Here is a 144,179-nt window from a genome sequence, read left to right on the forward strand (position 1 = left end):
AATAAATTTAGTTTTAGGCTTTGTTAGGTGCCTCATGTGCACGTCAAACGCTGAAAGAGATGAAGGGCAAACAAATATTAAAAATGGGTTCAACCTTCCATCTTCCTAAAATATCAGATTTCATATAAAACTCATCAGCTGAGCTAAGTATTAGGCTTGATCAATGGCAGGAAACTAGGGGATCAAATGCTAATAAATCAGAAACAGATATCCCCTCTCGAGAAGAAAATATATCACAAAACTGAAAATGAGAAAATCATCTGATGATTTTTTAATGCATGTGCATGGAGAAAATAAGCTTTTTTTGTTTTTGTTTTTTAGGATCAGGGAGTGCTGCGTCTTAGAGACAAAGAATAAGATTCTTAAACACCTTAATCAGACTTTGACTTTAACACATGCAAAAGAAACAAGAAAGATTCCTGTATTTGGTGAAGAATGAATACTGTGTAGTATTCTGTTTGTGGGTGGGTGGATATTAAAATGGCAAAGTGAACACATTCAAACCTTGCTAATAATATTTTGCCAGATGTTTTCATACATTTTTTTCTCTTTGGGAATTATATCCTCAGCCCTCAGCTTCAACCTCTCTGCCTTTTAAAAATATATTGGCTTACAATTCCATGCCTTTACTTCTTAGTATTTTTTCCCTTATTTTCATTTTGTAAAGTACGTGTTTTACTGAAATAAAACATATATACAGAAAAAAATGCATGTCTTAAGTTCACAAATGTGTAAGCTCAATGAGTTTTCATAAGGCGAACACACCTATGTAACAGAATATTATCAGTGACTACTCCTCTGAGGGTAACCACTACCCTCACTATAGTGGGGCTAGCGTAACACTAGGGATTAGCGCATGTTTTTGAGCTTTATATAAACGGAAGCATAAAGTACGTATTCTTGCATCTGGCTTCTTTTAGTATTATGTATATGCGATTCATCCATGGTGGTTAGTTCTGTATTTATTGATATTCAGATGGTATTGTTTTTAATAATATGGATATATTCATTTCTTTAATGCAGTCTTGTAGGTACAGAAACATGTCGATTTATTTCAGCATATTGACCAGTCTCGGCACTCAGAAGAGAGTTCAACAAAGTAAGCAACCACCAGCAGAAATCACAAAGAATCCACTGAGCTGTGACAAAATTCTCAAACTGACACGTCTGTAATGAAAGGCACGTTATCACAAACACCTTTGAAACCTTCATATTTGGTTCCCATGTCTTTTTCTTAAAAACATACATGCAAATAATTTTTTTTCTTTGACCCACCTTAAACAAGAACCCAGAGAGTGTGGTCCTGCTCTCTCCATGGAGACCATTTGCTTCTGTGAAAACAGAGAACTAAATTAAATTAGAAAATCCTGGTATTCAGTAGGACTGAATTTCCTTTCCTTCCTACTTTCCCATTCCACAATCTATCACCTAGAGTAATTAAGACCAGGGAGGTATCATCTTCACTGGATTAACCTTAACTAAATTGTACTCATTCAACATGTGCCCTTTTGATTAGTCCGAGCAGGGCCTGCTGTCTCGGATACACCCACCTTGTAATTCTACACACTTAATTAATTTCAGATGAATAGAGAGGGGGGATAAACTAAATTCTCCAATTAATAAACTATAAGTCCTCATAGGTATCAGGCTAGCTCAAGATTTTCATTCTTCATTTATTTCTTTACTCTGCAGAGGCTAAGTGGAGATTGAAATGGGGGGAAAAAAAAACACCACACAACACATACACACAGCTGCAATTGTTCGAGGCTGGTGAGGGGGTGCCTGGGCAGTTTCATCATCGTAAAGGGCAGACCTTAAGAACTGTTGGTAAAATAGATTATTTTTCTGCCAAGCGTAATTTTAATGTCCTTCTCCACCTGGACCTCTATATTTGGTTTTTATTTGCACATATTTCCTGTTCTATGCACAGATTCTTGGTTATGAAAATTCAATATTAACGCCACTAATTTTATATTTTTAAATGCATTTCTCAAAAGTAAAATATTATTAATAGTCTGAGAACTTTTCTGAGAACTGGTTTGGAGTTATTTGTTTAATCATCAAATTTAACAGCTCTCAAAATATAATAAAATTTGCCCTTATGGGAATGCCTGACAGCAAAGAAAATAATTTCCTTATAATAAAACTGATCCCAAGGATGTTTATATGCTATAATTTATCTCATACTAAAAGATGGCTAGAAAATTATATAAGATAGATTTACAGTCACTCCTTCAACCCAGAAAATTTATATGTCTAGTTATTAGTGACTTAAAAACTTCTACTGATCTGCATAATTATATATAAAGAGATTCTCCGGTAGCTTTTATGTCCTATGATTCAACATAATGAGGTCAATTATATTCAGAGAATTTAAATTACTGATACTTAGGGAATAAAACCAACAAAACTTTTAGTTTCTTATGATGGTATACAAGAAATTCTACTTACTTAAGACAAAATAACCTAAATCCCATTTTATGTGTTTTAGCAGAGATTTTAAAAGGCCTCTAAGAGGTTTTGTCATTTAAGAAACCATATACTCAGTTCCCTAATGTCTTCAGATGTTAAATCTGTTCTGCTATTGTTTCCTGAAGTTAGTCTTTTGTTCCAAAATGATTTTTTTTTAAATTCTTGAGTAATTTTGTTAGTATTTTCTACTAGTCTAGAAAAATTAACTGAAATTCTTGTACTCCATTTTTAACCACACCAATTCCCTATTAAATATGCCAACAAATTAGATAAGTATACTGCTGCTAGATAATTTACCATTAAATGAGTGTAGACTATTTGACTGATTATTTTACTAATTTCTTATGTGTGAAAATTCTTAAAATGGTGGAATCATTTGACTAATTGAGTGCAAATATTAAATAATTTTTTTAGTTGATGACATTCATGCTGATAGGCACATCATTTGATGCATCAGCTAATGCCTTGTCACGTTTGTATTCTCTTTTTTACCTGAGGCTGGGCACGTGGGCATTTTAACTCAGGAAGTCTTACTCTCTCTGCCTTCCCTAAAACCAGTGCCTACATTTGACCCCGTGGAAAAACACAAAAGCAAGTAATTTAAATCAGCCCACACCTGCACCATCACCCAGGCTACCCTTACAGGAACGCTTCGAACATCTCATTCCGGAGCACCTCAGGCGGCTGAAGAGGGCAATTCATTCCCCACTAAAGAACAAAATACTGACACTGAGTTTGTCTTCTTTGGGGTTGGAGGAAAGTTGGGATACTATTCATGAAAAGGCAGCTATGTTTGGCCCTGCGGTGAATTATATACAAACCAACAACTATTTTTGACTGATGGAATTAAGTATTTACACAAGGAGACTAAGGTCTTTAGCTTGGTTATGTCCTGCTGTTCATGTTACACGATCAGAAGCCTTGTGAGTACTGTTTTAGGTGATACATCATCAAGAATTCTTACATTAGGAAAGTAACCATATTATCTGAGATCGTTTGCTCTAGGGAAACCTACAGCAAATTTTGCACTAGCTAAAATTGTTTAGCTAAATTTTGCACCTTACAAAATAATAGAAAAATTCATTTGACTGTCCTCTCAATGTATAGCATGGTCGTCTGATCACCTTGCAGTTTGTCTCGTATGCCTGTGTTGGGCTCTTTTAATAGGACTTCCACCAATAAATTCAAGTTTTTGTTCTTGTTTATAACCGGCACTTTCAGGTCCGGCCAGATCCAAAAAAAAAAGAAAAGAAATTGAGGGTTTGCATCGTTTTTCAACACAACTGGAAGCTGTTTAATCACTTTGTATTTTGAGAACCGCTCGCCTTCCCGCACACGCATTGCTGCCGCCTCTCGGGCTTGGTAAAGGAGTCTGTGCGCCAAGCCAGGTTGTTCCTCGCAGTTCGCGCTTCCGCGCCTTGGTACTCAAATGACCGTGTCCTCTTCGTCTCTCTCGTGAATGTCGCTGGAAAAAAAAAAGTTTGTTCTAAGCCCGTGGCATTTCCGCGCGCAGACGGAAAGGCAAGTGCCAGAGGAGGGTGCAGGTGCGGGGCGGGCGCGGCGGCCCCTTCCGGCGCCGGGGGCTGGGCGGCCCAGGGCCGGGTGCCGCTCCGCTCCGCGCACGTGGCTGTGGGCGCTGCGCACAGAGGACGGCGGGCGGCGAGTGTAGGGTGCAGCGCCGGCCGGTGTCGACGGCTTCCGCCCAGAGCCCTTCGCGCCGCGACCTGCCTGACTGGTGGCGCGGGGAAACGCTCGCAGCACTGCGGCTCCAGCGGGCGGGCTGGGCGCGGGGCCCCGCCGAGCTTCCCGGGAGCCTCTCCCGCAGCCGATGGGCGTCTAGGGGCGCAGAACGAAGAGTGGGCGCCGAAACGGGTGTCGGCGCTGGAGGCCGACGGGGAGGCCCGGGGCGGCCAGGCTTCTCGGTAGAGAGGGCCGTGCACCTCGCGGCTTGCGGGCTAAGGCGGGGAGCCGCTCCTGCGGCGGACGGGCGCGCGGACTGGAGGGAGGGAAGTGCCACGGACCGGGGAACCGGGGTACGCGGAGACAGGGTCTGGTGGGGTGAGGGCGGCGGGCAGTAGCCAAGTGGTCTGCAGCTTCGAACCCCTGCACCCTCCGGGCGAACGGAATGGCACGGGCGGGGACGGGCGAAAGCGGGTTTGCTCGGACCCGAAGCCAAGCCCGGTTTGGAGGGTGAGACCGTAGGCGAGAATGGCCGCGCGGGCTGGGAGCCCCGCGCCGGGATGGGGTGAATGGAGCCGTCCGAGGTAGGGGAGTTGGGGGTGGTGGTTGTGAAGACAGTCGGAGTCGGGCTCCGGGCAGACGAAACACTGGCGCGCCAGGGTCCGTTTCCTCCTTTTCTCCATTTTCCCACCAGCCCTGTGGATGCGGAGCCAGCAGTCGGGCTGGAGCGGAGGCTGAAGGTCGCGGTTCCGCGGGAGGTCTCTCGCCCCGGTTTAGGCCCCACCCTGCGGTGGCGGTCGCGTGGCGCTGTCCTGGAGTTGAGCTGTGCCCGCGCCGCGGCCCGCACGCCCAGGACCGCACACCGCTGCCCGCAGGCAGGGACGCCTACAACCTCGCTTCTCACCAGGCGCCCAGCTCGAGGCTGGGAACGGGAAAGGTGCATTTCCGTGTGGGGTGGGGGCGATTCCTGGCTGTCGGCGGTGGGGCTAGGCCTTGCGGCGGAAGAGCCAGGCCTTCGCGGCTTTCCAGCCAGCCGGGTTCGGGATTTCCCGACGGTCGGACCGGTGGAGGCGAGGGTGGGCGGCTATCCCCCAGCCTCTTCAGGAAGAAGCCGTGGGGCCACGGAAGGTATGGGTGACAGGGCTCACACCATTCCCGCGCTGCCCTCGAACTCGCGGGCCTCTGTTCCCTTTGCCGTCACTTGGTATGCGCCCCAGTCCCCGGCGACATTAAGGCCCACGGGCGCCTTGTGTGCACGGCTGCTGCCCGCGGCGCACCGGCCTGAGCCCGGAGGGAGGTGCTGGGCGGGAGAGGCGGCCCTCCCTGGGTCTCCCCTGTCTGTCACATCTGCACTTATTTAAAGCTCGGCTGGTGGTCCGCGCTCTCTGGAATGCCAGTTGCGGGCCTGGCCTCCTACGGCATTTGCAGTGATTAGCGAGCGGGTCATGGGGGAGATGGGGGCCTTGTGGCGGGGAGGAGGGGAGGGGGAAGACCAGAGGTTCACAATATTCCGCCTGCCTCGGTCCCGCGAGCTAATCGGAGCCCAGTGATTCCCGCTGCACTAATGGCTGAGTGTGTCAGGGAGCAGAGAACCGAACTTGAAGGACGTTCGATGCGTTTGGGAACCGGCCATTGCCATTTAGTAGTATGTTGTGGGCTGGTGCGCACACACGACCCTAAATCTCTGCAGGCTCTACCGCTGAAGCGGGCGGAGAAGGGGAACAAGTGTTGTGACCCCAAGTCCTAAAAGTTTGTACGCAGTGTCTGGGATACGCAGTATCCTTGATGCGAAACTCTTAAATGTTTGCTGGTGCAAGTCCATACAAAACGAGGTTGGCTTGCCTCGCTTAAAATACTGTAGACAAAGCGTAAAAAAGGCACTGGCAATCCGCATCGAGGACGCCACTCCAAGCGGAAGAGGCCCGGTGCAAATTCATCGCTGAAAAACAAGCTGGGTTCTAATTTACTGTGACTCCCACGGGTGCAGGGGTTGGGAAGAGAAGCAAAGGGGACCTTTTTTATTTTGAAGCCTCAAAAGTTCGGTCTGAGCTTGCATTTGCCTTTGGACTTGGTATAATTAAGGGTGAAAATAAGGCCCCTCTGTATTTCTATTCCCCTTTGCTTTCCTGCGAAGCTTTTACCTCAGAGGAAAGTTGTTTTAGTAATCTGGGAAAGAGAAACCTTGTGCTGAGTCAGCAAAAACGCGGCACCAGGCCAGTTCAGCTCAATTATACTGCTGTGTGTAATGCACACACTCTATATGCCTTTGTGGAAATAATGAAAAATATATTAGAATTCTCATGGCATAGCAATGCCCACGAAGCCTGTTGGCAGTTGAGAGCCAGTTTTCTGTGTCTTGTAATACAAGGAAACAGGTTCTGAACATATCTTCTAACAAGCCTTAGATCCAAGGCCACTTAATGTGAGAGGACAAGAAAAATGCAGTTCTCAAAACAACACAAAATATTTTACTTTTTTTCAAATGGTCATGTTACAGAATGCTTAAATACTCCTTTCTGCCTGTGTTCTTGTGACAAGCGTTCAAGGTGGCTCCACTAGATGGAATCTTAGTCTTTTATTTTGCATCATTAAAAGCATTTCTCAAAACTGATTCTTGAAAAGGTCTGAAAAGTCTCCTTGCAAGTCCCATTAGAACCTTGATCATGCATTCTCATTTGTGTGGAAGGAATAAATGTGTTCAGTCACTTGGAATGAAACTCTCTTAAACTACTAAGTAATTATATTTCAGAATAATTGCTTTTAACTATCCAAGTGTTACCTGAATTTGCATTATGTGAACATTGCAGCTGTTAAGCAACAGTCTAAAGTGTGCTTTTGATGACAGACATTCAGTATTTCTGGGGATATTTCTTCATAGTTATTTTAATTCTAAGAGTTTAGTTGCAGCAAGTGACTTTTGAAAAAAATAGTGTATTACATGAAGAACCAACCAAAAGTTTGCCTCAGTTTCATTTATCTTTTCTACCTCAAAATGTGAAATTAGTACATCTTTTATGCTTTTACTATTTAAATTCTTAAAAAATATATAGCTATGTTTCAGTATAATGCAAAAACATCTGGATGTGAAAAATCCTGTCACCCAACTTCCAGATGTTTGGTACTACGCAGACAAAACATCAGAATAAATGACCAAATTTTTTTTTCTTTACAATCCAGATGGCTTAGTGCTTCTTGCTTCTATAAGGAAGCATATTTTCCTTTCTCTAAACATCACATCCTACTACTGTAGCCCACATAAGGCATGATTTACACTCCTTCAGCTACAAAATATTAGGCCATTTGGAGTGCAGCAAAGCAATCAGTTAATGAAACTATATGTTTTGGTGAATGTAGTCTAAGTATTAGTGTGTACTTAGGAAGGAGTGGTGGTGGTGAAGTCAGAAATGGGAAGGTAAGAGAGTGAGTGCCTTGTTGAATGGGAGAATAACTTGTTTAAAACGACACAGCCTTCCAAAAATCCATCTGTGGCATCCATAATCTTAATAGGTGGAGTAGAACATTTAGAAGCAGGTTCAACATGGTTGCCTTTTGCCTGAGAAGCAACTGGACTGTGAAATGTCCATCGTGTACTCTGAAGCTTTCTTTCTCTACTGTTCCCTCTTGGAGCATTATAAAATGGAACAGATGAATGTAATGTAACATTAAAACATTAGGACTCATGAACATTATACAGGTGGAAAAAATCTCTGTTTTAAAAGTAAAAAGGCAAGTAAGTGACTTAAATATTCACCGTATGACAATATGGTGAATATTTAAATCACTCAAAAATGTAGTGAGGATGAATGGATTTCTCTTCCTATGACATGTCACCACATTTTACAGTTGTTAAACGTGGGGCTAAAAACAGCAACATTTTTTCCTTCCCCAAAGTCAAAGAGATTTAGGGTCATGAACAGAGAGCCAGAGCTTCTCTGCTTAAACATGTTGAGAAAGAAGGAACAGATACAAAGAGTCTTCCACTAGAATCAGCAGATGAAATCAAACCCAGAATGAATTCCATTCTACTTATTAACCTCACACTCCCTGGATTATAGAACAGTGTTTAGATAATGAATGTTAAAACATCATAAAACCTGACCACTTAACAATTGCTGCAAGAAAAACATACTATTTTAAACAGACCTTCTTACAACTCAGAATCTGGGCCTTATAATAAGACAGGATTTTATACTGGCCCAGGGTCAATTTTAAATACTAGTTTATGGGAATCTAGTAGAACTTTGGGGTACACATACTGAGTAAAGAGGCTCAAAAGTCAAGTGGGAATCTTTAACACTATATAAAACAGAATCACAGTTATTTTTCTTGATTGGATATTTTCACGACTTTTTTGGTGATTCATTTATTAGAATAATAAAATGACAGTTGGAATGGGCTTAGAGCTCATTCAAGTCTCTGTCTTTATAGATGAGGAAATGGAACCAAAATGAAAGGACCTATCCAAGGCCACACAGTCATAAGAAGGGTCAGAACTAGAACCATGGAGTTCTAATTGTGAGTTACAGAGTCCAGCCCTGTCTCCAGGACAGCTTGCCTTTGAATCATTATGACGTGGCTCAGTGTTACAGATTTCCTAGTGGTGTCCAAGAAACTGACACCCATCAACACAGGTTGAAAATGGCTCAACATCATTCATTTGCATTACACATCTAAGAGCTATAAAACAAACCCAGCGTGAAGGCAGAGTTTCCCCATTTGTCTCCAGAATGAGACAGACTATTGCAAAAACAGAGCTAATAAAACTCTGTCAACTTCAACAACTTGGCTAGAGGTCCTGATAACAAGTGACACCCTTAGCTTTTTACAGAAAACTTACAGTGCCTTGGAAGCATGTCATGTGCAGAATCCGCTACAGTTTCTTTGAAAATAACACAGTCAAACATTCAAAATTTAGGTGACGTTAATGCGGAAGAGAGGAGGAGGTGGTGGTTATAGCCATGTCTACACTACTCTTTACGGAAGACATAGATGTCAGTGGTCCTTCACTCATCTCAGAAACAACTCATGACTCTAGCAGCTTGCATGATGAAATGGAAGGTTAGGATGCAAGGGGAAGGTGGAGGGTGGAAGATGGGATTGGTGGGTCATATTAGATAGCAATATATGAAGCATATTGTTCCCAGATTTTGAGGAACTGGGGATCTCACTAGTTTTCATGGTGTGAACCAAGGAAATAGACTCATGTGATATTATCAAACCTTTTCTGTTTAATGTTTTATTCAACATCAAATGAGAACATAGAAGCATTGCTTCTAGGAAGGGAAGACAACCCCTGACTCCTTCATGAGTATTCTGCTCCAAGAATTGCAAGGAAGGTTAAGGATTGGGAGAAATGGGGGTAGGAGGAATGGGTGAAGTCAGGACTCAGTATGGTTGGCCCTCTATATCTGTGGGTTCCACATCTGTGGATTCAACCAACCTCGGATGGAAACTATTCAGAAAAAAAAAGTGGATGTTTTCATCTGTACTGAACACATCGTAGGCTTTTCTTTCTTGTCGTTATTCCCTAAGCAATACAGTATAACAACTATTTACAGATCATTTACATTGTATTAGGTATTATAAGTAATCTAGAGATGGCTTAAAGTACAATACATAAGAGGATATGCATAGGTTATATGCAAATACCATATCATTTTATATAAGGGACTTGAACATCTATGGATTTTGGTATCCTTGGGAGGTTCTGGAACCCATCCCCAGTGGATACCGAGGACTGTATTTGGAGTTGTGAGAAAAGACTGGTCATGTTTTCATTATCTTGTAGAGAAAGGAGATCCTGGTAAGGCCTTCCCTCCAAGCTAATTCAAAGTTACTGCTACCTGAGAAGCAGGATCTGGCCAGAATTTGGGAGAGGGGGATGCTGGAAGAAGAGGTCTATATTTTTAAAAAATGCTTAGGGGAGCAATGGAACCAGCAAAAGTTAAACCAAATAAAACCAGCATGCCCACTTACCTCTTTAATTTAGTCTCCCAAACAGATCATCATTTGAGTTATTCCACTGAAGTCAAGCATGAAATCTGTTTAGCTGGATAGCTACCCATTTCCTGTGACCTGCAAAAGAGATGCCCTATTCTTTCAGGATCCTTGGAATGCCACTGGAAAACTGGGAAGGAAAACTGAAGCCATGTGCCTGGGTCCACTGAGATCCACCACCCTTCCCCAACAGCCGTGTGTCAAGGAAACACAAAGATAGAGTGGATTTCAGCACCACCCAACCCAGACGCATGGCTGCTAGTTTATCAGCATAGGTCAATGAATGGTTTTAAGTTGCTATGGGTTTAAAGAGGATCTCTTAGTTGATGGGAATTTTAAATCTTTTTTTTTTTTTTTTTTTTGCGTGGGACCCTTTGGCAGTTTTGTAAAATGTACAGACTATTTTTCAGAATGTTTTTAAATGTGTAAGTTATATTGAAATTGGCCAGGCACGGTGGTTCATGCCTGTAATCCCAGCATTTTGGGAGGCTGATGTGGGCAGATCAGTTGAGGTCAGGAGTTTGAGACCAACCTGGCCAACATGGTGAAACCCTGTCTCTACTAAAAAATACAAAAGTTAGCCAGGCGTGGTGGTGTGTGCCTGTAATCGCAGCTACTTAGGAGGCTGAGACAAGTAGAATTGCCTAAACCTGGGGTATGGAGGTTGCAGTGAGCCAAGATCGTGCCATTGCACTCCAGCCTGGGTGACAGAACAAGAGTCTGTCTCAGAAAAAAAATATATATAAATATATATATAGAAATAAAATTATCAAGATATTTTTAAGAAACAAGTTTGTGATATATTTGTTTTCTTTGTTAGCACATCAAATGCAAGATCTAGTGGTGAGTCTAATAACTTCTGTGATATTGAAACAATGATAAGTGTTAATGATAAATTCAAAATATCCTCAACAACTATAATGTGATATGAAGGTATCTATGATTTCTATTGGTGAGAAAGTCACAGGTATTGCTAATGCATCTGTAGCTTGTTGTTTACATTCATAATGAAAAGAAATGCTAATTTTTAAATAGTGATTGGTAGAAAGGAAAATGTAAGTTTTTCATCCAAGTTTATGGACTTCTGCTTTTCCTTGATTGCACTTGCAAATCTCTTTACTTCGTCTTGAAGAACCCCTTAGAAGGAGGAAGAGGGGTGCAGTTCTAATAGTACCTTAGAGATATGAAATGAGATGGTCACAGCCATATGAGTAGATTTTGATTGGATTACACTGGGCCCAAGTTTGGAGTGTCAACATTAAACCTGTGATATAAGATCTTGTTCCTAAGATGAAAAGTAACTTTATATTGTAATCCTGTAGAGTTGAGATCTTGAGAAGCATTCCCTTGATAAGAGGACACTGGAGGAAGTGTCAAAATCACCTGTCAAAGTAGGAGAGTGGTAATCAAAGCCAGGAAGGACTTGATAAGGATGAGTGAATCACCTCTGCTTGGTGAATGAGCCCAGGGTGGAGCTCAGTCTCCATCCAGGGAGTCTTCGTCAAGCGAACAGAGCAAATCCCCAGAGAGGAGGGGATCTGCAGTAAGGGTGGGAGAGGCACATGTAGATCAGTGCAGAACAGCCTGAAGCCTGGGAGCAGAGAGCAGAGAGAGAGCCCAATCAGGACTGTCTTCCTGAAGAGTAGACAAGATAACGATTGATCATTTAAACTTCATTCAAATTAAAAACTTTCACTTATCAATAGATATTATTGAAGAAAATGGAAAGGCAAACCACATACTGGGAGGAAAATGTTCAAGACATATATCTGACAGAAGATTCATATCCACCATATCCACAATATATAAAGAGCTCTTACAAATCAAAAAGACAAATACAGACAACCTAAAGATCATAAATGTACAAAAGACTCAACAGACACTTCACAAAGAGGATATCCAAATGGCCAGTAAGCATTTGAAAAGATGCTCAATGTCATTAGTCATCAGGACATGCAAATTAAGCCTTCACTCAAATACACACATTGCAGAAGGACTAAAAAAAATAGAAATTCATGATGTCAAGTGTTGGAGAGGATATGGAGCAACCGGAACTCACACACTGTGGGTGGGAATGTACACTAGTATAACCACTTTGGAAAGCCTTTAGTATCTACTAAAACAAAGCACAAATCCATGCCCAAGACCCAGTAACTCCATTCTTAGTTATAGGCCCAACATTGGATTTGTCCACCAAAAGACAGGTACAAGAATATAGCTTTATGTATTTTATATATTTATAAATGTAAATATTCATTTATATAAATATCAACTTTACTATAGCATCAACCTGGAAAGAACCCAAATTGCAGTAATATTTACACATGGGACTATGATATAGCAATGAAAAAGAACAGACTATCACTACACACAAAGTGGGTGAATCATATAGTCATAATGTAGAGCAAAAGGAGCCAGATTTAAAAGAGTATACACTGTATGATTCCATTTATGTGGAAGATGAGAACAGGCAAAACAAATCTATGGCGATAAAGGTCAGGATAGAATTTACTTTTGCAGGGTGGGGAATTGATTAGGAGAGGACACAAGGGGCACCTTCTGTGGTGCTGAGTTATAAATACTATTGACTTTCTGAAAAGTGACTTGGAAATGCAGTCAAGCAAAAGCAGACTGCCATACTGTAGATTCACTCCTGACTCTGGTTTTATATTACAAAAGGATTTCACTTGGGCCATATGAGCATGAAGAGAGTACAAGGGCAAGCTACAAACTGGCAAAAGATTCTTGCCATAGATGTATCTGATGAAGGGCTTGCATCCAGTTAAAAATGTGCAAAAGACTCAAACTTTATAAAAGAAGATAGCCAAATGGCTAATAAGTGTAGGGAAAGTTGCTCAATATCTTGATTCGTCAGGGAAATGCAAATTAAAACCACAATCCCACAAAATAATACACACCCACGAAATGACTGAAATACCAAAGGTGGGCAAGCATTGAGCAATGGAACTCTCCCACACTGCTGATGGGAATGAAAAATGGCATAGTCATAGTGGAAACCAGCTGTATCTACAAATGCTAAGCATGTGCCTATCAGGCAAGAGCCCTGCGTGACTGGTCCAGGAGCCCCGTTAAATAAGAACAGGGAGAAGGACTTTGTCTAATGAAGTCTGCCAGGCTTAGGAAACTCTATTTCAAATGTTTGGGGTTTTTTGCCTTAGATTTCTAGCGAAGGTTTTTTTTTTTTTTTTTTTCCCCAAAATCCCAGCATTATATTGGTTTAATTAAAGGAGAAGGGGAATTGTCTGCTTCGTTCAAAATAGTAAGAGAAATGAGAAGTCCAGTCTGCTGGTGGAAATGGCTGAGTCAGCAAGAATACCTGGGAACACTGTGGAGCCCTGGAGTGAGTGGGCAAGTCAGGATGGTTCAAGGTTTCTCTCATGGGGCCCCAGGGGAAAAGACTGAGAAAGCTACTCACCTCCTTCTACCACTGTCCAGGAAATGCCCTATCACTTCTTAGAGCTCTGGCTGCCTGTGGGTGGCACAAACAACATGTGTGCCTTGCACAGAGGTATTTCTGCAGCCTTCACTTCTGTACTGGTAAGCCAGTGCTGCAGGAACTGGCATGGGAGCCTGGCAACAGAGTTGAGAATCCAGCTCGGGAGGGGAGGATGAAGGTGATGGAGGGGGGACTTGGGGTAAGGGGAGCAAAGTGGTCAAAGAAGTTAAGAAGACCTAAGCCAAGAAAAGCCTGAGGCTCAGCCTTCCAGCTGTCCTCTTGTCAGTCCATCCAACAGCATGGCCTTCTGGCCCCACATTGATGCTTCCCATGAAAATTGGTGCCGGGATGGACAAGCTCCAGGGTGACTCATAACAAACAGCAAACAGCACAAGGATGGCTGGGGATTTGACATCTGTTCCACGTCCCATAATGAAAACTTATTTCTCCTAAACACTGAGGATGGCAGCTATAAATACCAACCTTTGTGGCTTACTGTGAGGATATTTTTTCCTGGTTTGAGAATTTTCTCAGGAGATGCAACCAGTGATGCACCCAGACTCCCCAAGTCACATGTCAAAGTTCCAAGTTATGGCAACTCAGTCCTTGAACAATATGTGATGTACAAGATACTAGCCCTCTTGCGATATAAAGTTTTTTTATTTGTTTGTTTTTAGGTTTCTAGTAAACTTAGACCCCATTCACATGTCTTGTTCTGTTCATTTGACTTTGAGATTTGGGAGACTGACTTTTCAACCTCATATTCATTGTTGTCATCATCCACTGACATGTATTAGGCACTTACTGTGTGTTGAATGCTGTGTTTATCACAGAAGGGTTGTATATAAACTCATACAAGGTATCCATAGGATGACCAAGGTATTGTTATTAAATCCCAAGATACCAATCATTTATTCACTCAGAGAATTATTTTGTGAGCCTCCACTATGTGCCCAGTACCATTTGGCTGTTGGTGACACAACAGAAAGCAGAACAGAAAGAGTCTGTGCCCCGACAGGGCTCATGGTCCAGTGAGGGAGGAAGATTTTAACTTTTATTTTTAAATTTTATTTATTAATTTATTTTTTTGAGATGGAGTCTTGCTCTATTGCCCAGGCTGGAGTGCAGTGGTGCGATCTTGGCTCACTACAGCCTCCACCTTCCAGGTTCGAGCAATTCTCATGCATCAGCCTCCCAGGTAGCTGGGACTACAGGCATATGCCACCACACCCAGCTAAGTTTTGTATTTTTAGTAGAGACAGGGTTTTGCCATGTTGGACAGGCTGGTCTTGAACTCCTGACCTCAAATGATCCATCTGCCTTGGCCTCCCAAAGTGCTGGGATTACAGGTGTGAGTCACCGTGCCCGGCTAGGATTTTGACTTAGAAATCACTCTTCTGCCCCGTACACCCTGGCCATAGTCGAATCTGTGGAAAAATTAAAAAAAAAAAAAAAAAAAGAAATCACTCTTATCTGCACATTTCACATTCCCCAACCCTAAACTACCAAAAGAAGGTGGTAGTTAAGTTTAGAATCATCAGGGGTACACAGTGGGATAGAAACTCACTGCACTTTGAGAGGGTTATACAGATTGGCAGGGAGAAATAACCAAATAGGCCAAGGAGGCTGTGGCTGGTAGTTGCATCATACGTTGTAGGGGGTTTGTGGCTGTTTGAAGGAAGGCAGCTGTGGCATCCTGCAAACTAAGAGATGTGGCCATGGAGGAAGAACTGCAGGGCTGTTCTCATTTGGTTGTGTGAGGTCTGTTGCCCACCATGTGGTCGAGAATCCCTAAAGCTGATTTCAGAGAGTAGGTGGAATCTAGGGTGAGGGGGTGGGAGGTGGGGTTCAGGGCAGGTGGAGACCCAGACTGAAGGGAAGGATGTAGGCATCCTTCCTACAAGGCTGAGGGATGTTGTAGGCATCCCTCACCTTGACCCTCTGACTGGGTCTCCATAGACAAAGAAGAATGAAGGAAGAGAATTCAACAATATTACTACCCACTCAGAGGAAGGGAGAGAATGATGTATTTGCAGCTGCTGTTCACTTTACAAACACCTTCACGCATATGGTCACACTTGTTTCTCTTAATAGCTTTTGAAGTAGGCAAGGTGGGCCATTTCACAGAGGAGAGAACCGAGGCTTCTTTCTAATTAAGGTTAAAGGATTCGCTCAATACCATACCACTTATTAAGTGGCAGAGGGGGGACTTGAACCCACTTCCTCTGTTAGTCCTATGTTCTTTCCATAAGTATAAATATTATTATTTAAATTTGCAGAGACCCCCATCGAGGAGCCCAGAACCTCCGAAGGTGAAGGTTTGCTCCTGAACTTGGCAAATAACATTGACAATTCTGCTGGGAAGGAATCTTAATTTGTCAGAACACTTCCCAGAAGGGCTGCCTCTGTGTGCTGAAGAGAAAACAGATGTCAGTGACTAGTTCTCAGCCTGCAACATTCAGTCCACTTTATGATTCTCTTCCACAGGCATAATGAGACAGAGGGATGCCTCCCTGCCTGACAGGGCCAGTTTTATGCACATGGAATATAAATAGCTGTCTCTATCACATGATTCTAGAACTGGTGTCAGTAAACTTTCTATAAAGGTCCAGATAGTAAATGTTTTAGGTTTTTTAGGCCACATGCAATTTCTGTTACAACTACTTAACTCCACCACTGAGGCGTGAAAGCCACCATAGACAGTGTATAAATGATGGGGATGGCTGCGTTCCAGTAAAACTTTATGGACACTGAAATGTGCATTTCATATAATTTTCACATGTCACAAAATGTTATTCTTCTGATTTTTTTCAAGTATTTAAAAATATAAACACCATTCTTGACTTGTGGATTATACAAAACAGGTGTTGGGCAAGGTTTGGCTCACAGGTTTGAAAGACCAAAGAGGTTTCTCAGTCCCAAATATTGTCCCCACAGAGACCTGGATTTCCAACTTCCACCATCAGTTTCACCATCAGTACTCCATTCCTTTCTTCTCTTCTCTTCTCTTCTCTTTTGTCAGACAGATCTTGCTGTACTGCCCTCTGTTGCCCTGGCTGGAGTGCAGTGGCACAATCATAGCTCACTGTAGCCTTGAACACCTTGGCTCAAGCGATTCTCCTGCCTCAGTCTCCTGAGTAGCTGGGACTACAGGCACACTCCACTACTCCTGGCTGGTGCTCATTCCTTTTGGGTTTCACTCTACTTCTCCAGACTCTTCTTTATAAGAAGCAGGCATCCTGGGAGGAGGATGATTAGAAAGAAGCCTCGGTTCTCGGCTGGGCGCAGTGGCTCACGCCTGTAATCCCAGCACTTTGGGAGACCGAGGTGGGTGGATCACAAGGTCAGGAGTTCGAGACCAATCTGGCCAACATGGTGAAACCCCGTCTCTACTAGGAAAAATACCAAAATCAATTAGCCAGGCATAGTGGCGTGCACTTGTAATCCCAGCTACTTGGGAGGCTGAGGGGGGAGCATTGCTTGAACCCAGGAGGCGGAGGTTGCAGTGAGCCAAGATCACACCACTGCACTCCAGCCTGGGCGACAGAGCAAGACTTTGTCTCAAAAAAGAAAAAAAAACAAAAGAAAGAAAGAAGCCTCAGTTCTCTCCTCTGTGAAATGTCTTGCCTACTTCAAAGGCTATTAAAAGAAACAAGTGCAATCATACGTGTGAAAGTCAAAAGTGAACAGTAGCTGCAAATACATCACCCTAACTTCATTTTAGAACTTTACTATTAGATGTGTTAGAATGTAAGTGCCATGAGGGCAGGGCCTTTGTCTGTTTGGTTCACTGTTAAGTTCACTATTAAGTGTCTAAGACAAGGAACTGAGTTGCATAAATACTCTCTATAAATACTAGTTGAGTGGATGAATGACTTTCCCCTCTAATTTGAAAGATTGGAGCCACTATAAGAGATAGTTGGGGCAGTGAAGGCAAGGGGTGGTGGGTGAGTGGGCAGAGGTGACAAAGATAAAGCAATTGCTTAACTGATGTTCCTGCAAGCCCTGGCCTGGGAGGTGCTGAAGTCTGCTGATGCTCTCAGAAATCAGTGGGCTTGGAAGAGGCAGGACACAGGGTATGCCAGTGCCCACGGAGCCTGGGAAGGGAGTCAGGAAAGACCCGGCAGTTGCACACGGCACCCGGAGAAGTGGCACCAAGGCCCGATGGATTCACCCGATCCATTTCTGTGGAGTGGTGCAGTCTCTGCCAAGAAAAACTTTAGGACTTGACAAGATTTGGCAAGTCCCTGAAACATGGATTTGTGCAGTGTAAAGTTACATGGGCCTTTTGGGAGATGGGGCATATCCAAGAGACAGTGGAAAAGTGTGCTTGGGATGTCAAAACCCACTCTTCCTGCAGAAAAGTGCCAAGGAAAGGGAAGGCTAAAAGAGGGCAGAGAATGAAGACACACCGTCCCCATCCCCCTAAACTGGCCACACATTTTTCTGAGTCAGACACATCATAAAATGCTATAGGACTGAATGAATGCTATGAATGTGTATATGTTATTAAAAATAACCAGGGTTCCTCACTGCAACCACAGTGAAAAATACCAACCAGGATGCTTACTGAATGGAAAAGTTCTTGCAGATAAACTGTCCCAGTAAAGGACTCCAGCCTTGATTGCTCACCCTGAGTTTTCCTTACGTCCTTATGCAGAAAAGAATCACAACCAGCCATCCCCCTGGCTGCCCACAAATCTGATCCTCATCTCTTGTATATGGACTTTATATATATATTTATTTATTTGATAGAGTCTTGCCCAGGCTAGGGTACAGTGGCGTGGTATCAGCTTACTGCAACCTCCACCTCCTGGACTCAAGCGATCCTCCCACCTCGGCCTCCCAGTGTGTTGGGATTATAGGCGTGAGCCACCACACCTGGCCGCTTATTGATGTTGAAATCTGACTTGATGATTTCCCAAACTTATACAAGGATAGACCAGATCAGCCACTCTTTTTCTGGTAGATAAGTCAAGTGGGGGCCGAGCAAGACCTTCTAGATGTTGCTAGGGGGGTGAGGTTTCCACGCACCTGGTCCAGGATCCCCTGCATGGGGAGGAAGGAGGAACCGCTAGGGCAAACTGAGCTCTCCATATGACCTAGAGTCTGGACCTGCAACAGAAGAGGTCAACATTTGGGGCCAACATAAAAATCACGAAACTTTAGGGAATGCCTGTGATGCATTGTGGAGACATAAGCTTCAGGTTTCTTCCTTGATATACCCACAGCAGCATGGCAGAGAAGCTAAGACTCCACTAGACTCAGGATCATATCCTGGACCTTGATCTTACTAGCTATTTGACTTGGGACATTACATTGCCTCACCGTGGCTTGATTTCATCAGCTGTAGAGTGGGGGTGATATTTACCTCATTGACTTATGAGCATTGATTGAAATAAAATGTGTAATGCAACTAGTACAGTACCTGGCATATAGGAGGTATGTGATAAATAGTATTTGCTGTTATTTTTAACTGCAATTTAATAAAACAATTTCCTTTTGCTCTCAATTAGCAAGGCTTCAACTCCCCGTTGCCCAGCCTCCAGGAAGAGGAGGCCCTCCTATGCCTCCTGACATCCCATTGCCTACTTCTCAAACTTGTCTGCTGAAGTTCTCTCATGGAGACGACAGCAAGCAGGTGCCCAGTTGAGTATGGCTCAAAGTGGCCCTCCAGTCTCATGAAATTGTTTTGAAGTCTCAGCTTTAATTTAAATATGCTTGTTAACTTTGCATTTCACTCCATAAAATCTTTTGATATATTAAATCTTATCAGTTTGTTCTCCCAGAATTTTTGAGTGACTTCAAGGTTCTGTGAAGACAAATGTTCCCCTTAAACACATATCCCTGTTGGAGAATCTCACACTAACATCACCTCTGCCTGCGGCAGGTCAGTAGGTTTGAGGAGAGAGGCTTCAAGTTAGACCATCAAGGATGACTTCATGGAAATGGTGAGGCCTGGGCTGGCCTAGTAGGATATGGACTCATGGGAAGAAGGAATAAATGTCTTGAGCAGAGGTCTGGAGGTGGAGAACACAAATGAAACTCCCAAAGAACCATGAAGAAACTCGGTTCTGGAAACCAAGAACTAAGATTCCTTCTCAGCTGAAAGTCACTAATCTTTGTGTCTCACTCCAGTAAAACCCAATCCCACAGGAGTCAGAGTTGCATTCCAAGGCCATCAGTCACCTTCAGCAGCCACGCAGTCCCGTCTGTCTTCTCACTCACTCTGTACATGTTTTTCACCTGGACAGGAGCCCCTATACAAGCGTGGCTGGCGCCAGGCATTGCTCTCCAGCCTCCCTCAGGACTCACGGTCATTAAGACATTTCTCATAATGAGCACATAAGCCCCAACTCACCCAGCCCTCCCTGCCCATCTCAGCAGCCAGCCTTCAAGTTTCACCCTCCACCATCCCAGGCCAGGCACCCACTCACTGTGGGAATTGTCCTTGCTTTCCTCCCTCTCCCCTTCCTTCCTCTGTGAAGCTTCCTTCCTGGAAGTTTTAAGGAGAGGTCAGAGCCACAGGGAGGCTGAATTCTGATGCTCCATAAATTGAGACTGAATTCTCCTACATAAGACTGCCTCAGCACGCTCAGCTAACTTGCTTCTCTTCACCAGACCACTTCCGTTTTGCTCTTCCCATTTTAGCTGTCTTCCTCCAGGATCCTGTGGAGTCATCCAGGAAGCACAGTGAGGGGCAGTCAGTTGGAGGACCTAACAGTGCCTTCTGCCCCTGGCACATTCGCCACAGAAGAAGACTGCTCTGGGACTCACCAGTATGGGATGGTGCTGTGGCAGCAGTCTCCTTGGAGCTCACTGGATCCTTAGAATTATTTTGTGATGCTTGTTCTGCATCTTGAAATGACGACCTGTGCCTCTGGGACTCAGCTGCAAGGAAGACAAGTGGAAGGCAAGTGGACATGTTTTTCTGTGTATCCCAAAACAGGTAGCAGTGTCTTTGCAGGTGAGAGCCTTCTTTCCACTTGTTCCCTACAGTGCTGAGCATATTATAGGTCTTAATAATACTTGATGAAAGATGTAGTGGTTTCCAGCCAACATGTGTAGATATCTATCCCTCTTCCCCACATACACCGACATGGAGTATCGATTCTTTAATTTGGAAAGACAGAAGTTGCAATAGGGCAACATATAATGGTATTACAGGCTAGGCAATCAGATGAAACGTGGAGAACAAACTTAGGTGGTCTAAATATTACAGCCTAACTCTCCATCTGTATAATGGAGATAAAACTCCCTAAATAATAGGCATGCTGTGAAACAATTTAGCAAAGGTGAACATTTGGCAAAGGGTGCATCAAAGATTCCTCGTAGTAGTCATTTGCTTCTTTCTCACTTTGGTTGGTCATCAAATTTGAGTTGGTAAAAGTAAAATGGCTCCGTTGGAAGCTAGGAGAGAAAGATATATCCACTTAAGACAGTAGGAAGTCAATTCATGAAATTAACTCTTCCTCGATGGGGCCCTGAGGGAAAAATATGAAGAGCTCACAGGAGTATTTGGCTACACCATGATAGCTGTTTCTCTGAATGTTCAGTCCATGCTCTGCCTTCTGGGGTTGTGGAGATGGCTCCTCATAGTGCCATCCCCAAGCCACACCTGAGTATCTCAGCAGTCATGAGTTCTAGACTGGACAGACCCCGGGGCTGCTGATGCCAGGAAGGCCTTTCTTGGGCTCGGGCCTTCTTTGCCCCACCCTGGCTTGCTAACAGCCAGCACCCAAGCCTTAAGTTAATAGGAGACAAAGAGTGGCTTCAAAAGTCTCCTTAGGGCTTTGGGGAGGAATTTGGAGATGCCCGAAGGGGGTACAGGAAGAACAGATCCCATGCATCACTGCCTCTTGTCAGTAAGGTGGGTCATGGTGGATGGTGCCCATGGTACAGTCCTTTCTCCACTCTGGCAGAGGCTAAGATGCTGCCTCTTGATCAGAGAATAAGCACTTAAGGCAATCGTAACCAATGCCAGCATTCTCTATCCGCATGGACTGTGCAGACCTGACCATGGCTGAGAGCGCTTAATTTTCCAAACTAAACTGGGTAGAATTTGTTTAATATCTGTTTAGCTTCAACAATCCCATTGAACATCAAGAACAAGTCAAAAGACCAGTGAGGTTTTGACTACACTGGATTTGTTTGTTTTTGTTTTGTTTTACTGCTGTAAGGAGAGGGCAAACACTACAGAATTCTATAGAATGAAACCACTTTCTTAGTGAAATTGCCTTAATTTAGGCAGCAATTTCTTTCAGAAAGTTATTAAATCAGCAGAATGTGTCCCAGAGGCAGGCAGATAGGAGGAATAGGTAAAAAGTTTAAGTCATCTGCTTGGATCACACAGCACAGGAAAGCCAAAGGAAAGAAGAAAAACAACTTCTTCTACAATAGGAATTTGTTCTCATTCCTGGTTCACAATTCTTTCTGGGAAAGATGTGTGTGTGTGTGTGTATATGTGTGTGTATGTGTGTGTGTATATATATATATGTGTATGTATATATATTTTTGAGACAGAGTCTCACTCTGTTGCCCAGGCTGGAGTGCAGTGGCACAATCTTGGTTCACGGCAAGCTCCGCCTCCCAGGTTCACACCATTCTCCTGCCTCAGCCTCCCGAGTAGCTAGGACTACAGGCACCCGCCACCATACCTGGCTAATTTTTTGTACTTTTAGTAGAGACAGGGTTTCACCGTGTTAGCCAGGATGGTCTCGATCTCTTGACCTCGTGATCTACCCGCCTTGGCCTCCCAAAGTGCTGGGATTACAGGTGTGACCCACCGCTCCCAGCTGGTATATATTTTTATGTAAAACTTTTTCAAATTTGGTCTCCAAATTTAACCCAAGACAAGGCTGTACCGGTCTTGGAGGTGAAGGTCACACATATCAACAAAAAGGCTTCCTACTGTAAAATTCTCTCTGATCATCCTCTAAGGTCCTGTGTCTCTGTCTGTCCACTGTGGCTGCAGTGCTGTCCATAGCTGGAGCATTCCCGCCACTAGCTTCTTTGCTTCTGTTTCTGCTTCCAGACTGCCCAGAAAGGCTGGAGCAAATGTCATGACTGTGCAGACCAGGCTGTTGCAGAGCCGGGCTTCCATCTTCCGCTTCTCAATGTCATGACTGTGCAGACCAGGCTGTTGCAGAGCCGGCTTCCATCTTCCGCTTCTCAATGTCACGACTGTGCAGACCAGGCTGTTGCAGAGCCGGGCTTCCATCTTCCGCTTCTCAATGTCATGACTGTGCAGACCAGGCTGTTGCAGAGCCGGGCTTCCATCTTCCGCTTCTCAATGTCATGACTGTGCAGACCAGGCTGTTGCAGAGCCGGCTTCCATCTTCCGCTTCTCAATGTCACGACTGTGCAGACCAGGCTGTTGCAGAGCCGGCTTCCATCTTCAGCTTCTCAATGCCCTATTATTCATTCCTGCCTGACTTTCTATTCCGTGTCCTCCCTGCCTCAAATTTCCAAGCCACTTCTCTCTTCCCATCACCTTTGTCCCCACCCCTCACTCAGCACAGGATCTCATTGTTTCCTTCCCCAGGAGGCTGCCTGCACCCTCACACCTCTTGTGTTTACCTTCACTGTTTTCTGGTCTATGGTACCTTCTTCCTGCTGCTTTGCAAGCCCACCTGCTCCACCCCTTCCTGCCCCTCCCGTGATCCTGCTCCATCAGAGTCCCCTCTTGGGTGCTTTTCAATCTCTCCTTCCTTATGATTCCTCTTTAAATATTGCTCAAGGGCCCATCACCCAAAGAAAACTTTCCATGCAGTCATCACAGTGAAAATTCTTTAAAGCCAGGTGCAAAATCTTTCTGCCTCTACTTCCCACACCCTGCTCAGCTTCTCCTTTATTGCCCAACCCAACTGCCTCACGATCTCCCCTTCTTGGGTCTCCTTGAAGCATCAGAAATACCTTCCAGCCTTTCTTCTTGGAACTTCCCTCCCTTTTCCTCATGGCCCGTCTCCTACTAACCCTGCCATTCTGTGTTGTCTGTTGCACTGGCTCCCCTAGATGTGGGCATTCCTCAGAGTTCTGCTTTCCTTCTGTTTTGTTCCATTTATCTGTTTACTATTCCCTGGATAGTCCTTCTGACAGTCACCACCACCAACTCCAACTCCATGTGTCCAGTTGGAACTAGTGTTTTCTTTTCCCTTTCCCCAAATCCACTTCTCTCTCAGAGTTCCCAGTCTCTGTCCTGCCCATGGTCACCTTCTCAGGCACCCTGAAGAGAGCAGACTACTTGATGGCACTTCCCTTCCTCCCACCACACCTGACTGGCTGCCCCTGACCTCTACAGTTTCCCCAGCACCCATCCCCTCCCTCCAAGAACACTGCCTTTGCCTTGCCAGTCCTCCTCTCTGACCTGGGTTACTGAAATAGCCTCTGGTCCACCTGCCTCTAATATCATCCCTTCTTAGCTTGTCCTTTTTATGGCTTACAGGTTCAATTACGAATATATAGGTTGGGTTGTATCACCACTCACTCCATCCACAAGTCTCCAACATTTTAAGGGTTATCTCCGGTTTGCAAAACAAACCATCTAAAAACTCCTAATTCCACTTTTCACCCCCACCAACACACTCACACACACACATACACCCCACACACACCCCGCAGGTGCTTAACTTTCTCCTCCATTAATTTGGGACCACTCATCATTCCCCAGATACAATTTTTTACTTTTATTCCTTCGTGTTTTGCTGGTTGCTTGCCTTGGAGCATTATCCTCCCCTTTTGAAATCCTATTTGGCTTGTAAGGCTCACCGCTTTCATGAAGCTTTCTCCTGTTCCTCCTGGCACAGCACACTTCTTCCTCCTCTGAAGTCAGGTAGCATTTTGCCTGTTTCTCCATCACAGGACTTATTTCATCCTTGTCTTTTTTATGCCTGTATCCTGAAACAGCCTGGCAATATGGCTCTTATTATTATTTGATAGTGGCAACTTATTATTTGCTGAATGAATGAATGGATGAATGTGAGAAGTGAAATTATTATTTGCTGAAGGAATGAATGAAGTACTCCACTGTTTTATGGGTGTAGTAACTATGATAACTTTCATGGTATGCTGAGTGGTAGATCACAGCACTTTCACATATTAATAGCTCAGTTTTATCAGGAGCACAGCCAAGACCCTGCCAAGGCCCACAGAGCAGCCCTCCCAGCTTCCCTTCCCCACTGCTGTCCATTCTTCTTCCTGGGGCATGGACCTCTCTGCCCCTTTACTCTGGATAAGATTAAGTCTTGACTTTCATTAATCTTCAGTCGTCTAAAAGAGGAACTTTGCCCCCTTCACAGGGCTGCTGTGAAGTTGTCTGTTAGCCCTAACACTTGTTCCCCCACTTCTTTGCCCTCTACCCTGGCCAAGATTTCCCCTCCTACCGTTCAGATATTAGCTGAAATGGTTTGGATCTGTGTCCCCACCAAATCTCATGTCAAATTGTAATCCTCAGTGTTGGAGCTGGGGCCTGGTGGGAGGTGATTGGATCATGGGGGCGGCTTCCTCACGAGGGTTTAGCACCATCCTCTTGGTGCTGTTCTCATGATAGTGAGTGAGTTCTCACAAGATTTGGCTGTTTAAAAGTGTGCAGCACCTCCCCGCTCACTCTGTCTTGTTCCTGCTCCCACCATGTGGAAGCCTCACTCCCCCTTCACCTTTTGACATGATTGGAAACTTCCTGAGGTCTCCCCAGAGGCAGAAGCTGCTCTGCTTTCCGTACAGCCTGCAGAACCATGAGTCAATGAAACCTCTTTTCTTTATAAATTACCCAGTCTCAGGTATTTCTTTATAGCAGTGCAAGAACAGACTAACACACCAGCTAATCCAAGTTCTTTTCCTTTCTCCCTCTCATGATGGGCTTTCCTTGCCCATCATGTACACCTAAGTGGAGATCTCAGTCCCTATGTCTGCTTCCCAAGGACTTCTGCATCCAAGCTTCTTTTTGAATGATAAAATGAAAGGCATCGTCTCCTAGGAAAGGCAATTCAGGACTTAGGAAATGGGCAGGGGAGTTCTGAGGAAGTGAGATCCTTCCTCCTGCTCCTTGAATGCCATAAGCAACTATCTCTCTCCTTTATCTTGCCCTGCAATAAATTCAGGGAGGCCAGGACCACACAGAAGCCCTTCCCCTAAATACCATCCTAAAAGCAGCAAGAGGGAGACATGCAGAGGGGAGGACAGCCTGTGATTCTGGCCCGTCCCACGGGTGAGTCAGCACTCATGTGGTCAGCCCTCTGGCTCTTCTCCCCCAGCCTAGGGAGAAAATGCTGAGTCGCACACCTTGTGGGCAGCCATGGAACCAGAGGCTCCCCTGCTGCTCTCCATCTCCCCCTGCCCCAGTCAGCTCCGGTCCTCGTACCCACTTCTTGGCCTTTGATGAGAGGGCCTCGCAGGCTCCAGACAGCCGCCACCCTGGGAAGCCATCCCTCTAGCGGTCAGACAAAACGCAGGCTTCCAGGTAAGGGGCAGAGAAAGAGCCAAGAGTCTTGTGTCTCCCGTCTGTACCTGTGCAAGCCTGAGCAGGAGACACAGGGCCCCCTTCCTGGGCTGCGGGCAGAAGTGGAGCCAGCCAAGACCACAACCCGCCTATCCAGGTTTCCATTCATGAACCTTCTACAGGCTCAAGGCTGGAAGTTCGCCTTCTTTGCTGTGGCTTGAAGTGGTTTACGCAGACCGAGTCCAGATATGTAATAGCTGTTCGCTATTTTCTATGAGAAGATTTATTCAAAAATAAATTTAGCTAAGGGGGGAGGAAAGTTAAAAAAAAAAAAAAAAAGGAAACCAGAAGGACAGATTTTCTTATTGACTTGCTGCCAGGGATTGAAACATGGAGGCTGGCCTTCCTTTTGGAGAAGAGAGACAGCTGCAACATTTCACGGTGTAAAGTCAGCGAATTTCCACAGGCCCGCCAGCCAGGGACCACAAAATGGTTTCAAACAACGGCTCGCTTCATGCTATTTGTGTGTGTGCGCGCGCATGTGTGCGTGAGTGTGTGTGTTTAGAAAAAGGCAAGGGTGGGGGGTGGGCAAAGGGAAAGCTAAAAAGTGTCCTCGCCCGGCCGGAGTGGGCAGGGGCGGAGTGAGCAGATTAATGAAAATGTTTCGCTGGCATGAGGGGTTTGATTGCCCCACTGCAAAATTGCTTGCAGATTCGAAAACAGCATGTTTCATTTCAAACTCATTCTCTTGCCATACATTAGCACTTGTCAATGTAACCATTAAGCACAGGCAGTGCAGAAATTTAATTACAAAACCATTTATTTTATTGAAAGAAAAATAAACCCAAGCTACCTCAAATGCATTAGGTAGGTTCAAAACATGTTCAGCTGATAACACCCAAGGGTAGGGAGGCTGCTGCAGGAATAAATGCGTCTTTCATGTGCGGTGGGGACTCGATATTAGAAACAGCTGCCTCTAGGTCCTCTTTATTTAAGTTCAATTAGGAATTACAAAACAACCGAATTAATGAAGGGACTTTTTATATCTGCAGTCACTCATCTGTGGCATTCATTCTTCTCTTCCCAATTCACCTCCCCTTTTAAGTATTTGGATTAAAAATGCTAATTAGTCAAAGTGAACTTTTTATGGAATAGATCCCCCTCTCCACCCACTCTCCATCCCATCTCAGGCTTGTCTTTTGTTCTCCTAATGGGAGATTATGCAAGGCCTATCGTATTAAAGGAAATCACAAAAATGTGCTAAACACATCAAAAAGTCTCCAGTCTGTATCTTATTTATGCCTTCTTCCCTCTCTCCCATGTACGTCTTCCACACAGTTGGAAAGCCGGCAGCGTAAGGCTCTCTGGTGAAATACTAGATTTGGGTCGAGCGGCGGGCTGATGTCATGCTGGAGACCGCCTCTCCTGAGCACTAATGGGCTGCCAGTAACAAGTCTGTTTTACTGTTCTTCTGGAAAGGAAAAAAAAAAAGAGTTATAACCTTCGTGGTTTGGACTGATTTGTCAATTTAAAGTGCTTTTTTTTTTTCTGTCTGAGATATCTACCCACAATTTCTTACAGACATCTCCTCATGCAGTCCACTCAGAGGAAGAATCTGGAAAGGGAAGATTGGTTGTTTTTTCTAACTTTCCTATCAAGTATACAAACCTCTAAAATTTCAGAGAGGCATCTGTATTAGTTCGTTCTCATGCTGCTGATAAAGTCTATCCGAGACTGGGCAATTTAAGAGGTTTAATAAACTTACAGTTCCATGTGGCTGGGGTGGGTCTCACAATCATGGCGGAAGGTGAAAGTCATGCCTCACATGGTGGCAGACAAGAGAAGAGAGCTTGTGTAGGGAAACTTCCTTTTTAAAACCATCAGATCTTGTGAGACTTACTATCACAAGAACAGCACAGGAAAGACCCGCCCCCATGATTCGTTTATCTCCCATCAGGTCCCTCCCACAACACATGGGAATTATGGGAGCGACAAGATGGGATTTGGGAGGGGACACAGAGCCAAACCATATCAGCATCATTGGATCATTTGCATGGTGGGAGGTGGGGAGTGGGAGGCAGATAGGCACAGAGGGGGCTCTTTTCCTGCAAGTTCATTTTTAGGTCTTGTAACTACACTGATGTGCAGTAGCAGACCTTTGTGACATTGACTCAGTGATTGTTCTGCCTCTGTCACTACTGTCCAGTGTGAGACCTAAGGAGGGCTTCCTGGCCTGTTTCAGAAGGGCTTCCAGAGCTCTGTTGCCCCTTGCAAGACCACTGCCAATGCTTTCTGGGGCTACCCATATTGTCGTCTAAACTGCTCTGAGACCCACCAGGCACAAAGCCAGGCAGCTTGGAAATTCGCTGGATAGGCATGGCTGCCTCTGACCCCAGCTGCCTTGATCTGCCCTTAACACGTACTCTACATGCCAAAGACCCAGGGAACCCGAGGCAGGGAGAATACATTCAGAAAGAGAAATTCACCATTCCAGGGAGTAACCCTTTACCAATAGATTGTAGATAAGCACTTGCCTGGAGAAGAGAAAGGAGGGCAGAAGGAAGTGGGAGGAAGGAGTTAGTCATATTTTAATATTCTAAGACTTGGCATCTAACATGAGCCCTGCAAACCAAGGAGGCAGCAGGGTAGAGTGGGCCTCTGTGGTGTTACCACAAGTGCACCCAGCAGAGAAAATAGCAATATACTGCAAACATTCCCTGAGGGGTTCAAGAAGGTGACACCCTACTCTGACCCAGCCATGGAGAGATGCTTTTCTAAAACCATGTGTAAGAAAGAGCAAAGGGTTGGGCGGGGATGGGGGGCAGTAGGGCGGGGGTATGTGGGAAGAGAGGGCTGGATTGTTTAATGCACCGTTATTGAAGGAATTTCCACTCGGGTACGTATGTGCTGTAGACTTTCTGAACATCACATCTCACTCAATAAAAGTGCACGCCAACACCACGTGCTCTGTTTATGTCTCTCCCTATCCAGTGCACTGGATGGATGGATGAAGGCACTCTCCCAGGCTTCCAACTCTCGGTAAGTGTGCATTTTCTAATTACATTTCTCAGCCTGGGTTTCAGACAGGAGAGCTCAAAAAATGTATTCCAGTTTTACAAATAGCAACGGTTTTTTAAAGAAAGCAACTCAATGATTCAAGAATGAGGTCTTTTCTCTTATTCTTGTCTTTAAGAGTAAGAAGGAAACTCCCAAGAAACAGAATTGGTTTCCTCTCCCAGGAGTTGGGTTGTAGATGGAGCATGCAAGTTCTTCAAAATGATCCCGTGGCTTAGAAGCAAGAAGAGGGGAAGGTAGAATGAACTTGCATCCAAGGGGCCTTCTAGAGAGTGTGGAATCCTGAATTGTGCATAACAGAGTGTGCCTGGGAAACAGGAGACCTGGATGTCCACCCAAAGCATCATTTTAACAGGCAAAGCTACTCCTTCTCCCTAAGGAGCTACAAAACCCATAGCAAGATCATGTGGCAACTAGGTCCACCTGCTTCAAATAGGGTTTTCTCTCCCGCTTTGATCCTTTACCCCCACTCATTTCCCTTCTCTGTGACACACAGAGTAGATAACACCACCTTAGCATTGAGTTTTAACCATTTATTCACATATATTTGTTGAGTACTATATTCTGGGCATTATACTAGGCATTGGGGATTTAATGAAGAACAAGACAGACAAAGTTCTTGCCATTGTCATTTAAATCCCAGTAAGGGAGGTAGACATGAATCAGGTAAACAAATAAATGAAATGGCCACAAATTGTTAATGCTTTGAATGGAATAAATTGAGCATTAGAATGGGCTTTAATGGGAAGGTTTGTCTGAGGAGAAGAGTTATGCTAGATCTAAAGGCAGAGAAGGAGCCAGCCCCATGCAGAGCTGGGAGGAAAGTGGCAACAGTGACAGATGCCACAGGCAACACAAAGCTCTAATACCCATGAGAGTATGGCCTGACTGGGATCAGCCAGAAGGCTGTTGTGACTAAGTGTGATGAGTGAGGTTGGGCAATGGCACGGACACAGAACATCCTACATGTAGTGGGAAGCCACTGAATGGATTTTAACAATAGATGAGCATATTCTGATTTATGTCTTAAGAAGGTGATTTTCTGCAAATATGGAAATGAACTGGAGGTGGGCAAAGGTAATAACAGGGAGGCCCTTCAGAGGGTATTGCAGCCGAAGTGAGAGATGGTGGCCAGAATTGGAATGGTGGTGAGTGTTCTGCTTCTTTTTGTTTCATGTAGATTGATTTTTTTTTAGGCAGTTTGAGAGTTCTTTGAGAACAAAGAGCTTATTTTATTTTTCACAGGAGAAAGAAGGAGCAACACTCCTCACCATCAGAACCTTCATATGATGCAACAAGAACATACTTCTCTGCTTAGTCTTCAGTGCGGGGCAGCCTGACACAGGCTATTCTTCTGGCCGCCTACGCCATCACTGCCCCTTTGGGGGACATGAGCATCATGTCCCCCAAATACTTCCTTTTTCTCCCTCTTCCCAAACCATGACAGGCCTTTCCCAGAGCCCTTCTACCTAGAGTGTTCTTCTTTCTTTATGGCAAAGCCTGGTTTTTCTTGCTATCTAAATTGTCTAATAAAATACCAACTCTCTGAAGGCTTTCCCTGACTCCCTGGTGTAGTGGCAACAAAGTGCACCTCTGTGCTCCCATGGTGCTTTGTTCATGTCTAGAGTTTTGCACCTGCTCACACCATGTTGTACACTCTGCTTGAGTGTCTATCTCCTAACCAGATCCCTAGCCCCTGGTTACAAACTCATTGCCAAATCTCAGCCTTTTCTTTAAAGAGGAGTCAAGATGACGATAGATTTTGAATGTTCTTTGAAATCATGTTATTACATGGTTAATATTAATAAATCTTATTATTATAAACTTCTATTGTACTTTATATTTCCATTAAACTTTTCAATAGTTTTCAAAGTTTAACTTCTATTAAACTCTTAAAACTTTTAACTTCTATTAAACTCTTAAATCTTAGCATAATAAACTTCTATTCTACTTTAACACCTAAGCTGTGGCCTCAAATTTAAACAGAAAACAGGCCTGGTAGAATGTAAGTCCACTCTCCTAATGAATGGCTGAGTGTGTGAATTGGAAGATTGATCAATAGAAATTATCTAAAGACAAGAGGAAAAAAAAGTTGAAAAAATGAACAAGCCTCAGGGACATGTGTGACAATATCCAAATGTTCCATATGCAGTTAATTACAGTCCCAGATGTAGATAACAAAGATAATGGGGCAGAAAATATATCTGAGAACATACTGGCTGAAAAACTTCCAAATTTGTTGAAAGACATATTATAGATCCAAAAGCACAGTGAATTCCAAACAGGATAATTTTGAATAAAATCCTATCTAGGCACATCATAATTAACTTCCTGAAAACCAAAGATAAAGAGAAAATCTTGCAAGTACCCAGCGAAAAATGACCCATCACTTATGGGGCCATGACTCAAATGACTATGGACTATCAGTGGTGGTGAGGGACTTACACTGTTTCAAGGTTTCTACATTTTACATAAAGAAATGCAATATTAACTAAATATACTGTGAAAACAGAAGGATGTTTGTGTGATAATCAGATCAGCCATTTAAAAACGAATCCAATGTGATCTAAAAATCTAACAAATAAGTTAAAACAAAATTATAAAATGTATTCAAACAATTTAAAAGGCAGGAAAGGGGAACAGAGGAACTAAAAACAAAGTAGACAACAAAAAAGAAATACAATCTATTAACAATCATATTAATAATTACATTAAATGGTAGTGGACAAAATATCCCAGTTAAAGGGCAGAGATTACCAGAATAGACTGTTCTTTAAAAAGCAAGATCTAACTCTATGCTGACTAGAGGAGATGAACTTTAAAAATAGAGTCAATTAATAAGGAAGACATAATCATAAATGCATATGTGCCTAAGAATAGATCCTCAAGATACATAAAGCAAATCTTGACAGAATAAAAGAAGAAATAGAACATTTTACAATTATTTTGGGGTATTTGAATACTCTCTCTGCAATTGGTAGAAAGCAGGACAAAAAAATTCAGTAAAGTCATAGGGAATCTGAGCAGCCATATCAACATCCCAGCCTAATTGATGTCTATAGAACACTATACCCAGTAGGTGGAGAATACACATTTTTTCCAGCTGTACATACTCACCAACAAGGACCATATCCCAGGCTATAAGACAAATCCTGAAATAAATTATAGGATTGAAATAATAGTAGGATAGATCCTCTGATCACAATGTAATTAGGAATCAATTAAAATAAGTTATCTAGGACAATTAAAACAAGTTATCTAGGACAAATCCAAATAAATATATTGCACTTCTAAATAATCCATAGGTGAAAGAAGAAATCATAGAGAAATGATAAAATATTTAAAACTTAATGATAGGGAAACTACAACATAAACTAAAACAGTGATTAGAGGGAGTTTTATGGCTTTGAATTCTTACATTAGAAAAGAAGAAAGGTTTAAATTCAGTGATTTAAAATTCCACCTCAAATCCAAAGTAAACCAAAGTAAGTAAAACAAAGAAAATAATAAAGAGCAGAAGTCAATGTAATAAGAAACAGATAAGCAATTAAAAAAATGAGTAAACCCTAAAGTTAGTTCTTTGTAAAGAATACAAAACCTGATAAATTTTGTCAGACTTTGTAAGAATAAATGGAGAACAAAAATTACTAATATCAGGAATGAAAGAGGACTTATCACCACAGAAATCACAGACATTAGAATGTTAAAAAGAGAATATAATAATAGTTCAAGGAACTTTATACTAATAATTTCTGCAAAATAGTTGAAATGGACAAATTTATATAAATATAAATCATCAAAATTTACACAAGATGAAATAGAGAATCTGAATTATAGGCCCGGGTAATTTCACTGGTAAATTTTATCAAACATTTAAAGAAGAGATAATATCAAACTTTCACAAACTTTTAAAAACTAGAGGAGGACAGAGTACACCTCTCAATTTGGTTTATGGTACCAGCAAAACTCTAATACCAAAGCATGACAAAGACATTGCAAAAGGGAACACTACAGGCCAACATCCCTCATGAACATAGATGCTAAAATTTATAACAAAATATCAACACATTAAATCCAACAATATATTAAAAGGAATAAAACATCATGAGCAAGGGAGACTTATCCTGGGAATACAAGGTTGGTTTAATATTCAAAAAATTAATATACCCCATTAAGAGAATAAAGTAGAAAAACCATACAATTATTTCAATAGATGCAGAAAAATTATTTGACAACATTTAATATATGTTCATAATAAAAACTCTCAGCAATCTAGCACAGAAAAGAACTTCTTCAACCTGATAAAGGGCATCTTTAATGATGAAATATGGAACGGTTTCCCAGCAAGTTTGGAAACAAGGCAAGGACGCCCACTCGTATAACTTCTATGCAACATTGTACCATCAGTCCCAGCCATTACACTAAGGCAAGAAAAAGAAATAAAGCTTTTAAAGATCAGAAAGACAGAAGTAAAATTGTGTCTATTTGCAGGTGATAATTTTTTTGTGTAAATAATTCTAAAGAATCTACAAAACTACAATTAGAACTAACAAATGAACTTAGCAAGGTCACATGTTACATGGTGAATATATAAAATTTATTTTATATTTTATTAATTTGCAGCAAAAGAAAATGAAATTGAAAACCATTAATTTACAAAATGACAAAATACTTAGGAATAAATTTAACAAAAGATGTGCAAGACCTATACACTGAAAATGACAAAATATTGCTGAAATAAGTTGAAGACATAAATGTATGGAGAAACATACTGTGTTCACAGATTACAAGACTCTGTGTTGTCAAGATGTCAGTTCTCCCCAAATTTGTCTATAGATTCAATGTGAAATTTTAGTAGGCTCTCTTTGTAACAATTAATAAGTCCATTATAAAATGTATATGAAAGTACCAATAACCTAGGATTACCAATACATTTTTTATAAAGAAAGACAAAGTTGATAGTCTTCTTGACCAAAGAACAGATGTGTAGATCAGTAGAACAGAATAGGGGGTCCCAAGATAGATCCATAAATATACTATTGATTGGCTTTCAACAAAGGTGCAGGGGTAATTCAATGAAGAAAGAATGTCCTTTTCAATAAATGGTACTGGAACAATTACATGTTCACATACTCAAAAAAAAGAAAGAAAAGATGAAAGGGAGGAAAAGACAAAAGAGAGAGGAGGAACCTCTCACTACCCTCCTTACCTTGTAGCATATTCAAAACTAAAAATAGATCACAGACCTAAATATAAACCTTAGACTCTACAATATCTAGCATGAAATATAGGATAAATTGTTTGTGACCTTGTGTTATGGTTTTAATGTATATTCCCTTCAAATCTCAGATTGAAATTTATTGACAATGTAATGGTATTGGGAGGTGGGCCTTTGAGAGGTGATTAGGCCACGAGGGCTCCACTCTCAAAGATGGGTTTAATGCCTCTTGAAAAGGGCCTTTGGGGGTAGGTTCTCTCCCTTTCCTTTTCCACTCTTCTTCCATGTGAGCAACAATGTTCCTTTCTCTGGAGGATACAGTCTTGGAAGTGGAAACCAGGCCTTCACCAGACACCAAACCTGTTGTTGCCTTGATCTTGGACTTCCCAGTCTCTAGAACTATAAGAAGTAAATTTCTCTTCTTTATAAATTACCCAATCTCATGTATACTGTTATAGCAACCCAAATTGGACTAAGACACCTTGGGCCATATTTCTTAGATACAAAACCAAAAACACAATCTGCAAAAGAAAATAAGATAAATTGGACTTTATCCAAGTTAAGCAGGAAGCAAAGTATCACTTTACTAATAGCTTAAAAATTGAGGCTTGCCCAGGTCACATAGCCAGCAAATGGCAGAGCCTAGAAATGAACTCAGGGCAGTCTGACTCCAAAATCTACAATTTTATGCATAGTATTCTAATATAACTCTACTTGTAAGATACAGTGTAGGGAGCATAGACTTCAACAGCACAGCTGTGCCTCTGAGCTAATTGGCCAAGAACTGCCTGCCTACTCCCCACCCTAATCCTCTGCTTGGACCTGAGGAATGCCTGAGTGCTTGAGCGTTAGCAACACTGAATGAGCTTTCAACAAACCCAGTGATGCTTCATCACCAAAGAAATATGTTACGACAGAAGTTAAGACCAGGTTGTCTTCCCTGAAGATTTGCTAGCTCAATCTTGATAACTTGTTCTTGCTGAAAACAAGGGCTGTCCATGTGACTGGACATGGACATTCCGGGGGCTATACTACAGTGAATGCAGTTAGGCAAGAGCTTATGCCTCAGTGAGAGCTTGCACAGGGAGGGATGAGCAGGGTGTAGGACTGAAATCCACAGTGTGGGCCCTTTCTTGCCATTCCTGCCTCTACTTTTTTCCTTCCTATGGTGCCTACCTTGAGACTAGGCACATAGTGTGTTTCAATAAAGACTCATTGCAGGCCTTGAGTCCAGTATATGGAGCTGCCTGGAATCCATGCAATGGCATTGCTCCAGAGAGGGAGCTTATGGTGGGTGAGTTCATACACCCCTAAGACCAAACAGCTGCAGCACAGCACCATTTTGAGAGCCCAGACCCCATCAGACTGCATCCTGTCCTGGGGTCCAACAGCTCCTGTGTCTTCACATCCCTAGAGCCCCACTGACATCGTCCTACATCCACCCAGAGGACTGCAGTGGCACGAAGCCAGCTGGACCCAGCAGTATGACAGGGCACCAACACTCTAGCACACCTAGTGTCCTGCACTTTGCAGCACACTGGGGAGGCTACCCCAGGACAAAGAGAACTGAATGTCATGCTCTCCAGCACCTGAGAGTCACCTGCCTGGGGGCACTGCCACTGACAGCAACCCCAACCCCCAGCAGCAGGACTGCAGCACACTTATACATACCCTGAGGATGGGCTCTCCCCATCCGCTGCCACCATTGCTGCCACCAACCAAGCACGTTGCCTGGGGATGGGGGCATTTCCCTACCCTGCCCATTACAGCCTGCACCCATGCAGGCCTGGGGACAGGCCCATCCCACTTGGCACCACCCCTCTCAGTGCCCAAGCATGCTTCCTGGGGACCTGGGAATCATCTTGCCCCATCCACCACTGTGGGGATCTGTGCACTCCTCCTAGGGTCTGAGGATGGGCCCACCCAGCCTGCCACCACTGCTGGCACCAACTCACACATGCTACCTGGGGCCTTAGAGACTGGCCCACCCAGCCCATTGCTGCCACTACTAACACCAGCACCTTCCACCTGGGGATGTCAGAATTGTTCCACCACCATTATTGCCATCACATGCTGCCCAGGGGACGCAGGACCTTCCCATCTGCCTGGCCACTAATGGCACTAATGGCAACTGAATACGCCGTCTGAAAGCCCAAGAATCAGCCCACTTGGGCCCACTAACAGTGGTGTCCATGTATACCACCTGGGAACTCAAGGACAGGCACATTTGGCCCACTACTGTCCCTACTCAGGTATGCCTGAGAGCTGGCCTACCTGGCACCTCAGTCTCCAGCAAAGCCTCACCATGGCCTCTGCTAACAACCACAGCCTAAGCCACTGAGGAAATCACAGACATCACTGACACTGTTTACAGCCAAAGAAATCATACAGAGAATACACACCTGCATGCACCCAGAACCAAAGCTAATGTACTCTACCCAACAACGCCAGCGATACATCTATAGGAAAGAGTCTTCCCCATGAGAGCCAATTCAAAAAATTGGAAGAAATTATTATTACACCAGATGCACACATATCAATGTAACGGCACAGGAAACAGAAACAGCAAGGAAATATGACACTTACAAAGGAACACAATAATTCTCCAGCAACAGATTCCAGTGAAAAAGGAATTTATAAAATGCCTAGAAAAGAATTCAAAATAATGATATTAGAGAAGCTCAGTGAGATACAAGAAAACACAGATAAATAGTACAAAGAAAGCAGAAAACAACTCAGGATATGAATAAGAAAGTCACCAAAGAGATAGCTATAAAAAAGAGCCAAACAGAAATCCTAGAAGAATTCAATGAATGAAATAAAAAATACAATTAAGAACTTCAAATATAGACTAGATCAAGTAGAAGAAAGAATTTCTGATCTTGAAGACAGGTCTTTTGAAACAATCCAATCAGACCACTCCCTGCCAAATAAAAAAGTGGAGGGAGAATAAAAGAGAATGAAGAAAGAGTACTGATATATGAAGCAACACTATAAAGTGACCAAATATTCATGTTTTGGGATTTTCTCAGGGAGAAGAGATGGACAAAGGCTCAGAAAACCTATTTAACAAAACAATACCTGAAAACTTTCTAAGTCTATCAAGAAATTTAGACATCCAGATAGAGGAAGTTCATGGAATCCCACATAGATATAACCCAAAAAGGTCTTCTCCAAAGCACATTATAGTCAATTGTCAAAAGTCAAAGACAAAGGAAGAATTCTAAAAGCAGCAAGAGAAGAGCATCTAGTTACATATAAGAGTGTATTGCTCAGTAAAAGCCTAGGAGAGAATGGGATGATATATTCAAAGTGCTGAAGGAAAAACATTAGTAGCTAAGAATACTATACTCAGCAAAGTTTTCCTTCAAAAATAAAGAAGAAATAACATATTTTTCAGACAAGCAAAACTGAGGGAAATCATAGACCAGCTCTACAAGAAATATTCAAGGGAGTCCATCACCTGGAAGCAGAAGAACAATATCATGAAAGCACACAGAAGTATAAAACTCACTGGTAGAGCAAACATACAAGTGAGGAAGAGAAAGAATTCAAATGTTACCACCACACACAAAAAAACACCAAACCAAATTGATAAACAATGAGAGAAAGGAACAAAGGTTATACAAAACAGCCAGAAAACAACAAAATGACAGAAATAAGTCCTCAAATATCAACAATAACCTTGAATGTAAAAGCATAAGATATTCTACCAAAAAGATACAGACTGGCTAAATGGATTAAAATTTTAAAAGACATGACCCAACTATATGCTATAAGAAACTCACTTCACCTGTAAAGACACATATAGTCTGAAAGTGAAAGGACAGAAAGTGATATTTCATGCAAATAGAAACCAAAACCAGGCAGGCATAGCTATACCTACATCAGATAAAAAAGACTTTAAGTCAAAAATAGTAAAAAGAAATAAAGAAGGTCATTTATATAATGATAAAGAGATTAATTCAGCAAGAAGATTTAATAATTTTAAATATATATGCATCCAATACCAGAGCACCCAGATATAGAAAGCAAATCTTATACGATAATACGTATATCTAATACGATAATAGTCGGGGACTTCACTCCACTCTCAGCATTAGACAGATGATCTCGACAGAAAATCAACCAAGAAATATTGGATTTACACTGTACTTTAAACCAAATGGACCTAACAGACATCTACATAACATTTATTCAACAGTTGCAGAATACACATGCTTCTGATCAGCACATGGAACAGTCTCCAGGATAGACCATATGTTATGCCACAAAATAAGTCTCAAAAATTCTCCTAAACATCAGTCATATCTAGTATTTTTTCAGACTACAGTAGAACAAAACTAGAAATCAACAACAAAGTGGAACTTTGGGACCAGTACAAATACCTGGAAATTAAACAACATGCTCCTGAACAACCAATGGGTCAAGGAAGACATTATAATAAAATTTTAAAATATTTAACTAAATGAAGAAGGAAGCATAACATACCCAAACTTGTGAGATATAGCAAGCAGTGCTAAGAGGGAAGTTTATAGCAATAAATGCCTACATTAAAAAAAGTAGAAAGATTTCAAATAAATAACCCAATGATGCATGTCAAAGAACTAGAAGAGCAAGAAAAAACCAAACCCCAAATTTGCATGAAGAAAGAAATAATAAAGACTAAAAAAAGGACCAACAAAAGTTGTTTTTTGAAAAGATGAACAAAGTTAATGAACTGTGAACTATACTAACCAAGAAAAAAGAGAGAAGACTCAAAAAAAGTAAAATAAATCAGAAATGAGTAAGGTGATATTACAACTGATACTGCAGAAATACAAAAAAACCCTCAAAGACTATTATGAACAACTACAAGATAACAAACTGGAAAATCTAGATAAAATGGAAAAATTCCTGGACACATGCAACTTACCAAGATGGAATCTGGAAGTAACAGAAAACCTGAACAAACCATAAGGAGTAATGAAAAAGTCTCCCAACAAAGAAAGGTCCAGGACTGGGTAGAATAAAGTTTCATTGCTTTATTCTATCAAACTTATAAAGAGGAACTAACACCAATTCTCCTCAAACTATTCCAAAAAATTAAAGAGGAATGAATTCTTCCTAACTCATTCTACAAGGCTAGCATTATCCTCATACCAAAACCAGACATAGATACAACAACAAAAAAAGAAAACTACAAGCCAATATCCTGATGAACATAGATGCACAGGTTCTCAACAAAACACTTGCAAACCAAATCCAACAGCACATCAAAAAGATAATACATAATGATTAAGTGGAATTTATCCCAGGGATGCCAGGCTCGTTCAACATATACAAATCAATAAATGTGACACATCACATCCACAGAATTAAGGACAAAAACCACCATCTCAGTAGATGCGAAAAATCATTTCATAAAATTCAACATCCTTCATGATAAAAACTATCAACAAATTAGGCATAGAAGGAACATACCTCAACATAATAAAGACCATGTGTGACATGCACATAGCTAACATCATGCTGAATGGGGAAAAGCCAAAAGCCTTTCCTCTAAGAACTAGAACAAGACAACGATGCCTACTTTCACCACTCCTATTTGACATAAGCATACACCAAACATGCTCATGCCTTGATCTCGAACTTCCCAGCCTCCAGAACTGTGAGAAATAAATTTCTTCTGTTTATAAACTACCCAGTTTATGGTACTTTGTTATAGCAGCTAAAACAGACTAAAGACGACGCTCTTCAAACAAATCTGGGCACATGCAATTAAAGGTCATACTGAGCTCTGCCTGGTGAAGGGAAACAGTAGCCAAGTCTTCATTCTGTCTTCCTAATCAGTGTGGCTCTGGGCAAAACTTGCCAACCCCTTAGGAAAAAATGTGTTGCAACTGTCTATTGGGAGTCCTTGAGCATCTCTCCCAGCCACACTTTGCTTCTCATGAGATAGATCAGAGTTTACTGCTTCCCCTTCACGTCTCTGGGAAGAATCCAGTAAATATGTTTTCCATCGTGTGTGTGTGTGTGTGTGTGTGTGTGTGTGTGTGTGTGTGTGTGTGTGTGTATTAGATCAACATCCTGGGGAAAGGCCTTGGCTGACCCATCTTTTAATCAGTATAATTAATATTTTATGCACCTACACTATATACTAGCCCAATGCTGACAAAACATGCTCTTTGCTTTCAGCAAGCTTTCCATCTTCATAGGGAAAGGAGACTCACTGGTAAGCAGCGAGAATGTTCAACTAAGTCCTGGATCGTACTGTACATGGTCTGACTCTTGTATGAGCAGAGACGAGCCACTGTGGCCTGGAGGAGCTTGTGGAAGCCTTCATGGAAAGGACTGGGAAGGGCTTGAGGGACAGGAACATATTGTGAAACCAGAAAGCATGAACTAAAGCCAGGGAGGAAAAATTGCTGTCTGGACAGATGCACACATGACCAAGCCCGCTGGTGGTTGGTAGCCAGTTCCTCTGGGTTTTGGGGGCCTCTCTAGCCACATGCTCCTCTTAGCGGGGCCAGGCCAAAATTTCCACAAACATTTCCATCCTGAATTCAGCCAGGTTGGGATATTTCATTCTACCAAAAAGAGGAGCCAGAAACTTTGACCTGAATGCATAAAACTAAGGTGGAAAAACAATGTTTGAAATTTTTCTTCAGAAAAGGAAAGCCCCACCAATAATCTGGAAATTCTTCATAGGGCAGCAATTTAAACCAGCAGCTTAAAACTCCTTGACAGAGAGGAAAAACTCTGTGAAGCACCTTCCAGAACTTCGATCATGATCCTCTTGTTCCTGGGAGAAAGAGAGCCCGAGACATGGCTTTGCTGCCTTGGGTCTTTAAGAATTTGGGTCTGCCTCCAGTGTCTGATGCTACAGCCAAGCCTCGGCCCTTCTCTTCCAATGCACCCGCAGTAACACTGATCCCAGTGCATTCCTGCCATTCTTCTGCCTTGCAGCAAGCTTCAGGTCAGAGGAGTTGCAAGATCAGATTTGTTTGTGGAATAAAATGCTTTAACAGTTCAGCAGAGGATGGACGGAAAGATGAAACCAAGATGGCTGAAGCACTTATACCTGATGGAATGCTGTTTGCAAGACCACAGGAGAATGGTTGGGCAGTAGGATAGAGGGAGGCCTAGGGCCCCTTAGGGTCAGCCCTCAACTCTAGGCAGCTGCCCAAAACCTATAGTTGGTAAGGTCCCCTTGGAAGGGCAACTGAGCAATGAGGAAGTCCCTGAGTTTACAGTAACCGCAGTGTCAGAGCCACAGTATAGGTGAGCTGCCTATGGGGTGGCTGAGGATCCCAGACCCCTTCTGCTTGGAGCTCTGCTCCAGAGATCTTTGAGCACTTTGGCTGCCTGGGTGTTCAGATTACCGGAAGGAGAGACAATGGCAGGGACAACATTGCAGTACCCTCCCATAGATTTCCATGTCTTATGGGACATATTACAAGCCCATAATGACCAGAAAATCAAGGCCTTTAAATGTGGCCCTAATCCATCTGCCCAGCTTAGGTGCACCCTTGCACACTCCCTGTGTTTCAGCGAGGACAATGTTCTCAGTTCCTCCCTGTTCCTCCCTCTGGACATACCCTTTCCTCATTTCTCCCCTTTATTAATCCCACTGTCTTTGAGGTCCATGAAGCATTCTGACTTGATGGGTCCACAGTAAGCTCTTCTTTCTTCAGGGCTGGATTACACTAACTGAAGATCACCCTAGAGTTTGCACCAGCAAAGCATGAGCAACTAAAAGCATTGTTTGGCAAGAATTTGTTCTGAGAAATTTTCTTTTAAAGGTACTGAAATAATCATAATGGGAAAGACATGAACTTTCTTGGACTTCTTTACTATAATTTTGTTGTTTATCACTTATTTTTAATAATGGGGAAGGGCGCCCCATAATTTTTTTCAGCGTTTCTAAATCCCCTGGATCTGAACCCAGACTGTCCCTCTCTGACCACTTTGCCAAGTGGCAGCCTGTCTCGCACATAAGGGCTGTTAATCACACGTGCCTTGCATATGGTTGTGTAACTGTTTCTGGTCTCACTTCCCAATTAAATAAGAATCTCCTTCAAGACCAGCAAGAAGTGTTCTGCATAGTAAAGAGGTGTGCTGCATGGATGGCTGCGAGTACAGTGCCTGGCACAGAGTCAAACTTCAACACGTTAGATATTTCTTTTATTATTATTTTACTTCTTTGTATCACTGCAGATTTTTATTTTCTTCAAAGATTGAACATGGCAACTGACAGGAGCTGTCAGTTGGATACTTGTTACATTTTATTGCAATGATATAGTACTTACAAAATTAAATGGTGGACCAGAGAGCCAGTGTGGCATGATGAAAAGCAGAGTCTCCGGAGATGTGATAGTTGGGTCCAAATGCTGGCACCACCACTTAAGGCAGATGACCTGGCTGCAGGGGTCTCTGTTTTCTTGTCTGTAATGCCTACTTCATAGTTTTGTTATGAGAATGAAGTGGATTAATACTTCCATGGTGCTTCAGACTGTGCCTGGAACATAGTAAGCCTGACGTGCATGTCTTAAATAGAGATATTACCAAATAGAGCTGGGGAGAAGTTTACCTAGGGAAAAAGTTTTCAAAGTAGTACCAAGAAGACTGGTTCTTTTTTACTGATTTGAGAGACTAAGTCCCCCTTTTTGGTAATACCATTTGCATATAAGCATCTAGCATGCTAATTCCATCAACTCTCACCTCTTTTTCAAAACAGATGCAGCAGGATCTCTGGAAGGATTTGACTAATGACTGACCTTAAAGCACATACCTTTATACAAATATTTTTAATTCAGACCCTCCTCTCCTTCAGGGCTGTGGATGCTGTGATATACCACCCTGACCCCTCTTCAGGACTTTTGGGAGTCCTGCCACCTGTCAGCACTCTCCAGAAATCTCCTCTCTGCTGGAGAGAGGGCTTGCGGCAGCCAAATCCAAGACTGGTTGATGTGGAAAATGGAGGCCCATCCGCCTCACCCCAACTTGGGGCAGCTCTGCAGGTCATCCCGGCCCAGAGTTCCCCATGGGGTCAGCTGAGGCCTTTGATGAGACTGACAGACATTCCAGCATCTCCTTTTGCCCAATCCTGTTTTTCTCCCTTCTCTTCCACAGATGTTGATCCTGGGTGCACTGTCTAGTAAGTGTCCTGCACACTCATCTCTATCTCAGAGTCCACTTCCAGGGAGCTCTGCCTGCACCACCAGTTGCAGCAACACCAGCAAATTCACTCATTTTTACTAATTCTGATTTGACTTCTAATTCACAATTACCTGCATTGCATCTGTAACTAAGACGACCCTACAGACTGGTTTGGCTGGGACAATCCATTTGTGACTTTCATTACCAAGAGATTTAATTATTAGTAGCAATGCTTTTTACTTTTAAAATATCCACAGTTTGAACAATAAATTATATAGCCACCCTACCTATATAAACAGCCCTAATGTTCCCAGGCCTCACTGGCAGCATGAAAAAATAGTACATTGACGTAGTGTAAATTTCCTGAGCTTAGAGGTCCCACTAAATATAACTTCAGAACCTCAGCCCCCTTGCAGGGCTCTCCACACTGACCCTACCCTGCTTCCTCCTCAGAACACCTGAGTGACCATCAGGAGCCCACACATTCTCAACAGATCACACTGCTGCTTGGCCACTGCTCTCCACCCTCTTCTGAGGCTGCAGCTTACACCCTAGTGTTGATGGCCTCCTCTCTGTTCCCTGGAGCAGAGGCTCCCACCAGCACTGTTGCTCTTGGGCATCAGATAGGTTCTGGGAGCTTCACCCTTGTCAGAAGGCCTAGATGAATCTGGGAGGTCCCATGGATGCTCAGCCCAAACCAGGTTTTGAGTCTTTATTTCGGTTGTAGCTTGATATATCTATGCACCCCACCTCCGTACAGTAAATGAAAAGCACCATTCCTTTGCATAGTAGACATTCTTCTCTCTGGATCCCACAGCAGAGTGGTGCGTTCTATGCGGGTGCAGTTGGTCTCATTTTATCTACAAAGCTCTTTCCCACTCAGGGTCACACATAGGCCATGAAGGTGGCTGGAACAGGTTAGGGTTTAATAGCCTCCAAACTATACCTGGAATCCCTATTCCTACCTAACCCTATGGTTCAAATTCTTTTTTTCCAGGAGTTTTCTCACACTCCATGCAAGTGAATTGGCACAGACAGACATGGGGAAATTGGAATCTAATTCCACATAAACCAGTTATGTATACAGGAACTCCTTATTTTGCATAGTAGTGCAAGACCCTTAAAATGACTGTGTAAGCTGAAACCCCGCAAAGCAATCTTAATAATCAGTGGGAAGAATTACAGTTGTTCTGTGACCTTTAAACATTTTTGTCAAAACATTAAACATTCTCTTACTGTTGGTTATAAATGCATAGGGAAATGAAAAATTAACAAAACTAATATTTATTTATTACATTGTAATTTAAAACATTAGAAACATTGAGAATTAAGGTGTTTTATTTCTTTGTAAAACACATATCAAACGTCATTTGCCCAGTTCTTGCCTTTTTTCCCTTGCTGTATAGCTTATGATACAGCTGGAGCAACTTTTCTATGCCTTGGTGAATTGTCGTACTTTGTTCTAAGTGTAGTCTAGTTCTAAGTCAGCTGGTGATGTTTTATCCTTTGCTCTTGCAGTGTCACAAAGTATCTATAAGAATTCCTTGAAGATGAAGTTTTTTGCCAGTGCCACTTCCATTGGGACATCTTCATTTTCTTGGAATCTGGATGCAAATTTCCCAGCTACATCCTTACCTGTGCTTGCAGCTTCATTAGTAGCTTGACATCAATCAGTTCATGCTAAATTCTGGAATGGGGAAACAAGCCTTTACTGGCAGTAAAAGATTCTTCTTCAGTATCCTTGTAATTACCATTTTCTTGCAATGTGGCAACTAAGATCAATGCCTTGGCCAGGATGCAAGCCAAACTACTGTGGATTTTGAAATATTACAGTCTTCAATCCAAAGTGGAAAACTCTCCAAGCATAAGCAGCTTTCTGTTCGTATTGTAATTTAAACTAAAAGATGAAGCAACATTACCTTGTTTTTAATACACATTGGATTTTTCCAGTGCAATTTGTTCCATCGCTCCATGCAGGCCATGGTGCATCTGATCTTTGCTCTGCTCTTGCCAATTTCAGATCTTCAATCTAATCACATACAGTTTACTGCTAGCCTTATCACATTCTGTTTCTTTGTTGCATTTTTATTTTTGTTAGCTTACCCTCTATCAATGGTCCAATTTTGTAACATTTTCGTCACATGGATTTATCACTGGAAGACAAGGAGGCAACACAACTTCACATTTTGCTGTCTGGGCATGAACTGAGTAACAGATGTGCAATGACTAATCATGGACAGGCTTTGAAAGAAGTGATGTGATTGGTTCATCATGATGTGCATCTGTTGTTTATGTCATGATTTGTGGACTGGCAAGCAGGCAGTGAAGTTTGTACTTTATGCAATTATAGTTAATGTACTGTGATGACTGAAATTTGAACTAGTCGTTGGGAACTGGTATTATTTCACTAAACTGAAACTTGTGTACATCAGTTCCATAAAAAGCAAGGACTGCTTTATTAGTGTATACCAACCAAATATTTCTGTGCATATTTACAACACAGCACTTCCTCCTCCTTGTGGTTGGATGGTTCCACATGACCAATCTAGCCAGTGGATTGTGAGCAGAAGTTACATGTGTCAGTTCCATGCCAAACCATTTGATGGACAGTCAGTCCTGTCCTAGACCCTGAAGATATCAGAGGAAGTGGCTGCTCTGTTAGCCTAAGTCTCTGAGCAACAAAGGTGAGCAGAGGCCCCCTGCTGAGATATGATGGACATGTAGCATAAGCAAGAAGTAAACCTCTGTTTTAAGCCACTGAGATCTTGGGGTTATTTGTTTCTGTAGCATAACAACTCGTTATGATTGATATAAAATATAATCAGGAGGTAATCTAGGAAAAGGAGGATAGAGAGCTGGGCAGAATTTAGAACCTAGAAATTGGCAGCTAATAGTCAAAAGGGCTCCAAATTTGTGGGGCTAGGAGTAGAGGAAGAATCAGGGGCATGTACTTAAACAAAAAATATTTATATGATTAAAAAAATTAGCACAGACACAGAAAAGAAATGTATAACTTAATAAATCATTAAAAGTGAAGATTATCCAATGGCTTAATGGGTTAATGGGCTATCATGGGAGTGGGACTGGTAGCTTTATAAGAAGGGGAAGAGAGACCTGAGCTAGCACTCAGGCCCCTTGCCATGTGATGCTCTGTACCACTTCAGGACTCTGCAGAAAGTGCCTACCATCAAGAAGTCTCTTGCCAGATGTGGTGCCTTGACCTTGAACTTCTCAGCCTCTGTAACTGTAGGAAATAAATTCCTTTTCTTTATAAATTACTCAGTATCAGGTATTCTGTTATAAGCAATAGAAAAAGACTGTTTCCTCACCCCTCCCTCTTTGTCCTCTAGAGGTGACCACTTACTTGCCTTTTATGGAAACACCCTCCTTCCTTTTCTCTTGCCATTATCAGTCCACATGTGCATTCTTCAACATTGTGGTTTAGTTTTACTTTTAAAATATTTTAAAGTCTCTTTTAATGTGCAGACTTCCCCTTTACCGCACTCCTTTCCCCTTGTGAATGTATGTGTTACAAGAACTGGATCATTGGTAGAGTTTCCTACAACGAGGGTTTTGCCACTTGCACCCCCACGGTGTTGTTGATGTGTTCCTCTGGCCCCTATGTTTCCTGTAAATTGCTAGTTGGATCTATAGGCTTGATCCAATGTGGGTCTGATTATTTTTGGCAAGACAACGTTATAGGTGGTAGTGCCTTTGTTCTCCAGAACGTGTAATCATCTTTAAAATAATTATATTTTAATAATAACCATAGATGTTTAATTCCAAGATCCAGCCTAGACCCATTCATTTATTTGGGGTTTCAGAATGGCAAAATTCCAATTTGAAATGTCTCCCGTTCTACTCTGGTTACCAGTGATGCTGTTCAAATGGGACTATGAGGGTAAACGCCTGATTTTTTTGTTTGTTTATTTCTTCATAATTCAAAGCTTTGTCACATCCAGGTACTAGCTGCTAAGATCTGAATGTTGTTGAACTGTTGTAAAGGCCAACCTGGGCCCCATCGGCCCAGCCTTCTCTCCCCAGGTCCTTTGACCTCCTGAGAGGTCACCCCAGGCCCAGTGAATCTCAGTTTTTCTTCCCATTTCCCATCCCATCAGAGCCCACCTTCAAGGAGGGAAGGTCCTCATGCTCGCTCACCTGGGGAGCTAAATTGTGGGCATTGTCCACTCTAGGGAATGTGGAGTTTAAGGCTTCTCTCTCAAATATTGTCTCACTTAGTCCTTGTGGAGTTGAAAACAGGTAGCTTCGAGCCCAAATTCACCTTGCAGTTGTGTTGTGTTTTGGCCATCACAGAGTGTTTTCACTTGTTGGTTTGTGTTGCTTTTAAGTGGAGCAAGACTGCATTTAGGCAGGGGCATATTCTCTGCAGTTAGATCAGAGCCCACCACCTCCCCCTGCATTGTACCCACCCTGTGTTCTGAGTCCCTTTGTGTTGCAGCAACCTTGTAGGTAGGTGTTATTAGCCCATTTTGCAGCTGAATGGACAAGAACTGGAGAATTGATGTGGGGGACCTAGGTGAGGCACAAATGGAAATGGAACAGCCATTGAGTGCTCTGGGAAGGAGACCACAAGTCAAAGGAGAGAGTCCACACCGAGAAGAGCCAGCTATAGGGCCCTCTCCATCCAGCCTGGTGCAAAATAAAACCCACATTCTTTTTTCTTCCCTTTTACAGAGACAGCTCAAGGAAGCATGATAAAATGAGGCCTAAGATAATATTTGGGGGGAAAGTTTATTTTTTTATGGTCTGTTTGCATTACACCATCGGGTGAAGAGAGGAGGAGAAAGACTTGTCCCAAATGGCAGAGCTGGAGAAGCACAAATCCAATGTCAACAGTTGGAAATACAAGTGTTTGGTTTCATTAAACTTCTTTTTTAAAAAAAAGTTCTTCTTCCTTTTCCTGAGGCAGTCCAAGGGAAGGGGACACAGAGATGGAAGAGACAGAGAGGGAGGAGGGAGCAAGCCAGGGCCAGCAAAGGGGGCTTGTCTTGAGGAACCTGCTCCCCCTGTGAGTGTCCTCAGCCAGCCCAGGAGGCTGGTAGGCCTGACCAGAAGCAGCCAGCCCAGGAGGCTGGTAGGCCTGACCAGAAGCAGCCAGCCCAGGAGGCTGGTAGGCCTGACCAGAAGCAGCCAGCCGGAGCCTTCCCCTGGTTCCAATGACGGCTGCTAAGCAAGGGCAGGCAAGTCAGAGTTTCAGCATTTGTCCAATAGCTTTTTTTGAAAGGATTTTTTTTTGTTTTGAAAACCTGAGTGAAAATGAACAAATAATCAAATCCAGGTCACCCTGGGGAAAAGTATTTGGCTTCTGTGTTCTCCTGTGGCCCCACTGGGCCATAGCTGGCCCCTTCTCCTTCCCCACTACCATGCTGGCCCTTGGCTGCCCCAAGGCAGAGGCCATGTCTGCAGAGGCAGGAGAGGTAGATTAAGAATGCAGGCTCTAGTCAGACAGCCTGGGGGTTCAAGTTAAAATATCAGCTCTGGCACTTATTAAATAGGCCACCTTGGACAGCTTCTTTGTGCCTCAGTTTCCCCATTGTAAAATGGAGATGTGATAATACCTCATGGTCTGTTGAAAGAATTCAATGGAAAAAATGCTTACTATAGTACCTAGCATGTAGTGTTCAGCAAATATTTGCTGTTATTCTATTATTTTTAGAGCCCTTTCTGTCTCCCTGCCTTTGTCTTTCCATTACATGCCACTCCTTAGCAATCCCACTGGATTTGTCCAAATTGATAAACTCACTCAAAGAAATAAAAATAGGTGTTATCTTGCAAGGTATTTTGCACACTGTCCACTCAGACCTTCTCTCTCAAGCAGTTTCTGCACAGCTCTGTGGATACCACATCCTTCTCTCATCAACATGCCCTAGTTCTTGTGGCACAATCTCCATGGATTGCCCTCTCTATTCATTTCCATCCAGCCAAATCTAGTTCAAGGCCCACCTTGCAACAGAATGTTGGGTCAATCTGGCTTCAGGAATGGCTTGATTCAGGGTCTTGCCTAAAGTCACTAGGATCTGGTTTCATCTCTTGGTTTTGCTTTTTCCATGTTGGCTTCACTCGTAGACCCTACACACCTGGTGGCAAGAGGTTTGCAGGCAAAATGGGCTGCAGATTCAAGCCCAGTGAGAAAGATAACTTGCCTCTTTCTTAATAGCCCCAGCAGACCTACCCGGTATTCCTTGGCTATGATTGGGTCCCAGAACCATCCCTGGACCAATCTTATGGTTGGGGGATAGGGAAGGAATGTGGTGCTTCCACCTGCAGTTCATGGGCTGATGAAGAGGAAGGAATGTTTGCTAGAAAGAAATCAGGATAGTTTCCAAAATAAGGGAGAATGGGGAGCCCAATGGAAGCAAATGTTCACCATGCACACAGCCTTTCCAATATCCATCTCCAACTATTCCAGCCAGTTCTCTTCTCTGGATTCCTGATCTGATTCATCATAATGTCATTCATCTTGGCAATGTCTTTTCTACCCATTTGTTGAGAATAAGACTCACTATATCCCTTACTTTGCTAACTGCTTTTATCTAAAGATTGTTCCTGTGTCCTTCACTTGGCAATGAAGCATGCCCTGCCTTCTTGAATGGCACTGTCGTCTCTCTTACTGATACTGTATTTCCCATATATACATGTCTTACCTTTCTTACATATTGTAAACTCCCCCAGGCAAGAAACAAGAATGCTTCTTGCCTAGCACCTTGTATATAAATGCTTGGTTATATGTTGTTGATTTATTGAGAATTTAATATTTCTTTTCTTATACCTTGCCTTGGTTAAATGCCTAGTATGTACTAAATAATATTTTTAGAACCATAAAATCTAGAAGGAGCACTGAATTTGGACAGGCTCTTATAATCTAATGCAGCTCCCTCTTTTATAGGGGTTAAAATAGCCCAGAGTAATGAAGTGAATATATAAGCAAGTTAGGAAGACTAAAAACCAAGATGCTTTGGATCATAGTTAGCACTTTGTATTTGTTGATTGACTGTTATTTCAGTGCCTTTTCCACTGAACCTCTTTGTAAGATGAGGAACAAGGCAAGGATACTTACTCCTGCCACTTCAATTCAACATAGTACTGGAAATCCTAGCTAGAGCGTTAGGCAAGAAAAAGAAATAAAAAACATCTAAGTTGTAAAGAAGTAAAATTATCTTTGTTTACAGGTGTCATGGTCTTACATGTGGAAAACACTAAAGATTCTGCACAAAAAGACCTGTTAGGATCAATAAACAAATTCAGCAAAGTTGCAGGATATAAAATGAGTATACAAAAATTAGCTGCATTTTAATACACTAACAACAAACAGTCCAAAATTAAATTAAGAAAAGAATCTCATCTACAATAGCTTCAGAAAGCATAAAATACTTAGGGATAAGCTTAAAGATTTGTACTGTGAAAAGTATAAAATATTCCTGAAAGAAATTAAAGAGACACAAATAAATGCAAAGACATCTTTCATAGGTTAAAAGAGTGGTCGCCAACCTTTTAGGCACAAGGGACCGGTTTTGTGGAGGACAAAATACAGAGTTTTAAAAACTCCTACAACTCAATAACCACACAACAAAAGCAAAAATAACCTGATTAAAAAGCAGGCAAAGGACTTCAATAGACTTTTCTCCAAAGAAGTTTTCATGGACTGAGGTGGGGGTGTGGAGATGGTCTCAGGATGAAATGGCTCCATCTCAGATCACTAGGCATTAGATTCTTGTAAGGAGCACACAACCTAGATTTCTCACGTGTACAGCTCACAATAGGGTTCACACTTCTATAAGAATCTAATGCCACCGCTGATCTGACCGGAGGCAGAGCTCAGGCAGTAATATTTACTCGCCTGCTGCTCACCTCCTACAGATCTCTGGATCTCACTCACTCTCTAGACCCACTCACCTACAGATCTCTAGATCTGTGTGGCCAGGTTCCTAATAGACCAAGAACTAGTGCTGGTCCACAGTCCAGGGGTTGGGAACCCTTGAGTTAAAAGATTTAATATTGTTAAAATGTGCATATAATCCAAAATGATCTACAGATTTTATGTAATCTCTATCAAAATCCAAATGCCATTTTTTGCAGATATAGCAAAAATCCTAAAATTTATGGAATTAAAAAAGACCCTGAATAGCTAAAACAATCTTGAGGAAGAAGAACAAATCTGGAAGCCTCACACTTCTTGACTTCAAAGCATATTCCAAGCTACAGTAATTAAAACAGTATGGTAGTAGCATAAGGTCAGACATATATAGACCAATGGAACAGAATAGAGAGCCTCAAAATATACCTATGCATAGACAGTCAAATGATTTTACCAAAAGTACCAAGACTACACATTGGAGAAAGGATAGTCTTCTCAACAAATGTTGCTGGGAAAACTGGATAACCACATGCAAAAAAATGAAATTAGACCTTTATCTTACACTATACACAAAAATTAACTCAGATTAAAGATCTAAACATAAGTTACATGAAACTATAAAACTCCTAGAAGAAAACATAAGGGAANGGAGCCTTCCCCTGGTTCCAATGACGGCTGCTAAGCAAGGGCAGGCAAGTCAGAGTTTCAGCATTTGTCCAATAGCTTTTTTTGAAAGGATTTTTTTTTGTTTTGAAAACCTGAGTGAAAATGAACAAATAATCAAATCCAGGTCACCCTGGGGAAAAGTATTTGGCTTCTGTGTTCTCCTGTGGCCCCACTGGGCCATAGCTGGCCCCTTCTCCTTCCCCACTACCATGCTGGCCCTTGGCTGCCCCAAGGCAGAGGCCATGTCTGCAGAGGCAGGAGAGGTAGATTAAGAATGCAGGCTCTAGTCAGACAGCCTGGGGTTCAAGTTAAAATATCAGCTCTGGCACTTATTAAATAGGCCACCTTGGACAGCTTCTTTGTGCCTCAGTTTCCCCATTGTAAAATGGAGATGTGATAATACCTCATGGTCTGTTGAAAGAATTCAATGGAAAAAATGCTTACTATAGTACCTAGCATGTAGTGTTCAGCAAATATTTGCTGTTATTCTATTATTTTAGAGCCCTTTCTGTCTCCCTGCCTTTGTCTTTCCATTACATGCCACTCCTTAGCAATCCCACTGGATTTGTCCAAATTGATAAACTCACTCAAAGAAATAAAATAGGTGTTATCTTGCAAGGTATTTTGCACACTGTCCACTCAGACCTTCTCTCTCAAGCAGTTTCTGCACAGCTCTGTGGATACCACATCCTTCTCTCATCAACATGCCCTAGTTCTTGTGGCACAATCTCCATGGATTGCCCTCTCTATTCATTTCCATCCAGCCAAATCTAGTTCAAGGCCCACCTTGCAACAGAATGTTGGGTCAATCTGGCTTCAGGAATGGCTTGATTCAGGGTCTTGCCTAAAGTCACTAGGATCTGGTTTCATCTCTTGGTTTTGCTTTTCCATGTTGGCTTCACTCGTAGACCCTACACACCTGGTGGCAAGAGGTTTGCAGGCAAAATGGGCTGCAGATTCAAGCCCAGTGAGAAAGATAACTTGCCTCTTTCTTAATAGCCCCAGCAGACCTACCCGGTATTCCTTGGCTATGATTGGGTCCCAGAACCATCCCTGGACCAATCTTATGGTTGGGGATAGGGAAGGAATGTGGTGCTTCCACCTGCAGTTCATGGGCTGATGAAGAGGAAGGAATGTTTGCTAGAAAGAAATCAGGATAGTTTCCAAAATAAGGGAGAATGGGGAGCCCAATGGAAGCAAATGTTCACCATGCACACAGCCTTTCCAATATCCATCTCCAACTATTCCAGCCAGTTCTCTTCTCTGGATTCCTGATCTGATTCATCATAATGTCATTCATCTTGGCAATGTCTTTTCTACCCATTTGTTGAGAATAAGACTCACTATATCCCTTACTTTGCTAACTGCTTTTATCTAAAGATTGTTCCTGTGTCCTTCACTTGGCAATGAAGCATGCCCTGCCTTCTTGAATGGCACTGTCGTCTCTCTTACTGATACTGTATTTCCCATATATACATGTCTTACCTTTCTTACATATTGTAAACTCCCCAGGCAAGAAACAAGAATGCTTCTTGCCTAGCACCTTGTATATAAATGCTTGGTTATATGTTGTTGATTTATTGAGAATTTAATATTTCTTTTCTTATACCTTGCCTTGGTTAAATGCCTAGTATGTACTAAATAATATTTTAGAACCATAAAATCTAGAAGGAGCACTGAATTTGGACAGGCTCTTATAATCTAATGCAGCTCCCTCTTTTATAGGGGTTAAAATAGCCCAGAGTAATGAAGTGAATATATAAGCAAGTTAGGAAGACTAAAACCAAGATGCTTTGGATCATAGTTAGCACTTTGTATTTGTTGATTGACTGTTATTTCAGTGCCTTTTCCACTGAACCTCTTTGTAAGATGAGGAACAAGGCAAGGATACTTACTCCTGCCACTTCAATTCAACATAGTACTGGAAATCCTAGCTAGAGCGTTAGGCAAGAAAAGAAATAAAAAACATCTAAGTTGTAAAGAAGTAAAATTATCTTTGTTTACAGGTGTCATGGTCTTACATGTGGAAAACACTAAAGATTCTGCACAAAAGACCTGTTAGGATCAATAAACAAATTCAGCAAAGTTGCAGGATATAAAATGAGTATACAAAATTAGCTGCATTTTAATACACTAACAACAAACAGTCCAAAATTAAATTAAGAAAAGAATCTCATCTACAATAGCTTCAGAAAGCATAAAATACTTAGGGATAAGCTTAAAGATTTGTACTGTGAAAAGTATAAAATATTCCTGAAAGAAATTAAAGAGACACAAATAAATGCAAAGACATCTTTCATAGGTTAAAAGAGTGGTCGCCAACCTTTTAGGCACAAGGGACCGGTTTTGTGGAGGACAAAATACAGAGTTTTAAAACTCCTACAACTCAATAACCACACAACAAAAGCAAAATAACCTGATTAAAAGCAGGCAAAGGACTTCAATAGACTTTTCTCCAAAGAAGTTTTCATGGACTGAGGTGGGGTGTGGAGATGGTCTCAGGATGAAATGGCTCCATCTCAGATCACTAGGCATTAGATTCTTGTAAGGAGCACACAACCTAGATTTCTCACGTGTACAGCTCACAATAGGGTTCACACTTCTATAAGAATCTAATGCCACCGCTGATCTGACCGGAGGCAGAGCTCAGGCAGTAATATTTACTCGCCTGCTGCTCACCTCCTACAGATCTCTGGATCTCACTCACTCTCTAGACCCACTCACCTACAGATCTCTAGATCTGTGTGGCCAGGTTCCTAATAGACCAAGAACTAGTGCTGGTCCACAGTCCAGGGGTTGGGAACCCTTGAGTTAAAAGATTTAATATTGTTAAAATGTGCATATAATCCAAAATGATCTACAGATTTTATGTAATCTCTATCAAAATCCAAATGCCATTTTTTGCAGATATAGCAAAATCCTAAAATTTATGGAATTAAAAAAGACCCTGAATAGCTAAAACAATCTTGAGGAAGAAGAACAAATCTGGAAGCCTCACACTTCTTGACTTCAAAGCATATTCCAAGCTACAGTAATTAAAACAGTATGGTAGTAGCATAAGGTCAGACATATATAGACCAATGGAACAGAATAGAGAGCCTCAAAATATACCTATGCATAGACAGTCAAATGATTTTACCAAAAGTACCAAGACTACACATTGGAGAAAGGATAGTCTTCTCAACAAATGTTGCTGGGAAAACTGGATAACCACATGCAAAAAAATGAAATTAGACCTTTATCTTACACTATACACAAAAATTAACTCAGATTAAAGATCTAAACATAAGTTACATGAAACTATAAAACTCCTAGAAGAAAACATAAGGGAAAACTTTCACGGCATTAGATTTGGTAATGATTTGTTGGCTATGACACCAAAAACAGACAACAAAAGCAAAAACAGCCAAGTGGGCCAACATCAAATGAAAAAGTTTCTGCACAGCAAAGGTAACAATCAATAGAATGAAAAGGCAGCCTATGGAATGAGAGAAAACATTTTCAAACCATATAACTGATAAGGGCTTAATAAGCAAAATACAGAGTTTTAAAAACTCCTACAACTCAATAACCACACAACAAAAGTAAAAATAACCTGATTAAAAAGCAGGCAAAGGACTTCAATAGACTTTTCTCCAAAGAAGTTATGCAAATGGCCAACAAGTACATGAAAAGATGCCAACATCACTAATCACTCAGGAAATGCGAATCAAAACCACAATGAGCATTGTATCTGTTAAGATGGCCATTGTCAAAACAAAAACAAAAACAAAAAACCAAAATAACAAGTGCTGGTGACAATGTGGAGAAATTAGAACCCTTGTGTACTGTCAGTAGGGATGTAAAATGGTGCAGTGGCTGTGGAAAATAGTATGAAGGTTCCTCAAAAAATTAAAAATAGAATTATCACATGATGCAACTGATATAGTTTGGCTCTGTGTCTTCACCCAAATTCCATGCTGAACAATGATCTTCAGTGTTGGAGGAGGGGCCTGGTGGGAAGTGACTGGATCATGGGGTTGGTACCTAATGCTTTAGCAGCATCCCGCTAGTGCTGTCTTGTTTTTTTTTTTTTTTTTGAGACGGAGTCTCACTCTGTCACCTGGGCTGGAGTGCAGTGGCCGGATCTCAGCTCACTGCAAGCTCCGCCTCCCGGGTTCACTCCATTCTCCTGCCTCAGCCTCCCGAGTAGCTGGGACTACGGGCGCCCGCCACCTCGTCCGGCTAGTTTTTGTATTTTTTTTTTTTTAGTAGAGACGGGGTTTCACCGTGTTAGCCAGGATGGTCTCGATCTCCTGACCTCGTGATCCACCCGTCTTGGCCTCCCAAAGTGCTGGGATTACAGGCTTGAGCCACCGCGCCCGGCTAGTGCTGTCTTGTAACAGACTTCTCACGAGACCTGGTTGTTTAAAGGTGCGTAGTGCTTCTCCCTTCGCTCTCTTCCTCCTGTTGCCATGTGAAGATGTGCTTGCTTCTCTTTCGCCTTCTGCCATGATTGTAAGTTTCCTGAGGCTTCCCCAGTCATGCCTCCTGTACAGCCTGCAGAACTGCGAGTCAATTAAACCTCTTTTCTTTCTTTCTTTCCTTCTTTCCTTCTTTCCTTCTTTCCTTCTTTCCTTCTTTCCTTCTTTCCTTCTTTCTTTCTTTCTTTCTTTCTTTCTTTCTTTCCTTTTCTTTTCTTTTCTTTCTTTTTTTTTTTTTTTGAGACAGAGTCTCACTCTGTCACCCAGGCTAGAATGCAGTGGCATGATCTTGGCTCACTGCAACCTCTACCTCCAGGGTTCAAGTGATTCTCCTGCCTCAGCCTCTTGAGTAGCTGGGATTATAGGTGCATACCACCACGCCTGGCTAATTTTTTGTATTTTAGTAGAGACGGAGTTTCACCGGGACCACAGTCATGTGCCACCACGCCTGGCTAATTTTTGCATGTTTTGTAGAGATGGGGTTTCATTATGTTGCTCAGGCTGATCTTGGACTCTTGAGCTCAAGTTATCCTCCCTCCATAGCCTCCCAAAGTGTTGGGATTACAGGTGTGAGCCAGCTTGCCTGGCCCAATTTATTTGTTAAAATTCTAGTAAAATATACATATAATAAAATGTACTATTTTAACCACTTTTTTTTTGAGACAGAGTCTCATTCTGTCACCTAGGCTAGAATGCAGTGGCATGATCTTGGCTCACTGCAACCTCTACCTCCAGGGTTCAAGTGATTCTCCTGCCTCAGCCTCTTGAGTAGCTGGGATTATAGGTGCATACCACCACGCCTGGCTAATTTTTTGTATTTTTAGTAGAGACGGAGTTTCACCATGTTGGTCAGGCTGGTCTCGAACTCCTGACCTCGTGATCTGCCCACCTCAGCCTCCCAAAGTGCTGGGATTACAGGTATGAGCCACCATGCCTGACCTAAACCTCTTTTCTTTATTAACTACCCAGTCTCAGGTAGTTCTTTAGAGTAGTGCGAGAATGAACTAATACAGCAGCAATCCTCGTTCTGGGTATTTATCTAAAAGAATTGAAATCATAATCTCAAAGAGATATTTGTACTCCCATGTTCATTGCAGCATTATTCACAGTAGCCAAGGGTTCCTGCTCCCATGAGAATCTAACGCTGCTGATGATCTGATGGGAGGCAGAGCTCAGGCAGTAATGCTTGCTCCCCTGCTGCTCACCTCCTACTGTGCAACCTGGTTCCTAACAGGCCACAGAGAGTACTGGTCCACAGCTCAGGACAACCTAAATGTCCATTAACAGATGAATGGATAAAGAAAATGTGGTCATACATGCAATGGAATAGTATTCTGTCTTAAAAAAGGAAGGAAATCCTGTCATATGCTACAACATGAATGAAGTTTGAGGACATTATGCTAAGTGAAATTAGCTAGTTGCTGAATGGCAAATACTTCATGATTCCACTTGTATGAGGAATCTGAAGTACTCAAACTCTTGGAAACAGAAAGTAGCTGTCAGGGATTGGGGGGGAAAGCAGGGAGTCACTGTTCAGTGGGTACAAAGTTTAAGTCATGCAGGATGAAAGAGTTCTAGAGATCTTTATTACTGTAAAACAGTGTGCATTTGGTTAACAATACTGCACTTAAAACTTTAAGAAGGTAGATTTCATGTTATATATTTTGGTACCACAATAAACAAATAGGTTACTAATGGTCTAAAAGAAGTTGATGGAAGAAGGAACCTTATATCTACTGGTGGCATTTAGGGTCCTCAGGCATGTGGAGTCAGGAATATCTGGGGTCAAGGAATTGATCCCAAGATCCCCTAATCACACATGGGCTAAAGAGTGGGCCTCATATGCTAACCACTGAAATGATTCTGCATCTGGGTCCACACATCACTAAAACTCCAGCCTGCCAGCCGGGGGCCTGTGGGCTGGGGGCCCAGAGTGCAGACCAGCTGAGCCCGACACAGGATACACAAGTACAGCCCTTAAACAAACAAAACAAACAAAGGAAACCCCTATCCAGACATTCATTCTTCAGGTAACAGAGATTAAGGAAGGGCAGGTTCTTAACAGGTGAATGAAATAAACCCACAAAATAAGAGGCATACCAAGAGGGTGTTAAACCAGTTTGGACACTTCATCCAGAGCCTTTGCCACTACTTGCAATGACTGCCCAGCGGGCTCCTTTATCCACAGGTAGTTCCGTGCCAGGCCAAAGACTCCCCTTTGGGACCTGGCCGGGTGCTTGGTCCCAGTCTAATCCACGCTGAGCTCTGGGAGAGCCCCTAGGTGAGACCTGGTTCCCAGGCCGGCCGGAGGGCCCTCAGGGTCACTGCTCAGCCCTCACCCCAGGGAGAGCAGGACCCAAAGGTCTCTCCAGTTCTCCTCAGTCCTCTTTACAGTGGACCAGATGGAGGTAAAGACCAGATGGAGGGGAAACCGAGGAGCCAGAGCCAGGTCAGGGGCTGGTGATCAGTCAACACGGCCCCTCTCTCCTAGGAAATCTCCAACAGTCACCTGCCACTCACCACCCCTGCCTTCCACTGCGGGGCCTTTGGGGGCTGGTAGGGACAAAAAAAAAAAATATATGGAACAGTTGACAGGATACTGCCAGGAGACCTCGGATCTGATCCTTGCTTTGCCATTTTCTAGCTGCGTGACCCCAGGCAACCTCTGCAGGCCCAGCAGCCCTAACCTTAGTAGGGTGTCGGATTGAACAAGATTCCCGCCCTGTTCCAAGTGAGGTGATGGTTGATTCTGATGCCATGCTATCACCTGTGCCAACTAAACATCCACAGATCACATCTCTAGAACATTTGGGTTCCTTGGTGCATGATGCAGGCCAAATCTCCACCCTGGCTTGTGCTACGGAGACATAGGGCAGTGCCTCCCATCAGTGAAGGGCACTGCTCTGGAGCCAAACTGCTATATTTGAATCCCAGCGCTGCCCCCTTTCCATGCCTCAGTCTCCCCATCTGAAAAATGGAGATAATCCCCATCTCATAGGGCTGTTATAAGGATTCAATGAGATGAGTTAGACAAAAACTCTCAACAGCGCTGGCACTTGGGAAGTGCACTGTAAGGGCGGGCTGTTACTACCCTTAGTGTAGTGGCTCCTGAGGACTTCACCTCCAGGAAAGTTGAGCCTTGCACAGACCTGGGGCTGGGAAAAGGTGGCCTTGGATGTTCTCACCCTCACTCCAGCAGGAGAGAATTGGCCTTGTGGCCTGGAGAGTGGACCTCCCTCCCACCCCCCACTCCAGGGGGCGGTTGGGAACATGCTGTTGACACTGACTGGCCACACCCCACATCTGCATGGTGCAGCCTGGCAGGCCGGATGTGGCCTCCTTTCCCAGAGGGCTCGAGCCAGACACAGCTCGATTACTGTGGAGTGCATTTCAGGCCTTGTCGCTATTATCAGCTTCTCACTTTCAGCTGCTGGATCAGGGGCAGAAGCCTTCCCTTCCTCCCTCTGCCCCATGGCTGGGTGTTTGTTTTCACCGCGGTGCAGACGTGAACATCTCCCGTCCTGGAGAAGACTCTGCTCAGACCCACCCCAGACACTGCCCCACATCTTCTAAATTGGAATCCAACTCTCACCTCCCAGTTCCAATCCAGAATGAATCTGTCCTGAGTGAGAGCTGGGAGGTGAGGAAGGGGTTTTGTCACAACTGTCCAGTCCTTGCTACCAGCAGATTGAGGTCTCTGAAGAAAAGAGTCTTTGCTGTGGTGATGACTAACACACCAGGAAAGATAAAAGAGAGGGAGAGGAAAATGATAGAGAAGGAGAAAGCAAGATTTCTGCTAAAGCTATAAACATTAGCTTTCCCAAATATGCCATTCCCGTCCTACTCCTTTACTCATGCGGTACCCCCCTGCCCTTTCCCCATCCTCCCAGAAGCACCCTCCCCGCCGCATCACGCCTCCCCTAATGGACTGTAAATTCTCTCCCTACCACACCCAGGTTAGTAAAACTTCCTTATGTCAGATTAATTCCTTAGAGGAGGGGGGGATGGGTGAATGCATAGAATTTTGGCTTTGAACAAACAAACCAACAAACAATTCTTTCATCAAAGTGCTCCAAAGAGAAGTTCTTCCAGGGAAAGGGGACAGTTTGACAGATAGTCTCATATCTTCCCTAGGTTTCTGTCTTCATTGGCACTGCCCTGTTGTTCTCACTGCCACTAAGTCACCTTGTCCGCCTTGTTCTCTTGCCCAGGTGTGGGCTGTGCCCGCCAGCCCACTTTGTACAGCTCAGACAGGCTGGAATTCTCCAAGAATAACCTCACAGGAAATCAACGAAATGAACAAAGAGAATGCAAACAGCTGAACAACAGATGTGCTTACTGAATGCAGGTACCTAATCCTAAAACAACCAAAGTCTCGCCACCATGGCTGGCCAGGTCTGGGTTCCTCCCCAACTACTCCCAGGCCCCGCCAGAAAAGACCCTCCCAAGTAAAGCTTTTTGATATCTCCCACCCCCTGCAGCCTCCAGCCCAGAAGGTGGTAAAAGAAAGAATAGGTGGTGTGCAGAGTGCAAGAAACAGCTGGCAGTGTGTCTGAGCCAAGGTCCAAGGGTGGGTGGGGAGCAGAACCCTGCTCCTGGGAATCCTCCCCCTACCATACCCAGGTTAGGAAAACTTGGAAGTTTCAGGCCTTGTCACTATTATCAGCTTTTCACTTTCAAGTTAGTAAAACTTGGGAATTTTACTAACCTGGTTATGGTAGCAGGGAAGTCGCCCCATCCCCAACTTGGTGTGATTTTTGGAGAAGGGAACCTAGCAAGGGGATGGGAATAGTGAAGCCAGGCTTGGAGCTGAAGCTGAGGTCTAAAGGTTGGGGGCAGGTGCCTGCCTCCAGTTCTGCCTGTCTCTCTGGCCCACTCTTCTCTGGGCCTCAGTTTCCCCATTGGTAAAAGGAGGAAGTTTGAGTAGGTAATCTTTGAAGTCTTTTTCACCTGTAACATTTTCCAGGTTTGCAATTCTCTCTCTTTGACCACCGGTTCCTACAAGTTAGAAAACTCCAGGCCACCCAGATAGGTCTCAGTAAAGACATAAACTCCCAACACAAGAGTGACAGCTAACCTTCCTACAAGTTGAACAGGTGCCAGAAACGACTGTAGCTACTTTACCTGTGTTGGCTCATTTCCTCCTCATAGGAGCCCTAAGCCTCGTATCCCCATTTCACAGATGAGAAACTGCAGCAGAAAGAGGTTAAGACATGTACCAACATCCCAGGTGGTAAGAGAAAGGTCAGGGCCTCAGGCGGTGTGCTCCAGAGGCTGTGCTCTGAACCCCCAGGCCAGACTAACTTCTTCGTAGATGAGTGACTATATAACACTTGTAATAGACATAACATGCCAAAGGTGCAAACAACCCAGATGTCCATCAACAGACAAATGGCTAAGCAAAACATTCAGTGGAATATTATTCAGCCTTAAAAAGGAATGAAATTCTGATCCATGCTACAACATGGATGAACCTTGAAAACATTATAAGTTTATGTGCTTTTAACATTATAAGCTTTAAAATATTATAAGGCTAAGTTAAACATGCCCAGCCACAAAGGACCAATAATGTATGATTCTACTTATATGAAATATATAAAATAGACCAATTTATACAGACAGAGAATAGATTACAGGTTATCAGGTGCAGGGGAGAAGGAGGGATGGGGGAGTAATTGGAAGAGAGTTGCTGTTTGGGATGATGAAAAAGGTCTAGAAATGGATGGTGGTGATGGTTGTACAACAGTACGAATGTACTTAATGCCACTGAATTGTATACTTAAAAATGGTTGAAATTGTAAATGCTGTTACGGTAAAAATAAATTTTGGCCAGGTGCAATGGCTCATGCCTGTAATCCCAACACTTTGGGAGGCCAAGGTGGGCGGATCACCTGAGGTCGGGAGTTCGAGACCAGCCTGACCAACATGGTGAAACCTCGTCTCTACTAAAAAAATACAAAATTAGCCAGGTGTAGTGGCACATGCCTGTAATCCCAGCTACTCGGGAGGCTGAGACAGGAGAATTGCTTGAATCCGGGAGGCGGAGGTTGCAGTGAGCTGAGATTGTGTCATTGCACTCCAGCCTGGGCAATAAGAATCAAACTCCGTCTCAATAAATAAATAAATAAATATTAAAAATATCATAATAAAATAGATCTCACTTATTGAGCTGTTGCTAAGACCCTACTGTGCTCAGTGACTTACAGACTTCCTCGTTTAACCTTTACAGCCACCCTGTGAAGGAAGCTCCCCTGTCATGCCACCCACTTCACAGGCAAGACAGCCAAGGCTCAGGGAACAGATTCCCTCAGGACCCACGGGTAGTGAGTGGCGGAGGGGAAACATACACCCAGGTAATGCTGAGAGCAAACTCAGAGAGGAAGGTAGAGGACAATCTGAGAAGGCTATGAACAAGCTGAGGCGAACCAGGGCATGGGGCCCACCACACCCTACCTGTGCCTGCCAGGTGCCAAATTCCAAATTCCACGTTTATCTTTTCTCACATTTCTCCCTGCATTCGTTGTGTGTTTTCTTCACTGTTTTACATCCAAGCAACACCTTCCTGCCTCATTCCTCCACTGATATCACTGCGTCTGCCTTGCGTCTGCTCAAGACGCCTCCCATCCCTTTGGGGGTGGGAGGGGGCTCAAGGCCTGTGAAGCCTCATTCTGTGCTAAGGGGGAAAGAGGCCCAGATCTCCACTAAAGGGGACCAGAAGTGACCAGCTCCTCCCACACCCCCACTGAGGGGCCTGCCAAGGCCAGGGGCAGCTGGCTGATGGTTGACTGTCCCCAGAAGAACCTCAGGGAGACTGGCTGGGTGACTCTATGGGGTGCTAGGCCCTGGTGCGTTACCAGTTTTGCCCAGTCTTGGCTGATCTCCTATGTGAGTAGTGTCAGGGCAGTACACTGACTAGTAGTACCGTTCCCTTCTCGCTGAGCTGAGACTCCTCTACTCCACCCGTGTCTCCTATTATGCCAATGCTAGAACAACTACCCTGCATCCACCCCGACACGCACTTTAGATTGAGAATTGGTCCCTGGTTTCCCCATGCACAATTTTAAACAATTTTATTAAGAAAGAATTCGCATACTATAAGTGAGCTTCCTTTGCGCCTTAACTTTTTCTGTTCAGAAAACAAAAGTGCAGCTCGCTGCCAGCCTCATTTAGTTTTACATCAACATGCTCTTTGAGGCTGAAGCAAATAGACCGATTTTCAATGTGAAAATAAAATATAAAAACTGTTCTTGGAGTTATTCCTAAATACAACTAACACCAGAAGCATCTGTTTCAGAAAAATCAGAATCATCAAATGAATCTTTGGTCAAAAATTGTCCGAGAACAGTGTTAACATCACTCATAAGAATGCTACGTTTTCAAGGATTTGACATTTTCGGCAATCGAGAATTGCTATACATTGTAAATGGAAACACCACTACTAAAAACAGAATGCTATAAATAGAATGATGTCTTTTGTTGTCAAAGTCAAGACATGCTAGAGTGATGCAAAAATAATAATAACAGTGAGATATTTTGTGGCAAAGTTATCATGGGGTAAATGTTGCAGCTGCAAGGGCAGCTCGCAAGTGTTCTCAGAGCAAACAGGAAAAGGGTTAAATAACTGAGAAGTGCCCATTCCCACCAAGGCACAAGACATTTTGCATACAGGTCACCCAGAAAAGCCAAGCACAACTACACCCAGACTGCCTCACTCATGTTCAGTTGTAGCCCCGACCTCAGGCATTATTAGCCTGATCCCAAAGGACCTTAGACACTCCTCACACAAAAAAGCTCAGGCAAAACTGCCAGATGACAAAGGCTGTGACTCTGGGGGCTGGAGGGGATTTTTGTGTATCTATGACTTGCTCTCCCCACCCGGCATCCCCCAAGACATTTCTGCAGCATTCCATTCCCCCTGCACCCTGTAGCCCGTGACCCAGATGTCTGCGGATGAGCTGTGACTCCACTCAGCTGGGATAAATGCCTAGTTTATCCCAAGAAGGGTGACCACTTCCAGATGACAGATTTCAAGTGTAGGCTTCCATGCTCTCAGGAGAGTCACTATTGCCTAACAGAGAGAACTCTGGTGTCCCGCTTCTGGGGTCTGACTCCTGACTCTGTCACTAACCAGCCCATGGATCTTGAGCAAAGCTGTGGCTGAATTTTCCTCATTTATAAACTAAAAGTGATGATATTACCTACCTTGTATATTTAAGAGAATTAAATGGGATGAAGCATATAAAGTATTTAAACCAGTGCCTGGCACAAAGGTCCTATTTTATCTATATTGGCTGTCATTATGGCAGACAGACATTGTTAGTCAGTCACCTCAGCCACAGATTCCTTCTCAATATAAGCAGCAAAGTAAAGCATCCAGGCTAGAGGATGTCTAACCTTGCTTTCAGCTCAAGAAGCTTCTGACTGGTAGTACCGTTCCCTTCTCGCTGAGCTGAGACTCCTCTACTCCACCCATGTCTCCTATTATGCCAGTGCTAGAACAACTACCCTGCACCCACCCCCGACACGCACTTTAGATCCAGAATTGGTCCCTGGTTTCCCCATGCACAATTTTAAACAATTTTACTAAGAAAGAATTCGCATACTATAAAATTTATCCATTTAAACTGTAAAATTCAGGGCCTTTAGTATATTCAGAGATGTGCAGCTATCACTACAATCAATTTTAGAATATTCTCCTACCCACCCCCCAAAGAACCCTATACCCCTTAGCCATCACCCATCAATCTCTCCATTTCCCCACCCCCACCCCTACCCCTGGCAAACACGAATCTACTTTTGTTTATAGATTTGTCTCATCTGGACGTTTCATTTAAATGGAATTACATAATATGTGGTCCTTTGTGACTGGCTCATTCACTTGGCATTGTTTTCAAGGTCCATCCATATTGTAGCACGTATCAGTATTTTGTTTCTTTTTATTGCTGACTTCTATTCCACTGTACAAATATAGCAATTTTATTTATCAGTTAATAGGTTGGTGGACATTTGGATTGTCTCCATTTTTTGACTACTATAAATAATGTTGCTATGGACATTAATGTAGAAGTTTTTGTGTGGATGTGTGTTTTCATTTATCTTGGGTTGATGCCAAGGAGTGGAATTGTTGGGTCACGTGGTAGCTCTATGTTTAACCATTTGACGAATTGCCAGAATGTTTTCCAAACCAGCTGTACCATTTTAAATTCCACCAGCAGCATATGAGGGTTTCATTTATCTACATCTTTGCCAACACTGTTACTAGCTGTGTTTTTGATTATAGCTATCCCAGCAAGAATGAAGTAGTATCTCATTTCCCTGAATAGCTAATGATGTTGAACATCTTTTTATATGCTTTTGGCCATTTGTATATCCTCATTAGAGAAACATCTATTCAAATGCTTTGCTTTTTTTTTTTTTCTTTTGAGACAGGGTCTTGCTCTGTCACCCAGGCTGGAGTGCAGTGGTGTGAGCATGGCACACTGCAGCCTCAACCTCTTGGGCTCAAGTGATCCTCCTGCGTTAGCCTCCCAATAGCTGGGACCACAGGCACATGCCACCATGCCTGGCTAATTTTATTTTTTTAACTTTTAGTAGAGATGAGGTCACGCCATGTTGCCCAGGCTGGTCTCAAATTCTTGAACTCAAGTGATCCTCCTGCCTTGGCTTCCAAAGTGCTTGGATTACAGGTATGAGTCACCACACTGGGCTCTTTTCTCACTTTTTGATTGGGTCATTTGTCTTTTTATTATTGAGTTGTAAGAGTTCTTTGTATATTTTAGATACAAGTACCTTATTAGAGATATGATTTGCAAAATTTTCTCCCATTCTGTGTGTTGCCTTTTACTTTCTTGATGATATCCTTTGAAGCATAAAACTTTTAATTTTGATGGCATTCTGAATAACTTTTGTATCTGATATTAGAAGCAGAGGCAAAATATCATGATTTGTAGATGATATGACTGTACATCTTGAAAACCCAAGAGAACCTATTGAAAAACTGTTGAAAACAAGAGAATTCTGTAATAAATCCGGTTATTAAATATATAGTAAACAATAGCCTTTATAGAAATAAATATGTAACAGAAGATATAGTAGAAGAAAAGGCTCTATTTTCAATAGCAACAATAGTATAAAATACCTGAAAATAACTTAAAAATTTCAAGAAATATGTGAAGGAAACTTTAAAATACTCCTGGGGACACAAAAGGATCTTGAAAAGAATAAAAAGGTATATTATATTGTTAGATATGGAGATTCCACATCATGAAAATTTCAATTTTCTATTCAGTTATTTTATAAATAATGTAAATCCAATACGATTACAATGAAGACATCTATAGGACCCTTTTCATGGAACTAGGACAGCTGATTGTAAAGTTCATATTAAAAAATAAACAAGTATAGTCATATAATAGTGAGCAAGCTTTGGAATGAGAATCAAGAAACCAGGGCTCTAGGCCCAGCTCTGCCCTAACAAATGGAAGGACGATTCATCATTTCTATGGGGACTGCAGTTTCCTCATCAGCAAAAACATCCAGGCTAGAGGATGTCTAACCTTGCTTTCAGCTCTAGAATTTTCTGATTGATTCTGTTACAAGACTGTTAGTTCAAATACTCCAGACTTGGCCAGTGCCACATCTACTCTAAATAAGTCAGGACAGTTCAGATTGGCAAGGCGCCTAAGAGAATGCTTGGCCATATAGATGAGTTTATGGGGCACCAGGGAGGCCCTTTACCAATAAGCAGACTTAGTCTGTTTCTGGCATTGCTCTATGGGGTTTAGTTGGTTGATTTGACCTGGCCTCTCTCTCCTTTACCTGCCCACTGAAGAAGTAAGCAATGTATGTGGGTCTTGGTGCAGTTCCTCTCAGATCCTTTCTTAGAAGCCAATATGAGTAAGAGAGGGGAGAAGAACAGGGGAGCACAGAGACCCCACCAAGGGAGGGTGAGCCACCCAGGGCAAAAAAAAGAGAAAATGGAGGCACAGAAAACCAACACTGCAGAGCTCTTAGTCCAAGAGAGACTGACATAGTTTGGCTATGTCTCCACCCAAATCTTATCTTGACTTATATCTCCCACTATTCCCACATATTGTGGGAGGGACCCCGTGGGAGATAATCGAATCATGGAGGCAGTTTCCCACAGACTGTTCCCATGGTAGTGAATAAGTCTCACAAGATCTGATGGTTTTATAAGGGGAAACCCCTTTTGCTTGGCTCTCATTCTCTCTTGTCTGCCGCCACATAAGATATGCCTTTCACCTTCTGCTGTGATTGTCAGGCCTCCTTAACCACGTGCAACTGTGAGTCCATTAAACTTCTTTTTCTTTATAAATTACCCAGTTTAGGGTATGTCTTTATCGGCAGTGTGAAAATGTACTAATACAGAGTCCATTCCAAGAGGATCACCCCCATTTAGCCTGATATTGGAAACATACACTCAAGCAGAGAACCCAGATAAAGGTTAAGGCCTAAACTTAAAGTGAAATTAAATCAATATCTTTATCTATAAAAGAACACGTGCATCATCAACTAAACTCAGTATTTGTTGCTTTGAACAGAGTAGAATAATTTGCACAAGAAGAAAAGGAAAACTTTATCTTCTCTACCCAGACAGGAAGGACTTTTTAGGGAAAGGAAGCTGTAAAAGAATTCCTTGAAGGAACAAGAAGATAATACTTGACAAAGCTTGCTAGAATTTGCTGTCTCCAAAATCCAGAGAATACACAGGAGAGAGCGATGAGAGTGTGACAAGAGAGCAAATAAAAAGTCGAACCTTCGCTTGAAGACAGGGAGGAGCCGAGGAAGTGGGGAAGAAATACTAGCCACCATGGCCAAGCACATTGAAAGGTTCTGCAAATGTACTGACATAAAGTAGGTTAGACAACTCTTTTTTTCCTGGGAGTGGGACAATTCCCTAATACCAGGGCGCTGCAGGGAGTTTTGGAGGTGACATTCTGGGGACTGGCATAATTCCCTATGATATCATTGCAGGACATCTAGAGAGCTGGGGGTCTGATCACCTCCCAGCATACCTCGGAAAAGTTCGTATTACTATACTGCTAGTGGCTGAGCGATGGCTTGAATTTAGGTAAACTCAAGTAATTGCTAAACTTCTACCATGACTCCAGATTCATGCTAAGGACTGTGGTAAACAGAAAAGAAGCCAGAGTAGAAGTTTATAGCTAGAAAAAAGAATAATTCCGTATTGGAAAGTTAATGATTTGTAAAACTCACCCAAGTCTAGCATTCAGTGTAAAAATGGGTAGAACGGTGAAGGAAGTAGGAGTTCAAAGAGTCAGAGGACTGAGTGGTCAGGGCGGACTTTACAAAGAAGGTGGAACTTGACCCTGCTCCGCATCTCTGACAGGAAGGCCTCTCTTCCTTCCCATCTGCCCCCAGGCATGCAAGGACCAAGCCAGGGTCAAGGAGTGGAAGAAGAAGCTTATCTTCTGGAAGCCTAGAGGTAAGGCTCTAAGTGGGAACTTTCTCCTGGCCTATCTTTTTCAGTGCTGTTTGTTTGGAAAGGGAACAGATTTTCCTGTTACAACAGCCAAGAAAACAGAAAATAAATCAAGGAAAGAGTGGCAAGGACCGGCCTGGAAATGAAGTTAAAATATCTAGGCTTGGTGAAGACACCACAAAATGGTTTTCTCCTCAAAGCGGCTGCACAGCTTAGAGGGGCGGCAAATCAGACTGCTCTAATGGATCTAGGGACATATTCTTCTCCCTGACAACTCCACCCACACCTCTTCCCACCCCATTTCCTCCAAAAGCCTTTTGCAGATGGTGCCTCTCAGTTCCCAGAACCAGTCTGGAGCAATGATTAAAGGACAAAAATTCCAGGAACCATTTTTTTCTTGTTGTACACTTTGGCAAATGTTTCAGCTACACGAAGACACAGTGAATCATTTAAGAGTAACAATCAAGATGCTGGAGGGAAATTAAGGATTCCACTGAGCATGGGGCCAGTCTTCAAAAAAGTGGTTGTTAGCGAAAAGGTAGGATGCTGTGAACACTCTTTTTGGGCACCCTTCATCCCCACAGGCACTCAGGCCACACTTTTGCCTCCTTGGATCCCTCCTCCCTTTCCCTATTCCTACGGACAAGAATCATTTCCGTTACTACCAAGTCTCTACATATTCCAGATTTATAATATAACCATGAAAAAATAAATAATGAAAGTCTCAGGACCTTATAGGATCAGATAACTACAAATAGTTCTCTATACCATGGGTTCCCAACCCCTGGGCCACAGACCAGTACCAGTCCATGGCCTGTTAGGGACCAGGCCACAGAACAGGAGGTGAGCAGCTGACCAGGGAGCCTTACCACCTGAGCTCCACCTCCTGTCAGATCAGCAGCAGGATTAGATTCTCATAGGAGCACAAACCCTATTGTGAACTGCACAAGCGAGAGATCTAGGTTGAGCACTCCTTAGGAGAATCCAATGCCCAGTGGTCTGAGGTGGAACAATTTCATCCCCAAACCACTCCTCCCCCACCTTCTGTGGAAAAAATTGTCCTCCATGAAACTGGTCCCTGGTACCTAAAAGCTGGGGACTGCTGCTCTATACAACATCCAACGTTCCACTGAAAAGACACCGGGTCATCTTTTGCCCATTTCAGTTTTTCACAATGTTTCCTGACATTGGAGAAGCTCTCTCAGAATGCAGAGATAAAGAACAAAGAGATCAAAACAATTAGAGAGAACATAAAGACAAAAGACAGAAAACAGAATCATACTTGTGAATTCTAGGTGATTTGAAGAAGAAATGAGAACAATTAAGTACTGACCTAAAAAGGTCTGATGAAGGGATTTCTTTATCCAGACTGAATTAGTCACCTAGGGTGGCTGTAACAAACTGGGTGGCTTGGAACAACTGAAATTTATTCTCTTATGGTTCTGGAGGCTAGAAGCCCAAAAGCAACATATCAGCAGGGCCATGCCTTCTCCAAAGGCTCTAGGGAGGAATACTTCCTCGCCTCTTCCAGCTTCTGGAAGCTTCCTTGCCTCTTCTAGCTTCTTGGCTTGTGGCAGGATTACTCCAATCTCTGCCTCCATCCTCACTTGGCCTCCTCTGTGTGTCTCTTGATGCATTCTCTCTTTAGAAGGACACAAGTCATTGGATTTAGGGACCACTATGAAACCAGTGTGATTTCTTCTTGAGATCTTTTAACCACTTCTATCTGCAAAGAACTTATTTTCAAATAAGGTCATATTCTGAGGTTCTGGTGGACATGAATTTTGAGGGACTTTACTCAACCTACTATACAGAACAAATCAATTAAGACACTGATAGGGAGACATATCCTGGCAAGATTCTGGAAATAGAGGGATAAAAAAATTACACACGCAGTAAAAGGTAGTTTTATCTACACAGAGTCAGCTGGCCTTTAAACATCTCTACATTATGGCAAAAATCAATTACACAGCATCTCCTAGGTCTTAAGGGAAAGACATTTTTAACTTAGCCAGATGATGATTTTACCATTCATGTATGAATGTTTCAAAAAAAAGTCTTAGATATTCTCAGGTGTAACTTTTCTGAGAAAATTGCTCTAAGATCCATGCCAGCCAATGGAGAGGTAAAGTAAAATGAGCTACAGAGTGGGCAAGTCATAATGTAAAGGAGTGTTGGTGGGTGGCGAAGTTATTTAATCATAGCAATAAGTTTAAATAAATATTGTAAATATAGCTTCAAACCAGTGTAAATAGTAATTAATTTTTGAGACAGAATATGAGTCATGTAAAATGTTTGTTATGTAATAGTAATGCATTGGGTCCTCACATCTCAATCACACAGCACACACACATCCAGAATAAATAGATGGGAAGAGGTAGAAGGAAGTACAGTCAGCCCTCCATATCTGTGGATTCTACATCCTTGAATTCAATCAACTGGGGATCAAAAATTGTTGGAAGAAATAAAATTAAAAATAACAATACAACAATAAAATGATGCAAATTTTAAAATACAGCATAACAACTATTTACGTAGCATCTACATTGTATTAGGTATTGTGAATAGTCTAGAGATTATTTAAAGTAGATGAGAAGATGTACCTAGGTTATATGCAAATACTGCACTATTTTATATAAGGAACTTTGGACTTCAGTATTTGGTAGGGGGAGGGATGTCCTAGAACCAATCCTCCACAGTTACTGGGGAAGGACTATAAAAGAACATTAATTTCTTCTTCTAACATGTGGCTTTTCAGGATTTTTAAAAATTCTCAGCACTGGTGTTTAGAAGAAATATGGATTCACATATGTCTACTTTTAGTTTTTAAAAATGACAAAATGGGCCGGGAGTGGTGGCTCACGCCTGTAATCCCAGCACTTTGGGAGGCCGAGCCGGGTGGATCACGAGGTCAGGAGTTTGAGACCACCCTGGCTAACACTGTGAAACCCCATCTCTACTAAAAATACAAAAAATTAGCCGGGCGTGGGGGCGGTGCCTGTAGTCCCAGCTACTTGGGAGGCTGAGGCAGGAGAATGGTGTGAACCCGGGAGGCGGAGCTTGCAATGAGCTGAGATTGCGCTACTGCACTCCAGCCTGGGCGACAGAGCTAGACTCCATCTCAAAAAAAAAGAGACAGAATGAACTGTGTAACAGAATGAACTGTGTAACAGAATGAACTGTGTAACAAAATGAACTGTATGTATGTGTGTGAGAGACAGGGAGTGGGCACACACAAGAGAGAGCAGCTATCTCCCTTCCCCTTTACTTGACAGAAGGTCATTTCTAAAGAACCTGTCCTGTCCCCATTGTTAGCTCTAGTCTTTTTCATGTTTTCATCTTCCCCTAGCCCATTGGGCTCCAATTATGGTTTTGCTTCCTTTGTATCCAGCCTGTGTACATTCTTGTTGGCAAAGGGAAGTGGAGAGAGGTGGAGGAGGACAGGAGTGTCAATAGATGCACAGCTTTTCTCTATACATTTTGTCCTCTCCTGCCTCAGGGTCTAAATTGATGCAACTGAGCAGAGATTGATGAGGATGGGTGTGTCAGGGGAGACACATGCTACCTGGATACTTCCCAGACTTTTAGGGCAATGTATGCTATTTCTAATTTTTTATTATCAACAACATAGTAGTGAACACTTTTACACATACTTTCTTTGAAACATTTATAATTTCTATCACTGCATATAGAGTGAGACTTTTCCTCTTAACTCATAGAGCAACCAGGACACAAAACTGAGACCAAAGAAACTTCAAGTATTTTTAAGATGGCGACCAATGATCTCTGCCTCTCGGTATTCACGCACTTATGTCATCTCTTCCTCTTAAGTGTGAGCAGAACCTAGTGACTTGCTTCCAACAAATAGACCCTTACAGGGGTGTGTTTTTGTCTGTTTAGGCTGCTAGAACAAAATGCCGTAAGCTGGGTAACTCATAAACAACAGAAATGTATTTCTTACAGTTCTGGAGGATGGGAAGTCCAAGATCAAGGCACGGGTAAATTGCTGCATCTGGTGAGGGCACCTTCTTACCATATCCTCACATTGTGGAAGAGCAAGGCATCTGTCTGAAGCCTCTTTTAAAATGGCACTATTCTCATTCATGAGGGATCTGCGCCTATGATCCAGCCACCTCCCAAAGACCCCACCTCCTAATATCATCACGTTTATGCTTAGATTTTCAACATCTGAATGTTTAGGGAATACAAACATTTAGACCATATCAGGGAGAGAAGACTTTCCTCACTCTCCAAGGTTCAATAACTGGGTCTGTAAAATAAACTGATGACAGGCAGGTCAAAAGGACAAAGGTATACAAATTCATTAATTTGTAACGCTACACGCAGGGGGTCATCACAGGGGAAAAAACTGAATACCTAAAAAGTGATGACATTTGAGAGTTTATATACCATCAGTAGGGGAAGGAGAGGGAGGACATAGGCCACCCTGGAAAGAGTAAATGATTTTTAAGAAAGATGAATGGGCCCTTAGAATAATGGCTGGTAGATATGTTAGCTTAGGGCAGTTCGTCTGGGTGTGGTGTTGACTTCTAGTCTCTGCTCCTGTGATAAGGGTAAATCTTCCTCAGTTTATGAAACCCCTGCAGAGGGATTTAGGACACTTGAGTTACTTTTGGGGCATCTGTCTTCAGGCAGATTAAGGGAGTTCAGAGAAGGCCTCTCCCTGTGTATACTGCTTTTCAAGTGCCTTCAGCTCAAGATGAGCAATGAACCAAAGTAGCATATTTTGAGCATATTGCTGAACTCCTTCAACTCCTTGTAGGAAGGGATAGAGCATACTTTTCCCCATAGGATCTAGCCTGTGCCTGACTCTCAATCAGTGTTTGGTGAATGGCATTATTTGTGGAAGGTGAGAGGCAATGCGGTCTTCTTACAGATCTGGCCATACTGCCACTCTTGGGGTTAGGTTAATGGTCTTCACACCAAGGCATGATGCCTGGCCAGGAGTAAGCCAAGACTTCCCAAAAGATATGTAAAGACAGGTCATTTTAAGGGAATCTAATTCTAGATATTGAACTTCTATGACTATTTTTCCTAAGAATGTCTCATGGTCAGGGCTTCTGTGGGTTTTCCTTTCCCACTTCCCTTTTGCAATTCCACTTGACAAAAGAAAGGGATCCCCCTAAACTGTCTTGAGCCTTAATTAGTATAGTGCATTGTTCCCAGGAGACTAAAACCTCCAGAGTATCAAATGAAGGAACACGTTAAGATATGCAATTGGGCTTTAAAAAATTTGTGGAAAAAATAAAATTAAAGGGTAAAAATAAAAAATATAAGCTTTATTTCTCAAGACAAACTCTGTCAAGTTCAAGACACTTTTGTAAGCAATGATACCAGCCATTAAGTTAATCCCTAAAGAACTGAGGATCCTAGAAGTTTAACCATGTCAATGCAGTCTCTTTCATTTGTAACGGAAGAAAAATGAATGCCTTTTAAATATTTGTCAAGATTAGGAAACAAAAATAAGTCAGAGGAAGCCAAATCAGGACTGTAAGGTGGATGCGTAATGATTTCCCATCAAAACTCTCAAAAAATTGCCTTTGTTTGCTGAGAAGAATGAGCAGGAGCATTGTCACAGTGGAGGAGTCTCTGGTGAAGATTTCCCAGGCACTTTTTTGCTAAAACTTTGGTGAACTTTCTCAAAACATGCTTATAATAAGCAGATGTTGTCATTCTTTCGCCATCCAGAAAGTCAACAGGCAAAATGCCTTGAGCATCCCAAAAAACTGTTACCATAAGCTTTGCTCTTGACCAGTCTGCTTTTGCTTTGACTAGGCCGCTTTATCTTTTGGTAGTCATTGCTTTGATTGTGCCACATCTTCAGGATGGTACTGATAAAGCCATATTGCTCTGAAAGGGGCTACAATTATTTGAAGAAATTCTTCAGGATCTGGATTGCACTTATTTAAATTTCCACTGAAGCTCTGCTCTTTTCTGCAGCCGATCTAGGTGCAATGGTTTTGGCACTCATCAAGTGGAAAGGTTGCTCAACTTTAATTTTTCAGCCAGAATCGTGGAAGCTGAACCAGTTGAGGTGTCTATGGTGTTGGCTATCATTTCTGTTAATTGTTGGTCCTCTTCGATTAGGGCACAAACAAGATTAATTTTTTCCTTGCAAATTGATGTGGATGGTCTGCCGCAGTGGGCTTCATCTTCAACATCATCTCAACTCTTCTTAAAACGAGTTAGCCATAATTTCTTTGGGGCATCGTCCCCCTAAACATTTCATAAAGCATCAGTGATTTTACCACTCTTCCACCTAAGCTTTAGCATAAATTTGATGGTTTCTTTTGCTTCAATTGTATCAGAATTCATGTTTCTCTGATAGGTGCTCTTTTCAAACTGATGTTTTATCCCTCTTAGTGCCTCAAACTAGATCCTGTATAGATACGTTATAACAAGTTAGCATGGGTTTATTTTGGTGCAAAAAAAAATCTGAGATTCATGTGTACTTACCTTATATTACACATTTCCATGAACTTTTTGAAGACTCCTCGTATTTCATTTAACAATGGAAGAGTCCATTCCCTTACTAGTATTGTCAAAGAATGTTCCTTTCTGTGGGAGAGCAAAGCACACCAAAGGGAGAGCTGAGAGAAACACTAAAGGGGGCAGCACCTACGTCCTGCAGGTGACAAACTCATGGCAAGTCTCCGTACCTTATCTTTCACTCCACCAGAAAGAAAATTCGTAAGTGATGAACGTTGACTTCAGGATGCATGTTGACATGTTTGACTGAATTTTAAAATGCAGAAAAGTCAGGCTTTTCTTACTGAGAGTCAGTTTGATTGATGGTGAGGTTGGCTTTACTAATTAAGTTAAATGGTGGACAAAATTTGTAAGTGAATGAGCTAAATCTGCAGCTCTGTGTGTGTGTATAAACTTATATTTTTAAAATTGTACTAGTAAGATATATCAAAATTATTAATACCTTGATTATTCTAACCCTTTCAGATGTATATCAGAATTAAATGAGGCACTTCTTGTGGAAAAGTGACACAATGTGATTGTCATGGAAGAGATTTTTAAGTACACTTTCTAGAAATTGAGATTATGAATGAGTGCAATGACCAAAAATAAATATTCAGTTAGTTGATTCTCCATTCTTCAAAGAAGTTCAAATTGATGGAACACCTAATTGAATTGTCAGCTGACAGATCATTAAAAATAATTTTTGGGCCGGGCGCGGTGGCTCAAGCCTGTAATCCCAGCACTTTGGGAGGCCGAGACGGGCGGATCACGAGGTCAGGAGATCGAGACCATCCTGGCTAACACGGTGAAACCCCGTCTCTACTAAAAAATACAAAAAAACTAGCCGGGCGAGGTGGCGGGCGCCTGTAGTCCCAGCTACTCGGGAGGCTGAGGCAGGAGAATGGCATAAACCCAGGAGGTGGAGCTTGCAGTGAGCCGAGATTGCGCCACTGCACTCCAGCCTGGGTGACAGAGCGAGACTCCGTCTCAAAATAAATAAATAAATACATACATACATAAATAATAATAATAATAATAATTTTTGATGATAGATGACCATATTTGGGTATATAACTGGGAAGGAGTTTAAATAATTGATTCTCTTTGATATAACAAAACTTTTGCTATTTTGATCATATTTTGTGAACATGTTTTCACAGCATGTGCATCTATAAGAAAGAAAAAATAGAAGAATTGAAGCTAAGCACTGTCTCATTTTATCAATAAGTAATATTCATGCATATATAGAGGAGAAGGCTGAAAAAGAAAGCCCTCTCATGTCATTAAGAGATGCATTTCCAATAACATTGCATTTTTGGTTATTTATTAAAATTCATATTATATTGGCTGTGTGCGGTGGCTCACGCCTATAATCCCAGCGCTTTGGGAGGCTGAGGCAGGTGGATCACGAGGTCAACAGATCGAGACCAACCTGGCCAACATGGTGAAACCCCGTCTCTACTAAAAATACAAAAATTAGTTGGGCCTAGTGGTGTGTGCCTGTAGTCCCAGCTACTCAGGAGGCTGAGGCAGGAGAATCGCTTGAACTTGGGAGGCAGAGGTTGCAATGAGCTGAGATCATGCCAATACACTCCAGCCTGGCAACATAGCAAGACATCGTCTCAAAAAAAAATTCATATTATGATATTTTGATCAATACTATAAAATTGTTTTAATGAATAATACAGAAATTGTTTTTTAACTCTTAGAGCTAAAGATCACAGGAGGTTTTCAGTTAATTTCAATACATATGCAGTTTTATTACAGTGAGTATAATAACCATGAAGACACATTAGAATAAAATTCTATGGGGGAAGTGGGATGGAAATGCAGATTTGAGGAGAAATAAGAACAATATAAAAGTTCTAATGGCCAAAGAAGACCTGGTTGGCATAATTTTTAAACAAGTGATGGTGGCTAACACATTGTTATGGTATTTATGTTTCAGTGGACCCATTAAGGAGTATTATTAAAATTTTATAACTGTCAGATTTTCAGTATGCCAGAAATTGTACTTTTTGCGATTACTATTTAAATTCATGATTTTTAAAAAAATGTAGTTGTCAATGTGCTCATGCTGCCTCAGCCTCGGCTTAGCCTTCCCCTTGCTGGAATACTCTTCCCCTCCTGGCCAGGACAGTGTGTGCATGGAGGGCCTGGAACTGGTGTGGCCCAGCTATGTATAGAACTCAGGAGGGGGCATGTGGGAGGAGAGGGGGGCCCAGGACTTCATGTCTGCATCACAGCTTTGCCGGAGCTGTCCTGACACATCATTCCCTCTGCCTTCATACCTTCCCTCAAGGATTATGCCCTCCATGTGAGCTGAGGACAGCAACAGGTGGCATCCCTGTTGGGACAAAGAGTCCCCAGGACTTTCAGGCTACAGACCCTTGCAGTGTCCTCTGCCTTAACCAGTGATGCTTGGATTCCTACAAGAAAGTGTGCTAAGGGGCCTGGGCTCACACACATACATGCATACACACACACACACACACACGTGGACACACACCCACATACCATCTACCCCATCCACTGCACAGCCTACCCTTCCCCCTAGCAAGACCTGGATATGCACTTCAGGGAGAAAGGGAGGGAAGACTTAAGCATACAGGCTAATGGAGAAGACAATCCCCACACAAAGGCTGAGAGAGGGCATCAGAATGCCTACGCCCTCATCCCCAGTCTAAATGAGGGACAGAATTTGTTTTCTTTAAAAAATGATGCTTTAAAGGGTCCAGAGCCTGAAATATTTACAATGCTTCTTTAGGACCAGCTGCAACAGAAGAGAGCCACTTACATAAATAGCAAGGCCGTCATAAAGAAACCAAAGTCTTAGGGAAGGGCAATCCATAAAGGCTGCCTGGAGGAAAAGAGACATTTAAATTAGTTTTTGAAGGAGGTTTGAATCTCACAGAGGCTACTAAGCAACAATTCCGATTTTTATTGTCTCCTTGAATGTTCCCTCTGTGGTGAAGAGATAACACTGAAAATACTAGAGATGGGCTGGAGACAGATAAGCTGAAATTTGGGAAAGGGAACTGAGAGGGGTGGAGTGGGATGAGAGAAGAAAAGTCCTGTGTCAAGTCTAGTAACACTGTCCTACTTCGTTTTATTACCAGAGATGAACGGAACTTATAAATGATGACATTATAAGCATAAATACGAGCCCCTGGGAAAAGCATCTCAGCTACCTCAGTAAGTACAGATCTGCTTCCTGCCTGCCCTTGAGAGTGATCTATGTGAGCACCAGGAACTGACAGGCAGAACTTTCCTGCAAGACCAGTGAGGTTTTAGCTGTAAAGAGCATAACCTGGCACAGCGCTGAGCCTTGTTGAGTTGTCCCGGCTTTGGGCCTTGGTCATTGAACTCAAAGGACGTGGGGCCAGCGTGTCCCTGGACCCAGTGGCACAGCCACGGGGGATCACCAGGCCCATTGCTCAGTCCTCTTCTCCTTGGGTGAGGTGAGCACAGAGCAGTGGGTGGTGACCCACTTTCCAGCCCAGTTTGGTCCCTCTCTTCTAGGCACTCTTGGTTCCAGCCCAGCCAGGGGGCTTGCTCTAGCCCAGAACCTACCTGCACCTGTGTTGTCCTGCTCAGGCCACTTCCCTCCCAGCAATGCCCTTTGTCTGCACACCCCCATGTCTACCTTCCACCACTCTGCCAAGCCTTATCTCTAAAGTCCCCTGCCTACCCCCCATAAAGACTTCTTGGAGTCACCATCCACCCACCCAGCTCTTGAGCTGAAGTCAGCTGTCCTCTGAGCTGCAGCTCTGAGTTCCTGACCTGTAATTCTCCCATGATTATTTATGTGGTCTGATTTCCCCTCCCAGCCTGAGGCAGGGATTATCAGCTCCTCTTTACTTCAACTCCATGAACATGAGCTGAGCACCTTCAGGGTACCAGCAACTGTGCAGGGTACATTAATGAGGGCGGGAGACGTGGCCTTACAGCCAGGAGCCAACATCTCCATAGGAGAACTGAGGCTTAAACAGCCTGGCCAAGGTTGCCAAACAGCCCGGAGCACCACCCTCCATGGCCAAGCTCCACGCTCTCCCTATAGTTGTAAGCCAGAATGTGGCTTAGTACCAGATGACTGATTTTTCTTTCGCTATATGCAGATCAACAGTTGAAGGGGTGATGGTCCAGGAAGCTGTGGTTGGAAGGAGGTACAGCAAATATTGCTCAGTGCTTAGTCACTGGGCATGGGCCTCCCAGGAATGATGGCTGCACCCTCTGTCATAACATTTTATCTATCTGGAGGCCCAGGAGGGACTCTGGGAGCCAAGATTCCTACCGGTCCCAGTGGAGTACAGGGAGAACATTCAGTTCACAACCAGCAGGTGGTTCCTAACTTTCTGAGAAGGTAATGAAAGTTTTGGATGTTCTCCCCAGAAATGCACAAAAACATATGCACATACTGTTTTGCACACAGCTTCAGGGAATCACCCACCCCCAGAAGCCTATCCATGGAGCCCTGCACTAGTATCTCCATCTAAACAATGGGTCCTTTAGTGTGGATGCTGAGAAACAATGGGCAAAACATATATATTCCGGGGGAATGGGTGCTCAGAAAATGTTAATGAATGACCTTGACTTTGACCAGGCCAAGATCCCTAATTGTGGTCACTGATGGGTATTTCTTATACTCTCTGCTACAGCCTATGTGAGCCCTTAGCTGGAGCTCTCCCAGGTTTCAGGTAGAATAAGCAGCCCACTGCATGGGGGCATCTGTGGGGTTCAGGGAAAGCCCTGCTTCTCAAAAGCCCCTTCCTCCAACCATCTGCCTTTGGACTCACCATCCCTGGAACTCTGCCATTCAAATAACATCCTTTTGAAGAATCCTTTTGAGTTTATGGAGCCCCTTTGCCCCTCCCAGAAGGAGCTCAGGGGTGAAGGACAGATGTATGCAGAAGAGAAAGGGTCTCAGCAAATGAAGGTAGAGAGCAAAGAGATTTCCCAATCTGGACTCAGCCTTCCCTGAGGGTGATATTCAGACCAGGAGCCTGCAGTCTCTAGAAAGTTTGGATTTATCCAAGCTGGAAAGGTTTTCCCAAAAGGGGTGTAGAGGGATGAGGATGCAGATTTCTTGGGTTTCTATTATGTGCCAGATGATTTCCACATATTATCTCATTTAATCCTCACAGTGTCAGGAAGAGCATCATTTTCCGCATTTACAAGTGAGGAAACTGAGGCAAATGTGCCCAAAGTTACACAGCTAGTATGTTGCAGAACCCATAAGCTTTCCTACCATACAATAAATTGAGGACGTTTGCTTTGTTTTGTTTTAGGACAGAACACAGATTGAGCCTGTGGTCACTTCAGCTGAGAATCAGAGATAATTTGGGGAGACTAAAGTTGCCCTGAATTACATCAACTTTAGAAACTGCCAAATGAGCAAAAACCCTATTTCCCATGGAACCAGTACTAGTTTGCATAGTGATCTTGAGAGCTAATCATTTTTATTTTTCAGTATACACAATCTGCAGCTCTTAGGACGCTTATACAAATCTGGCCAGGCGCAATGGCTCATGCCTGTACTCCCAGCACTTTGCAGGATGATGACAGATGGATCACTTGAGGTCAGGAGTTTGAGACCAGCCTGGCCAACATGGTGAAACCCCGTCTCTACTAAAAATACAAAAATTAGCTGGGCGTGGTGGTGGATGCCTGTAATCCCAGCTACTTGGGAGGCTGAGGCAGGAGAATCGCTTGAATCTGGGAGGAGCAGGTTGCAGTGAGCCGAGATTGCACCATTGGCACTCCAGCTGGGCAACAGAGTGAGACTCCCACAAAAAAAAAAAAAAAGAAAAGAAAAGAAAAAAGAAAAAAAAACTCTGAAAGTAGAAAGATTTTCCCTAAGACCTAGGACCACGTCTTCCAGAAGCTGGGGATGATACTGTGACACACACCTCTGCAAGGATGCCATGTTTGGGAGCCCAGGGGAACTCAGAAGCCAGGCCCCTGTGAACGTGACCAGGACTCAACTGTCCATACACTTTATAGTACAGAAAAATCACAAGCCTGGGAAAACATTAACTTCCAACACATTCGTTATTTCAATATTTTTTTTTTGGAAAGTATTTTTATTTACTTTGCCTCTTTGGCTTCTCCTGTTACCTTCAAAAACAAGCATACTCCCATAAATGTGATAGTCATCATGGACATAGCAGCTAACATCCAGAAATCTACTGCAGACAAAAAAGCACTTTCCTTAAAAATTATGATTACAGAACATCATCAAGGCTTTGTAAGACAGTCAGTGTTCACATGGACACAGGGAGGGGAACATCACACACCGAGGCCATTGGGGGTTGAGGGGCAAGGGGAGGAAGAGCATTAGGACAAATACCTAATGCATGCGGGGCTTAAAACCTAGATGATGGGTTGATGGGTGCAGCAAACCACCATGGCACATGTATACCTATGTAACAAACCTGCACATCTGCACATGTATCCCAGAACTTAAAGTAAAAAACAAAAAACAAACAAACAAACAAAAAACAAAGTCAGTGTTGAAATAAAGATTTTTTTTTTTTTGTAATAAGCAACTTTTAGTACGTATATTTCTTCCTCTTTCTCTTATGGATAAATTTATTTTTAACTAGATGTTTTAAAATAAATCACTCTCCTAGTGACCTCATTAGACAGGAAAATAGGAACCAACCAGGGCATCTACATGCAAATAAATATTTTTGCACACTAATATTTGCAAACTAATTACTTTTGAGGTCAGTTAGAGAGGTTTCTCAGGCAAAACCATCTGGATAATCTCTCCAAAAAACAAAACCTTTTCCTACTTAATAGAAGGTTCTGCAGAAAACATTCTTGGCACCTCAAGTTGTCTTTTTGCTAATCAGCTAGTATTATAGGGGTTCACTGCAGAACAATGTCCTAAAAGCTCTTTATCTCAGTTACATAAGCAGAATGGCATTTCAAAATCTCATTTTTAAAAGGCATTAGTCACCAGTATAACAAAACACATGCTCTGTAGCAATAAAATTTAATGTTCAATAAAAAATGCTTGTTTACATGCATTTTTATATGCCTCTATATAAAAGAAACCCTGTTTTCATGAGATGAAGTATTTTCCTTAGGTCAGTGAACACTCCCTCCCATTTCTGTGTCAAAACCCATCCCATCTCATTGTCATTTTCCCTGGAAAGAAGGCAGAAATTCAAGAGAAGAGGAGGAGCAGATTCAGGAGTTATGACTCTGTGATTTGAAGCTAAACGGTAGCTCTGCCTCCCTGCTCACCTGACCCAGTCTGACAAGAGTAACTACTATACGCAGACAGTTAGAACCAGCTTTATCACATCTCTGCACCAAAACCCACCAGGTTGTGAACCTGCAAGAGGGTCCCCTTCCTCTGTGCCAGCAGTAAAGGGAGAACCAGAGCATGCATGAGGACAAGAACAATGATAAAGGGTGGTTTCTTTTTTCATTTATTTTTAACATTCCCTTTGTTATTCTGAAGTCCAGAGGAATCCATCAAAACAATGGCTTGTTAAATTAAACATTTGCTCCATCCAAAATACTTGACTCCTATAGGGTAGGGTAATAGTTCACTTTAAGCCACTATAGCTCTATTTGATATCTTCAGGCTAAAATTTCCCCTTCAGTCTAATTTAAACTTCCTAATTAAAGTTTATGGACTAGCAGGATCTAATATTTGCCTGTGTTACTAGGTTTGATGTATTTCTTACACGCATTCAGAATTCACATAGCACAGCATTGTAAAGATAATACTAGGTCATTCACAGACTTGTCTTACGTGCTTAGCAACCATGGGAAAGGGTAGTCAGACTTAAGGTAGAATTTCTTGTAGGTAATATTTTTCTTTTTGGTACTATAAACAAAAATGCGTTGTATTAAGTAATATTTAATTCTAAGAGCTTAACATTTTATTCAATAGTAGGTTAAATGATTCATTCGTCTTGTTCATTAGATACCAAAACCCTAGCAAATAAAAACATTTTAAAATTAAGCTTCATAGTAACAGAGTGGAATCATAAGGACAGAGAACTATGTCCTGGAAACTATTTTTATGTGGGCAAACAAGTCCAGCTACCACTAACTCTTCCTTTTCCTTGCCTGAAAGCCTTTTCAAATTCTAGACAAACTACTACTTCTCTGTCAGAGTTCAGAAAGAGAATGGAAAAACAAAACTAAGCTGACACCATTTTTTGCCCATGATGTCATTTTCTGTCTTCCAAAGCCTGTGGGTCTGATTTTGATGTCAGGGTGCGTAACTCCACAGTGACGGCCCCAAATGTATTTGGAGAGGGAAACAGGCTTTCAGCTCCACAGCACTTTCCCCATGAAGACAAATATAGCCCGGGCTGAAATCACTTAGTGTCAATCAAGGTAACCAGATCAGCTCAGCGTTAATAATGAATTTGGTCACGTGCTCCCACAGAGAGCAGAGTGTGAGATAGCTGAGCACTTGTTCCATGTGACACCCACCGGCTTCTATGTCACGCCACAGTTCTCCCAGCCCAGCTAGGAAGCAACAGGGTAATTTAATCTGCCACCCACTCTAATTACTAAACTCAGAGAATTATCAGGGTGGCCAGGAAAGGGCTTTCAGAGCACTGGGTCTAGGCTTGGTGGCTGGTATGCAAGTCATGCCTGGGGTTGTCATTAGGGTTGCAGGTTTTGTGGGGTCCAAGGTTTATACAACTTGAGGTCTCTTTTTAAGGAAAAGAATACAAAATTACAAATACAAAATTAGGAGCAGGGCCTGGGAAGGGGACAGTGGAAGTCAGAGGCCCAGAAGCTTGTTTCATTAGCATCAGAGTAAAGCCACCTTTGGTTGTCATGGAAACCTAAAAATCATTAGCCTTTTGTCTGTGTCCTGGATTCTGGATTGACTCCATGTTGGTCCATCCTCTCTACTCTTCTGTAATCTTTTGTAGTTTTCCATGTTTCTTCATGTGAAGATGAACTATACAGTACTACCATGGGTCAGTCCTCTTCAAATAAATATAGGATTATGTTTCCGATAGGCACCAATCACCAGTTGGTATGCTTTGGTTGTTCTCTATGATGTCAACTTTTAAAAGTTAAGGATATAAGGGGCTGGGCACAGTGGCTCACTCTTGTAATCTGAGCACTTCGAGAGGCCAAGGCGGGTGGATCACCTGAGGTCAGGGATTTGAGACCAGCCTGGCCAACATGATGAAACCCCACCTCTACTAAAAATACAAAAATTAGCTGTGCTTGGTGGCAGGTACCTGTAATCCCAGCTACTTGGGAGGCTGAGGCAGGAGAATCGCTTGAACTCGGAAGGCGAAGGCTGCAGTGAGCCGAGATCATGCCATTGCATTCCAGCCTGGGTGACAAGAGCAAAACTCCATCTCAAAAAGAAAAAAAAAGTTAAGGATATAAGGGAACAGGAGAGGCTGTTCAGTGGGTACAAAGTTACAGTTGGAAAGAATAAGTTCTGGTGTTCTGTTACACAGTAGGGTGACTGCAGCAAATAACAATGTAGTGGTTATTTCAAGATAACTGTAAGAGATCTGGAATGTTATTACAAAGAAATGGTAAGTGTTTAATATGATGGATATGTAATGACTCTGATTTATCATTATGCAATCTATACATGCATTGAAACATGGCACTGGACCCCATAAATATATACCATTATTACCATTGTTGTGTCAATTATAAATAAAAAAATCAATTTTTTAAAAGTTAGGAATGTGTTTCAAATATCTTTAGTTTCCCCTAAGTAATCTGCAATAAAATCCTTTGATGAGAATGACCACAGACTCAATTACCAGAAGCAAAAATAATAGAACAACGGAGTCAGGGAGGCCCTTAAAGAGTCAGTTTTCAAAACAACAAAAGATTGCCTGTCCTATTTAAGTACTTATAAACAAATTAAAAGCATTATTACCGTAAATGGGAAAAATCAAATAGAGTTTATTCTCTAAAATGCAATGTTGGTTCCACATTTCAAAATAGTTTTAAATGAATAGACTAAAAGAGAAAAAGTATATGATCATTTGAGCAGAGGCAGAACAATTATCTCACGAACCATAAAACCCATTCCCAATAACTCTTACCAAATGGAAATAGAAGAAAATTTTCTTTTCTTGATAAAGAATGTTGGCTAGAAACTTGAGCAAGTATCATATTTAAGAAGGAAATAAGAAAATTCTTCATACTGATGTTAGGAATAAAATAAAGATCCTATCATTATTATTCCACATTGACCTGAAAGTCTTAGATTTTTAAATGATAAGAAAAAGAAATAAGCTATACGAATTTAAAAGGAAGAAACAGAACTGTCAGTATTGACAGACAACATCACTGTATACCTAGAAAATCTAAGAGAACTCTCTGAAGTAAATGATCAGAATTTACAGATTTCATTAAGTTAGGAGGCCAAGCACAATATTAATATATAAAAACTATAGCTTGCTTCTATTCTACAGTAACTGTTACAAAATGTCATGAAAAATATCCTATTTGCAAAAGTCACGAAACTACAAAATACCTAAGAATAAACTAAAAATGCGTAAGAGCCAAATAAAGAAAAATGACAAAACTTTACTAAAGGACATACAAAAAAACCCAAATAGAGATAATGTTCATGTTATCTGGTTGAAAAATCCTGGCACTGTGAAGATGCTCATTCTACCCCAGATTATTCTATAATTTCAGTGAAATCACAGTTAAATTCCCAGTGAGATTTTTCAAATACATTACACACTGATGATACAATTCTTCTAGAGGAGAAAATGTGAAAGAAAAATCCAAGAACATTTTTAAAAACAAATTCTAAAAGAGAGAAGATGCTCTTCTAAGTTTCTGAAGTAGCCCAGAAGAGCCTGGCTTGCGGATGAGTAAGAAGGAACTTTCAGACACATAGCGTATACAGATCGCATGTTATTGCCATGACCTTCAAGGATATGAGGTTGTAACAAGCAGGAGAGCTTGATAAGTACAGTTTCTTGGGTTTTCCCTAATTCCACTATGACAGACAGGCCTGAGTGCCGGCCATAGCCAGCCTGCCAGGAGAAACTGCCAGATGGTAAGTTCTAAACACTGCTTTTTTCTGGAGCTCAGAGATTCTCAGCCATAACATCTGAAAACTCCAGAAGGGTTTTACAAAACCACTCTTGGCAAGCCACATTTTCTAGATCTATTATCAGGTTCAGTTTCTTGCCATATTGCTATAATGTCATATTGCTGCATTAAACACAAATTAAATTATAATAACCACGCATCACACATGTCTAGTTACACTAAGACAATATAACAGGCCATCTGTGATGCCTGGTTATCATCACTATTCCTCCTCAAACCATCCTCTGATGGACTACATCAGAAGTGTAGGAGAGCATATTTTCTCTTTTAGAACTCGTTCTTCAAAATTTTAGNAACTTTTAGTACGTATATTTCTTCCTCTTTCTCTTATGGATAAATTTATTTTAACTAGATGTTTTAAAATAAATCACTCTCCTAGTGACCTCATTAGACAGGAAAATAGGAACCAACCAGGGCATCTACATGCAAATAAATATTTTGCACACTAATATTTGCAAACTAATTACTTTTGAGGTCAGTTAGAGAGGTTTCTCAGGCAAAACCATCTGGATAATCTCTCCAAAAAACAAAACCTTTTCCTACTTAATAGAAGGTTCTGCAGAAAACATTCTTGGCACCTCAAGTTGTCTTTTGCTAATCAGCTAGTATTATAGGGGTTCACTGCAGAACAATGTCCTAAAAGCTCTTTATCTCAGTTACATAAGCAGAATGGCATTTCAAAATCTCATTTTAAAAGGCATTAGTCACCAGTATAACAAAACACATGCTCTGTAGCAATAAAATTTAATGTTCAATAAAAAATGCTTGTTTACATGCATTTTATATGCCTCTATATAAAAGAAACCCTGTTTTCATGAGATGAAGTATTTTCCTTAGGTCAGTGAACACTCCCTCCCATTTCTGTGTCAAAACCCATCCCATCTCATTGTCATTTTCCCTGGAAAGAAGGCAGAAATTCAAGAGAAGAGGAGGAGCAGATTCAGGAGTTATGACTCTGTGATTTGAAGCTAAACGGTAGCTCTGCCTCCCTGCTCACCTGACCCAGTCTGACAAGAGTAACTACTATACGCAGACAGTTAGAACCAGCTTTATCACATCTCTGCACCAAAACCCACCAGGTTGTGAACCTGCAAGAGGGTCCCCTTCCTCTGTGCCAGCAGTAAAGGGAGAACCAGAGCATGCATGAGGACAAGAACAATGATAAAGGGTGGTTTCTTTTTTCATTTATTTTAACATTCCCTTTGTTATTCTGAAGTCCAGAGGAATCCATCAAAACAATGGCTTGTTAAATTAAACATTTGCTCCATCCAAAATACTTGACTCCTATAGGGTAGGGTAATAGTTCACTTTAAGCCACTATAGCTCTATTTGATATCTTCAGGCTAAAATTTCCCCTTCAGTCTAATTTAAACTTCCTAATTAAAGTTTATGGACTAGCAGGATCTAATATTTGCCTGTGTTACTAGGTTTGATGTATTTCTTACACGCATTCAGAATTCACATAGCACAGCATTGTAAAGATAATACTAGGTCATTCACAGACTTGTCTTACGTGCTTAGCAACCATGGGAAAGGGTAGTCAGACTTAAGGTAGAATTTCTTGTAGGTAATATTTTCTTTTGGTACTATAAACAAAATGCGTTGTATTAAGTAATATTTAATTCTAAGAGCTTAACATTTTATTCAATAGTAGGTTAAATGATTCATTCGTCTTGTTCATTAGATACCAAAACCCTAGCAAATAAAACATTTTAAAATTAAGCTTCATAGTAACAGAGTGGAATCATAAGGACAGAGAACTATGTCCTGGAAACTATTTTATGTGGGCAAACAAGTCCAGCTACCACTAACTCTTCCTTTTCCTTGCCTGAAAGCCTTTTCAAATTCTAGACAAACTACTACTTCTCTGTCAGAGTTCAGAAAGAGAATGGAAAACAAAACTAAGCTGACACCATTTTTTGCCCATGATGTCATTTTCTGTCTTCCAAAGCCTGTGGGTCTGATTTTGATGTCAGGGTGCGTAACTCCACAGTGACGGCCCCAAATGTATTTGGAGAGGGAAACAGGCTTTCAGCTCCACAGCACTTTCCCCATGAAGACAAATATAGCCCGGGCTGAAATCACTTAGTGTCAATCAAGGTAACCAGATCAGCTCAGCGTTAATAATGAATTTGGTCACGTGCTCCCACAGAGAGCAGAGTGTGAGATAGCTGAGCACTTGTTCCATGTGACACCCACCGGCTTCTATGTCACGCCACAGTTCTCCCAGCCCAGCTAGGAAGCAACAGGGTAATTTAATCTGCCACCCACTCTAATTACTAAACTCAGAGAATTATCAGGGTGGCCAGGAAAGGGCTTTCAGAGCACTGGGTCTAGGCTTGGTGGCTGGTATGCAAGTCATGCCTGGGGTTGTCATTAGGGTTGCAGGTTTTGTGGGGTCCAAGGTTTATACAACTTGAGGTCTCTTTTAAGGAAAAGAATACAAAATTACAAATACAAAATTAGGAGCAGGGCCTGGGAAGGGGACAGTGGAAGTCAGAGGCCCAGAAGCTTGTTTCATTAGCATCAGAGTAAAGCCACCTTTGGTTGTCATGGAAACCTAAAATCATTAGCCTTTTGTCTGTGTCCTGGATTCTGGATTGACTCCATGTTGGTCCATCCTCTCTACTCTTCTGTAATCTTTTGTAGTTTTCCATGTTTCTTCATGTGAAGATGAACTATACAGTACTACCATGGGTCAGTCCTCTTCAAATAAATATAGGATTATGTTTCCGATAGGCACCAATCACCAGTTGGTATGCTTTGGTTGTTCTCTATGATGTCAACTTTTAAAAGTTAAGGATATAAGGGGCTGGGCACAGTGGCTCACTCTTGTAATCTGAGCACTTCGAGAGGCCAAGGCGGGTGGATCACCTGAGGTCAGGGATTTGAGACCAGCCTGGCCAACATGATGAAACCCCACCTCTACTAAAATACAAAATTAGCTGTGCTTGGTGGCAGGTACCTGTAATCCCAGCTACTTGGGAGGCTGAGGCAGGAGAATCGCTTGAACTCGGAAGGCGAAGGCTGCAGTGAGCCGAGATCATGCCATTGCATTCCAGCCTGGGTGACAAGAGCAAAACTCCATCTCAAAAGAAAAAAAAAGTTAAGGATATAAGGGAACAGGAGAGGCTGTTCAGTGGGTACAAAGTTACAGTTGGAAAGAATAAGTTCTGGTGTTCTGTTACACAGTAGGGTGACTGCAGCAAATAACAATGTAGTGGTTATTTCAAGATAACTGTAAGAGATCTGGAATGTTATTACAAAGAAATGGTAAGTGTTTAATATGATGGATATGTAATGACTCTGATTTATCATTATGCAATCTATACATGCATTGAAACATGGCACTGGACCCCATAAATATATACCATTATTACCATTGTTGTGTCAATTATAAATAAAAAAATCAATTTTTTAAAAGTTAGGAATGTGTTTCAAATATCTTTAGTTTCCCCTAAGTAATCTGCAATAAAATCCTTTGATGAGAATGACCACAGACTCAATTACCAGAAGCAAAATAATAGAACAACGGAGTCAGGGAGGCCCTTAAAGAGTCAGTTTTCAAAACAACAAAAGATTGCCTGTCCTATTTAAGTACTTATAAACAAATTAAAAGCATTATTACCGTAAATGGGAAAATCAAATAGAGTTTATTCTCTAAAATGCAATGTTGGTTCCACATTTCAAAATAGTTTTAAATGAATAGACTAAAAGAGAAAAGTATATGATCATTTGAGCAGAGGCAGAACAATTATCTCACGAACCATAAAACCCATTCCCAATAACTCTTACCAAATGGAAATAGAAGAAAATTTTCTTTTCTTGATAAAGAATGTTGGCTAGAAACTTGAGCAAGTATCATATTTAAGAAGGAAATAAGAAAATTCTTCATACTGATGTTAGGAATAAAATAAAGATCCTATCATTATTATTCCACATTGACCTGAAAGTCTTAGATTTTAAATGATAAGAAAAGAAATAAGCTATACGAATTTAAAAGGAAGAAACAGAACTGTCAGTATTGACAGACAACATCACTGTATACCTAGAAAATCTAAGAGAACTCTCTGAAGTAAATGATCAGAATTTACAGATTTCATTAAGTTAGGAGGCCAAGCACAATATTAATATATAAAACTATAGCTTGCTTCTATTCTACAGTAACTGTTACAAAATGTCATGAAAATATCCTATTTGCAAAAGTCACGAAACTACAAAATACCTAAGAATAAACTAAAATGCGTAAGAGCCAAATAAAGAAAATGACAAAACTTTACTAAAGGACATACAAAAAAACCCAAATAGAGATAATGTTCATGTTATCTGGTTGAAAATCCTGGCACTGTGAAGATGCTCATTCTACCCCAGATTATTCTATAATTTCAGTGAAATCACAGTTAAATTCCCAGTGAGATTTTCAAATACATTACACACTGATGATACAATTCTTCTAGAGGAGAAAATGTGAAAGAAAATCCAAGAACATTTTAAAACAAATTCTAAAAGAGAGAAGATGCTCTTCTAAGTTTCTGAAGTAGCCCAGAAGAGCCTGGCTTGCGGATGAGTAAGAAGGAACTTTCAGACACATAGCGTATACAGATCGCATGTTATTGCCATGACCTTCAAGGATATGAGGTTGTAACAAGCAGGAGAGCTTGATAAGTACAGTTTCTTGGGTTTTCCCTAATTCCACTATGACAGACAGGCCTGAGTGCCGGCCATAGCCAGCCTGCCAGGAGAAACTGCCAGATGGTAAGTTCTAAACACTGCTTTTTTCTGGAGCTCAGAGATTCTCAGCCATAACATCTGAAAACTCCAGAAGGGTTTTACAAAACCACTCTTGGCAAGCCACATTTTCTAGATCTATTATCAGGTTCAGTTTCTTGCCATATTGCTATAATGTCATATTGCTGCATTAAACACAAATTAAATTATAATAACCACGCATCACACATGTCTAGTTACACTAAGACAATATAACAGGCCATCTGTGATGCCTGGTTATCATCACTATTCCTCCTCAAACCATCCTCTGATGGACTACATCAGAAGTGTAGGAGAGCATATTTTCTCTTTTAGAACTCGTTCTTCAAAATTTTAGGCAGCTAGTCATTTATCTACTGGGACGAGCTGATCAAGATAGGCCTGGCCATTGCCTCTTATGATATCAAAACATAATATAAAGCTATGAGAAATAAAACATTGTGCTATTGGTATAAGGTTTAAAAAATAGCTCAATAGAACATAAAAGGGAATCTAGAAGTAGAGTCATGGATATACGGGGAATGTATTATATGACAAATGTGGCACTTCAAACAAATGGGAAAAGATAGACTGTCCAGTTGGGAAAAATTAATTTACATCACCACTTTTAACTATTGAAAAATATCAATTTCAGAAGGTTTAAAGACCTAAACAAAATGCAACACTATAAAATATTAAAGAAAATATTAGAGATGCCACATAGGGTAAGCCTATGCAAAACTACAGAAGAAAAGGGGTTAAATTTCACTTTGTCAATAAAATTCTGTCAATGAAAGTGACCATAAATATACTACAAGAAAAGTAACAAATTAGGAAAAGATATTTGCTCATATAAAACAAAGGATTGATATTCAAAATATGTAAGGAACTCATTCAAGAAAAAGACAAATAGCTCAACAGAAAAATGGGTGAAAGATATGAACTGGTAATTCATATAAGACAAAGTACATATCCAGAATCTACAAGTAACTTAAACAAATTTACAAGAAAAAAAATCCTGATCAAAGAGTGGGCAAAAGGTATGAACAGACACTTCTCAAAAAAAAGACATTTACATGGCCAACAAACATATGAAAAAAAGCTCCTCATCACTGGTCATTAGAGAAATGCAAATCAAAACCCCGATGAGATACCATCTTACACCAGTTAGAATGGCGATTATTAAAAAGTCAGTAAACAACAGATGCTGTCAAGGCTATGGGAAAAACAGGAATGCTTTTACACTATTGGTGGGAGTGTAAATTAGTTCACCCATTTCGGAAGACAGTATGGCAATTCCTCAAGGATCTAGAACGAGAAATACCATTTGACCCAGCAATCCCATTACTGGGTATATACCCAAAGGACTATAAATCATTCTACTCTAAAGACACATGCACACGTATATTTATTGCCACACTATTCACAATAGCAAAGACTTGGAACCAACCCAAATGCCCATCAGTGATAGATTGGATAAAGAAAATACGGCACGTATACACCATGGAATACTATGCTGCCATAAAAAAGAATGAGTTCATGTCCTTTGCAGGGACATAGATGAAGCTGGAAGCCATCATCATCAGCAAACTAACATAGGAATGAAAAACCAAACACCACATGTTCTCACTCATAAGTGGGAGTTGAACAATGAGAAAACATGGACACAGGGAGGGAAACATCATACACCGGGGCCTGTTGGGGGGTAGGGAGCAAGGGGAGGGAGCACATTAGGACAAATACCTAATGCGTGTGGGGCTTAAAACCTAGATGATGGGTTGATAGGTGCAGTAAACCACCATGGCACACGTGTACCTATGTAACAAATGTTCTGCACATGTATCCCAGAACTTAAAGTAAAATTTTTAAAAAAGACAAAGTACAAGTTAATATTACACATAAAAAAAAAACCCTCCCTGCTCACTAGTAATAGATTAAATGATAGTGAGATTTTTTTTCCCCCTGTGGTCAACAAGTCTGTTGTTTGTCTGAGAAAGTCTTTAATTTTTTCTTATTTCTGAAAAATATTTTCATGGGGTATAAAATTCTGGTTTGACAGTCTATTCTTTCCCCCTCCCCTCCCCCCAGCACTTTAAAGATGTCACTCCATCATCTTCTGGATTACTTAGTTTCTGGCAAGAAGTCTGCTATAACCTTTGTTCCTCTGTATATAATGTCATTTTTTCCCCACTGCCTTCAGGCTTTTCTCTTTATCTTTGGTTTTCAACAGTCGGAATATGATAACCCTAGGTTATTTTGTTTTGTTTTCTGTATTTATTCTAATCGGTGTTCTCTAAGCTTCTTAGATCCATGGTAAAGTGTTTGGAGTTAACTTTAAGAAATTCTCAAGTGCTGTTTCCTTAACTATTCTGTCTTGCTCCTCTCATCTCCTTCTGGGGTTGTAATTTACATGTATGTTAGACTATTTGATATTGTCTCATAGATTTTGCACTCTCTGTTCTATTTTTCTTTCTTTTCACCACTCTTTTTTCCTTTTGTGCTTCAGTTTGGCTAATTTCTACCGATCAATCATCATTTTCACTGATCGTTTCGTTGGCTGTACAAGTGTACTAATGAGCCTGCTGAAATCATTCTTCATCTCTGTTTCTGTCTCTCATTTCTAGCATTTCTATTTGATTCTTCCTTATTATTTCATCTTTCTACTATAATAATCCATCAGCTACTGCACATTGTCCATCTTTTCCATTAGCACCTTTAACATCTAAACCATAGTTATTTTAAATTCTCAGTCTGATCATTCCATGTGTCATATCTGAGTCTTACTATGTTAATTGCCCTGTCTCTTGACAGTATATTTTTTCCTTGTTTTTTGTATGTTTCATAACTTTTTGTTGAAAGCCAGAGACATCTTATATATAATAGAAATTAAGGAAAATAGTTTTTATGACTGGAAATGAACATACCTTTCCCTCTTCTAGGCCTTTGGGATGGGGATTTGAGTCAATCTATTTAGGGGATGCCTTGTGGCAGACACTGTTGGTTGTCTCCTTGGCAACAATCTCTCCTCTCTTCCTTGCTAAACACTCCAATTGTTCCAGTATGGGGTGATGATGCCTTTTGGAAAGATAGGGGCTTCTTCCCAGTTTCAGAAGATGAATCGTGTTTGGTTCAAGCTAATCATCGAAATCTGATTCCCTTTTTCAGTGTTTAGTTTAAAAGTCGGCATGTGACTTAGTTCACACTAATGATATGTAGAATGAAGACTGCAGGAGGGAGTCTGCAAAAGGTTCTCCCCTATGATAAAAAAAAAAGAGGTATATGGTAGAGACGTACACCTGCTTCCACCCTCTCTACCTTCCTGCCATGTGAGGATATGATGTTTGAAGCTGTGAAAGCCAAACTGTGAGCATGAAGGAAAAACCAGAGGAACTTTGGAGAAGTTGACCCAAAGCCTTGACATGACTGAACTGCTGACTAAATCAACCCTGGAATCACCTGTCTCTGGAGTTCATACATGAATCATCTATCTGGTATGAAATCTGGACGTAGGTGGTTCCCGGGTTATTGGTCCTGTTTCTTCCAGGGGAAGCTATCCTAAAGAATATAATGTTTAAAAAGCATCCATTGACAAAACGAACACAAGGCTCAGGGCTGGTTCTCTATTCACTTCTAACAGTGTTCTCATTGCTTCGTCCCACCTCCTCTGTGCCCAGGCATCCTGACCTTTGACTTCTTCTAGTGCTCCATGACTCACCCATGTGTAAGTTCTCTCCAACATCTTTGCCTAGCTAATTCCCATCCATTCTTTATGGGGCTTTTTTTTTTTTTTTTTTTTTTTTGAGGCTTCTCTGGCCACGAACACAGTTAAGTGGTCCTCCTGTGTTCTCCCATAGCACTCAGGACTGTACCCTAAATAGTACTTGTCACATGGAATGGTTACTGTCCTTTGCTAGATTGTAAGCTCTATAGGGCAGGGACCATGTCTGTCACACTCACTACAGTGTTCCTGCATACAGCCTAGGCCTTCATATGTACTTGGTCCACAATAAATATTTGCTGCTGAATAGATGAATGAAATCTCACCATCTAGAAAGAAAAAAAAGGGGCCGGGTGTGGTGGCTTACTCTGTAATCCCAGCACTTTGGGAGGCCAAGACGGGCAGATCACGAGATCAGGAGATCGAGACCATCCTGGCTAACATGGTGAAACCCCGTCTCTACTACAATACAAGAAAAAAAATTAGCCGGGCGTGGTGGCGGGCGCCTGTAGTCCCAGCTACTCAGGAGGCTGAGGCAGGAGAATGGCATGAACCCGGGAGGCGGAGCTTGCAGTGAGCTGAGATCGCACCACTGCACTCCAGCCTGGGTGACAGAGCGAGACTCCGTCTCAAAAAAAAAAAAAAAGGTACATACAAAAGGTAGAAATAAACATATAAGTCAGTATCAAATAATTCCCACTAAAGTTCAAGGGAGTTGGATGGAGTAACTGAGGAAAGTGTTCCAGAGGAGGTGGGAGTGAGCTGGACCTTTCACGAGTTGTACCAGAGGGAGGAGGACATTTCTGGCAGGATGAACATCAATGTGCCAGAAATGGGAACAGGGAGGAATACAACATGAAGGCTGGATCCAAGGTTTCAAGTTAGTTGAGTGTGAGAGATAAAGTTGAACCAGTTTGTAGAGTCTTGAAGACCAGAGGAGGGGTTTGAGCTTCATTTGGTTAGAAAAGGAGAATCTCTGAATGACTTTGAGTGGGTCAGTGGCATATGCAGATCCCAGCTATGATAATTAAATCTGAGACCACACGGGATGAATAGGAGCAGGTGGGATGAAGCCGTGGTGACCAGTGAAGCAGCCACTGTGACACTCTAGTGTGTGTGAGGAGATAGGAGCATTTGCTTGAGTAATGATCTCTCTACCATTGTAAGCCCATGATTGTGGAATAAAAACTGTGATTAGGGACGGGCATGGTGGCTCTCGCCTGTAATCCCAGCACTTTGGGAGGCCTAGGCAGGTGGATCACCTGAGGTCAGGAGTTCAAGACCAGTCTGGCCAGTATGGTGAAACCCCATCTCTATCAAAAAATACAAAAAAATTAGCTGGGCATGGCGGCACACGCCTGTAGTCCCAGCTACTTTGGAGGCCGAGGCAGAAGAATTGCTTGAACCTGCGAGGCGGAGGTTGCAGTGGGCTGAAATCGCACCACTGCACTCCAGCCTGGATGACAAGAGTGAAACTCTCCAAAACAAAACAAAACAAACAAACAAAAAAGAACTGTGATTAGTATAAAAGCAAATATAAAAGATAATTTTCTCAAGACCAGTGAAAGTCTAGAAAATAAAAAAGTTTTAAGATAATTTTAAAAGACCAATAGAGAGAACAAGTCAGGCAAAGATGACTTCCCATCATGACCTACAGACAGGATATCCAGACTAGGAAAAGGAGGGAAGCTCCCCAGACAACTCCTTTGGCGACAAGACTTGAGTTCTCTTCAGACGTCATCTGTTTCTGCTGAGGCTCTGAGGAGAAACTTGGGTTCATTTTTGCAAATTCCAATGTCACTCACAGTTTGTAGTGTTTTCAACTGCAAGACAATTTTCCTGCTGTCACTAAAAGTGAAACTTTTCTCCAAACTACTAAGTTAAGGTTAAAACAATACCAAAATGGGTGAGTGTTGCTTTTCTCCAGAAATGCCTTTTAAAAGAGGGTGGGAGGAGAGATATTCAAGTAAGATTTTTTTTTTTCATCCCACAGTCCTTTAATTACGGTAACAGTTTGAACATTCCTCACACCTTTCATGTGAGGTGATCAAAAGCAATTTTATCGCACTCACGGTTTTATTTATATGCAGAAAATCTCTTCGGATTTCAGTAAAGAGGTGAGATTTATTATATATTTGCATCAAAGCTACCAACTCATATACCTGACAGCAAGTCATATTTTACCAAAAATTGAAGCCTTAAAATTTTACTGTCATGAGGTTTCCAGTCCCTTCATTGTGTTTTAGCATTCCTGCCAAACTTACCCAGAGAGAAGGCGCCTTGAACTCTCCTGACCCCACTGTGTCAAACACGTCTCTCCTGCACGCCATACTCTATCCCAGTGCTTCTTGACAGTCGGGTCTGAGGTTTAAGAAATTCTCCACAGGAAAAAACCTCAAACCACAGAGCATACCTTCCCCTCACATCTGGAGCCGTATATCAACAACTGCCCTCACAGATCAGCTGCCGGCTTTTCTGACAGAAGGGAAAGGATGTCCATCTCCAGACTTAGGAGTTGGCTCTTCCGGGTGCCTGTCCTTATCTTCTTTCTCCCGGTTGGAATTCTCATTTTCCCTTTGGGAATACCCCTCTTCCTTCTGGTGTTCAGAGTCTTGGGATGGTCTGCCCGTGATATCCTAAGAACCCTCAAAATAATCCCTCAACCAAACTGGTCTCTGTAGCAAGTGATTCAGCTACTTGTGATCTGGGCCTTCAGGCCTCAACCTGTGAAGTCAAATGTCTTTACCACTAAAGAATATATGTATTTTAAAATACTGAGGCCCAGTTGAGTCTGAATCTCTGGGGGTGAGGCCCAGGTGTCGGTTCAATTTTTAAAGCAGCCCAGGTAATTTTAATCTGCAGCCAGGGTTCAGGCCGTTGGTGAGATGATCTCTGAAGTTCCATCATCTTTTACATTCCATGATTATAGGGGGTGCTAATGTATAACTAGGGTATACCAACCTCCTTTTCCTTTCATTGACAAACACTCTGGGAACATGATGGTTAATCCTACAATGGCAAGGACCTCTTTCAGTGGCTTAGCAGTGGTTGTCTAGAGCTCTGTGGTGAGGTTTAAGGCAGTATCGGGCTGAATGGGAGAGAGAGCTATAATCAACTAGCAGTGACTACCATGAACAACGGGGAGAGATGGGCACTCAAGAATGTCCCCAGCCCATCCTGATCCAAAGAGGAGACCACACAGGAAGAGATCTCAGACACTAATGTAGATCAGTACTATCCCTTGTTTCAGGTATGCCTTGCCATGTGACAAAAGGTTCCAAATCGTACTGGCTCGAAACAACAACCAGTTACTCACGATGGTGAAATGTGAAAAGGGTATGTGAGAGACAGGTCATCTCTTTCCAAGTGTTGTTAAGGAGGGATCATGATTGGGACTGGAGGATCCAAGACAGCTTCACACTCCCATGTCTGGTGCCTTGGCTAGGAAGGCTGGAATGGCAGGGGGTTGGCCGGGCCCCCTCTCCAACAAGGTAGTCTGACTTCCTCACACGGTGGCTCAAGGCTCTAAGAGAGTGAAAGTGGGAGCTGTCAGGCTTCTTAAGGGTCTCTTACAAGCAGAATTCTCCTGGCCAAAGCAAATCACAAGGCCGATTCAGGTTCAAGGGGAGGAGAGATACACTCCACTTCTTAACGGAAGGCCCAACATGCACATCTGGAGACAGGAGGAATTGTTGGCAACCATCTTTGCAGACCGTTTACCATACCATTTACTAGCCCATCAGATGGCTCCTATCACGTGTCTATTGGCCTGAAAATCATGTTATAAAATAGGGGAAGGGAGTATGTTGACATGCTTGGTTATCCATCCCTAATTTAAATTGTTTAAATATTAATATCACCATATGCATATACAATATGCATATAGATATTATATTCATAAATATATATCTTTACATCATTGCCTTAGCCAATATCTAGATATTGGCAAATGTGATCATTTGCTAGATTATTATCTTCACCAGTCACTATTGGTAACAGAGAATGTGGTTGAAATTGAGCCCTAAATCCCTTGGCGGAATTGTATTGTATTTCAGAAAATAATTGGAAATAGAAAATTAAGAATATAATAGGAAAATGAAGAATATAATCATATATACAAATATAATTCTTAATAGGAAAATTAAGAAAATAATAGTGGTTTACTCCATAGTACTCTTATCCTAAACCCAAATTGGCAGATGGATGGTGTGCTAGGTGTCAGTTTCAGGATATTGTGCCCAGCAATTAGGTTAAGAGCAGAAGTGGAACCAGTGGATTAAAACGTACTTCTTCCAGGAAATTACAACCCCAACTCCACTGTGACCTCACCCTCATGCTACACCTGCTTAGCTTGTCTGTCCCCTTCTGGGGGCCGTGTTCACTTGTCTAAGCCCTTTGTTGTACTAAATCATACCATATGATCCCAGCAACTTGGGGGGATCTTCTTTATAAAAAATTACTCTTCAAATAGAACCCAGCCCTGACTCTGTTTTTGAAGCCATGTCAAGAACAGTGTAACTGGGACCACTACTCCAAGTGGTAATTTATTACCAAATGAGTTTCACTTGTTTCCACATTATAGTTCTACTGTTCAAAATTCCAGGACAACTTTCTTTTGTTAATTATTTAAACAAAAGTAATACCTTGAGTGTTTTTTAAATCACGTGATGATTCATACGAAGCCACAGAGGTATAGACTGTTTGTCCTATGAAATTTACTGGGAAAAAAATTGACATGAATGATGTCATACACATGATCATGTAGATTGTACCCAATTATTTATCCAATGAACATTTATTGAGCACCCAATATGTTCATGACATGATATTAAGCACTAAGAAAACAGAAAAATAGGACTCCCATCTGGCTCTGCTAGTCTGAGTAGGGAAGGCAGATATGTGATCTATTATATTATATTGCATATGATATATTAAGTACTCTAATAATAATAAAGAAAATACTTAACTAGCACATGTCATGAATCAGGCATTGTTCTAAATGCTTTAATTTATACTATTCACTCTTCAGAATAACCTTATGATGTAGATTCTTTTATTATCCCCATTGTATCAGTGAGGAAGCTGAGGGACAGAGAGACTAAACGACCTGCCCGAGGCAAACCCCTAGTAAGTGGCAGAGCTGGGATTTAAACCCACATGGTCTAGCTCTAGAGTTCATTCTCTTCACCACCACACAGAGGAGATGGCAACTAATTTGTCCTGGAAAGTGGGAAATAGTCCTAGTGAAGCAGGAATGCTACCATATTAAAGGAAAGGAGGAGCTCCCCCAAGAAAAGAAGAGAAATTTCCAGGTGCAAGGATAAACTTGAGGGTGGGGAGTACTTGAGGACTGCTGAGAGAGCTGGCGAGGCTGTCCAGCTGGGGGTGTGATAGAAAGTGGGGAGTGAGCGGGAGAAGAAGCCCTGTATAGATGACCATGAAGGCCAGGGTCCTATGTCGGGCCCATTGAGGACAGCCGGCTTTCTCACATCCCCGGTCCAAGACCTCACCCCTAATTAAGAGCCATGTCCTCACAAATACCATGTTGGAATCTGGGAAAGAAAGATGGAAAATAATGGTCATAAAATCTGCCTGTGTAGTTTCAGTTTTCAGAGTTCCTTAGCACACATTCTCTTAACTATACTTCATGTTTTACAGTTGGAAAAATAAACAAAAAAATAAATGTTACCCAGGAAATAAGTGCAGAGCCAGGTCTCAGACCCAGGTCTTCAGATTCCTTAGCCACTGTCCTTTCCACTGTGACCAACAGAGTCCATCTCTATCCCTGCACCCCCAAAATCTCCAAGTGTCCGTTCTGCTACTTCTGGGCCCAGGACACCATTGTCACACAGATAGGGAAGGACACTTAGAACACTGAGACTCCAGAGGAGACCAATGTACCCATGGTGAAAATGAAATTGGAGTGGGAACCAGGAAACGTAAACTTCAGTCTCATCATTATCACAAAATCACAGTGTGACCTGCAGGCCTTGGTGTCCTCACCTGTAAAAAATGAATGTTCAAGATGATTTTCAAAGGGACTGTCTCGGCCTATCTTTCTGCTTCCGTCACTGTCTACATGTAGCTTAATTAGTTTAGTCAACTGCTGTTTTTAGCCATCACTGAGTGTTCAGTTCCACTCAAAACAGAGCTGAGTTGACGAAATGTGCCGTCAGAGCTGGAAGCTCAAAGTCCGGGACACAGCATCAGAGATGTCTGTATTCTAACCAAGTTCCTCTCTTCAGTTTAAGTTAACCTCGAAGGGCCCAGCATTTCCATGCACCACTGCGGGGTCTGCTTTGTAGCCTGAAATGAGATACGTGTCTCCCTATTAATATCCTCACACTGTCTGAATGCATTTTAAAAGCTCACCCGGTTTGGCAACCTGTGGGCATGTCTTTGTTATTGTTGGTTGGAGTCTTGCATACTTGACTTAAAAGTTAGCACCAAATGCAGCTTTATCTGATCAGGAAGGCATGAAATAGAAGGAATGGGTAAATTTCCTTTGTAAAGCAGACACCCCTGGGTGTGTTTTTCATGCTAGAGATATGAATAAATGGCAGACGCTGGTTCTCACCAGGCAAAGTGAGTGCCAATGAGGTCACAGGGAGAGCAGTGAGCATGCAAAGATGACAACACAGACTCCATCTACCTGACCCAAGGGAAGGGACATAGGAGATCTAGGAGGTAACCAGGGCATAGGTAATTATCTCCAGTGACAGAAAGCCAGGGTTTGGTGAATGGTCAAGGTAAAATAGAAAGGCAGGCCTTGAATTCAGGTCTCCTAACCCCTGGTCCTGTGCCCCTTTCCTCTGCACATGCTGCTGCAAACAGTTGGATCCAAACTTGAACTTCATAAGGGTAGAGAATATTCTACTCATTAATGTGTGCTCAGGGCTTGGCATACAAATTCAAGAAATACTTGTTGAATTTCTTGAACTCTAGCTTGACTAAGGAGAGAGGCTGATCTTTATTAATTTGCTGAAGTAGGAACAGAAAAAAGTTAAAATCCTTACAGTGCCTGCAATGCCATATATGAATCTGGCCCCTGTGATCTCTCTGACCTCACCCCCTTCTACTTCCCTTATTGTCCACTTCCCTCTGGCCACTCCAGCTGTCTTGTTGTTCCTTAAACATGCCAGACATATTCCTGCCTCAGGGCCTTTGCACTGGCTGTTCCCTCTACCTGGAACACCCTTTCCTGGATACGCTCATGGCTAATATCCTCTTCTCCCTCAAGTTTATATTCAGACCTTACCTTCTGTATAATGCCTGCCCCAAACACCCTCCTTGAACATGTAACCCACTCCTGACTTCAGTATTTTCAGTCACTCTTACCCTGCTGTTTTGTTTGATGGCATTTTTTTTTTTTTTTTGCCTTCTGTTTACAGTTTTTATTTTTTATGATTGCTATTTATTATCTGTTCATACCTATTGGAATGTAAGCTCTATGAGGGCAGGGATTTTTAATTCATTGATGTACTCTACAGGCCTAGAATAGTGTCTGATATGTAGTAGACTCTCAATAAACATTACTGAATGAATGAATAGGTCTGCAAAGTTACAACATACTTTTATTTCATATAGAACTTTTCTTTCTGGTCTATCCAAGTGCGAATAAACTAAACTGTGATAGACCGAGACTCTTTGGTGCTATGGGGTTGTCAGGGAGTAGGGACTCTGTTGCCCTTGTCCAGGGCAGAAGGAAGAGTTGTGGCCTGAGTCACTGATCTAGTATCTTTTCCCACTGGGCCTGGGCCCTTTAACTCTAGATAAGCCTCCTGCAAACAGAAATAGAGAGGCAGATGAAAAAAAAAGACTCATCCAACATGGTTAGACGTTCAGGGCGGCTCTCACATCTCAGCAGTAAGGAATAGCACTGAGCATTCTATACACGGCAATTCCAGATACTAAGGAAGGGACATGATGTAGCACCAGGTCTACAAATGCAGCAGCGCAGGAGCCAGGACGGGGCCTCAGGAGCAGTCTGATGCAACAGATATTCAGTTCACTGGGCATGGCTTCTTGTAGACCTAGGCCAAGTGGACTCTGAGCAGTGGGATAGGGATGGGGAGGGGGGGTGGCAGGGCAAGAGAGGGTTGCCCAGAAGTTGTGGAATTTCAGCAAGGATGCCAAGCCAGAGGCTGGCTTCAAGCAGCCAGACGTCTGAATGGAGCAAGCTGGAGTCTTGGCTATTGTGGGGCTGAGGCCCTAGGCTGGCCAGTGGGGGCAGGACCCAGCAGGGACAGGAGCTGCAGCTCAGTAATCAGGCTAGCACTGTACTCAGTTACCTGATGGGAGAGACAGGCAACTCAGACGAACAAGTCTGGAGACCCTCAGCATCCCCAACTGTAGCCCAGGCCTAGGCTGGGAAGTGGGGACAAGCGGAGTCACAGCAGGAGAGGAGCCTGGAGCAGCTCCCACTGTGGAGGCGGGAGGAAAACAGAGCAGGCCAGCTGGGGCTGGGCCGACCCAGGTACTGAAAGGCTTCCTCCCAAGAGGAATGTCTGGGTCCAGTCCCTCTCCCTTTACCAAGGCACTGTAGAGAGGGGCGGCACAGGCTTTCAGAGTCAGGATCAAACTCTAGCCTCACCACAGAGCTGGGCAAGTTCTTACTAGGGCAGGGCTTCTTCATCCTTTTCCTTGCAGGAGTGCGGAAATAACTAAAGGAGAGCAGCTCCCAAAGCCTCCCAGGTGTCCTTGGGCTCCTTCCCCAGCACTCTCTGGATGACCAGGTCTCTGACCTCCTCCTGCCTGCCCCAACCACAGCCCAGCCGAGGCAGCCTGGAGGACAGGGGACCACAGCAGGCCTGGGCCTGACAGCTGAGCTCCCTCCTCTCCCCACTGCCTAGCCAGAGCTGGTTTATTTGAACTAAGAATTTAAATGTAAATATGCAACATCCCTTCCCCTCTCCCTCCACTCAGCGGGAGGGAGCGTGTGTCCACCTCTGTCAGCTGCAGCAAGAGTGCCCTGCGCGCCCAGATCCTATCTGCTTTGAAAAGAGCAGAAATATTAGACACAGCTAAATAAGAAAACACAGATTATTGCTGGAGACCCCTAAGGCCTACTTTGTCTGTGCAATAGTTTGTTTTACTTTTCACAGAATTTATTTTGGCTGCAGCCAGATTGATGGTGATTATATCTGAAATCCCTCCCACATATCTGTCACATAAACACTTCGTTTAATTCAGGTTTATAAAATTCTATGGGCCAACGGGGAGCCAGCTTTCAGATTAATTAGCAGACGCTAATGCTGGGCATCTTGTCACATGGTCCAGCGGCTCAAAGGCTAAGGGCACAAGAGGGGCCGAGCAAGCGGCCCTGGCTCATGTCTCAGGAGTTTGATCCTTTTGGCTGGTAAAGGAAAACCAAGGAAGACGTGGAAGGGAAGAAGGCCGCTCACTGTCCAGCCTGGCTGGGGAAATGGATTCCGGGCTGCAGAGTGGGCCAAAGTCTCCCATCCGGACCCAGCTAGAGGGGGGATATTCATATGCGTTTTGAAGTCGATACAAAATAAACCCCCAGCTTCCTCAGAGTATATGTCGATAGCATCACTGGATCCGACACCTCCTGGGAAGGGGAAGGGCCTTAGAGGCTAGAGCTGGGGAGTGAATGCAGGGTCCAGAGCAATGGCTCTTGGCAGCAATGGCTGCGACTCCTGAGACCCCCGGACTGCCCACTCCCCAGTGGTTGCCCAGGCCTTGCCAGCGCTGGGCAGGATTTCCTTCTGTGTGATGGGAGCATGGCCCTAACATGCTGCATATGCCCACCAGCTGTTGCTCTCTTTTGCCACTGCAGGCCAAGACAAGAAAAGCATTATTTCCTCCCTCCTTCTAATCTCCAGGCCTCACTGACTTCACAGGCCTGCTTTGGGCATTGTTCACTGGGAGCTTCTCTGGGGTGAGTTCCCCTTTGCACAGAAAAGGCTCTTTTATTCCCCCCATTCCATTTACCTTTCCCTTTGATACGGAGTTCTTCCACTAAGGGGCTGTGTGGAGAGTGTATAGTACTTCAAGGGGGATGATGGATTTGGCTTTTAGAGGTTAATTGTATCCTTACTGCTTCAGAAGTTGCTGTTGCATCTGCAGGAATGGTCCCAAGCCTGGGAGAACTCCTGTCAGTCAGAGAATGAACATTTTGCTGAGTGCCTGAGCCTCTGGTCTTTAGATGAACTGTCTCATTTAGTTAAAAAAGCCCAGCCTAAGAAGTATTTTGGAACCCATTTTCACACATGAGGATTCTGAATGGAGAGGTACATTCTGAATGGATTTGCAAGGGGTAAGCCAGCCAAAAAGTGGCTGAAACGGCACTGAGTCTATGGCTACCCGAGTCCATGTTCTCATACAACCCACGCAGACTGGAAGCGAGGCTTCCTCACGCTTGTCTTTACTATGCCACTAACCAGGATGGCCCAGATCAATTCCCTGGCCTTCACCAGACCTTGGTTTCCTTCTGTGTAAAGGAGGGGTGGGCAGCACCTCCCCAGGCCCTGCCTTCCAGGGCCGCCTGCCTCGATTCTGCATCCAAATAACCACAAGAACTGGACCATCCCCAGCTCCTGAACCTGCAGAGGGACCGGAGGCCAAAACCCAGCTCCAGCCAGATCCAGTTACTAACCAAACACTTGTCTTTCTTTCCGACTGAAACTGAACGTGCCTGTCTGTCGCTTAGGGCTTTTGACCAAGAGTGCTCATTTTTAACCCTTTCACAGCAGCTATGTTTTCTGCAGTGCATAAAACACAAGGCACCGATTTGTCAGACATGACTCAGCTCAGACCTCACCTGGGGATACCCTTTGAAAAGAGAGACCCGCAGGAGCCCAAGAGGGGCACATCATTTTTGGCTTAGCTTGTCCTAATTTTTCATTCCTGTTCCCCTTTGTAAATGGCACTTTGGAAGTGTCATTATTTCACTGTCCTTTTTAAAATAAAGGGTGTCATTGTTTAGAGGGCAGGAAAGGAGAGACTAGTTTGCAGAGAAGAAGGGGTCTGGGACAGGAATTGGGATCAGGGGTCATGTCGTGGTACAGGTATGTATGTTCCCCAAGGGGAAGGTGGGCAGGGCCAGGGCTCCCTGACAAGACCAGGGTAAGAATTTTGTTCTTCTGTACTAATTTTAAGGGCTTCCAAGATTTTAAAACTCCACCCCAGCACCAAAACAAACAAACAAAAAAGCGGCCTCTGGGGACAGTACTGTGGAAACAATGAAAATCCAAATTCCAAAACTCTTGGGTTCACCCCAGGATTAAGGACGTGATAGTCAAAGCCAGGAAGCAGTGGAGCCTGAGCACTGGCCGCTGGGCTCAGAGGCCTAATTGTCAGACTGTGTTTCCAGATGCAAGCTTTCTGCCTTTGGCACAGACTTTTTCTATAAAAGACTCACTTTGGGGTCATTCATCAGTGCATAAATGCACACCTGGGAGGTGGGAGGGACAAGCTTCCATTTTTCTGGCTTTATAAATACAGAACTCACATTTCTCCAATTGACATTTGCAGAGGCATGATAGATTAGAGCGCCTTCCACCGCAGAGCAATTTCAAATAAACCCAAGTCTGCTGGTGCAGGCTGCAGCCATCCATACCCGCAGAGGAAATAAGCCTTCCCTTCCAGCCTCTTCCTTTCAGGTGAGCAAAAGCAAAGAAACAAGTGTGCAGAGGAGTTCCAGCTTCAAGCTCCCCACCCAACAAGGTGGGAGAAGGAAGGTGCAAACTCTCAGTTCCATTTGCTACTCCGCAAATGCGGGAAACTGGAAGTCCAAAACACAGAGCACTGAGGTCCCCAAGATCACCTGGGTACCAAAAAAGTGGAGTCCCCAGTGTCATTAGCAGTAGGAACCAAGAGCAACCTATATATGTTGGCCAAGTAGGTGGTTGTCCAAATGGGGGTTTAAAGCACTAGCAGTGCTGTCTGACCCAAAATATTGTCTGTACCTGATACCTGGACTGACCCCATTGGAGATGAATTTCTTTCTGTTAACCATTCTCTTACTTAGGTTTCTCTTCCTTGAGCAAATGTGCCAAGTGGGAAAATACATTTGGCTCCCTAACTTTTCAGAGTGAATAAGTTCATCAAATCCCTTTCTAAAGAGGACCAGAAGGAGCCCTGACATTCCTTCATTCATTAAACAAAAATTGAGCATCTACTTTGCATCAGCACTTTGCTAAATGCACTAGGAAAACAAGGGTGAACAAAAGCAGACACAAGGTCCCAGTGCTGCGGTGTGCACCTGTAGTCCCAACTACTTGGGTGGTCAAGGCAAGAGGATTGCTTGAGCCCAGGAGTTTGAGGTTACAATGAGCCATGATCACACAACTGCATTCTAACCTTGGCAACAGAGTGAGACTGTACCTTTAAAAAAAGAGAGAAAAAAAAAGCAGACATAGCTTTTGCCTCTCTGAGCCTACAGTCTACTTTGGAAGCCTACAGTCTTCTTTGGATGATTAACAGCAGGATGCTGCAGTCAGTGGATAGGACAGACCTAAGCCTCACTGGCCAGCTGCAGGGGGCTCTTCACCTCTCTGAACCTCCAGTGCTTCTTGGGCTCTCTCCAGAACTTCAGTAATGGTGGCTTCTCCACCTCCATCATTGACAGGTCTCAGAAAATGAAGGCTTGAGCCTTGAATGAGTGTGAGGGAACACAGCTGAAGGAGCCTCCCCCTCACCACCCACTTTGTGACACCCTTCCAATACCAATCTGGCACTTGCTGAAATGTCTCTGGAGCTTTCAGAGGGAAAGCCCAAGGTGGTAAGGGGAGGGCTATGCAGAGCCAGTGCATGCTTCGGAAGGAGAATCAAGTTCCAATTCACCTTCACCTTCCAATTCACACAATCGTCCAAAGAAGAGGAAACTATGATTGTGACACGATGAAGAAGATACCCTGAAAGCCCATGATGGGGGTCAGGAAAGCTGTCCTGCCCTGACAGGGTGATGAATGAACTTCTGAAGGATAACTCCTGGCTCCTCAAGCTGACTCCTAAAGGGTGAACAAGGAGAGGGAAGGCACTCCTGGCAGAGAACAGCATAGGTGAAGGCCCATGAGCATCCAAAGAACATTGAAGGGGATTGGGTGGGATGGGGCAGTGTTGACAGACAGGTGGGAAGGAGCACTAAAAACAGAGGAAAGAGACAGAGGCAATGACTGCCTATTTCATCTCCCTCCTCTGGCTGCAAAAGCCCCTCCTGGCTGTACCATATTCAAGGGGCAAATGTGATCGCGACCTGTGGGCAACCCTCCTGCAAAGGGGCTGAGACAGTGAAACAACATAAGTGCTAACCACTACTAATGACCAGGAGGCTGAGCTTGGATGGAGCAGAGGCCAAGTCCGGCTGCTCTGTTCGGCTGAAGCTGCAGGGGCTGGCCTGTGCTGGTGGGTAGCTGGCATCCTCACCTACTGAAGGCTCCTGGCTCGGAGCCTTTGCTTAGTTCATTTATGATTCTCAGGAACTGACAGAGAGAAGTGCATAGCTGGAATTTCTGTGCTGATGGCAGGCCTGATGCTCCCATCCCCACTCCCCGATCCACCACCTCGGGCGAGCCAGAAGCACACTTAGAATTTGACAGGCTGTTGTGGCCTCCCACTTAATTATATTGTCACACAAGCTTTCAGGGATCCCAAGGAGAGAACTTTCTTCAGGGAACTTGATTCTCCTTCCGAAGCATGCACTGGCTCTGCATAGCCCTCCCCTTACCACCTTGGGCTTTCCCTCTGAAAGCTCCAGAGACAGTTCAGCAAGTGCCAGATTGGTATTGGAAGGGTGTCACAAAGTGGGTGGTGAGGGGGAGGCTCCTTCAGCTGTGTTCCCTCACACTCATTCAAGGCTCAAGCCTTCATTTTCTGATACCTGTCAATGATGGAGGTGGAGAAGCCACCATTACTGAAATTCTGGAGAGAGCCCAAGAAGCACTGGAGGTTCAGAGAGGTGAAGAGCCCCCTGCAGCTGGCCAGTGAGGCTTAGGTCTGTCCTATGCACTGACTGCAGCATCCTGCTGTTACTAATCAGGACCTAAAACTCTTCCATCCATATGGGTCCCTGCTGTTTGGAAAGTACTTTCACATATGGCATATTATGGAAACTGCTCAAGAAGGCTACAGGTCTCCCAAAACGTCTTCTTAGTTAGCAATAGAGTTTGCTTTCTCACCTTTTCTTAAATCTCAAATTGTGAAAAAAGAAGGTTCCACATATGCCATCTCCATTTCATGACTTGCATGTCTCCTTCCACACTTAGTGGAGCTGCTTTCAGTACGATGACCACTAATGTTGTGGTTCTAATCCCGGGACCCTTCCTGAGTCCTCACCGACTCTGCTGTATTTGTTCCTATCACCCACCAGTTTCCAATTCACCTCCACCTCCTCCCAGGCCATCTTTTCTCAGTCCACCTCCTCACAGTTCACCCCCTCCCAATCCACCATCTCCTCCTCCCAGTCCACATCCACCTCCTCTCAGTCCACCTCTGCCTCCTTCCAGCTCACCTTCTCCTCCTCCCAGTCCACCCTCACCTCTTCCGAGTCCACCTTTTCCTCCTCTCAGTCTACCTCCTCCCAATTCACCTCCTCTCAATCCACCTTCTCCTCCCAATCCATCTCAACCTCCTCCCCGTCCATCTTTTCCTCCTCCCAGTCTACCTCCCCCTCTGCCTCATCTTCCTGATCCAGCACACCATACAGCTGTTTCAACCTAACTCAGGGCTCCAACCTGAACCCACCTTTGATTTGAAAACATTGCTGAATAACTGCAGTGGCCCCTTAAACAAATGTCGTCATCCACAGACAACAGACAACAACATACCTATGTAGAGATAAACGTATGTGTGCTCTGTCTCCAAATCATTTTCAATAAATGTTGCCACAACACAGCTCAGCTATGCAGACTTTTTTTTTTCAATCAATATCACCTCAGGCTAGCAAATAAGGAAGGAAATCACTGGGAAATGCATTATTCATGAGCTCGCCAGAGTGCTGATGACTGGCAATGATAAAGGCCCCCCTGTGAGCAAGCAGCAGTCTGATAGCTCTGTATCAAGTCAATCTATCCAGGCTGCTTCCTGTTTTTGGGAGCAGGAGTGGGGAGATCAGTTCTCAACACTTTTCTCTTTCATTTAGGAGAGTGGGCCCGTGCACCTGTGGGAACTGAACTTGTCTTTTGCTCAGGTCATGACACGTGGGGAACAGGATGGAGCAGAGGAAGGAGAGAACTGAATTCCCTCAGGGGACACACTGATGAGAATTAATTAGAGGTCTGTCCTTGGTAGTTCTTCATCTCATACCTTCTAGTGAGCAAGAAAGAATCTCTCTCCGCTTTTGAGAATTCTAATTGGCAAAGGGAAGTAATCACTGGACATTCATCCATATGGAGCCTTTTCCTAGTGGAAAGCCTGAGCATAGAGCAAGTTAGGGATTCCCTGTGCCCCTTATCAATTAGCTTTCCTAGCAGAGACATGAATGAGGAAGGGGAGAGGGAGGGCCTCTGGGGCAGGGAATCCTGGGCTTACCCATGGATCCTCCACCAGCTCATTAAGTTACCTCAGGCGAGGTGCTCCCCTGTACCTGGGCTTCTGAGTGCTCCCCTCCCCTCTTAAGTAAAAAGTCAGGAGCCCACAGGGTCCAGAAAAGAGACTTAAATTTCTTTTGAAGTGTTGCATGAGCTAGAGAGGGAGAGAAAGGGAAAACTGAGGGGTAAGAAAAAATTGTCATGTTCAAATTAAATTTCAAATCATTAACAATACACGCTCATATGCATAACTCATGTGCATCTGAGAAATGTGTTATGTAAATGAACTCAAAGTTCCAAAGAGCACCAGTTCACACACTATCACACATGCAGGGGCTATGAATCCCAGGACTGTACCCATAGAAGACACGAGGATCACAGAAAGAATGGTACCATGGGGTCACTTCCAGCCCTGCTAAAACAGATATGGCCACAAGTTGTTGAACTTCCAGAGGAAGGTAAGAGTCAGTTGTCGGATGTTATTTGTTGCAGGTCCCCCACTCCACTGTCTGCTGGACTGCAAGCTGGTTGTGTGGCTGGTATATCTGGATGGCAGGGTCCAAGTCAGAGATCAAGGGATGCAGCTCTAAAGGAAGGAGGTTGGGCAGAACAAGGTCCAAGGGTCCAGTCCCCCATTTCCCTCGTGGAGGGGAGCCAAGGTAATATCATCACCTCTTGGTCCTGGCCAGACAGGGGTCTACAAAAAGGAAAATAAAATCTCGGGACCCTAAACTCACTATGCCAAAGGGAAGAGTTAAACTTGGGAACTGGGTCACGCAAAAACTGCCTTCCTTGTGTTCCCAAACAGATAGCTGTAATCTCACATGCTTACTTTCTCATGTAAAATGTAGATTCAGTGAGCCAGAGGAATGCGTAATTGACTTTCCCCCACTTCCTTCTTTTCATGTGTAAAATGTAGATTCACTGAGTGCTGATCAGCACCTCACAGGAATGTGACCACTTGCCTCATTGCCTACTCACTCTCCTTTCTTGTTGTCTTTTTTCTTCCCCTTCCACTTGCTCTGTCCCCTTTATATATTGAGGTTCACAAAACCCTCTTTGGAAAAAGCACAGGACACAAATACTACTGTGACTTGTGTTTCTTTTTCTCAGGTGTATCCCCAACCTTGGCAAAATAAACCTCTAAATCCACTGAGATCTGCCTCAGTCACTTTTTGGTTGACAGGTCACAGATGAGTGTGCAGGGTGAGTGAGAAGGTGCATGAGGCAGAGCATGGGACAGCTATGCTCAAGCTTCATTCGGCCAAGAGACAGTCAATCTGTGCAACCAACAAAGCCCCTCTTCCACAAGTCACACCATTTCTGTGAAAAGTCTGAGTTACAGATTTCCTTCTTTTTCATATTGCTTTTATATTTTCATATACACACAGGGCTTTGAATGAGGTTAACAAAGATTGACAAGTAGAAATCTTGTTGTTCCACTTCCCAAATAGAAAAAGATCATTGCTTATCATTGGCATAGTGGATACATTCAAGCACGTGTTCCTCGAGTGTGTGACAATTGTTCTTTTAATTGAGCTACCTTTCCTCCTGCAATCTTATTCATATGATGGCAGTTGCCTGAAGGAAAGGCTTGCAGGAATCTCAAGCACACAGAACTATGTTAATACCCATTGGGCAGTGACAAGAACACCTGGGGATGAATACAACCGGCCCTCTGTATCCGGGATTCCACATCCATGGATTCAACCAACCTTGTATGGAAAATATTTGAAAGACAAAAGGGATGCTTGTGTCTGTACTAGACGTGGACAGGCTTTTTCTCTTACAATTATTCCCTAAACAACACAGTATAACAACTAGTCACATGGCATTCACATTGTATTAGGTATTGTAAGTAACCTAGAGATGATTTAAAGTATACAGGAAGATGCGTGTAGGTTACATGCAAATATTACCCCATATTATATCAGGAACTTCAGCATCTGTGGATTTTGGTATCTGAAGGGGGTCTTGGAAGCAATCCCCCATGGATACTAAGGGACAACTGTAACTCTCTTTTTTTTTTTTTTTTTCTTTTTTTTGAGACGGAATCTCGCTCTGTCACCCAGGCTGGAATGCAGTGGTATGATCTTGGCTCACTGAAACCTACACTTTCCAGGTTCAAGACATTCTCCTGCCTCCGCCTCCCAAGTAGCTGGGATTACAGGCACCCACCACCACACCTTGCTAATTTTTGTGTTTTTAGTGGAGATGGGGTTTCACCATGTTGGCCGGGCTGGTCTCTAACTCATAACCTCAAGTGATCCGCCAGCCTCGGCCTCCCAAAGTGCTGGGATTACAGGCTGAGCCACCGCAGACAACTATAACTTTGACAAACCTCGTGCACTGTACTCTTTGGAAGCCCTTTAGCTTCCTGCACAGATGCCACATCTAAGAGCCAGAGTCAGGCAGTGAGAAGGACTGGCAGCAGTAATACATTGCCAGCCGGCCAAGAAAGTGCTATGGAAGCAGATCTGCTATCTGTTTTCTTTCTGGGTCATGAATTTGGGTCCGTTTAGCATGGGGTGGAAAACAACAATAAAAACCCTCTCCTTCCCTGAATCGTTCCAGGGTGTGTCCTATGTCACAAAAGAGCACCTTAAAAATCATTTGGTCTAGTGCTTCCCAAACTGGGGTTTCCCAGAACACTTTTTCTAAGAGAGGTTAATAGGTAGGCTGTATAAAAAGAATCTCATGGTTAAATTAGTTTGGGAAACACGCAGTATGCCTCCCATATATTCATAATGCTTATTGTAATATTGAAGGTACTGAGAGGTATTGTAGTCAATTAACCTTAACTTTGATTTATTCAGTATCTAAAAAATTTATCCATTTTCTCCTCTTAGCACAGTCAATAAAATACTGTAGAATGAAGTTATTTTGGTTAAATCCATATCTGCTCCTGCCCATCCTCCCACTTCCCCTAACTTTGTTGTTCCCATCTCACCCATGCATAACTTTACCAAGATTTTTTTTTTTTGAGACAGAGTCTCACTCTGTCACCCAGGCTGGAGTGCAGTGGTGCAATCTCAGTTCTCCCAGGTTCAAGCGATTCTTGTGGCTCAAAGGTGTGTGAGGCTATGCCCAGCTATTTTTTTGTATTTTTAGTTGAGACAGGTTTTCTCCATGTTGGCCAGGCTGGTCTCGAACTCCTGGCCTCAAGTGATCCACCTGCCTCGGCCTCCCAAAGTGCTGGGATTATAGGCATGAGCCACTGTGCCTGGCCACTTTACCAAGATCTTAAAAAGGTTACGTGAATGTCCAGATGAAGTTCTCAGAACACCTGCTTGAAGAAGGCAGCTTGTTGGATGTGGCTGATGGCTTTACTGACCCCAGTCCTTCACTCTTCCCCATGTCCATGCCCTTTACTGCGTAATTTTGCAGTTCCTTTTCCCACCCCTTTGACACCGAGTTTGGTCATGTGACTTGGTTTGACCAATAGAAATGACAGTGTGCCAGTTCCCTGTCAGGGTCTCAAGGGGCCTCTGTGATTCCTCCTGCTCTCCTCCACCTGTGCTATTGCTGTGAGAACATGCCCAGTTAGCCTGCTGAAGGATGAGAGACACATGGAGCAGATCCAAGCCACACCCATCACCCCAGACAAGGCCAGCCCAGATCAGCCATGGCCAGCCAACCACCAGACATGTGAGTGAGTCCAGCCAAGCCAAAGTGCCTGGCCAACTCCCCACTGATCCCAGAGGCGTGAGCAGTAAACCTTGATTGTTGCATGCCCTTCAGGTTTTGTGGTTGCTTATCATGTATCATGTGGCATTGCTGAGGCAGTACATCATTGGCAAAAGAAAGAACATGCGCTTTGCAGTTGGTTACGTTAGATTCAAATCCTAGCTCCACGGTCTGTCAGCTGTGTGTACCTGAGCAAGTGATGCAACTTCTCTTAGCTTTAGCTTCCTCATCTTGAACAAAGATAACCTCAGAGCATGATTATCAGGATTAACAGAGATCATGTAGGAAAGCTCCTAAAATAGTGCCTGGCACGTGGTAGGTAGTTGGTGAATGTTACTTCTTTTGTGTGAAATCCTTTAACTAAGTGCACAGAATTTTTAACTAAGGCTAAGTACTTTGGCATCTTCATCCATAGATTTGAATGGTCTGGAGTCAGAGCTCACCAAGGTTTCCTAGGCATAGCGGCCATCCTGATGTACACACTATTTAGCAGCCTGCCTATATCACTTAGTGATACTGCACAAACTTCTTTCCACAATTACAATTTCTGTATCAACAGTTTCCTACCTCATTTCCAAAGGCCACAAAGTAGCCTTTGGAGGAAACACACTATCATTTATTTTACCATTTGGGATGTTTCCATCAATTTTTTCCCAGCCAAATAAGGTGTAAATATATATGAAACACCAAGAGAGATAAAACGATGTAATTGTAAAATTAGCATGTAATGAACAAAAGAAGAGCAAAGACATTCAAAATGATGGTCCTGTGTAATCAGTGAACATTTGTCTCTGCAACAGTTCTCTTAAAGAGGCACAAGTAATACATATTTTTTAAAAACTGTCTATCCTGAATGAATAAAATAAAAGCTTTGTTATCTAAAGGGATCAGTATCAGCGTTCCGAGAAATTTTACTTCTGAGGTGCATCAAAGCCAAATAACTCAAATTTGCCTGCAAGCTCTTAAAAAAGAGAGGACAAAGATAAAGCCCAACATTTCCAGATGTCAAGGGATCGAATTGGTGAGATTGATGGTCATAATCCCCACCCCTCTGAACCTAGTTCTATTTCTGGTCCTCTCGATATATAAGACAAACAACTGGGAACTTTCCATGCTGGGCTCCAGAGAAAGTGTCTGCCTTTCTCCAGAGCCCTCTGTGAGCTCAGAGTCCCCTCAAAAAGCCATTTTCCCTAATTCAGGTCCTTCCAGTGGAAAAAGTGGGTAAGTCTGACACAGCCACTGCCACCCGGTCCTCGGGGCAGCCATACACCATTAGCAGATTCCTTGCTCCTGGAGGAAGTCATGCCGGCCTACAGCGGAACTCCATTTCCAGTTATTACTGCTAGACAAATGGCTTTTAAATTACATCCTAAAAGGCTCACAGGCCATTTGTCTTTGTAAGTAATAGCACAGAAATGCTACATTACTGCCATCCTCGCCCTGCAAAGGGGTCTGCCTTACTAGGGGGATTGTAGGAAAGTGGATAAGAAAGAGACCCAGAAGGCAGAAATACCCAAGGTAGGGGCAGAAACACCCAAGATTTGATGCAGAAAAGTGGCCAGCTTTTCTGGAGCTGATGGGAGCATGCACACTGGCAAGACCTCTGAGAAGACAGCAGAGGTGGCTTTTCCTGAAAGCTGCCTACATCCACAGAGAGAAGTGGGGTGGAACTTACGGGGTGGGAGAGGGGAGCAGGTATGGAGCAGCACCAGAGTGTGATCCAGACATAAAGCTGCATAGTGGCCATGACCCAGCCTTGATCGCCAGGCTACAGAGTCTGGATTTCACCCTCAAAGATGGAATCTTGTGAGCAATTGGACTTCCCAAGGAAGTAGCCAGATGCCTGGCCCGTGACCAGAGACTGGCTCTGACTCTGAGCTCAGCCCCTGGGGCTCCAGGACTCTTTCCTCACCTTCCTTGGGAGATCTTAAATGCCAGGAGCTGCTACTTCTACTGGGCTAGGTGTTAGCTCTGTGACATGTTAGGAATAGAAAGACATTAAAGAAAAAAAATTCCAGCATTCCTCCTCCATGCTCTAAAGCCTTTGTTTACCTTATTAGTAGAGGCCTGTCAGTTCCCCTGAGAGCTGACAGGTCTGGAGGGTGAAGGAAGCTGTCACCGCATGGTTTCCATGCTGACAGTCTGTCTCGACTCCATTTCAGCACACAGCCAGCCTCGAGGCACCAAGTCACGCTACATCTTTCAGATCTGTGGCCTCCCTGAGGCATGGTGGGACCAGAGCCCCCAGTCTGGAGCCCAGAAAGTCGTAGAGATGGGCCTCTAAGTCTGCCGAAAACAAAAAGCTGCCAGCATTCAGGGATGAAGTTATCATCATCTTGCATTGCTGGCTGTGTCTCATTTCCAGAAGGAGGTGCTGCTTATGTGTAACCTTCCCCTCCTGCCTCCTGTGAGATATCTGAAGTTCTGTCCTTCATGGAAACAGTCCTCAGTCTGGCTATTTAAGATACCCCATATACTAACTTCATGTCCCTCAAACTCACAGACATGCACACCATGGAGTGTGTAGGCACGGTTTATGTCCAGAGAGTTGATTTTATAAAGATAAAGGGCTTGAAGGAAAACCACTATTGTGATATTAGAACAAACACAGATATACTAAAATATAGAATGCAAAAACATCATGCATTTTTTAAGATAACACAAATGCCCAAGGTGTCTGTCATGATGTGGAACTGAGCCCCTAGATGTCTTGGGTTTATGTTTCTGCTCTTCTCTGATATTAGGAATACTCTGGTAAAAAGTTTAAGAATCACTTTACTAACATGACAAGTCACAAAATAGTTCCTAGTATCCAGTTTCTAGCAAATCTACAGAATAGGGTCAATGTTTCAAGTTCTTCATTTATAGCAATAATAAAAAGATATTTTATGCACCAGGTCCATCCTAAGTACTTTATATGCATCATCTTCTTTAAACATGGCTTCTGTCCAATGAAACAAGGATTTTTATTATCACTGTGCAAAGAGTATAAGTGACAAGCCCAAGGTCACGCAGCTACAAAGCAGTGGCACCAAGATTTAAACCCAGTAAATATGGCACCAGACCCTTCTTTCTTAGCCATTCATCTACACTGTGAAATGAAAGGGGCTGGATCGAATGACTTCAAAATTCTCTAGCCATGTACTCCCTGGGCAAGGGCACATGGAATGTGATCAGATAAACAGAACTCTTTTCTTATAAAGACAAATCCGAGATGGTCAGGTCATCCTTAGTTCATTCTCCTCCAGTTTTTGGTAGATAAGAATTTTGACCTGGGTTTCTGATTAGTGTCAAGTTGAGCAAAATTGAATCCAGGAAGAATTCCTGGAGAAAAACCCTTGGAGTGGGCTCAGAGAACATGAATCCCAGGGCTTTCCAAAGCTTTGGAAACATGTGATTTGAAAAGAGGCAGCACAGCTAAGGAGTGGACCCAAGAGGAATACCTGTCTCCCTGTCGGCTCCTTAGGGGCTCTTGACAAAATGGCTCCAAAGGACAGGGGCATCTGATACCTGGAACAGGCCCTGGCTAGTGAGGTTGTGCCAAAATTCTTGCCTGAACATACTGGATTATAAAATATGTGGATATGACAAGCATATGTTTCCCCTTCCAAAAGCTACTTCTTGGTCTAGGATGCTGGTCCCAAGACCCAGCCCTCTGGGCCTATTTTTATAAAGCACAATCGAGGCAGGTTTGAGCCACAGAATCAAGGCAGGGAGCAGGCAACCATCCAGGGAATCCAGGGGAAGAGAGCAAAGGGGAGGGGGTGCGACAAGATCACGTGGCCTCAGTAAAGAGACATGTGCACAGGAGGAGAGACCCCACAGATCCCACAGTCCCTCAGCTGCCATTGCTGGCGGCAGGAGGGGAACAGAGCCGCAGGCTGAGAACACAGGGCCTTTTAAAAAAATCATTGACTTGAAGCCTTTCACTCCAGCCACTTCTACCAGAAGTCACCAAGCTTTAGCCACCTCCTCCCTGCAGCAGCACAGGATTCCCCAAAGTGCACGACTCAGGATAATGCTCCCAGAGTACATGGCACCACTTGGCCAAGGATGTGATGCTGGGAAGATCTTTACAATATTTAACAATTGGTATGACTTGGGCACCAACCCATAAGAATAGCATTCTCACCAAAGGCATCTTCATGTTGGGGCCCTTCTGCCTTTTCATTTTAACCTTCAGTGATGTCCTCCCACGCGGGGCAGGCAGTCACTCTTAAGCCTATCTGCTGAGAATTTTCTCTGTTGGCAGCATCAGCCTCTCTGTTCCAAATCCGTCCTCATATCTAACACGCTTACCCCAATGTCTAAGCTCTCTCCTTCAAAGACCACCAAAGCATGTGACACAGGCATCCCTCATTCCAACCTCCAGTTGTCACTCGAGTTTTTTCCTTGAAGTGCCTGCTCCTCTCCTTTGCTGGCCACATCTCCCCATCCTGAGCTCTGCCTTTGACTTCCTGACTCCAATAATGCTTCCCATTTTGGTGGCATCTCTTCAGGACACTGTAGTCTGGATTTGGCACTTGATGTTATGAAACTTAGCCCCTGACTAGACAGTGCCCTGTGGTGTTCTTTTGACTGCTTCATCTGTCAGTTCTGCCACCCCACCGAGGCTGTGCACTCCTGAGGGCAGGGAGCGGGCTTCAGGTTCTTCTTGTAATCCCCGTTGTGTCCTGGGCAAGACTGGGCACTCTGCAACCAAGTTGACTTGTGCCTGGATGTGATTCCTTGTTTAGACACTGGTACTCACCTCCATCTTGGGGCTTCAGTTTCCTCATCTGTAAAAGTAAAGGTTGTACTGTGGTCCTCAACTCTAGCATCACATTAGAATCACCAGGAAACTTAGAAGCAGTCTCACTAGCCGGGGCCTATTCCAGGGATTCTATTTGAATAGTGTTGGGTAGGACTGGACATCAGTTTTTGTCCTTTTTTTTTAAGGACTGCAGGTGATTCCAATGCACAGCCAAGACTGAGCACACCTGGATTAGATCATCAAACAGTCCCGTGCAACTCTGTGATTCCATGAACTGAACTAAATTGGATGGTGTTCCAAGTGAGCTCATTTGTAAGAGGGTTTGGTTTAAAGGTCATCCTGATGCACAGGTTGGGGAGAGGCCACAGGTGGGAGCTGTGGCAGTAGCCACTGTCAGAGCTCAAGCCTTGTCATCATCTGTGCCTGTGGCAGGTCCTCCCCTGGGCCCTGCTCTTAGGCGATGCATATTTCCAAAGGACTCTCAGACGCTGAATGAAAGGGTTAAGGCCTCCCCAAAACCCACCTCCCCCCAACATATTACGTGCTCTTTAAAATGTCAGGAAAAGTTCAGAATTGCTGTTGGCAGATCATGCCAGAATTCTTGCCTGAACATATTGGATTATAAAATATGTGGATATGACAAGCCTATCTGACAGATCAGTTTACCTTATACTAAGATGATGTTTAAAAGAAAGACATGGTTTTTTTTCACTGTTGTGGTTTAGGCTTTTGTGGTTGTTTTGTGTGTTTCCTCAGTGTTTTCTTTCTTTTCTCCTTCTTAAAATATGGTCTTGACTTTGAGTTTTGACATCAATTAAAACTCAGCTGATGAAAAGCTAAACCCTTGGGAACACATTAAAGACCACTTAGGAAAGTTGATTCCGGCTCCTTTTTCAAAGCCAAATCTTAGACACGAAACCAAGTTCAATTACAGACGTTCATTATTCCTTGGGTATAAAAGTCTTTTTGTAACCCTCCCTCATTGTGGGGCTGCATAAATGGAGTATATTCATATTTTCCCTCTCTCTTTCTCTCTCTTTCCTTTCCTTCCTTCTCTCTCTCCACTCCCCCCTCCCTCCCTCCCTCTCTCCCTCTCTCACTTGTTGAAACAAGCACAATAATTGCATTACCAGATTTCCAGGATTAACTTTTGGTTCAAGGAAAAGTGCTGAGTTTGAGCGTGTATCTGTAATTAGAGGTGGTAGCGTAATTAGCTGCACACAGCTAGACGGTCTACAAGGGGCCTAGAAGACAGGTCTATTTGTTCTGTTTCATCACATGATTTAATCAAACACTGAGTGCCTTGCTCACAGGCCTCACAAAACAAATATTTGCTGATTGATTGGTTCATCAAACAACTGGTCAATTCAGTTAAACCAGCTCTTTGCTGTCCAGTAAGCCAAGGAAAGAAAAATAATTGACCTAAGTCTTTCACTTTCCAAATGGCTGCTTTGCTGCCTTACAGAAACAACTGCAGAACAGCACATGGTGGAGGTGTTGAAATCCACTCCTTTCTTCCTTTTAATGGCTTTCCAAAATAAATAGCATTAAAAATCAATAGGCTACAAAACGAAGCTCAAAATGAAAATCTACAAAAGATATTCATCACTTTGTCTACATGAAGGCTCGCTCTCAAGCAGCCTGTCTCCTTGGGTTCAAGGTATGTCCCATCACTGAGAGATGTTTAAGTCAGTGTATCCCAGGAGCAGAGCTATCTTAACCAGGGAGGCACCCTCTCCACCGCCAGCGCTCCAGAAGCAAATGCGAAGATGCAGTCAAATCTCTGGGTATTTTGATGTGGACATGATCACATCTAGATGCAAAGGAGACATGAAGGCCAGATGCTGGTGTCCTGTCAGCCTCCCAGAGAAACCTTTGCTTTCTGTGCCACCTGTTCATTAGCAGGCTACAAAAAACTGGCTGGAAGCTCCACTCTGCCCATTGATAGAAACCCCCAGTGGGAAGTGCCTATGAACAAGGCATTTACTTTATTTTCCATTCTGGAGCTGCTGATCAGAGGATATTTGTCTCTGTTGGGTCCAGAAGAAAGAAGTTCACCCCACAGTAAGGCAGGGATCCAGCTGTGCACAGAAATGCCTGCCCGGAGGCTCTCTGCTGAGGCTGAAGAATGGCAGGGAGGCAGCTTTCCATGAAAAGCAATTTAAAGTGACAGGATGTTAAAGGCCAGCAGTCCAAAAAAAAGGCAAACATCCCATCACCTGTGAGTGATCCCCTGGGCCTGGGGAACATTTTTTAAAAATCCATCTCACAATTGCCCAGTGTTTAACTTGAAGTCCATTTGTTAATTTAGTAAACACAGACATGATATTGACAATATGCTGCTAATCCAGGCAGGAAGGAAGTATCGGGTGTCAGGCAACTCCAGGCCCTCTGTAGTGCCCCTCACCTGAAGGGCTGCAAGAGGCGTGACAGCTCAGACAGCAGGTGGAAGGGCAGTGGGGTCAGGGGTTCCTCAACCCTCTGAGGGCCAGGACACGCTCCCTTGGGAGTGGGGGAGGAATCTGTAAAGATCCTCTCTTCCCACCACCCTTAGCAGTACAAAGTGGTTTAAGTTTACAAAACACCATATTTTCTGACTAAATCTTCAGGCCTGTCCTATGAGCCAAGTTGTGATGGTTAATTTCATATGTCAGCCTGGCTGTGCTATAGTGCCCAGATAGTTGGTCAAGCATCATTCTATGTTTCTGTGAAAGTATTTTTTAGATGAGATTAACATTTAAATCAAGTTAAATGGGCTTTGAGAAAAGTAGATTATGCTCCATAATGTGGGTGGGCTTCATCTAAACAGTTGAAGGCCTTAATGGAACAAAGAGTTGCCCCCCAGAGCCAGAAGCAATGCTGCCGGCAACCTGCCTTTGAATTCAGCCCATGACTCATGCCTGAGTCTTCAGTCTCATGGTCTACCCTGCAGATTTTGGACTTGAACCTCTACAATCACATAAGCTAATTATTTAAATCTTTTTCTGTCTTCTCTCTCTTACTCTCTGTCTACTATATATCACACACAAACACACACACACACACACACACCCCTTGTTGGTTCTGTTTCTCTGGAGAACTCTGAATAATACACCAAAAGTGTTTTCAGTCCTGTTTTATGATGAGGAAATGGGCTTAGTGAGACTAGGAACTAACATTGGGCTACTGTGGTATAAACTGGTCACTCAGAATCAGTGCAATGGGGCAGGTTCACACACGATGACTTCATCATTTAGAAATGTAAAAGGCCAGGGCTAGGAAAGAACCCAAGAGGACAGGGCTGTGGTCCCTGATGTCAGACAAATATATGTCTTAATCATGTCACTTCTATTCTTAAAGATTTCTGGGGCTTGTGCCCCCACCTCCTACCCCCTTCACCCATTGCTTCTTTCCTCACTGCTGATTGAATCTACCTTCTTTCTTAATTTAACCCCATTTTTTGGTGGCATCATCCACACGGGAAAACATGCCTGATTGTAAAGTTTCTAGCAGGAGCCTTCTCCTCTAAATGACAATATTAAATAGCACATACACAATGCTCAGAGCATAACAGATACACAGAATGAGCAGTCATGTTAGTGGCATCCTATGAATGTAATCTGGGCTTTGTAAACCATAAGGCATTCAACAAAGGTAAGGAGTCATCATCATTATTGTTCTAGGTTGCAGGACTGAGTGAAGTTGAGAGAACACACAGTTCTTAGGTATAAGAAGCAGGTCATAAAAGCTTCAAGTACAAGGTTGAGATTACTCCATGCTAAAATTTAGTTTAAGTGAGATGGTATGAGACAAAAGACCCTGAACTTAGGTAAATAAAATCTGAACCCCTGGTTCAATCACCTTTCTTTCCAACCCTCTCACTTCTTTATGGTAAAATAAATAGGGTCCCCTTCTTCATTAAGGAGAATTGTTTTGATTACAAGAAACAGAAACCAGCTCAAGCCAACTTAAACATGCAAGTGCAGTTCTCACAGAACCCAAGGGCCAGAACAGCTGAGCCTAAGGAAGGCTCTGGAATCAGAAAATGGAAGGCCAGAGGGGAACCCAGGAGACTCTTTATCTTCCTCCTCCAATGACTTCTTTCTTGTCCCTCTGTTAACTCAGTCCACATAGTGGAAAGAAGCCTACTCACTGGTCCTAAATTTGTATTTTTCCTTTGTTCAGAAGTTTAGTCAAGAATGGAATCTTGGCTGGATGCAGTGGCTCATGCCTCTAATCCCAGCACTCTGGGAGGTTAAGGTGTGAGGATCACTTGAGTCCAGGAGTTGGAAACCAGCCTGGACAACATCACACAAGGCTAATTTTTACATTTCTTGTAGAGATGGGGTCTCTACAAAAAAAATTAAAAATTAGGCTGGTGTGATGGCACATTTCTGTTGTCCCAGCCATTAGGGAGGCTGAGGTGGGAGGATCACTCGAGCCTGGGAGGTAGAGGTAAGTGTTATCAGTCCTGCTTTATGGATGAGGACACTTTTTTAAAAAGAGAAAAAAGAAGAGGAGGAGGAGGAGGAGAATACGAAATGTAATCTCTTGTTTCTTATTCCAGATTTTAGGTTAAGAAATTCTGATGGCCAGTGCTTAAGCTAGATGTCCACTCCTCGTCCAGTTAGCTGGTGGGGGATGGTATCAGTTCCACCACCATGGCTGGCAGAGGCCTGTCCTCATAACTCATGGCTGTAGAATGTGGACCATTGCCCCCAAATGGGCAACCATACCAGCATTTCTCAAACCTGTCTCTGCATCAGAATCATCTGGAAAACTTGGGGAAAAAATACAGATTCCCTAAGCCTACCTGGCACAGAGACCTTGGACTAGTGGCTGCAAGCAGTCTTGTCTACTTTTCCTAGAACATTCTAGGAATAGAACAGAATAATCAGTACATTTAGCAGTAGCTTCCTCCCCACTCTTCCATCCCTACTTCCTCTCACCCCATCCAAATGATTCTATGCAACTGTTTGAAGACCTATTTTGGGGAAACCACGTAAAATATCATCAGGCAATGCAGAATAAGAGATGCAGAATAATAAGCTAATGACCTTGTACACGCCTTTCGCTGTGTATCAAGAGCTTTCCCACTTACCAAGTTCTTCCTGCCCAGTTGGGCATTGTGCTAGGCTGTTTAATAAGTATCACCTCATTCCATCCTCACAACCCCCTAAGGTACATACTTTTCATTTTCATTTGACAAAGAAAATGAAGCTCAGAGAAGTTAAGTGACTTGCGCAAGCCTCCTTAGTAAGTGACAAAACCACTTACTTATATATCTGTCTCCTTTGCTTGACCCTTTAGTGCCATGAGGTCACGGGTGACAGGTGCCTGCTTTTGCCCATCCCGGTATCCCCAACACTAAGCGTGATGCCTGACATAGGAGAGGTGCTCAATAATGTCTGTGGGCAAATGTCAAGTAAATGAATGGCAGCCTGATGGTCTTTAGGCTGAGCCACTCCATGTATCCCAGGGAGAGCTTCCCAACCAGCTGGCTGTGGCACCTTCCCAAATCCTGTGGCCTTCTAGGTGGACCGAGCTCCATATCCTTTCAGCGGCTGGGGCAGCCAGAGCCCTCAGACCTAGAATGTCCTCTGGCTGTTAGCACCTCGTCTACTTTCCCTAGAATATCAAACTATTATGTTCTGCATATGTTATGATTTGGGAAAGTGGGAAGTATAGCATAATCTCATTTAAAGAGTAAAGATTCACCCTGCTTATGAAAGATTTGTAAGGTGGGCTGTACCCCCAACACAGCCCTTTTTGGTTATCCAAAAGCCATTCTGAGATCTTCAGAAAATTGTTCTGTATCCCCCATGATGGGAGAGTAACTGAATGACAGTCCTCCTGAGCCAGCAGCCACCTCCCTTCCAGCTAGAGCACCCCAAGGCTTCCTTCACCTGGTCTAGACTTAAACTCAGACCCTAGTGACAGATTGCAGGCAGGGGCAGAGATGTTGACTGAGGCCAAGGCTGACAGCATCTGGCATTCCTCATATGAAACCCAGAATCCCTAAGGCCGATGCCAGGACTCTAAAATGCCTTTCCTGCCAGGGATTATGTTCATTTGCACAGGATCTGAGATAGAAATTCCAAAGAGATGATACTGGAAACCAGAGGCCTATATCATATTAATAATAGAGACAGGAAGGCTCCCTCAGCAGCTGGTAGCAAACATATATTAAATAAAGAAAGGGACCTGGCCCCAGCCCAAACCCCAGCAATCCAGCCAGGTCATTTCAGATTACACATAGAAACAATGAAACCATATTATAGACCTTGTCTCTGGTTAGCTATTAGATTTCTGCCCTTACATGCTAATTTCTGAGTCAAGGAATCAGAGATCTCCCCAGATTAAGTATCTGCCACTGCTCAGCAGGCTACAAAAATCAAGCTGTATTTGCACGTCACTTGGATCCTCTGTGTCCACAACGGCTGCAGAGAGAGCTGGAAGCCAAAGTCAGCTGAGGACTGCTTTGGCATCAGCTCTGCCTTCAGAGGGCTTGGGCCAGAGGCCTGGTTTGGCCACTCACCAGCTGAGTGACTGTGGGCGAGGCACATCTGACCACTTCTAACTTCAGTCTGCCCAAGCACCTGAGCTCTCACCTTCTCAAAACTCCAATTCTAGTTCCCATCACTACTTCAGCCGGAGAGCAGCTAGCTGGCTAAGCTGATGTCAAGACTGGACAATCACATCTTTAAATAGCATGGGTTCAAATGTAGATGAATAAAACTTCAGCCTTCTTATCTACAAAATGAAAATAATAATAACCCCTGCCTGGATTCTGGACCATCTGGGTTCATATTCTTGTTCAGGTCACTAGTTGTATAACTTTAATTACTTAAATTCTTGTGGTCTCAATTTCCTCATCCATAAAATGGGAACCGGCTTCTAGAAAAAAGTAATGAGATCGTTGTATTTCTTATTTTGCAAGCTGCTAATTCTTGTCCTTTGTCCATTTTCTTTTGGGACATTCCTTTTATTGATTTTTAAAGTTCTTTCTATGTGATAAACTTTAACCTTCATAGATGCCATGTTTTTCTTAGTTTATCATTTGTTTATGGCATATAAAATGCTTAGCATGGTGACTAACATATTGGCAGCAATTTTGTTATTGAGAAGTGGTTTGTAAGTAGGAAAGTTCCATACAAAAAATGAACTATCATTATTTTTTATTATTACTGACAAGAACACAGCTGGACCCAAAGAAGAGGAGCTCCACCTTCCTGGAAAACTGAAAGAAATGAGAACTGTCTGGAAGGAGACAGTGGTGTGAAGACAGACATGGCTGGCTGTGGCTTTTCCGGAGGCCAGGAGTCCTCAGGTGAGAAAGACAAATGCTGAGAAGAACTAAGACCTTGAAAGTGAAGGGCTCTCCTTGAACGAGAATATATCCCACCCCACCTACATTGCCGTCCCTCCCTCCCTTCCTCTCTTATACACACACACACACACACACACACACACACACACGCTCGAGAGAGCAATAGAAAGGCTCACATTCAAGACTATTCTATATCACACTATTGGAGAAAACCTAAGAGAACAGCTTCCCTAAAGAGTTGGCACCGGCTAGCATAGAAACCAGTCCATGAAACGGCAGATACATTTGTGTGAACAAAGGTCATGACTAGTTATTAAGAGGAGGCCTCTGAAAGCAAGATGAATATGTTAACATGAGTGCCTATACTTGTACATCCACTCTCTCACTTGATCCTCAAAGCAGGCCCTCAGAATTGTCCAGGACAGATTTCCCGGGCCATTTCACAGAAGCTGAAACTGAGGCTCAGGAGTTCCATGTTTAGTTGATAAATGACAGAACCGGGACTAGGATCTGAATCTCTTGATTCCCATTCAAAGTTATTCATTCAATAAATATTTATTGAGACCCTACCTTGCTCTCGGCTCTGCATTGTGGGTTTGTTCTAACTCCTGATTACAGATGTTTCCAGGGTTGCTCAAGCCACTCCATGCTGGCCGCTTGCACTCTGGGGTTCCCATAATCAGTCTCAGGCTGGACGGACTCTTCCAAGGACCCTGGCCAGATAGCATGCCTCGAGGTTTTGCAAATGTTCCTCCATTATATGCCTAAGAAAACAGAACATTGTTCTGTGGGCAACAGAACAGCTGGACAATAGCACCTCTAATAAAGACGGAGCTTGTGCACCAAGCAGAATCTTCCAGTTTATTTTGATAGCATAAGAGGTTTAAGAGCCTAGGAAATACCTTTGGTTTCACTGCCCCAGTTGAAATCCCTTTTACGTTTTAGTTCTTGCTAAATCAGCAAGATGAAGATGGCTTGGGTTAGGGCTAGTGGGGAAGAAGATACCTCTGGTCCCTAAACCCAGTTCGCTGCCAATCCCAAACAGCCCCCAGTGGGCTCCATCTCATTTCATTCCTACAATACACAACCCGCCCCCCTTCCCCGACAACCACCACCACCACCACCAGGAAGGATGTGCACAGTGGTGAAGCCACGGAGACCCAAAGCACGCCCAGAACGCAGCCGCCACACGGGGCTCACAGCTCTCTCGCCCGCTCGCTCCTCCCGGGCATCCTCTCCCTCAAGAACCTCTCTCCTTTCAGGAAAGGCGAATCAGCCAGCGGCCAGAGCCGTGGTAACGGAGCTCAGACACGGGATCGGGTGTCCGGAGGGCCCCACTGTAAACGGCGGGTCACATCCTTCAACTTGATTCCTCGCTCCATCTTACACTTCGTGTGTTTCCGGGGGACGCGGCGGCTGATGGTGAGAGAGACAAGTCCCTGGCATGGGGCTGTGGAATGAGGGATTGTTCTAAAATGGAAAAATCACTTCAGGTCCAAAGCGGAGCGACTGATTTAAGACAGTGGAGGAGAGGGGAGGGAGTGCCACCCTGGGGGGCTCTATCACAAGTCTCCATTTCCCCTTCTGAGCCCCAGGAAGAGGACCCAGACCTTCTCCCTGCTCGTGCTCCAGGAAGCCTCCTCAGAACTGTGTCTGGAGGTTCTGGGCTCCCCGTTTTCTCAAGTATAACATGGAAGTCTCTGAGAAAATGAGATAAAATATCAGTGCACGTCAGTCTTGGGAGGAAGAATCCTTGAAATGTGCAGGAAGGTTATTTTCCATCCTGGTGACGGTGTAACTGCAGAGAAAATTCTGCCTTTCGTTCCCTAGCAGTGACAATGTTGAATAGGAATGATGGTGGCACCTGAGGACTTTTCACCAACGGTGCATATGGTGGGTATCTAAGAAGACAAAGTCCCTCACAGAGCTGCCATAAACCTCAGTCCTGTTTTCATGGGAGGAGTTGGAGGGGCCTCTCGCCCTAACCCAGGGCCCCCGGCCCCTGGACACCAGAAACAAAGGAGTAAGCCTGCGCAGGCCTACCCATCTCCATCTGCTCGCACCCTCAGGAATCAGCCAGGAGGCGCATTCTCCCAGCAGAGGCCTCTCTAGGGCTGCTCTGTGCCCCAGCACGCCATTTGTGGCTCCCACTTGAGTCGGGGCGTTTCAGTTGAACAAACCTCTCTCCCCCACAACAGTCGTGGCCTGACAGGCTGATGGTGGGACTGCCGCACAATATTTAGACACATTGCTAACTATTTCCAGCTGCCTGGAGGACCCCGGTACTAGATGAGGTGAGACTCTTCAAGGTTTCACTGTAGAGGTGAGGACAGCCAGAGGGGATTCCCTAAACTTCATTCTACTGTCCTCCATTTGATGAAAGACTTGTGGTTAAACCTTTATCTTCCATAAACATTTAAAATGCGGTTACCTTGATTTCCATGTCTCATTTTTGTTTTATTAAAAAAATGGGTTCTTTGCAGTAAAACATCTGATACTGTGGATGTTCTGCAGAAAACAGATGTTTCTCCATGTAATAGACGTCGGCAGGCCTCTGTGCACCCACCAGGCCTCACTTGCATTCACACACACGCACGCACACGTGTGTCTCATGAAAGGCGAGGGCAGGACTGGCCCTGTGAGGAACGCTGAGGCTGAACAGCCTCTAGGCCACAGGGCTTGAGTCCCTACAGCCATGAGACCTTTGGGCCAAGAGGCCAGAGGACACACAAATGCACCACTGAGAGAGGTAACAAGGCCCAGAACTGTAACTGGGAGATTTCATCATTTCTGAGGTCTTGCTATAAACACTTCCCTCCATAGTTCCCTGTTTTCACTCTCTGGGACCTCCTCACACACCGAGGCTCATCTGAGCACTCAAGCTCTCTCTGCCCGCAGCAGGGCTAAGGGCAGAGTTAAAACCCAGCAGGTACAATCTTTCTCGAGGGTGCACAGAAACACCTGGGGACCCTGCCAGGTCAGCCTCTGGCAAAGCTATAGGTAGTCCTTTTTTCCATCATTCTTCTCCTCTTTCCACATCCCAGTCCGAGGCTGAAGGGAGGCCCATACAGGGCCCAGGGCCTTAGGAAAAACCACTGTTTTTGCCTCCTCCACCCAGGACACACACACACCTTTGCCAGCCTTATGCCTCAACCATTAGGACAGCCTGGCTCACTCATTTTCCCAGGAAGTTTGCTTCCCATCCCTCCTGGGGATTCTGCTAGAACCACCGGAGATACCTGAGGCCTGCTCCCTGCCCAGAGACATTTGGACTTTTGTGGAGACCCTGAAAAATGAAGAGGTATCAAGACCCAAAGGAATTAATCCCTGGCTGTTGAATGCCTCCAGTGCTAAGGAAGCTGTTTCTGGGCAGAAGGAGTCTCTGCCATGCTGAACATGGCCCCTCGCCACTCACACTGCCCAGCCCAGAGAGCAGCATCACAAAACACACCCTGCCTCAGGATAGCCGGGTGTCCTCTCAGCCTGCCTCCCTCTGTTCTGGGACCCCAGGAGCACCGTTTCCCCTGTCGGTACTTCAGGATCACCTGAGGAGGGCTGGCTTTTGCTCAAAGTCCTGTAGTTCCTACAAGCTGAAACTTAGAGGCAGCAATTTTGTGAAATTATTTCCCTAGAATTGTCTTTAGTCATGTCCATTTCACCTCATTCCAAAAAGGATTTGTGAAGCTTTTAGAAACACAAATAATGTTTTGTAAAAGGTGGTATTATAGCAAATGACTGAAAATGAAGGGAGAAACATAATATGTATTTCAGTGGCTACAGAATATTTTTGCTAAGAAGAACTGCAAATTTGGCTCTGGGCTTCCCAGATGCTACAGCAAAGAGGATATATGATCAGTTACAAGAATCACAGTGTCACTAAGGTAAAAGCAAACCATCACTCACAAGAATCACAGATATTCCTGGGAGTGAGACTTCAAAGCAATTCCGCACATGGGCTCACAAAGGGAATGTTTAGGTATGTAGTAAACCATTTGTTTTCATCTTGAAAACAAAACAAACTTTAAAACTGGATAAATCTTTTCAAATTGAATTTCATACAAAAGGTAAAGAAATTCAATAGACAGAAGAATTGCTCTGGCTGAGGGGGACAAGAGCTCCATGCTATGTTCAGGATGCCAAAGTATCCCATAACCTCACTCCCAAAACAGCTCAGTCAGACTGACTTGGCACTGCATGAGTCACTGTTTCCAAACCTGCCAGAGGGTGTAAGTCCCCTGGAGGGCTTGTTAAACACAGGGAGCCCAAGGCCCCACAGCAAACCGACTAGATCGGAATCTTGGGGAGGGGGAATGGGCATGGTCTGTAGCCTCAGGTGATCTTACACCCAGGCCAGCTTTGGGAAACCTGCCACAGACAAATGTCTCAATCACCTGGCTGAGCTAGATGGTAAAAACCCATTGAAATTACTAAACTGCATCCTGGGTGTGTGGCATTCATCACAAGGTAGGGCCCCTGAGGAGGTCTCTGCCAAGAGAAACACTCTGGGAAAGACAGCATTAAGCTCTGAGGGCCATGGGCAGGCTGCAGTGATTCGGGAGAGGGGTAGAGAATTTTCCTGCCCCCTCCCTGGAAGCATCTCCCCTGCCTCCACACCAGCTACCCCTTCCCATCCTGCCCTCCCTATTCCCAAGGTGAAGCAGCTCTTGCTGTCCTTTCCTCTGAAACATGCAAATACCACCAGGCAGGGTGAGTAACAGGTCTGCCCCTCCATGTGGCAGAGATGGGGGAAAGACAACACCTCCAGTGAACTGACTGGTGTGGGTGTTGCTCCATCTCCTTAGTTCAGCTCACCCCTCACACACAAACCAGGGCAGGCTTCTGCAAACCCTATGGTCATCAGGTTACTTCCAGTTTGAAAAGTCCTTCAGTGACTTCCCACTGGCCATGACTCTTGTCTAATCGTATCATGGTTAAGAGTTTGGGCTCTGGAGCCATATGCGGGTTCAGACCCTGGTGTTCCCACTTTGGCTCTGTGTGCCCTCGGCAAGTTTTTAACCCATTCAGAGCCCTACTTTCCTCATCTATAAAATAATGATTCTGCCTAGTGACTAGGCAGAATATGCTAGGATTTGCTGCAATAACAAACAAACCTGAAATCTCAGTGGATTACAACAAAGGTGTATTTCTTATTCAAGCAAAGTTGGCTGGAGGTTGAGGGCCTCTCCAAGGCAACTGTCCTCTACATGGAAGCTCAGAGATCCAGGCTGTCTCAACTATGTGTCACCCCTGTCTACCATGTGCTTCCAGGATGCTGGAGGGCCTCATGGAGACTGTTAAATGCTTTAGCCTAGAAATGACGTATGTCTCTCCCATTCATCAGTCACTGGGCAAGCTACTCAAATGGTCTTGTCTCCAAAAAGGATGTGGGAAAGAGAAATTATCCTGTGTCTAGAAGAGACCCAGATATGAGGGATCACTGAACACAAGTGATAATGTTTAATGGGTGCTGGTGATAACAAAAGGAAATAATCCATGTAAGCCTTCAGCACAATTTCTGCCACGTAGGAAAGGTTTAAAGAATGTTCATCTTTTGCCTTCTCTGCCATTCTGGTTCTGACCAGTTTTCTGAAAAGCAGTTGCCCATTTCCTAGCTTGTAATTTTACCTTCCAGGCTCAAGTCTTTGTAGCCTCTCATTTCCCTTAAGCCCAGTGTTCATCACAAGATTTGCATCAGCCATTGTGAGAACCCTTGATGCTACAGGGGCAAGAGGCGAAGGTTGATTTCTCATCTAATGTTCAATCATGCACACTACACACACTTACATGTGTTAAAGAGTGTGTATTCCAGAGGTCATGAATTAATGTTTCATCAGCACTGTTGTCATCAGTGAATAAGCTGATCCAAGGTCCAGGAACAGGAGGGACCCCTAAACAGAGGAGAGAGCATTCCTGGGAAAGGAGTGAAGACTCGCCAGAGTCCACATCTGTAAAATGGGGCTGCTGTTCCTGCCAGGCTCACTGAGTTGTTGATAAGACTTGACAAGAGCAGGAAGCCTGGTCCCCTATGACATGCCATCAAATGCAGAGCAGTATTCTCTGACAGGTGCCAAATATTACGGAATTTTTCCCAGATAAAACGCATCAGCAGAATCCTTTGAAGATTTCCAGTGTTTCTCTTCTGTCCCTAGGGGTTTCTCTCCTCAGAGGTCTCTGCTCCCACCCCCACACCCTAATTCTTACCCCCTGATAACTGACTCACCATACGATTGCATAGCCCAGTATCTCCTCTCTGCAGCCTCACTGGGAGGGGGCGGTCAGATTGCACTGGAGAGAGTGTGCAGCTTTTCCAGAGCTTTGCCCAGTAGAGCCCCAAGCTCTGGGGAACAGCTTACTGCTGCCCTAATCATAACAAGGCTCACACCACCATTACACAACTTTAATACTAGCTTTTATGCGGGCATCTGGGGATGTGTGTGCTTATGAGCAATTTGTAATGAGAAAAAGACGGACCTGCAGCAGGCTGGGAGGGGAGGGACTCAGAGCACCAGGAAAGACAGGCTCCATCACAGGGGCCGCCCCAGGCTCTGGGGACATGGCTGCTGCCCTGGGATGTTTAAGGCACTATTTGATCTCTTGTTAAGTCCCACATGGCTTCAATTTCCATGTGCTCTGAAAGAGAATGGAATTAGAGTCAACAGATCCATCATGCCTCTCATAAAGATGCGCTCTTACTCAAGAAGAAGAAAAAGAAGAAATGAAAATTCACATTCATGGAAGACCTACTATGTGCCAGGACCATGCTGAGAGCTTTATTTTCATGCTTTATTTTATATGAGCCTCACAATAACTCACTGAGGTAGATTTGTTACTGTTTTCTGTGGTAGATTGAAAAACAATAGCCACAATATTTTGCACCTTATCCCATCGAGAAGTAGAATCTGTTCCCCCATCTTCTCAATTCTGTAATGACCATCCTGCTTTGACCAGTGGGGCATTAGCAAATACAATGTAAGGGACTTGAAAAGTGCTTTTGCATCAAGAATTTCCCTCTCTCAGCTTTGAACCCTTTTGCCACTCTGTGAACAAGCACAGGCTAGCTTCCTGAAGGATGAGAGAACACGTGGAGCAAGGTCCCACCTCTCCAGCCATCCCAGCAGAGGTCACAGGCATAGGAGTGAGGCTATTCTTGACCATCCGGCCCCAGCTGAGGCTACCCACACCTGAAGAACTGCCCAGCCAACCTACACAATCATGAGAAATATTCAGTGCTTGTTACCTTAAGCCACTATGTTTTCAGAAATTTGTTATTCAGCAAAAGCTACCTGATACATTCCTTTTTTATAGAGGAAGAGCCCAAGGCTCCAAAAGCTCAAGTCATTTTGCCAAGAATCCTCAACTGAAAATTGGCAGAGCAAGGATTTGAACCCCAGGCTTATATTTAGTGCACTGAATTACCTGCTTTCCCTTGCAACATGCTAGCATGTGGAGAGAGATGCCTGAGAGAAAATTCCCTTGAGAAATGCTGACTTCCCCATAGAGTCGTCATCACCCATTCCATTTTGAGGAAAGCTGGAAAATCTCCAGTCCTTTAGAGAATTTCTGCTTGGATAGGCACAGCATAGACCTGAAAGTGTTTCTCTTGATGGCATTTTCATAAGTGGAAGCTCTCTTTTCCATTGCCTCTTGTTTACAAACTGCTGCATCCTTAGCTCTGAAGATTCTTCTAAGGGTACAGGCAGCTGCTGCTGGGGTCTCGGTCCCTCTGGCTAAGAGACCCTCAGCTCTGGTCAGGTGCTCAATGTACCTTCAAGTACAACTGGAAATCTCCTTGTTCAGCAATTGTGCTAAGAAGAATCACTTTGGATGTTTGAATTTAAAGTTTTTTTTTTTTTTTTTTTTAGACAGAGTCCAGCTCTATCACCCAGGCTGGAGTGCAGTGGCATGATGATAGCTTACTGCAACCTTGAGTTCCTGGGCTCAGGCGGTCCTCCCCTCCCTCCTCAGTCTCCCAAGTAGCTGGGAATACAGGCACGTGCCACCACGCCAGGTTAATTTTAAATTTTTTGTAGAGATGGAGTCTCACTCTGTTGCCCAGGAAGCGACCCTCCTACCTCAGCCTCCCAAAGTGCTGGGATTACAGGCATGAGCTACCAAACCCAGCTGAAACTACCTTCTTATCCTGACGTTATATTTCGAGAAGGGACTGCCTGAATGTGGACATACCAGACTCAGGGAGGCCTAGTGAGTTTCATGTCCCAGCAATCAGTTCATGAGAATAAATCTCCCTGGCAAAGCCCTGTGGTGCTTGCTGGTATATTCTCAGACCAGCCTATTCCCATGACATAGGCAAAGGGTAGCCTATGAGTTCTGAGACCTGGGGGCAGGACAGCCCTCTGTCTTGATGCAGAATTGGCTTTAAGCGGAATTTTGAAATAATCACTGTTATATTCTAGCACTTCTGGGCTCTTTTTCAGGTCCCTGGCTTCTCTGCTTCTCCATTTTGGAATTTGGAATGAACCCTATCCCTCCTCTCACCTCCCCTGCCACCAAAGCGCTCCATGCTTTAGAATTATTTCTCCTCTCCCTTCCATCTCCCTTGACTCTTCTGCTCTCCTTACCACCTAGATGGGCTGGACCTATAGAGTGTGGGTTTCCTTTCACTGCCCTCAGTTTGTTTCTTTGTTTCTTTTTCTTTTGTTTTTGTTTTTGTTTTAGAGAGAGTCTTGCTCTATCACCCAGGCTAGAGTGCAGTGGCACAATCTCAGCTCACTGCAACCTCCACTTCCTGGGTTCAAGTGAGTCTCGTGTTTCAGCCTCCCAAGTAGCTGGGATTACAGGTGTGCACCACCACACCTAGCTAACTTTTTTCATTTTTAGTGGAGACAGGGTTTCACCATGTTGACTGGGCTGGTCTTGAACTCCTGGCTTCAGCTGACCTGCCCACCTTATCCTCCCAAAGTGCTGGGATTACAGGCATGAGCCACTGCACTTGGCCAGTTTGCTTCATTTTAACTACTTTTCATCCTCCATTTAGAATCGATGAATTATTTAGAAGCACTAAATATTTTTCACCTCTCTGTCACCTGGAAATGACAGCAGTGAGTCTGCTGGTAGCAGCCCTGACTCATCCATCAAAAATATTAAATTGGATTTTAATCACATCTGGAATTTCAGATATAAACTTCCACACATATGGTGAGGAGGGATTTTGTACTTCAATATCCTTCCATTCTTAAAGGCAAAAATCTGAGTCCATTTAAGAATAAAATGCCTAAGAAGAAAGAAATCTTTTGATATGATTTATGGGATACCATATGGAACCTGGAATTTATTCTTGAAAGCAATTGTGTGCAAAGAAATTAGCAGATACTAATTGCTTTTGGGAGAAAATTGCCTCTCATTACAAACTATTGGATTTTTAAAAATGAGCTCCTTCCCAGCAGTGTGAACATCTGGATTCCCAGGGGCCATGGGTAACGCCAGAGCCCCATTTCAAGCCCAAGACAGAGGACAGGTATTGCAGACTGCTGAGGAGCTTTGCCTGAGGAAGGCAGCAGGATGTGGACGTGTCAAATGCTGCTTTTTGCCTCACAAGGTCAATCAGTATGGGGCCATCAGAAGCACTCAACTATTTACAATCTCAGCTTCAAGGTCGAACTCAGCTTGGCATTCAAGGCTCTGTAAAATCTGGGCCTTACCAGCTCCTTTTCCCTCTACCTTTTCTCTCCTCCATCCCCGAAAAGCCTATGCCCAGTCCACAAAGAACTCCTCCACCCTGGAACAACTGTCTCCCCTTTCTTCATGAATCCAAACCCCTAGCCTTCAAGGCCCATTGCAAAGCAACTTCCTCCCCACTCCCTGGAGCAGGCCAGGCCTCTCCCTAGCACCACCCTGGAAGAGCTCTGCTCCAGCCTGCCTCCTGCCGACTCAACTTCTAACAGAGGGGAGAAGGCGAGGCTGGAAGTCTTCTACCCAAAAGGTCCTTCTCAGGACTGATGCTCCAGATCCTTACCTGTTATACCCCTTTCCTCCCACACAGTGCCGTATTTTGGGGCGACCAGTCAGGCAACTTTGTGCCCCAATCTATAATGATCAATAAACTGAGCAATAGTGTATCAAGATGGAGAAAACTGCATTCCCAGAACTGACCCCAGGGCTCTTTGGCTGGAAGGAATACTTTGATAGCAGAAGGGAGTGAGGCAGGAGCCCCCAGGGGTCATTCTCAAGTAACTGTAGAGGGTCTCTAAACTGCACTTAAGGGCCCAATTAACTCCATGGCTTGGGGCTTACTGAGAAGGGAACATAAGTTGGAGCCAGAGCAGAATTAATTGCTCAAGACCAGAGGAGAAGCTGCAGCTACCATGGAAGGTCCTCCTTCTGTATGCCCTCCCCACACAGCATTCCACCTCTCCTCAAAATAAAAAGGGAACATATAGTTAAAAAGAACCCACTGGAAAGGCCCAGGGGAGCTTGTTTAGGCCCTCCACCATGGGAGGAAAAAATGGGAAGGCATCATCTATGAACCAGAAAGCTGGTTCTCGGGAGACACCAGGCCTACTGGCATTTTGATCTTGGACTTCCCAGTCTCCAGAACTGTGAGAAATACATTTCTGCTATTTATAAGCTACCCAGTACGTGACATTTTGTTATGCAGCTGCAATGGACTAAGACAGAGATATATGTATACAAACAATGAAATTCAGCTTTAAAACAGAAAGAAATCCCAACATATACCACAATGTGGATGAACCTTGAGGACATTATGCCAAGTGAAAACGGACAAATGTGTGATTTCACTCGAGATACCTAGAGGAGTAAATCCTTAGAGTAGTAAAGAGATACTTAGAGTAGCAAAATTCACAGAAATAGAAAGTGGAATGGTGGTTTCCAGGGACTGCCCACAGGGGGAGTGGGGAGTTGCTGTTTAATGGTTACAGTGTTTCAGTTTTGGAAGATGAAAAGAGTTCTGGAGATTGGATGCACAACAATGTGAATATACCTAACACTATTGAATTGTGTATTTCAAAATGGGGCCAGGCATGGTGGCTTATGCCTGTAATCCCAGCACGTTGGGAGGCCAAGGCGGGCAGATCACTTGAGGGCAGGAGTTTGAGACCAGCCTGGCCAACATGGTGAAACCCCAACTCTGCAAAAAATACAAATTAGCCAGGCATGGTGGCGCGCACCTGTAATTCCAGCTACATGGGAGGCTGAGGCGTGAGAATTGCTTAAACCCAGGAGACAGAGGTTGCAGTGAGCCAAGATTGTGCCACTGCACTGTAGCCTGGGTGATGGCGTGAGACTGTGTCTCAAAAATAATAAAAATAAAGGCCGGGCACCGTGGCTCACACCTGTAATCCTAACACCTTGGGAGGCCGAGGCAGGCGGCTCACGTGATCAGGAGTTTGAGACCAGCCTGGCCAACATGGTGAAACCCCGTCTCTACTAAAAATACAAAAATTAGCTGGGCATGGTGGTGGGCGCTTGTAATACCAGCTACTCAGGAGGCTGAAGCAGGAGAATTGTTTGAACCCCGGAGGCGGAGGTTGCAGTGAGCCGAGATCATACCATTGCACTCCAGCCTGGGCAACAGGGCAAGACTCCGTATCAAAAAATTATCATAATAATAAAATGGCTAAAATGGTAAAATGTATGTTATGTATATTTTATCACACATACACACACATACACCTCTTTGGATCTGGGCCTTCACAGAGCAGCTTCCTGACTGTCAGCACTGCGGAGAGGAAAGATGCTCATCCAAGGCTGCACAACCTGTGTTTCTACTGCCAGGGATGAAAAAGTAAGATTGGCCATTAAGTGTTCACCAAGCCCTGTGATGTGCCCACAGGCCCCATGATGCGCTCACGGCACACCAGCAACTAGTTATCAAGGCACTGTACCTGTGAACATCTCAGCATAGCACCAAAGTGTTTTCCAGCAACTAGTAAAATAGCCAAAGCATGATCACAACCCATCTTGAGAGTTAGTACCTTAGGATCCCAGGCTCCACTTCACCTTGGAAATTCCCAATTTATGGCTGATTTGACACACACTTTTGTTTTCAGTTGGCTGTTTCACCGAAGATGGAAGACGACTTACTGTGGATATTGTGGGGAGCAATGGTTTTCCCAAACTGTTTTAGCCATGGAACTCTTTCTTCAAATTGAAATCTCATGTGGAAGCCAAATACTTAAAACCTCAGGCCCACAGATTAGGCCCCTTCCTTTTTGATCCCTTAGGGTTTTGTCTTTAGCTCCCTCTTGGAATGAAAGTGATGAGCTCTGTCTTACTGTTTCTGCAAATAGTAAGACCTGCTAGACGAGAGAGAGAGGGTCCTCCACGCACATGCCATGGAAAAATGAGCTGCCGCTAACCCACTCTGGAGCCCCCTCACCTCCTTTCCCCTGGCTAACTCCACACTGACTCTTGGAAATTTAAAGCTGTTCTTTTTCCTGATGAAATCAGGTAATTGTTTCAAAGTTCTAAAACAACAGGCAATGCAGCAGGTGTTGGGGTGGCAATTTGTACGATTTTGAGCACCATGTTTTGTACTTGGCTTCTCTGCATTGCACAAGGGACTACACCTCGCTGCCTAGGCTTCCAGAAAAAGAGTGATAAGAACGCTTTTTTGGCCAAGCGTGGTGGCTCACACCTGTAATCCTAGCACTTTGGGAGGCCAAGGCAGGTGGATCGCTTGAGCCAGGAGCTCAAGACCAGTCTGGGCCACATAGCAAAACCCCATCTCTATAAAAATAAATAAATAAGTAATTAAATAAAGTTAAAAAATGCTTTATCATTCCCTAACTCTCCCCTTCTCCCTTCACTTCCCTTTAACGTTTTCATCGTGGTGGGGTGGGGACCCTGACCACCTCCACACTTCCCTGGAGGCTCTCCCTCTCTTCACTGAAGTATCAGTTCCTGAGGTCCTCCCCATCCCCTGCAAATAGGATAGACTCCAGCAGTCTCCTGTGAACGTCCTGGGGCCTCTTTCCAGCCTGGCATCTGCTGCTTTAGGAAGCGAGGGAGGGTGCACCCTGGTCTCAAAGTCTTTGGACAACTGGAGGGCAGGGATAGAGAGAAGAAGTGTCCCTTTCTGAATGCAGTTGTCTTTTTCTCAACCTTAACTCACCATCATGAGATCCATCCCTTAAAACAACAATAACAGAATTCCTTGGCTGGTCATCAGAAGAGATTTATATTCCTCCCTTAACCTGGCTTTGACCTATCTGATATTGGGGGAAATGAGTAACCGTGGTTCATGAATGGTATTATGTCCAAATCTCTTCTCTATAATACTGTCTAGGATTCTTCCTTGGTCAGTGATGCTGTTTGGCTGTATCTCCACCCAAATCTCAACTTGAATTTTATCTCCCAGAATTCCCACGTGTTGTGGGAGGGACCCGGGGGGGTAATTGAATCATGGGGGCTTGTCTTTTCTGTGCTATTTTCCTGATAGTGAATAAATTTCACGAAATCTGATGGGTTTGTCAAGGGCTTCCGGTTTTGCTTCTCCCTAATTTTTCTCTTGTCACTGCCAAGTAAGAAGTGCCTTTTGCCTCCTGCCGTAATTCTGAGGCCTCCCCAGCCATGTGGAACTGTAAGTCCAATTAAATCTCTTTTTCTTCCCAGTCTCGGGTATGTCTTTATCAGCAGCATGAAAACGGACTAACACAGTAAATTGGTACCAGTAGAGTGGGGCATTGCTGAAAAGATACCCAAAAATATGGGGGCACTGCTGAAAAGATACCCAAAAATGTGGAAGCAACTTTGGAACTGGGTAACAGGCAGAGATTGGAACAGTTTGGAAGGCTCAGAAGAAGACAGACCTACCCTTAATCTGGTGGGCGCAATCTAATCAGCTGCTAGTTAATATAAAGCAGGCAAAAAAATGTGAAAAGGTGAGACTGGCTTAGCCTCCCAGCCTACATCTTTCTCCCGTGCTGATTGCCTCCTGCCCTCAAATATCGGACTCCCAGTTCTTCAGTTTTGAGACTCGGACTGGCTCTCCTTGCTCCTCAAGCTTGTAGACAGCCTATTGTGGGACTTTGTGATTGTGTAAGTTAATACTTAATAAACTCATATATACATATATATATATTCTATTAGTTCTGTCCCTGTAGGGAACCCTAATACAATCAGAGACCATGAAAGGGGAGGGATTTATTTTATTTTGTTTGTCGGTTTTGTTTTAGCTAACTGAGGACTAGAACTGGTCTCATTAAAATGGTGGGTGGGTGGTAGAATTCCTTGCCCTCTGAGCCCTCCACTCCACTCCTGGCAAACCCCCTGAATAGGGTTGCTACATTTTGCAATTAAAAATACAGGACGTCCAGTTAAATTGGAATTTTAGATAAACAATGAATAATATTTTAGTATACAGTAATTATGCCCCAAATATTGCATGGGACATCCCTACCCCTGAGACACCCCTGGGAACACCAGGACTCCACAAAGCACTAATTGAACCCACTCTTGCAGGCAATGTTGGTATCAATGAAGTAGGGGCTCAGGGTAGCTGACATCTGAGGTTCCTTCATCTCAAGGATTCTGTGATGCCTTATGTACCAATGCACTGAGAGAGGACACAGAACATGGGTCAAGTCATGATCCCTCCTGGAAAGGGGCCCACTCTTTCTCAAACCTCAGCACCTGACTAAGCCCCTGACTGTGGCTCTGAGTATGGTATTGTCTACTTTGGCTCAGGAGCCTCAAACCCTGACCTTTGCTCCTTCCTCATCCCCAACACGACCTCCTGGCAGCACTTCCAGATGACCACCATCAAGTATCAATACTTGATAGTGGGCTCTGCCTCCAGCATCTCCATTACCTGCCCTCCAGTCTGGGGGCCCTCCCTAGTTTTCAAGAGCCACCACCTGGCACCTCTAGTGAGTAGTGTATAGCCAGGGCTTTGTGAGGACATCAGGCTCCCCTCAGAGCAACACAGACCAGCCCTGCCTTACAACTGGAAGGCCTCTGGCTCCCAGAATTAAAGTCCATGTCAGGAAAGTAAATGAGGGTTTCCCTTCCTGAAAACAATCAGCCAAGATCACCACATGAGAGAGAGAACAGTTTAGTTTGGCCAAAGTCAGGTCTAACAGAGAGTGTATGTGATAAGCATCTCCTGGCTTAGTGAGGGATACAGGCCAAGGAGGAAGGAGGAGCCGGGCAGGGAACTCATGTAACCAGAAGACAACGAATGAGAGGAAATACAGCCTGAAACACAGGAATGTTTTCTAGCTTGGTTCACCGGATGTGCTGAAGCAGGCTTGCAGTTGAAAAGATAAAGATGCTGACAAGAATGCTAGAGTCATCCTCCGACCTCATCTTTCTCTCAAACCTAAACACAGAAAAAACAAGAAAAGAAATAGAAACATCAAAATTAACCTCTCCATTTCTGTCTCCTCTTAAAATACAAAAGGATCATATTAGCACCAGGCACACAGCATGGACCTAGATTAAGCAACAATCTAATCACAGAGTAAATGGACAAATAAATGACGGTAGCTGCCCTGTTAAAACTCCTTCTACACTGAGAACCAGAATATCTGAGTTCAAATCCCAGCTCAGCTTCTATGATGCTATGCCCTCGAGCCAGCGTTTGATTTCCCCAAAGCCTCAAGTTCTTTGTCTAAAAAACGGTGTTCACAACTGTATCAACTTCACCAGACAGCAGTAAGGACAGAATGACATGATGTAGCAGAAAGGGCATTTAAACTCTAAAGCTATTTCCAAGTGTTAAATATCACAAAATTCAACCCCTACCTTGAAGCAGCTTGCAATCTGGATCTGTGCTGTCCACTGTGGGAGCCACTAGCCATGTGTGGCCATTGAGCACTTGAAATATGGCGATGCAAATTGACACACACTATAAGCATAAAATGCACACTAGGGAGCGTGTGTATTTTAACATTAAAAAACATAAAACTATATTGTTAATATGTTTTATATGGAACACATGGTGAAATGATAATATTTTGATATATTGGGTCAAATAAAATACACTATTAAAATGTCTCCTGCTTCTTTTTACTTTTTTTAGTGTGGTTACTAGAAAATTTAAAATTGCATACGTGGCTCATATTGTATTTCTATCAGACGGTGTTGGTCTAGATGGACCATAAGACATGGGCACACATGAAGTCAATGATAATACAGCAACCAAACAATAAGATGTCAAGAAGCACAGATCAAGAGAAGTTCTCAACACTTTATCAGTGCTCAATGATTGGTTGACGATGGCAGTAATTTATTGGCACACAAATGCTGGCCAATCGGTGTGCCTTGAATGAAATGCAAACTGATTGTGTGTGTGTCTTTCAGTCTCCACAGGTCCGAAGAGCAAACAGACATTTTGAACTCAAGCAGGCTTCAGGATCATCCAATCTGACATCTCATTTTTTTTAAATGAGTAACCTCAGGTCCAGAGAGGGCTGGGACTTAACCAAGATCACACAGCCCATGAATGACCCAGAGTATTTTCCATTAGACCACAGTGGGGTTTATAGAGCTTTTCAAAGCTTTTTTTATGAAGATTGCCAAAATAATATCTCATAATTCTGAGACATAACAACCGTATCCATGTTTGGCAGGTGAGAAAACTGAGGCCTTCCATGAGTAACCACATACAATTAGTTGTCTTTTTGAAGCCAGAGCCTTAACCCTTTGCCCCATGCTCTGCCTCCCACCCCAGGCTTCCTCTCCAGATCCAAAGGATGGTCCAATAACACATAGCATCCCCCTTCACTGGTACCCCCACCTCCTCTTGCTCAGTACACGCCTCTGAGCATTCTTCAGCCTAATTAAATAATGGAACCACACTGATCCTTCCCTCCAAGGTCTGGGGACACTGTTTCCTCTCCACCCCGGTTCTGCTTGGGAATGTTGACTTTGGAAAACGGCACTAAAAAAACTCCGGCTGCAATTTCCAAATCAGAAACAGCCTCTAAATCCTTATTCAGCAAAGGGTCAGAGACACTAGCAGGGCTGAGCCCATTTTAGGCCATGGGAGCCTAGAACCTCTTCTCCCTACAAAGCCTCCAGAGACAAAAGAGCTATCAAAAGTCAGCTCAAATCTGGAAATAGGAACCCACTGGGTGTCCCAGGATTTAGAAATGAATCAAATGAAAGTCTCACCTCCTAGTCATTCCTAGTCCAATAGAGACTTCCACAAGCAGTTGATGGGAACATGAAACAGAAGGACATAGGCATCATACTATGGGGGCCCAGAATAAGGAGTCTCAAATCCAGATGGGCTTCCTGGAGGAGTGGGGTCTGTCCAAGTCTTAGAGGATAGGAAGGACATCATAGGCAGAGAAAGGAGGGATAGACCCTCCAGGCAGAGAGAACAGAGATCCAAGGAAACCTCAGTGTTTGTGGACATGTGACACTGGCTTAGCTGGTCCTTTCTGGTGCTCTCCAAGGTCTCTCTGGGCCAAGTTTTTCAGCAGCAACATTAATTACTATTACCTTTTTTTTTTTTTTTTTTTTTTTGAGACAGAGTCTTGCTCCATCACCCAGACTAGAGTGCAGTGGCTCACTACAACCTCTGTCTCCCAGGTTCAAGCAATTCTCCTGTTTCAGTCTCTCGATTAGCTGGGACTACAAGCACCTGCCACCATGCCCGGCTAATTTTTGTATTTTTAGTAGAGATGGGGTTTTACCTTGTTGGTCAGGCTGGTCTCGAACTCCTGACCTCAGGTGATCCACCCGCCTCAGCCTCCCAAAGTGCAGGGATTACAGATGTGAGCCCCCGCGCCTGGCCTACTGTTACTATTAGTTACTCTTCACCTCTCTGTGAGGCTTCATTCCCATCCCCAATCTCACTGGATCCTCACAGGCACCCTGGGAGATAGGCAGGGCAAATGTCATTCTCTGGCTCAGGGAAAAGAAACTGAGGCAGGCTAGTGCCCTGACTGGCATCACACAGCAATATTAAGTGGCAGAGCCCAGGCATCACCAAGGGTTTCAGGCCCTTCCACCTC

The 144,179-nt window shown here is 43.5% G+C and overlaps 2 long non-coding RNA genes across 3 annotated transcripts; one reads left to right on the forward strand and one right to left on the reverse strand.

Annotated features, from left to right (window-relative positions):
* Positions 1-9,357: 9,357 nt before the first annotated feature.
* LOC108522475 (uncharacterized) lies at positions 9,358-101,272 on the reverse strand. Its single transcript, XR_001883486.1, has 6 exons — positions 100,998-101,272; positions 27,368-27,513; positions 26,111-26,313; positions 24,374-24,502; positions 10,129-10,227; positions 9,358-9,604 (listed from the first exon to the last, which is right to left on the reverse strand). It is a non-coding gene; the product is annotated as an uncharacterized LOC108522475 (long non-coding RNA).
* Positions 20,339-30,672, forward strand: LOC108522474 (uncharacterized). Of its 2 annotated transcripts, none has more exons than XR_001883484.1 (4): positions 20,339-20,573; positions 29,034-29,081; positions 30,149-30,265; positions 30,363-30,672. It is a non-coding gene; the product is annotated as an uncharacterized LOC108522474 (long non-coding RNA). The 2 variants fall into 2 exon arrangements; XR_001883485.1 differs by lacking the exon at positions 20,339-20,573 and adding an exon at positions 25,895-26,063.
* Positions 101,273-144,179: the final 42,907 nt, after the last annotated feature.

This window comes from Rhinopithecus bieti, unplaced genomic scaffold, assembly GCF_001698545.2.
Source record: "Rhinopithecus bieti isolate Rb0 unplaced genomic scaffold, ASM169854v2 scaffold_61117, whole genome shotgun sequence".
In the NCBI taxonomy this organism is placed as follows: domain Eukaryota; kingdom Metazoa; phylum Chordata; class Mammalia; order Primates; family Cercopithecidae; genus Rhinopithecus; species Rhinopithecus bieti.